This window comes from Dasypus novemcinctus, chromosome 7 (assembly GCF_030445035.2).
Source record: "Dasypus novemcinctus isolate mDasNov1 chromosome 7, mDasNov1.1.hap2, whole genome shotgun sequence".
NCBI lineage: Eukaryota > Metazoa > Chordata > Mammalia > Cingulata > Dasypodidae > Dasypus > Dasypus novemcinctus.
Window position 1 is genome coordinate 37,655,107 of NC_080679.1, and position 144,179 is coordinate 37,799,285.

At 40.9% G+C, this 144,179-nt stretch overlaps 1 protein-coding gene and 1 long non-coding RNA gene across 2 annotated transcripts; both read left to right on the plus strand.

The window, feature by feature from the left end:
- Positions 1-13,822: 13,822 nt before the first annotated feature.
- On the plus strand, positions 13,823-105,073 carry KLF7 (KLF transcription factor 7). Its single transcript, XM_023588651.3, has 5 exons — positions 13,823-13,994; positions 14,202-14,441; positions 56,692-57,322; positions 91,752-91,875; positions 98,861-105,073. The coding sequence occupies exons 2-5, from the start codon at positions 14,340-14,342 to the stop codon at positions 98,910-98,912; spliced, it is 909 nt and encodes a 302-aa protein (XP_023444419.1). The 5' UTR covers positions 13,823-13,994; positions 14,202-14,339; the 3' UTR covers positions 98,913-105,073.
- A 16,337-nt stretch (positions 105,074-121,410) lies between these two features.
- LOC131279288 (uncharacterized) lies at positions 121,411-127,799 on the plus strand. The gene is made up of 3 exons (XR_009186671.2): positions 121,411-121,525; positions 121,872-121,911; positions 127,650-127,799. It is a non-coding gene; the product is annotated as an uncharacterized lncRNA (long non-coding RNA).
- The last annotated feature ends 16,380 nt before the right edge of the window (positions 127,800-144,179 follow it).

Sequence of the window (144,179 nt, forward strand, 5' to 3'; positions counted from 1 at the left end):
TCTTCTTTGTCTGCTTCTGTTGTTGTCAGTGGCACGGGAATCTGTCTTTCTTTTTGTTGCATCATCTTGTTGTGTCAGCTCTCCGTGTGTGCAGCACCATTCCTGGGCAGGCTGCACTTTCTTTCACGCTGGGCGGCTCTCCTTACGGAGCACACTCCTTGCGCATGGGGCTCCCCTACGTGGGGGACACCCCTGCGTGGCAGGGCACTCCTTGCGCACATCAGCACTGCACATGGGCCAGCTCCACACTGGTCGAGGCCCAGGGTTTGAACTGCAGCCCTCCCATGTGGTAGGCGGACGTCCTAACCACTGGGCCAAGTCTGCCGCCTGAAAATACTTTTTAGCTTTCATTTTGAAAGACATTTTTTACTGAGTATAGAAATCTAAATTGACTTATTTTCTTTTAGCACTTTGGAGATACCATCTCATTGTGTTCTACTTCCAATGTCTCTGTTGAGAATGCAGCTTTCAGTTTTATTGATGCATTTTTGAAGGTAAACTATCAATTCTATGTAAATGCCTTTCAGATTGCCCCTTTGGTTTTCAGCAATTTTTCTAGAAGCAGTTTCTTTGTTTTTATTGATTTGGGGGTACAGAGCTTCTCTTAATCTATGACTTTTGATGTCTCTTGTTCAATATTGAAAAATTCTTAGTCATATTATTGCTTCTGTCCCATTTCCTTCTCCTCTCTTGGAATCCAATGATATATATGAGAAAACTTTCATCCTAATCCACTTCCCTTTTATGCTCTTATTCCTATTTCCATCTTTTTGCTCCCTTTGCTTTAGTCTGAATATTTTCTTCTAACCAACTTCCAGGTGACTAATTCTCTCCTCTTCTGTATCTAATCTATTGTTGTTAATCCCTTCTATTAAATTTTTATTTTCAAAATTTATGATTTTTAGTTCCAGAATTTCCACTTAAAATTTGTCTGATAATGTCAATATCTGAATTTCTGTAGGTATGTTTCTCTTACCTATTTTTTTGTTTGTTTGGTTGGTTTTTAGTTTGTTTGTTACTTTTTATTTTGAAATACTTCCAAATATACAGCACAGTTACAGGAATAATACAAACCCCATCACAGAACTTCAACATTCTCTATCTCCTTCCCCAGATACCAAAATCCACCAATTTAATATTTTGCCACATTTGCCATATCACTCTATTGTCTATATCTATCTATCTATCTATCTATCTATCTATCTATCTATCTATCTATCTATCTATCTATCTATCTATCTATCTATCATCTATCTCTTATCTATCATCTATCCATCCATTCATCCATCCATCCATCCATCCATCCATCCATCCATTTTTGGACATGAGCTTAGGTTGTATACATCATGCTCCCTTGAACACTTGTTACTGCCATGTACATTTTCTAAGAACAAGGAGAACAAAGATATTCACATACGTATCCACCTTAAGTGCAGTTATCGAAATTCAAGGAATTTATCATTGATATAAACTTTATTCCACTTTTTCATATATCCCAATAATGTCTCTTTGAGCCTTTTCTCCTCCTTTGTTAGATCCCATCCAGGATCATGTAATGCATTTTAATTTTCATTGTCTCTTTAGCTGCTCTTTCTTTCTTGTTTTAATTTTGGAAATGTATATACAACATATATTTCCCATCTTAAACATTCCCAAATATACCATTCAGTGAGATTAATCACATTCACAGTACTATGTTACCCTCACCATGTTCCATTACTAAAACATTCCCATCAACCCAAACAGAAAGCCAATATACATTAACTTGCCATTTCCTCTATCCCTGCCCCTGGCAACTTGTATGCTAATTTTTGTCTCCATGAGCTTGCATATTCTCTGATATTTTCTTTTTAGTTACCATGTGACTTAAATTTAACATCCTAAATCTACAACAATCTTAGTCACTTTGATACCAACTTAATTCAATAGTATTTACAAACTATGCTCTTATACCCTTCTGTCCCCTTACCTTTATGTAGTTCTTACAAATTACATGTTTTTTTCATAATAAACCTCAAACCTCATTGCATTTTTATGCATTTTCCTTTCAGATTCTGTAGGAATTAAAAAGTGGAGTTAAAAACCTAAAATACAATAGTCCTGGCATGTATATTTATCCATTTTGTTATCTTCACTGGAAATCTTCAGGTTGTTTTTTTAATGCAGCTTTGATGTACTGTTTATTATCCTTTTCTTTCAAACTGCAGAACTCTCTTTAGCATCTCCTGTAGAACCTTTTTATCTGGGAATATTTTAATCTCTCCCTCCCTTTTGATAGTTTTGCCAGATATAGAATACTTGGTTGGCTTTTAAATTTTTTTTTGCTTTAAGCAATTTAAATATGTCTTCCTACTGCCCCCTTTCATCCATGGTTTCCAATGAGAAATCAGCATTTAATCTTATCAAGTTTCCCTTGTATGTAACATGTTGCTTTTCTCTTGCAGCTTCCAGAATCTTCTCTTTATCTTTGGCACCCAATAGCTTGATTGTAATATGCCATGGTGTACATCTGTTTGGGTTTATTCTGTTTGGAGTTCATTGAGTATCTTGGCTGTGTATATTCATGTCATTCGTTAAATTTGGGAAGTTTCAGACACTATTTCTTTGAATAGACTCTTTGTCCCCTTTTCTCTTTCTTCCTCTTCTAGGATGCCCATGATGTGTGCATTGTTATGTTTGATGGTGTCCCGCAGTTTCCTCAGGCTCTGTTCACTTTTCTTCACCCTTCTTCTCAGAGTGGATGATTGCAATTCTTCAAGACCACTGATTCTTTCTTCTATCACATGTATTCTGCTGTTGAATCCCTCTAGAGAATTTTAAAATTTCTGTTATTATGGTCTTCAGCTCTGTTTGGTTCCATTTCATAATTTCCAGCTCTCTATTGATTTTCTCTTTGTGTTCATCTATTGTTTTCCTGATGTTCTTTGCCCTAGTTTTTCATCCAGAGTTTTCTTTTAGCAATGTAAGAATACTTAAGGCCATTTTTTAAAAAAAGTCTTTGTCTGGTATGTCCCAGGTCTGGTCCTCCTTATTGATGGTTTCTCCTGTTTTAATCTTCTCCTTTACCTGGCTTCCTGTTTCTTTGTATGTTTTGTAATCTTTTGTTGAAACCTGGACATTTTGACATTTTAATGTGTTATTGCTGAAATTTAGATTTTGAGCTCTGTTCCTTAAATGTATATCCAACTAGTGTTATAACAGTTTTCTTTGAATTCAGGAGCTAACAAAAAAATAAAACAGGAAAAAAAGAATATACCTTTCCTAGTCTTTGCAAATTTACCTGTGTGAGTGCTGTCCTTCAGGGCTTATACATACAATAGTTTGGAGAATAGCTCCAGGCCAAAACATAAGGTCCTCCCTGATCCTTTCAGTACATGTGTCTTGTCCTGGGCATTTTTTGGTGGCTCTCTGCATTCCCCCAATTATATGGATATAAATGTCACCCACTCTTCCCAAGGAAACAGTTCCCTCAGGTCCCAGGCAGTGGACTTTATTTTCTACAGCCTACAATCCCTTACCCCAGGCATCTACTTGACTGCTTTCCCACAGTATTCTGTTGGAGAGCTCTGTAAGCTACCTTCTAAGGGCAGGGCAAGTTCTGGTTCAACAAGACCCTCAGCCATCACCAGATACATTTGACTAGACATACAAACTCCCAGTCTGTGTAGAAGAGTTACTCTGCTCCCTCCAGTACTAGGACCAGGGATCTGCACTGGGGGCACAGGTTGGCTCAGTGCTGAATCAGTGAGGCATGGGGGAGGGGCCATCCAGGGAACAAGAAAGTAGATTCTACCTCTTTTTAGGTGTCCTTTTTCTTGATTTGGACCCCATGCTGTTATTGCAGTCCTTTAACTGTTTTCTGGATCTTTTAGAAAGATGCTTCTGCAAGTTCTTGCTGGTCGTTCAAAGCTTCTACAGGGGGATGGAGCTCTGAAGCTTCTCCTTCCACCATCTTGATTGGGGTGGGACTTCCTTTCTCTTAAATGGAGATAATAACAGGACCTGCCTCATTCTTCTGTTGTGAGGATTAGTGATAAATGATGCAAGGAAAGCACTTAGCAAGAGCTCAGGAAATCCTAGCAGTTGCCATTACTATGATTGTTGCCCAGAATGATTTATTACATGTTTTTTGTTTTAATTTTGGTACAATTTTTCCCTTTCTATGACTGTTGTTTTTGAATATGTTTTATACATTAAGTATAAAAAATTATAAAGTTAGTTCCATATTCTGGATTATTTTATATTTTTTCCAGAGAGTATTTCCTCATTCCTTCTAGAAGGCAGCTTGACTACAGACAGATCACCTTACTCTGATCAGGGATTGTGATGTCTCAAGACCAGTCAGTCTTCAATTCTTGTAAGGGGAAATATATAATCCTATTCCTCATCCTCACTCATGCTTGGCAGACTCTGACTCCAACATCTGTACCCCAAGCTTTTTGAAGTTGCTGATACCTCTGCTCAACTCACCTTTTCAGATGCATTTTCTACTTAATTCTTATCCTCAGTTTTCTGCTCTGGTTCATAGCACTCAGCTTTCACTTTGGCAAATACTTCAATGGGGTAAAACCTGCTGAATTTTAAACTCTTCACTTTGGGCCTCCTTTTTTCCAGTATCTAGTCTTGATGAGTTCTTGCTATATTGTTACTTCTTCAATACATTCATCATGACTTTTAAAAATATATTTTGTTAAGATTTCCTAGTTGTTCTTAGAGAGAGGCTTATCCAATACCAGCTAGTCCACTTTTGCAGAAAGCAGACATCAACCAATCATATTTTTAAAAGCTAATGCTAGGAATATTGAGCTTAAGAGTGTTCACTGTTATAAGCCATGTTGAATCTCACTTTAACTTTGATTTTAGCCCCCAAATTATTTATTATCTTGTCAGATCATCAATGCTTATGCCCAAATACATTTTTTCCTAGCACTTTTGGTTTTCTTTATATAGAGTTGGTCCCAATAATCTTGTCTGCCATATTACCTTCACTTAAAAAAAGTTAAATCTCTATTTATTAGCATGTCAGTTCTAGAAAAACAAGAAACATACCTAATTTATCCTTATAACCCCAGACTCCAGCCTAGTGTTTAACAGAATATGTGCTCAGTAATTGTTGAGTTAATGAAATTATGTATCTTTAAATGAAAATATCTAGGCATATGTTGATGGGTCCACCAGAACTGAAAATATGAAACTTAGTTTTGCCATTTTAGAAACCAAATGATTAAGTTCACAAAGGTAAGATTCTGTGCTCATTGATTCACACTAAGCAAACTTATAAGAAATTAATTTATAAAAAATAAAATATCTTGATCAGTGTTTAATAGGAGATAGAGCTGGAAATGAATATGGATACATATTATATATATGTATATATATATCTATGTATACATACATATGTACATATAGATATCTTTCTTCCTTTACCCTTTGGTATTGACTTCTTTTATTTAATGCTAATAGTTTTCTGTATTATTGTTCCTATATTTTATTGTGTTTATTCATATTTCCTCTCTGGAAATATAAAAAATAATGAAAAAGTATGTAATAAATAAAAACTTATACTATTTGTTTACAAAGGGCAATCTCAAATATATCAGTTCACTCAAAAGAAGAAATTACAGATGAGAAAGTTGCTTGGTAAAGAAAAATTAGAAAGGAAAAATTCAAGCTTGCCGAATACTTCCTTCAAGCTACTAAAGTATATCTTTTTCCATTCTAAGTGCTCTTAAGAGGTCAATGAGTATCAAGACATCATTTGCTCCAGGACTGTGTGTTAAGAAAGTCTCATTTAAGAAATATTTTCTTCCTCCAGTTTCCTTTTGCTGACATAGTTACTAGAAACTTCTGTTATTATATCACTCTGTAAGATGTTAGAATATTCAAGATTACAATTTCTTAAAAAATGTAACAAATGAAAGGGTGGCTGGTTATTGATAGACTGGCAAGCACTAAAATGGTATTATCCCCAAATCACTCCATAAAGTAGGTTCTCTGACAATGTGTCCATATATATTTGCGTGGATTTTGGTAATTTTAATTACAGAGGTTTTTGCTAGATCATTAAAATTTTCTACTTTCGTCCAACCACATCGGACGTCATTGGTGGTAATATCAATTTCTCCTGTCTAAGCCAACCTGACAGAAGCCACTTTCGTACTAGACTGTCCAAATAATACTGGAGAAAGAGTAATATTACTTTTAAATTTTATTAATATATTTCATATGTTCTTTAATGACTTTTTAAACTAATGGTTTATGTGTACCATAGCAGATTTTAGGTTATCTTTAAGGTGATCAGAAAAATATTCCCTAGGAAATTCTAATCTCAAAGGACAACAATGATGCAAATGAACGTGTCGAAAGAACTGAACAACGGGGAATGATTTAACACAGACAATCCTTAAAGATCAAGAATTCCTCTGCATAAAAGGAAAGGATAGGTTAATTTGTGGCACAGGGAGAGGCTGGGTGAAATTTGCATTTGGACAAATGGATGGAGTTAATGAGCACCTCAGAGCTGTATTTCCATGTGGACTTCATCAGATGAGATTTCCTACCTTCACAGAAAATGACCAACACCAAAGCAGGTGGGAGAAGAGCATAGCGTCCATGGCACACAGCTTGGGAGAGCTCTAAAGGAAATGACGTTTTCTTAGAAAAACATTGAGAATTACAAAGCAGTAGAAAGAGATGAGAATTGGGAGTGAATTGTGAAAGCATTATAAGGTGGACATTGAAACATCATTTCTCTCCTCTGGACTGCAGAAATAAAGGGTACGGCACTCATCTAGCCTCATCTTGAGAGAACAGTGACCAGGATTAAAAACTGTGACTCAGCCTACTCTTCTCACAATTCTGAAAGCATTTAGAAGCATCGTTCTGATCAACAACAACAACAACATCAAAAACCCTCAGGGAAATTCAAATGAGCAACCAGTCGGCAAAAAACTGCTGCTGACATTAATAATCTTCCAAACTACCCAGATCTATCACACACATAAAAACTCACCTCATCACTGGGCACCTGTAGAATAGGTATCTCTCACTTAAGGAATGGTTCTTGTCAGCAAAGTTTGTAGTACAGGAACTTCATCAATTCAATCTTATCCTCCCATTGATTTCCAATACAAAATTGGAGATGTGTTCTCCTGTTCAATCCTATTAACTGTGTACCAAACTCTTTGAGAATGGCATGTTTAAAAGAAAAACTGATAATATTCTGATAAAACATTGACAGTGACATTTAATATGACACTATGCTGTATTCAACACATCACAACAAAAAATACTCAGGATAATATATAACGCAGTCCCACAAACTGCCTCAAGTACTGCAAAGGGCCATACTCTCTACAGCATTAATGATTTAATTTCTCACTAGCCTCAAAAAAAACTGTCTTGGCATTATTATCTTTATATAGCCAAAGTAATTCCTTATATCATTTTTAAAACTTTTCTCATTCCCTACTCACCTCCTATCCATCAATTTTGGCCAGATAATCCTGAATACCTTGTGATGGTATTCTTAGATTAAGGAAAATAAGCCAACCAGGCTCAGTTATACAGGTTTATACCTGCTGGAATTTCCCCATCATTGGAAGAACTGAACATCTCTTGGAAGGAATGTTGCAGAGAAAAGTAGTGGAACTGATGAAAGTTGCACTAGATAGCTCTAATGTTTTTTTTCTAACTTCTCAGATATAATACTATTATTTGACAATGGTAATGTATCTGCATTTGCCATGCTCTTGCAACCTATGCACTTTGCATAATATATGTTAAATGGCCCAATGTTTTGCACAATATATGTTGAATGACTGATTGAATTTAAGGATGATTTTGTTTTTCCTTAGAGAATATTGACACTTCTTAGTCCTGGAAGCTGTGGCTAGAAGAGTGACTTTGGATATTAGTCTCCACAGGAATCATGTGCCATAGATCATAATGGCATCAAAATGTTCAACATGGTAAGGTCTGGGCGGGGCATTCTTGATAGTGAACTTTTGCTGAATTCTTGAATTCCTTACCTTTTTCATGATGGTAAATGAATTTTTGTTAAGGAATAGATCACCTGAATTAGAGAGAAAAAGCAAAGTATTCTCTCCAGCAACAGGCCATTACCAACAATGCACCAGGACCCCATTTTGCCTCTCATATGATTCACTGCAATGCAAACGTCAGCATTCACGGCTGGCTTTGATTTTTTAAAAAAAATAAATGTTTCTTATTAAAATACATACCCACAATTCTGAAAATTAAATGGCAGCCTCAGGATGTTTTCTGGGAAGATCAGCAGGCTACTTGCCAAGAATTTTTGGTTAATTCACTGAGCCCAGAATTTCTTTAGTCCATTATCTTGAAACCTCAACATGCCAGTGTCTCAAAATTAGTCATACCCAGGGAATCAGACCTGTGCTAACTCAACTCACAAGGAACACACATGTAACTAAAATGTCTTTGCATTAATTGGCAATAATATCTAGAACTGTCTCAGTGACCATGCTCCTCTAGTTGTAACCAGCACATTCTTTCCCTACAGGCAGAACAAGTGGGCAGTAGAAACTGCACACAGAATGAAAACAAAGAGAGATGTGTATTATATTTTTGAAAACTATTTTATCCAGAACATGGGAGGCCTAATGAAACCACCATTTTTTCATCAGTAAACAACTCTTTGGTGGCATAAACATGTTCCTCCAGATTCAGCCTGTGTCTCTTGGACAGGCCTGTTTACCAACCAACATATTCTAACACTTGTTTTCTATGACACAACAAAGCATGCACCTTAAATTCTTATGTTCCTTCACTAGTAAGATTGTGAAAGGAAGCAAATGTCATTAACACATGAAAGTATTTATAACGATATGACCACTTATAAATTAGTCCCTGTTTTAGTTTCCTAGGCGACTTAAAGCAGATACTATGAAATAATTCTGCTTGAACAATGGGAATTTATTAGCTTACAGTTTTGAAGCTGAGAAAATGTCCAAATCAAGGCATCATCAAGGTGATGCTTTCTTCCCAAAGACCAGCTGCCAGTGATACTTGGATCCTCTGGCACGTGACAAAACATACAGCAGTGTCCGCTGGTCTTTCCCTTCTCTTTTGTTGCTTTCAGCTTCTTGCTTCCATGACTTTCTCTCTCTCTATTCATCCTGCTTATATGGGACTCCAGGAAAAGAATTAAGACCTATTCTCAATGAGGTGGGCCCCACCTTAACTGAAGTAGCTACATCAAAAGAACCTACTTAGAATGGGTTCACACCCACAGGTCTGGCTTAGCTTTATTATTTATTTATTTTTTTAAAGACTTATTTATTTATTTTTCTCCCCTCCCTGCCCCCTCCCCCAGTTGTCTGTTCTCTGTGTCTATTTGCTGCATGTTCTTCTTTGTCTGCTTCTGTTGTCAGCAGCACGGGAATCTGTTTCTTTTTGTTGCGTCATCTTTTGCATCAGCCCTCCACGTGTGCGGTGCCATTCCTAGGCAGGCTGCACTTTCTTTCATGCTGGGCAGCTCTCCTTACGGGGCGCAGTCCTTGCGTGTGGGGCTCCCGTACGCGGGGGACACCCCTGCATGGCAGGGCACTCCTTGCGCGCATCAGCACTGCGCATGGGTCAGCTCCACAAGGGTCAAGGAGGCCCGGGGTTTGAACCACGGACCTCCCATGTGGTAGACGGATGCCTTAACCACTGGGCCAGGTCTGCTTCCCTGGATTAGTTTTAAGAAATGGTTTTCTAGGGTATAGACAGTTCCAAACCACCCCACTTCCCATTCAAACATCTCCATTCTCTTCACCCCCCCTTTCCCATCCTGACCCTATCCCTGCCCCAGTAATGGCATAAACATTCACAGTTTAATGGATTCTATTGCAACGTGAAATTGCAAATCTTAAAAAAGTTGTAAAGTTTCATGATGTCAGTGAAATGAAGTTGGTAAAGCCACTGGCAAATAAGAATTTTCAGAATTAAACTAACAAATGAAGGAAAAATCAACATAGATGGTGACTATATTGATACTTCAGAGGAGCTTACTTTGAATATCAAAGAATTAATTGAGGCCATTGGGAAAACTGATGAAGCCCTCAAACATTTTTAGAAAAATGACCCCCTTTTTGATTATGCAGTAGCAGTCAAATAGGAACTAAGGTGTTATAAGGTACTTAACATTTTGTAGAAAAAATTAAGCCAAACAATATTCTACTTGATTTATTATTTGCTCATTTTAAGATTAGCACGTAGCTGTAATTACAACATAAATTTTATTAAATAGAGGATAGAATAAATGTATTTTAATAACATTGAGTTTTATTTCCAAATAAAGTCTCAAGCAAACCTTTTTTCAGTAACTGCTCTGAAATTTGGGCCCTATTTAATTAGATGTATTTCGAGGGGCCACTAGTGCTAATCACCCTCGGATAATTACTTCCTGTACTAATGAAGCAGAATGTTTCTGGAAACAGTCTGATGTCTTGATTGTGTCCATGTGCATATGAAATTTTTATCATTTTATTCTTAAAATATCCTCATACTTGGGGATAACTTATATATGTTTAGATAGGTCTTATAAGATCACATCCAAAGGGTGATATTACTAAAAGTACTATCAGTGTCTCCTAAGACAATGCATGGGGACTGTCTTTGGAGTCAACTTGGAGTCAGACCTATATCTGAATCTGCTTCTGCCACTTAATAAACACATGGTATGGGAAAATTTTGTGCTTTCTCTGAATTTCACTTCCGTCACCTGTAAAATGGAGCAATAATCCCTCCCTCATGATTGTGAAAGTCAGCTGTGAAATGTTTGTAAAATGCCAGGTACGGAGAAGGCATTCAGCATGCTGTAGTACCAACAGCGCTTGTTTATTTTGGGTTTGTGTGACTGCCAAAGTTCCCTTGTGATCTTAATTTGTGGTTAATTTGTGCATTTGGGTAATTTGCATGTGTTTTCCAATGTGAACCTAGGATCTCTAGGCTATAAAAAGTAGCTAATATTGAAAATGTGCCTTTGTTGCATAAATGTCTTAGAATGAATTCTGAAATATTCTATAAAGCTTTGAAAAAAAGTTTTAATGAGATTTGCAGGATTTACATTGTAAACTTTTGTTTGAGTTCTTCTGTAATTTGAGGGCTGACAGTCACATGGAGGAAAGCCTCAGTGGAAGCCCCCCTTTCTTCACCCAAGCAATTTTTAGAAATAAATCTTGACTTAAAACCAAGAAACTCAATTTTTCACCATGCACAGCTCAGTGCAAAGTAGAGGTTTGGACTTGTTGAGATGTTCCTGGATTTGAACCACTGCTTGGCCACATCATGATTGTGAAACTGTGACCAAATTTCTTAGTATTTCTAAGTTTGGTTTCTTCATTCCATAAAGATGAGGATAATTAAAATACCTATTTCGGGGTTGTTGTGAGGATTAAATGAGACTGCATATAAGCTGCTTACGTTCCCATATAGTAGTCTGGCACATTATAAGTGCTCAATAAATGGTAACTAATATTTATCAAATCTTCAGACTCACAAGTTAACAGCTATATCATATTTTGTTCAAACATGGTAATAGTGAAATACAAAAATAAAGATTAAGTTCACTTGCATCTCAAACATCAATGTCCTATCTGCCCCCACCCCCACGCCAACACACATAATCAGAAGAGCCCTCAGGAGGTAGGAGAAACTTATAACAAATTGGAGAGGAACCTCTACCTCTCCTCCATCCCCAAGATCCCAGTATGTTCCATCATAGGTCCTAATAGTTCAGATATTATTTATTCAGGTAAACTCAGGAGATAATGATAGCTAACATTTAGTATTTATGTAATGTCAGATAATACACTAGTCAAGTTACAAATGTTAGTTTGACTCTTCATAACAATGAGGCAGAGCAGATATCACAATCCCTATTTTGGAGATGGGAAGGCAGAGGCTCTGAGCCAGTAGTTTGCTCAAAGTCATGCAGCTAGTAAGCGGCAGCACCAGTGACCATAAGGATTAAGATGAGTTAACACATTAATTAGGATGTGATGATTCTCAGTGATTTTCTCCATCTGGCCTTTCAAAAAGAGGTAGAGCTGCCTTCTCATACTGGCTTTAACATATGTGTGTGTTATCATGACATAACTTACTTGTGTCTGACTTTTAACCTTTTTACACCACGAATGGGTATAAACAGTAATGAATGTACTGTGATCCTTGCACACTCCATGCAAACTCATTATAGTAAATGCACCAATTATACAATGGATGGCAAGCTGTAAATCTCACCAACAGAATTCCAGGCATTAAAAAGTTAATAATCTAGACTTTCCTCAAACCAGGTAACTCCTGTTTAATTTCCCCTGGCAAATACTGCATTTCAAGTTGTGCTTATTCTAGAAAGCTGAATCGTTCAAATCTTGTGATGAGTCCCACACAAAAGGAGGGAAAGGTGAAGAGGGTTATAAAAGTGGATGTGTTTCTTTCATTACGGGTAGAACGAAGTTTCTCAGTTCTGAGTAAGTGGTGAATTCTGCAATCATTCCAAAAGTAGAAGTTCAACTCAGTGCATTTTGGGGAAGCTTGAACACCACCGACCATTTAAGGTCAAGCAAACAATTGGCCAATGCTAACAACGTGTAGTGCAGGGCTTTCGTCTCAGAGTTAACAGGGTCTCCATCTCCCTATCTCCACTTTCCTGCTGTAGAATACAACCCGGCTCCTGGCTCGGGAATCTCGGCTCTGCGCCGAGCCCCTCGCCCGCCTTTGAAGGTGGGCGGCGGAACCACGAGGTGAGCCTCCTGCCAAAGCCCACAGGCGAGCACCAGCCTGGGACCGGCTTTACCCAGGACCCCCGCTATTGACTCTTCCGTACTTAAGCTAAACGTTGCTTTTCAATCAACCTTAAACGGAGTCAACTGGGCCTCCCCTCCTCCCACTCAGGGTCAGAGGGAAAGACCCGGTGGGTGGGGGCGCGCAGGGGGGCCTCGCGTCTCCGGGCTGGGACGGCGCACGACGCCGCGCCCCTTTGTTCTGGCCCATTGTGTGACAGTTCTCCTCGGGCGCATCTTCTCTGGCACCCTGGCTGTCTGAGGGGAACTCGTAAAGGGGCTTCTTCTGCCTTTTTCCCCCTTTATTTTTGAGTAAGTGCTGACCTCCTCTGCAACGCCCCGCTCCCGCGGTTCCGGGCCGCCGCGCCTAGGAGGGAGGCGGAGCGCAGTGCCCTCTCCCCTCTCCCGCCCCCCGACGGCTCCTGCGGGCCCTCCCCGCCCTGCTCTTCCTCCAGGAGGCATCCTAACGCAGCACTCTGGATTTTCACCTCCCGGCTGCCCGCGTCAAGCCAGAGGGGCGACGCGCGGCCGCCTGCCCTCCGGGGGTGCAGGACGCGGGCTCCGCAGGGCACCCGGGCGAGGGTCGGAGGCCGGCCCGCGGCCGTAGCCCGATCCCGGCCGCCTCGGCGTCCCCGGAGCCGGCCCTAGTGTCGCCGCGGCCCGCCCAGTCCCTCGCGCTCGCGCTCCCGCTCCCCGGCCGCCGAGCGGCGGCCTCCGCGCCCTTATATAGCCCTCTAAAAATAGCTCGCCTCGCGCCGCCTTGTAAGGCAGCAGGGAGATCCGCCGGCCGCCAATCCGCGCTGGCCGCCAGGGCCAAGCCCCGCCCCGGGTCCCGCTTCGCGCTCCTCATTGGTCCTCAGTGACTTCATGAGCCCCCTGTTTACCTTACATGGTCACACGCGGCCTAATGGACGCCCTCCTCCGAGATCCCACGGCTGCGCCGAGAGCCGCGCGGAGGGGGGGGGTGGGGGGGACGTTTGGGGAGGGGGAAGAGCAGGAGGAGGAGAAAAGGGGGTGGGGGGAGAGACTACAAACTATCAAGGATGGGGTAGGGGGTGGGGAGGAGCGGGAAGGGGGGGGGAGAGCGATCGCGAGAGGAAAAAAAAATGCAACCTCCCAAAATAAAGAGCAAAGATTGCATTAGGAGCGAACAGCGCTGCAGAAATAGATGGCAGCTTCGTGTCAGTGAGTTTGCATCCCCCTTCCTGATCCACGAGCTGGAGTGATTAGAGCCCTGGAGGGGAATTGTTACTCCCGTGGAGAAGTCCCCTTTTCCTGGCAGTCGTCTGCACTGTACACGCTGGATGCCTCTCTCCATCCACCCCGCTCACTCGCTCCTCTCTCACCTCCTCTCTCCCTCTCTCCAGCATTGATTTTTTTTTTCCTTTTTAGTTGACTGAAACAAAACAAAACAAAAGGGCCACTGGATGTCTGCCTTCTTGGGGGGTGAGCCAGACAGACTGACAAACAAACAGACCCAACTGTGCTCGGGGGAGGGTTTCTCCTCCCGTTTTGCCCGGCAGCAGCAGCATGGACGTGTTGGCTAGTTATAGTATATTCCAGGAGCTACAACTTGTCCACGACACCGGCTACTTCTCAGCTTTGCCATCCCTGGAGGAGACCTGGCAGCAGGTGAATGATTTAAATTACTTGTGTAAATCGTGTGGTGGCGGCGGAGACGCAGGGGCTGCGTTGGTGTGGGCTTTGGGGTTTTGTGTTTTCTTTAAAAAAAATTTTTTTTCCCGTTTTGGCTGTTTGTTGTTAAAATGTTTTCTGAACCAGTCATATACGCTCACCTCTCCACCCACCCCTAAACGCCTTAGCGTGCCGAGGCGAGCAGCCGAGCCGAGCTGCCTGCATTCAGTCACCAACACACATCCTTGCGCACACATTGTCGGGCGCACTGTCACCCCAGTAGAGACCTGCCTAACTTCTGGGGTTCAGAAGAGCCGCGTGGGAAGGTGGTTTGGGGGTTTATGAGCGATTGCTGATAGAAGACCACGTCCCTCCATCCAGGAGTTCTGCCTACTTGGTACCTTAAATCAGGTCTACCTCTTTCAACTAGTGCTGACGGGGCGGCTGTCAGATGGAGGCGAAGCCGGAGCGAAGTGGAGTGTTTTCCCAGTAATTAGCGGGTGTCAATAAGAAATAGGAGCTTGATTTTGAGATGGGGAAGAGGGCAGAAGGGAGAGGAGCCCAGTGACAAAAGATACCCAAGGAAATCCACAAGGGGGACTGGAAGATGTGCCTAGCTTAGGCTGACAATGCATTGTAGGTTTCCCTAGTCAAATGCACCCAGAAAGAAAACACTCTTTGTGTTCTTGTTTCTTTTCGTTTGGCATCCCTATTCAGTGAGACAGCACGACCTTCGGCAAAAGGGATGGTGTGTGTTTCAGTGCCTCCGAGACTTTGTCTTAAAGGACTAGCTAAGAAACTCCTAGCGTGCTGAAGGGCACCTACGCTAAGTTGGCTAGGCATCCCAGCGAGGGCGAAGCGGGGCTGGTGACAAGTTCCCTGGGCTTTGTGAAGTGGAATAAAGAGTGCTGGGTCTACTGCGGAAGCAGGCGTTTTCTCAGCAGGGATTAGGAACTGCCGAGGGGACTTTCTGCAGGAAAGATGCGGGGGGGGGAGACACGAGTATTCTTTTAAAATTCCACAGTGTGCACCGTGAAAGTCCAAGAAGACGGTCCGGATTTGCACATAAAAGTGTGAACTTGTACACTTCGTCCTGGAGAACCCCACTTGCCCTTGGGGAGGACTGAAAGCGGCTCGGTGTGTGGCTGCTCCTGTAACTTTGCCTCGCTCGGTGACAGCAGCTTGTTAAAGCTAATGAACGGCTGGATTTCCTCTGCCAGCATCCAAAGCGGGATTTGCCAGTTTGAGGCTGGGATGTAACAGTTGCTGCTTTAGTGAGGAGGTTTTTGGCCTTTGATACCGGAGCAGAGTGGCAAAGCACATCCTCTGACTGTACCATTGTTACCATTGTTGTTCTCTTGTGAATAGAGTTGTGTCTCCTCAAGGTATTGGCCTCTGGGGTCTGTGTGTTCACACATGCCTTCCCGTCCGAGGATGCTAGCAGGTACTCTTGGCCCTGGCTCCCTGTAAATGCATACACAGTGTTTACATTTTCGGCATAAAGCATTTCTTCAGGGCATCCTTTACTTCATCCTTATTAAGACCATCTCAGGAAAGGGTCTCATTAGATGTTTTTCCTCTTTTAATTATTTCACATGGTAATTAAACCAAAATGCCAGAATTTCATTTTCTGAAATAACCTTCATCTCACGCTATCGGCCCATTGGGTTAGAATCGGTTGCATATTAACAAATGTCTAGACAGGTTAGGGAGGAAATCTGTTGATTTAGTCAGCCTGCCCAAGGCAGCCCCTGTTTGTGACTAACTGTTAGAGCAGTGTTGGAGGGAAGAAAGTTGGCTTTATTTGTTACGTTCTCTCCTGATGAATCATGCAACTTTGTTTTGGTTCAAATTTTCACAGTAGTAAAGCCTGCTTGGGGGAAGGCCTCTCCAGAGGGAACCTGCTTTTCTAGATCTGGCTATCACATCCAGGAGAAACTCTAGATCTGCAAAGAAACATCATTGGTTTGACAATTAGAGGATGTATTAGATCTATTGTTTCCTCAGGGGCCTCCTCTGCTTTTTTCCTTCTCCCTGCTTTCCCCCCCCACCCCCCACCCCCCATCCCCATCTAACCCCCTTCAGGGAAACTTTAGCTTAGTTTCTATCAAAAATTAAAGGAATTTTCTCCCCCTACCCCACCCCACTCCTTTTCCTCTTGCCTTAACCTTCTCCAACTGCCAAACCCCTCATTTTAAACCCCTTTGTTGAATTATTTGAGAGGCATGCTCATACTCCACTGAGAAACATAACTTGTAGGAAAATGCTTTCTGCCCTGGCCTCTATCACAACTACTCTATCTCTATATAAAGGTGACTACAACCTGCTGTCGTGCTGATGACACAACTTCCAGCCTCTTTTGCTTCCTTTTCTCCCACTGCCTCCCCCCCCCCCTTGTTGCTTCTTAATGTAGCAGTCGTAAGGGGGATGTGAGGATGGGGTGGTGTGGTGGTTCTGTGCAACTGTTGGGTCCAAATAAACCTTCAGATGATGAAATTTTGAGTCTAGTTTGCTCAAAACAGCTCAGGAAGATTGCTATAAAGAACCCTAAGCAGAAGGAAGTTTTCAGAGATCAAATGGGGAGCAGTTATTAGATATTTTTCTTAAAGTCAGCAAGATACCTGGCCTTGAAGAGATGAGGAAATGAGGAAGATCCTAATAATCCGATTTGGTTTTTAGAGAAAGAGGGGCTTGGTGATAAATCCAAGAACATCTGTGTATTTGAAAATTGAGAATGGGCTCTAAATATGTGGGAATTTTATTTTAAACTGGTGGTATGGGATAATTGAGCCTGTGATGGCCCCTGTGTAGCGGGGATCATCATTCTGACATTGGGTTTTCAGGCATGAAAATCACTGCCAGTGTAATTTAAAAATCCAGATGGACATCCCACATTAACAGCTCTCCATTCCCGGGCTCTGACTGCATGCTTAAGCACTTGGCCCAAGTAACATCATCTCTGCCTGTCATATAACTGTAAATTACACTGTGCTTATGCGGTCTATTATTTTATGGAATTCAGCTGATGCACAACTCTTAAGGCTACCAGCCTTAAGCTCTTTGGAAAGTTGCAGGAAAATTTCCAAGAGTGATTTGAGCAAAAGCAGGAAAATGTAAAGGGTAGGATAGGGCAGAAGCTGGAATAACTTATGGGGTACCACTTGATGATGGAGAAAAGGGAGACCCATTTAGGACTTTTTCTGCCAATAGAAAGCATAGCTATTCTGGACCCACCACTGACTTGAAAAATAAAAAAATGATTTGATACAGTCCTCTTAGTTATTAGTTAGAAGTGACAAAGATTTTTAGAATTTTGAAACCTGGTCTATTTTGATACCTGCTATTTCCCAAATGCAGGTCAGGTAATGTTCTAAGTCTTATTTGGATTTAGCTTTGCTATGTGCCGTTGAGAAGCACAGTATGTTTCTTGTGAAATTATGTTTGTTGTTACTGCTGATTCATAATTGGCAGATGGGGTCAGTTTCAGGCCTCCCTTTTGCTTGGAGAAAATTTTCCACTGCTACTGGAAACAAATAAATAAATCATAGAGCATTCCTCCCTCCTCCTCCATTCCCCCATTGTTTTAAACTAATGGCATACTTGGCTACTGTAAGGCTAAAGCGTCCCCATAACACTGCAATTTCATCTTCATTTCAGGCACCCTCAAACACTTATAACAAGGGCCTTTGGTACAAAGCAACTCTAGGGGACAGCCTCCAGAAATGGTTGCCTTCCAAGAACAGCCTCATGGTACAAGGGATGGCATTTGGCCTGCGAGCCACATTCTTCTCCATCTGCAGGGTGAGCTTGCCTTTGCACTGCCTTCTCCAGGCCTGAGCAGCCAGGTGCTGTCTCAGCCAGAAAGACAAAGCAAACTCTTTGTAGGGTGGCCCATCTGCAGGTTTGCCTCTGTCCCCAATTTGCAGAAAACCTTGTCGTGAATTAGAATTTCTTGGCAACAGCACCACCCAGGGAAATTTGTAGACACAAAGGAGCCTTGCTAACCACACTGAAAAGATAAAATAGTTGGCTTTTTTTTTTTGGTATGTGATTTGTATGCTCTTCAGTTACTATAAATCTATTTCATTTCAAATAGTGACTTGGTAGATGAAGGAAAAACTAGAACTCCTGTTGTCTAGATTTTTCTTTGTAAGGGTGCAATCACTAAATAAGTGTGTCTTTAAAAATGAAAGCACATGGAAGTGCAATCAATCACACACTTAGCCTTTCTTTAATAGAGTCATTCCCACCTTCTTTTAATAGACACATCTTTGTGTAGATTTAGGAGCTCTCAAACATTATCATTCAGTGTACCTGTTTGCAGTTTAGTATTTTAAAGCAGGTGAATGGTACAATGCAGATATTTTGACTACATCTGTCTTTAGTGGGGGAAAAGGAAGTCACCATTCTTTGTTCTCCCTCCCCTGAGGAGAATGTGATGTTGAGGTCCAATCCATTTAAAGGGCAGACCAAAAGATGCAGTGTGACAGCCCTACCCTGAAATGATTTATGTATGGGTACATCCGAGACCCTAAGCATTCAAGTGTAGGCTCTTACTTTCTCTTAGCCCATTCTAAATATAAATGCCAGTGGGGGCTCTTTGCCTCTCCATTTAAGTGGGACTTAATGTGTGGGGGGTCTTAAAGTGGTCTTAATGGGGGCTTTTAGTAGCACCATTCTCTTTTGCATCTTTACATTCCTCTCTGTTCAGTATAATACTGTATTTTAACTTTTTGTACAAAAAGGCATTGCAGACTTCCTTTCCTCATTCTTTGTTCCTATTGGGAAAGAAGAATACAGTTCACTCTGGCCAGTCTCACCTGGCTCAGACTGACAGGATAGCTGCTGTGGCATTAGATTGGTTGGTAGAGGTACCACACGTGGGCACTTTGTCATAGCACACAAGTGTTTTTTTGTTTGTGTTTTTTTTGTCGCCTTTGCTGAACCCCACGACTGGCAAATGCACATAAAACCTCTGCGATTCTGGTTCACTCCACATTTCAGTTAGCATTTATGTTGGAATTGGAATTTGCTGAAAGTTTAGGACAGCTCCCCAGCTTAGTGAGTGGTGCTAGGAGGGAGAAGGGAGAGATTTAGGTTCCACAAATCCCCCTTTTCTCCCAAATCAGCTGAGTGCTCGCTTAGCATAAACAGGTGGAAATGTTTTAACTCCAAATGCCAGTTTCACCAAGAACAGCAATTAGAAATCTCTTCAACTATTAATGGTGTTAAAGCCGGAGGAACAAGATCCAGCATGTTACCATTCATGTTACATGGAACATTGACAAGTTAAAAACATTTTCCCCTCCTCCTGAGTTACATTCTTAGAACAGCCACATGAGAACTCGTCCTTATTCAATTTAGCTTAAGTGTTCCTGAAATAAACAAAGTACTGCCATTGCTAGGACAGGCTTTTACCTAAGAGGGGCCATGATCTCGCTCTTCCCTCTCCCTTGGCCTGATTTTCCGCTGCTGTTTTGCAGAATTATTTCTACTGCTTTGAGTCCTATTCGTTTTCCTCACTTGGTATTTTGATGTCACCCAAAGAATTTTGTCCTGCTGAACGCATCTTGTCTGCTCCACTGTCCCTTAGAGCAGCTCTTTCAGCTCCATCTGCCACATGCTTGAGTGTCAGCAGCAGCCTTGGGGTGGGGGTCAGTGTCAGCCTGCTTGAGGTGTGAGTGACTTCTGGTTTCATGCAGACATCTTTCCTGATCAAGCTGGTAGATAGACCCAGTCACACCTTGTCGGGTTTTCTTTGTTTATATTAAAACAGAAGATATGTCACAGTAAATACTTGACTCCTTAAGTCCTTGTGATATGCAAACTACTGTGTTTAGGTAATGCAAATTTGAATTGGATATAGATTCTGCTCACTAAGACCTTGTACTCTAGTAGGAGAAAGAATGTTCAAAATTAAGGAATATGGAGCAGAATGCATTTGTGGAAAAAAAAAAGTAGTCAAGTTCTGTGAGTATTTACTTTTGAGCACTGACCTGTGCCTGTCTGCATTTACCTACTTTGTCATGACCTTGTTTATAAAAGATGCTTGAGATTTACTAAATTTTATTATGGACATGCTTTTAGCTAATGACTTGGATGCTGGAGCCTGGATTTTTTAGGGCAGATGAATATACAGTGTGGATACACATGTCCCTACTAGTCAGGAAACAGCATCGATGTCTGTGTCTTTCGGAAATGATTAGAGGTAATGAAAATAATTAATGTAGAGCCATATGTAATACCTATTTCTGAATATGGATTTACGGGCATTTCTTGAGGGTCATGTTGAATGCCAGACCCAGGACCTTGTAACAAAGCTAGGAGTGTAGAATCTTAGGATTTCAATTCTTGAAAGGGCCTTGGCTTCCTCAACTAAAACATGAGAAGTGGACCAGGTGATTGTTGAAGCCAGACAAGGCACTGGACCCTCCAAGGACCCTATTGCTAACACTGATGGCTCTGGGTTCCAGGACTCATCCGCCTGCCCAAATCAGTTAGCTTACTTTCCATCCCACTGTGCAGAATATGCTTTAAGTCATTTCTCATTCCTCTTTCTCTTTTTTCCCCTTCAAAGGAAGCAAGCAAATTCTCTTTTTACTTTGAAGAGTACAAGAATATGGAATTTTGGAATTGCCTTGGGCCCTAATCCAAAAGCCATTGAATATCATGAAGAAGGCTTATTTGTGTAATTTAAACCCTTTTCCACTTTAATAATGTGGTGACCTGGAACATGTACACTGGTTCTGAAACAAAACAAAACAAAAGCCCCCAATTAGAATTTATAGTTACAACGAACCATTAAAGTGCTGCCACTTAAATAATAACAAATGGAGTGCATTGAAGTATAGATAGTAGGGGGTAGGGCGGAAGATAGAACTGAGGTTTTATGGAGAAAGCATCAAACATGAAATGGCTTTGTCTCTGACATCTTGCCAACAAAGGAACTGCATGCAACTTTAGCAGCAATCCATGTGAATTCAAAAGCCATTCATGAAAATCTGTTTTGAAGTGTTTTTAAATTCTTGAGAGGATTGAAGGGGCAGTCAGGTTGTAATGTTTTATAAATTTAAACAGAAAAATAGTGTATAATGTAATAAACAGTTGGAAAGAAACCACCTCCGTGAGGTTTAAATGCAAAATCTTTTGGAGCTGGAGGTTGAAGCAGGCCTCATTTCCACAGTTGTCCCTAGTGAGGATAGAAGAAGGTAGGGTTCTCTTCACTCCTCCACCCTGTAACTTTTTGCCCTTCTCTGCCTTCCCACTCCCCCATTCTCTGATAGTTATAATGGGAAACGTCTCTTTTGGAACTCATCTCCCAGATGTGCTTCACCCCTAAGATCTTGGACACATAAAGTTGCTTCCTGAATGGAGACTTTTTTATTCCTCAAAGTAATACTCTACATCTCCAACTCCAGATATATTCCTGATTTTCAGGCTCACATTTTTGGATGCTGAAATATGGGACTGAGAATAAAGGCTTTTGGGGTTCCCCCATCACCTTAGCTGAATATGTCCCAAACCCTGAACTCAGCTGAATATGTCCCAAACCCTGAACTCATCAACTTCTTCTCCTTTTACTGGCTTCTCTGCTTCTTTTAATAACATGACCATCCTTTCAATGATCTAGGTTTGAAGCTTCAACCATCTTTGGCTTCTCTCTTTCTCTCGAATCTAATAAATTTTAAAATCTCATTGATTTGGCTCCTGCAAGGCTTAGGAATCAGTCTTCAATTTTCTGTTCCCTCTGCTGTTCCCCTAGTGCCACCCTCATTGCCTCCCCTGGATTGTCTATCACCCAGTGTGGCCTTGATTACAAACTGTCAGTGGCTCCCTGTCACATGCAGAGAAGGCCAACTTCAACATCCAAGATGTCCCAACATGGGGTTAATGGTCTCAAGTTTTTCCCCCTTTCACGCATAGGAAATGCCACCCAAACTTGGTGGCTCACTGTATAGATGTTTTTCCTGCTTTTGTCTTTATTTATGCTGTCTTCAGCCTTTTCCCTTTTCCTCTTCTTCACCTTCAATTTTCTTTGTCTAAAATCTACTTATCCTTTAGTTTCCGGATAGTTGCCACATCTTGCTGGAAACCTCCCTCCCTTTCCCTCAGCCAGCAGTAATTGCTGCAAGTTCTATACTTCCGTGGTCCTTTTTACTTCCTCATGACTCTTAGGGTTTGCCTTGAATTACAGCTTTAAAAAAAATCCTAGTTGTCTTACTATTCCAGAGGTATGAGATTTGGTTATAATTTTGGTAATACTTTTTTTCAGGTCAAATTAATTTTAATAAGCAAAATGTTATTTCAACATGTAATCAACATTTTTGTCCTTAATTAAATAGTTTACATTCTCTTTCTCATTAAGTCTTCAAAATCAGTGTGCATTTTATACTCACAGCACATCTCAATTCAGATATGCCCCATTTCAGCATTTCAGGTGCCCAATAGCCACATGTGTCCGGTAGCTAATGCATTGGACAGCCCAGGGAGAGACTTGTCACAACCTAAACTTTTTTTTTTTCTTATTTTAATTTCTTCCTTTTTTTTTTTTTAGTTTTTCTTTACCGAGTTCAGGACCATGAGTCTTTGTATTTGTAATTTTGGCAATACATTTTTAATATATAACCCTTCAGCTTCTTAAGAGAGCCTTGCACACAGCAGGCATCCAGTAGGCATTTGGAGACTGGATTAAGATTTGCCTGAGTGTAGTAGTGGTTCCCAACCTTGGCTGCATCCCAGATCCATTAAACCAGTATAGCTGTGGTTAGGTTTTAAAGCTTCCAGGTGTGTTTCCAGTGTGCAGCCAAAGCTGAGCCATCAGTGTATATAAGGGTTAGTACTATATCAGAATTACAGGTGCCTACTCCTTAAATTGAAACAGTTCATTTCTTCTATAACTTGAAGTCTCAGTGTAACTGAGGTTTATAATAAAACAGGACACTACTGGTAGAGGCTCTTTATCCAGCTCAATGATGAAGAGGAGCTGCCCTAGTGTTACATCCTTTGTGTTTTGCTTTCCCTCACTCTTAAGTGTATAAGATGGTCCTGTTTTGCTCACATTTCCTGTGACATACCAGAGGTTTGTTTCACCTGGTCAAGTTCCGTTTCTGGAGTTGTTGTGGTATTGGGCATTAAAACTCCAGCCATGCTGTGTTTCGGATAATTCGTTGTTAGCCTTCAGACATGATATTCCACTTCCCTCAGCCTGCCCTGTGGTTTTTAAAAAAAGGGATGGATGCATGTATGTACATCTGTTGGAAGATGCCATGTAGGCGTTGGGTAGCAGCTTTCCATATTTCTTCCTGACCTCACTGGAAGTAGACTGTGTTTATAAAGAATGTCAAAGGAACCATCTTTCTAGTAAGAGGAGCAAAAATAAATTGTGGAAAAATTGCTGCTGCGGCCATTCAGGCAAGGAGGCAGTCTCCACATCGATAGGAGGCTCAGTGCCTGTGGTAATGGCTGTGGGTGTGTGGCGATCTTCAAAAAGAAGCCTTAGAAATGCCTCTTTTTCAAATTGTGATGTTTGCGAAACTGTAGGTACTGTAGCTACATCCTTTCATGTATAAACGCCCTTTGATAGGGGGGTATGGTTGGCAAGAGAGAACATCATGAGAGAAGCTCAGAGCTCAGGGTTGAAGGATAATTTTTGGAAAGCTCAACCCAACTGTGAAAATGGCAATTAGCATGGAGCGATTGCCTTGCAAGAAGGTACTCACGTGCTCCTGCCCCGGCTCCGGTGTGCAGGATCTCACACTCACATCCTGAGCTGAGTTAGTAGGAATTCAACGGGGTGGTCACAGTGCAGGCTCTTATTTTTGGAAAGATGGCAAATTTGCTCAGCATACAAAGGGGCAAGATTAAATTGCCTCCTCCCCCTAACTCCTCCCCTTTGAGCTTTTAGTGTTTGTTCGTATGGTCACTGAAGACCCTGTCAATAGGGCCCAGCTCCTGCCTATGGAGTCGAAGGATGTCTTCTGTGAGGAAGTCCCTATGCAGAACTAATTCTCTTGTGAGCTGCTTGAGATGCTTCTCAGAGTGGCCCTGAGGTGCTGACGTCACTTCTGCATTCTAAGGATGGTCAGCCCCAACTTGGGCATTTTTCTCTTTACATCGAGGTCCTTGCTTTCCTTCATAGGGACCAAGAGATGCTTTCCGCTGTGATGGGGATTTTCACATTTGTTTATGAGGGTCTAACAAACATCCTTATTAAACTTTTGTTCTGAAGGGCTCAAGGTGTTTTGCTCGTGATCTCTTGTTATTGGCATATTCTTTCTGTAACTAGGGAGCAGGCAGATACTATAGAATTTCCTACTCTGAGATGAGAAGATTGGGGCAGAAGAAGATTACACAAACTGCCTTCCTAAGGCTGCAAAGCAAATGAGTTAGAAAACCAGTGGGGAACACACTTCCTTCTTCATTCTTCCCTCTTTCCCCTTGGCCATTCTTCCTATCATCATAAGAAGCTTCATAATGATATCAAATGTATCTTAAAATCCTCCCGAGGATTTTCTCATTTGAGCATCTTGATGAATCATTTCGTTTAATCCTCACAGCAACTCAGATATATATTCTCCTGATCCCTGTTTTACAGAGGGAGAAGTTGAGAGTATAGGTAATTAAGTCACTTGTCCAAAGTCACCCAACTTGGAAGTGGTTGAGCCAGGTTGCAAACCCAGTACTCCTAAGCTTCATATTTATATTATATCCTGTTTAGGTGGGAGGCAGCAGGGCAGAAGTCAGAGGGCATGTCCTGGCAATCATTGGATCTGTATGGATCTGAACAGCTCTCTGGTCTGTTTTTCTTTCTGAGGCTTCTTTCTCTCATCGTGGAAGGGCTGGAATAGGCTTGATGCTCCTTAAGCTTACAGTGTGTTGTTGCTAACAGATTACTTGGAGACTTTGAAATCAGGCAGAGCTGGGTTTGAGCTCTGATTCTTACTAGCTGGGTGACCTTGAAAAAGTCACTTAACATCTCTGAGTTTCATTCTGTCGTCTGTCAACCCTCAAAGGGTTGTTGTGAAAATTAAATAAGGTCAGGCATATTGGCACTTTGACCCAGTGTCTGGACTCAACAAATATTCTTTCCTTCCCCATTTTCAACCATCCTCCCTCTCCTCAATAGGAGTACAAAGTAACACACCACTCTTTTTCTAAATAGCCTCACTGGTCTTGCTAAGATCCCAGTGAGTCTGGAGGGTCTAAGAGAAGGTGAGTGATGGAGGGCAGGGAAGGGGAGAATGCTGGGTATTGGAGCTGGTATTCTTTTATCTATCCCACTGGAGAAGCTCTCATTATATAACATGTACTTAGAACTGGGAAAAAAACAGCAATGCTATTACCTCTGGAACCTGGGCTGGCTTAACATCTTTGGAATTGGCTTGGCTTGCTTGTGCAAATGTCGAACCCATTCCCCTGTCGTTCTCTCCATTCTTACTTAGGACTGACTTCTCTTAAGCTTTTCCAGCTTGAAAGTAATGTTTTGCCTTTCCTCCTCTCTCTCTCTGCCTCTCTTTTAGGAGCCAGAATTAGGCATATATAATATAATACAGAGCTGGTTACCACACCTGCCATTTCTGCCTTACCTGATGACTGAGCTTACAACAGCTTATGAGAGTGAATCAGGTTTTATGGGATCTATAAATATCTCGGATAGGATTTTTATTTCATTTTCCCTTCTCAAATAAGACATAATGGAAGCACTCACATACACAAGGAAAATTCTTTCTGTGATAAAGTAGGGTGTTTTTGAATTGGCCTCTGAAAAGCAATAATTTGATGTGGTCGTTCATGTAGGGAGTTTTATGGGGGAAGGGGAAGGATCACACATATGCCGCTATAAAAGTAAGATGACTTCCTTGTATTTAAGGTTTAGCCCAGCACCTATGGAGAGATTTATTTTAGAGATGCCAGCCCCGTGAGAAACTGCATTCCCTCCTTCAGTGGGCTGTGTATTGGTGTTTTCTTAGATACACAGAAACCAGGGAGGAAAGGCCAATTGGCTTCAGGAGATGGGTTCCCTGAAAACCTGCTCAGTGCTTTGTCTTGTCCAGAGAGAGGGTGTATCATCCTTCTCCCCACTTCATGGACTTCACCTGGGAAGATTTCATACCACTTCATATATCTCAATGAGATGTTTTTCCTGGGATTTCACTTTTCCTAAAAAGGATACCTAAGTTTAACCTTTCTTAATGTACATTAAACAATACCAGGAATGGAGAATATTTTTCTTCTCTTGCTTTTTGAGGGGTACCTAGATGGAACCTTGAAGACAGAACTTAAAAAAAGAAAAACAACTGCATTTAAAGGAAAAAGCAAACTGAGGATTCTAAGTGCCTCACTTTTGCCATATGTAAAATGGAAGTCACAAGTTCTCTTTCCCATATCTTACTCAGGACTGTTGTAAGCAATTAAATTTCAGGTTTAACAGACAGCTGTTTTTGAAAAGTTGGATGCTAACTCTCCTAACTATTTAGGTTGGTTTTTGTTTTTTTTTTTAAGCACAACATCCTCCTACATTTTTCCCAGGTTTTCAGTAGGTTTTTGTTTGACTAGACGATAATTTAATTTGTTCTCTAAAAGAACAAAGTATGTTAACTGATATACCTGAACCCAAGGTGTACAGAGAACTTTGCCTTAATGTCATTTAGTTTTTTCTGTTTAATGTCATCTCAGTGCATAATACAAATCTTGGTTTTGCTACATACACCCGCTATCCTGTGCTTATCATCAAATGATGTAACCTCTCTTGTCCTCAGTTTCCTCAGTGTACACTGTGTGGTTAGAGTTAGGAACAGTTCGATAATCAGAGATACAAATGGGAAATTTCTAGGCTGAACTGGCTTGAAGATGTGTTTTATTTGGCCAGTACACATATTTCAATTTTTAAAATATTTGAATCCTTTTAGACAGATCATGCACTCTTCACTTCCTCTTTCCCCCGTTTCCACTTCACTTCATTTCTGATCTCTGCATGGATGGGTGAGCATTTGGGTTTGTAACCCTCAGACTAGCAGGTCCCTAAGGCACCTTCTCCTCTCAGATACCCTGGTTTGGGGACAACCTTTATTTCCACACCACAGTCTCAAGCTGGTTTGCTTTCTGCTGTTCTCCAACATCCATTTTCATTTTAGATTTCTCTGCCTTATTAAATGTCTTTGTTTGGGATTCTGTTTTATAAAGCAACCTCCAAATTGCATCTCACTTTTTCCTAGTCATTCAGGTTCTGTTGTAGAGCATCGAAATCTGGGATGGAAAAGACCATCTGGTTTACCCCTCCCCCTGCCTGGGCTGAGCAGTTGCTTTAGAGCATGTTCATTCCTTTTTGGTATTTGCAACATTTTCCAATTTGGAAACCGAATCCAAGCATGCTTGTCTTGGTCTAAGTGGGAGTAAAATGGGACACTACCAAACATAATTTTTTTCATCAGATATCCCTCATTAATAAAAAAGACTGCTATTGCTACAGCTTATTTTGCCACTCCCAGAGACCCCACCTGGTAGTGGTGGGAAAAACTAACTCCTTTTTACAGAAAATAAACATGTTACCAGTTCTGAGTTTTCTTAGTCTGATATACTTGATAAGCATGCTGTATAGAATTTCACTAAGTGCTTTCCTACCCAGGCAAATGCTTCCTTTTTGAGCAAGTATATTTTATATGACCTATTCTATTGAGGAAGTGATGCTTTTGGTGTGAAGAACTCCAGGGCATTATAATAAAGTACTTTCCTGAGAATCGAGTTATTTGCTTTTCTTCCTAGCCTTGGCATTCAAATACTGCCAGCAATGCACTTGGCCCTCATTTGCTAATGCTTTCAGGATGTTATTCTACATTAACGGTATTTTTAAAAAAATTATTCTTTTATATTGGCTCTCTTATATTAGTAAGGATGTCATTTAGGTTGACCATATGGTGATTTTCAGGGTCATTCTTTTCCTGTTATAAAAGTCATTCCTTTAAATGACTTGGGGCTTGGATATTCTACCTCCTTTTCTCCACTCACCAATTCCTCTTTACTTTTTTCTTCAACAAATTTCTGAATACTGTGTAAAGGTCTGGAGTCATTATCTTATTGGCAACATATATATATACACACACATACACACAAATATGTTTATATCGTATACATATATTATTTTTAAGACCAATAGCTGTTTATCTTACCTTCTGAATTAACTACTATTAAAATATTTCTAAAATACATTTCTAGAAAGTTAGAAGTGAGAAAGAAAAGAGAGTGAAAGAAAGAAAGAAAAAGAGAGAGAGAAAGAGAGAGAGAGAATTATGTGGACATAAGATGTCCTTGCACAAATAGATTTTTCTGTGAAAGGGAAGCAGAATGCAAACCCTTTGCCCTCCTACCCAAGATATGTCTGCCTACTTTTTCCTCCAACATTTGCATCCATGGTCTCTCTGTTTTTGGTTTCCATCCATAGAGATTAGGATTTTACAAATATTAGAAGTCAAGGAACACTAGATGTCTTATTCCAGGTTATTCCTCCTCATTTTGCTGATAACTTGCCTGAGTTTTAGAGATCATTATTTAAGTTCTAGCTAGATTAGGACGCTCAAGAATTGGGAGCCCCTTTCTGGTGTTTTAAGTGCATTTGTCTGTTAACACAGCGCATCATGTAGCATGGAGCCCTGCAGTGCTTTTCAAAGGGTGGGCTGCTCTCCAAAGGGGCTTCATGCGCACAGCGTTAAATATCACCAAATCACCTTGGAAGACAGTTTTATTCCCTTTTCAGTTTTCTTTCAATTCTTCTGATCACCTCAAGGAGAAAGTCTCAGCTTTGTGGTGGTTTGCTTTTAACACCTTTCTAAGGCTTGCTAATCTCTTCTCCTTTTTTTAAAATACAGAAAAACAAGTCTCAGACCTAGAGCTTTTGATAGGCAAAGCATCCAGATAAAAGTTAGTAATATCATTTTGGTTTTCATGTTTTCAATTTTGTGATTATCCTCTACTGAGGGCTATTTGCAGGAAAAATATTTTGCAATATGTACAGACTTAATATGTAATGTCTTAGTGAGACAATTAAAAGATGAATATAATAAGGAAATGATATGCAGATTAAATGCTGATTTGGGAAAAATGCATGAAGGATGGAATGAAAATGAAGTTTGAGAAATATTGGTGTGGTGGAAAATATAAAGAATTTGGAGTTATGAGTCCTGGAATTAAGTCCTGACTTTGGAAGTATGAACCAGGGCAAATTATAAGCGGCATTGTCCCATCTGCAATGTGGAGATTATAATAATAGTATTATTATAATCTAATGATATTTGGATGTGAAAAGTGCTTACTGGACTGTCACAAGCTATCGTATATTATTGTTTTCTATTCTGTGGTAGGGGAGGCTTTTGTTTAAAGCCTTCAACTATTCCTTCTTGTTGGCTTTCTTCCTCCTTATGATATCAACTCAGAGTTGCTGAGTAGGAACTTAGAAACTTCATATTTGTTCAAATGTGGCTGTTTTGTGCCTTAATTATGGCACCTTGAAACATTTCTCACTGGTTGTCTAAAAGTGGGGACTTAGAACTTTCTGGTTTCTTTTTTTTTTTTTTTTGCATGTGTTAGGTTATTAACTAAACTTTGAGAAAGTAAACAGCCTTTGTAGTATATAGAATGTCAAATTAAAATTTCTGGATAATACACAATAAATTTTAATAGTTAAAATAGTTTACTACCCTCACAAAACAGTTGCGTGCATTTGTGTGTGTGTGTGTGGTGATACCCTGGGACAGGAGGAAATTTAGGTTTTGATTGGAAATGAGAACCAGGAATAGTATGCTTCTGAATGTAGAAATCTATATGGCTAAAATGACTCATTAACAATGCAGTATGACAGGTTGGTAGATGATTGGAAGAGGGGAACTTACCTGGATAGTCCTGGGCTTCCTGGGAAACCCTCCTATTTCTGCCACATAGGGTTTGGGGTGATAGAAGAGCTTTCTGGGACACGGACTCCTAGCCCAACCCAGCGTGACCTGGGCAGGAGGAAACTGCAGATAGGAAGGGAGGTTGAACTCAGAAACGAGGACTGCTTGACCGTGTTGGTCAAGCCCTGTGAACTGTGCCCTCCCCCAGCCTTTTCTTTCTCACTCTACTTTTTTTTTTTAAGCAAAATTTTATTGAAGTATATTATTCATACGTGAACATACATAAACAATAAGTGTATAGTAAAAGTTGTGCACCTAAAAAACAAACAGGCTTATCGTCATACAGGGTTCCCATACATCACCTATCACCAACACCTTACACTGTTGTGAAACTTCTGTTACATACTGTTTGTAAGATATGGGCTATAGTTAGTAGTAATATTTTGATGATGCTATTTTAAACTTATTTTTAAATGCTTTAAAACTCAAGGGACAGTTGCAAAAATAATACAAATCTATACAGAGAACACCAACATACCTTCTATCCAGATGTCCAGATCACCAGTTTTTAACAGTTTGGCACATTTGCCATATCTTTCTTTTTTCCTATCTATCTCTCTGTCTATCTACCCATCTATCTATCCATTTTCTAAACATTTAAGAGTGTGTTGCATACTTCCATGTACATTTTCTAAGAGCAAGGATATTCACTTCTGTAACCATCTTAAATATAGGTATCAAGTTCAAGACATTTAACATTGATATAAAGTTTACAGTCTCTATACCAATTTTTTTCATACATCGCAATAAGATCCTTTTGAGCCTTTCTCCTTCATTATTAGATCCAGTTCAGAATCATATATTTGTCATTGTCTCTTTAGTTTCTCTCTCTTTTTTTTAAATTGTGGGAACATATACAGCATAAACTTTCCCATCTCAACCACTCCCAAGCATACCATTCCATGGGCTTGATCCCATTCACAAAGTTGTGCTTTCCTCATGACCATCCATTACCAGAACTTCCCCATCACCCGCAACAGAAACCCTGCACCATTATGCCCCATGAACTCTTTGAGGATACTCAGATTCACATGCTACTTAAGACAAGGGTTTGGAAGCATTGAGTGTCAGTTACAAAGGTCCAGTCACATACAGTCTCTCCAGAGCCATGGTTGAAGTGAGGGCGCATCTGGATCCCTGTGCCTGAGTGCTGTGTCCACAGTGGATGGCACTACCCCTGAGCTGCGGGTGAGCACAGGGTCAGCAGGACAAATTGGCAGCTGCTTCTTGGGCCACTGTTAATGTTTCTGGTAGAGCAGGTGTGGGCAAGGCTGGGGTACAGACCCAATACAGTCCCCTTCCTCTATGTTAGTCTGGCACCCCTGCTGAACCTCTGCAGCAGTTAAGTGCTAGAAAAATATACAGCTGGCTGCAACACAAAGACAGAGCCTGCTGGAGGAATGGCAACAGCTCTGGGTGGGAATGTTGCATTGAACATATTTTTCATTATTTTTCTTTCCTGAAAATTATTGAAGGCTCATCTGAGAAAGAACAACAACCAATTTCTTTCTCTTAACTAAGAAATCTTTCTCTTGACTAAGAAATTGTAACTGGGTGGCACTGGGGAAAAGACATAAGCATTATTAGTCTCTGAGGACCGCATGGAAGCTGCATGCTTTATGTAAAACAAGGAGTTGGGGGTAAGGAAACATTTCTTTGTTCTTATGGTGTTGAACAAAAGGAAGGGCATTGGAGGGCACAGGTAATACTGGGTATTTTTGTATCATATATCAAGACCACCAAGAATTTAGAGGCTAGGAAACAGGGTTGGGGGGATAGGAGATTCCTATACCCTCAAAACAGTCATTGAAAAAGGAAAAGTCAGAGAGCAGGACTGACAAAGGGAGCCGCTGGGAACCAGGCTGGTAATGACAATGAGGGAGGGAGGCAGAGCATAAGACAGTCAAGAGCGGTGGGCACTGTGACCCCATAGACTTGCATCACAGATGGCCCTGACAGACAGTGCTGCACAGTGGCTTGACAGGGGCCCTCCTTGACAGGTCTCCCCTCACTCTAGTGGAATTGCGTTGGGTGGTCGGGTCCTTGAAGCTTCCAGCTTCCAGTTTGCCCTGACTCTAGATGTCCAAGGGGAAGTGGAGGTGGGATGTCAGCCCCCTGATTCACATCTCTAGGGATTTGTTGGACCATAACTTTGGCTCAATCTCTCACAAGAGAAATTTGATTCTGGGGTCAGGAATGTGACAATTCCTTGAGTATGCAGCTGGCTTTTTGCCATCAATGTGATTTGCAGGCAAGTGTGGCTATAAAACGCTTGAGGTCATGAATTGGATGCACTCCCCATCTAGAGGACCATACCTTTTTCTGCAAAATTAAATATTTATGTATTTTTAAGGTTTAGTTCTGATTTTTAAAAATAAGATAGAAAGTCACTGAACTATTTCAAAAAGCACACAGAAAATGCGTTGTCTCAAGTAGTAACATTCCAGGGTCACAACAAATAGCTTTATTGGAAAACATTGTTTTGTTCCGTAAAGAAAATCAAACTTGTCCCAGAACATTTCAAGAACTGGCTGATGTTACAACCCTGGCCAGTGGGAGACCATGGAGGCAGCAGGAGCCAGGGGCTGAGATTAGTACCCAGGACATGACCTTATCAGACAGCTTTGTCATCATCTACGAGTTACTCTTCCTCCTCTCATTGTACGGTTCCTTTATGGTGGCTTTCCCCATACATTGACTTATTTCATTTTTTTTAACAAAATTTTTTTATTTTGAAGTGAGTATAGACTCATGGTAAGTAGCAAAAATAATACAGAGTTCCATGCACACTTCATCCATTTTAACCCAGTGGTGACTTCAAATATAACTTTTAGAGCACTTGCTGTGAGTGAGTGGGCTGGATATTGTAGGTGGGAATGCTAAGAAAAGTAAGATGAAGCCCTTATGGGGCAAAGGGAGCTAGGGTGCATAAATGTGGGCAGGGCTAAGGGGGAGAGACATTAAGTCCCCCACCCCCAAACTCCCACCACTCCTGTCTGCACCTGGAGCCTTTCAGCTGGTAAAATGAAAAGCCAAGTATCTTCTAGGTAAATGTGGGAAAAAAAAGAAGGAATAAAAATGTCTAATATATGCATATATGGTGATATGTATAACATTTAAAATAAGAGACTATATAAGAACCTGTTGATATTTTTGGGGAGAAGTTAGAGCATGTAGGGGACAAAAAAAAGGAGTATTACTTTTTATGTTTTCGGTTCTCTTTGAATGTTTTTGACCTTTATGTATGTTCATTACTTTTAATATTTTTAAGAGCAGTCTGGGTGAAGGATTATGGGCTGCTTATATTTTCTTCATTATAGGTTTTTATAAAATCTTTACATGTTGTATGTTAAATTTAAAATGTCAAACTTCTTGAGAGGACTAATAATTTGGACTGTTAACAATTACCTATACTTAAAGTACAATTGCTATTTTTCTAGTGGAGTCAATACATTCATTCCACTTCTCCCTCCCTATTTTAGAGACAGGAATCAACAGATAGAGGTCAAATTCAATTTTATTATCAATAAATCTGGATTTAGACCCAGTTGGGAAGTACAGTCTCAATCTGGTTCCCTGGTATTTCCCCAGTTTCCACACTGCTTCTAGCTCATGTGCTGACCCACTGCAGAGGAAGTGCACATTCCTTAGAACAGCAAATGGCTGCAATCCCCGCCGCCCGCCTGGGCCTCAGTGGGGCCAGCTGTGTCCTGGACCCACAGTGCCTCCCCTTAGAAAGGGACAGATTAAGGCCTTGCAGGGAAGGTCAGGGGGATGAGAGCTGGACTGGGTGCTGTACTCTGCTTTGCTTTCTCATGTCACCAAGCCAGCATGTTATTCTTCCTCATTTGGGCAGGAGTGAGTAAAAGGAGTAAAAGGAAGCCTGGAAATTTTACTTCAATGGTATTTACTTCTGAGAGTGGAGGTCCCTAAGGGCCAGGACAAGGGACAGGCCTTTTCTAATTAGAACAAAGAGTCTGAGAGAAGAGCGAACCCTGTAGATGCTGAACATCCAGTGAGGTGGAAGGGCCCAGAGAACTAAAGGAAAGGGGTTGGGGTCCTGGGAGGAAGATGGGAAGCAGAAAGGACGGTTTTGCCCTGGTCTGACGCAGATCAAGGGGTCAAGCTTATGTTGTCCCAGGTCCTGGTACTGAAGGAACACTGGCCAGAATGTGCCTGGGTATAGTCAAGGTAGGAGAGTGATCCAGGGATGTGTTTCATTCCATTGTGAATTCTCCCAGCTTCAACTGCAGGTATAAATGGAAAAAGTTTGAGGAATGTAATCGGGTAGTCTTAATGGAAGGGTGACATACTGGTAGAAGGATGAGAGCAGAAGAACTTCCCGTAAAACACCCGGCTATGGAAACTGCTTTGTCCTATACATGTGCACTTGTTACTTGCCTGCCCTTTGTCACTTTGCATCAGGAGAGTAACTCACTCCTAGCCCCTGAAGTCAACTGGCCTTTGCTAGATCAGAGCACATCATCGATCAGCATGGGGTAGAGACATTGGAATGATCACACTCGGTCATAATCAACCATTGATTTGTGACTCTACTTTATCTTCTATGATTTTTTTCTTTCTTTCTTTAAGTCATGCATGTAATTCCTTCCTCCTCCTTCCCTTACTCCTTCCCTGCCTTCCTCCCTTCCTGTCTTGCTCCCTCCTTTTCTTTCTAGAGGACTTTTCAGTGTACCATACTCTATGGAGTGCTGAGGATGCAATGGTGAACCGAGCAGAAATCGTCTCTGCTGTTGTGTTGCTTAGAGTCTAGATGTGGACCCAGAAGATAAACAAATAAATAGAGAAGTATAGACTGGGGTTGGGATACAAGGAAAAGAACAGGGCACCAGGAAAGAACACTCTTCATGGACTTCCCCAGCCACGTCTGAAATTGTCAAGGAATTTTCCTACTCATTGTGAGACTCTTCAAATACTTCTTTAAAATGCTCTTCTCCAAACTTTTTTTCTTGCAAGTTTATAGTTAGCACTCAAAAGGAATCTAAAACAGAACAGACATTTGAGGACACTTAATTACACTAAGAAACTTGCATTTCATTTACTGCTAGTGTTTTCTTGTACTTTATAATCTCTCTTCTATTTTAATCATTCTAAGCAAAGAACTTGTCCCATTACATATATTCTGTGTATATTGTTAGTATTGAGTAAATGTGTTATTGTTTAAAGGATCTGAAAAAATTTTTACCGTAACTTCTTTTCTTTTTTTAAGATTTATATTAATTTTTTCCATTGAAAAAGAATGAGGGAACTGAGGAAAATAAAAGGCTAATGGATCTTTCCAGGTTGCATATTAAATCCCATCAGGCAAGAGATTTTGGTGGAGTATATCAGTTAAAGCTTTAATGATATGTGACTACACAGTACTTCCTAGCAAAGTCTGTTTATGGAAAGGCAGAAGGTAGTTTTTAGGTATCAGTGGTGGTAAAAATTTTTTTTAATATAGATATGATTAGAGTTCTATTCCTTAAGTTCTGCCCCTGGACTGATTGTCAATTTGCCATTGTCCCTTGTTGACAGATTTGAATAATATTAGCAACAATGTATCGGCCCACATTTGTTTGATTCTGGGTTAGAACAGCAAAAGGACTGAATTGATGTAAGTCTGATTTATAACAGGAGATGCTTACCTTCTATGTAGTATCAAATGCCAGAATCAGAGAAGCTGAAGACAACCAAGAATTTATTAAGATTAGACATTGCTTGATCTCCATGACTGAATGAAAGGTTTTGGGATGAAGATACAGCTGAAAACTTGATTTAGTTTTAATGTCAACTTTTTTGCAGTCTTGCAATGACAGTTAGTGGCACTGCTAGGGATAGTGGCAGGACAACAGAAAGACCAAGACATCTTTTCTGCATGAAGTAAAAGATTAAATGAGTCCCTGTTAATTGGGTATACATGCCATTTGTTGGTGATAGTGACTTGGAAATAGAGGCATTTGGACTGGGTCGTATAACTTAGGAGAGGAACAATGACCCAACGTCCATCCAGGAGCACACTCAATGCACTGGCTTGCATGCTGGGTGGGAGCCCTAGGGAAATCAGAAGGAACAGAATAGGGTTGGTGGTTTCATTTCCATGCAGGTATAACAATAGCTCTGTATTTTCTTGTGTTAAAAAAAAAAAAAAGGCAGAAAGTGATCATTTTGGTATTTATAGGTGACCCAAGAAAACAGACTGAGAAATGAGTGACAATGGGAGGCTTTAAAAGATTTGATTGCAAATGAAAAAGTGCCATCTCAGAGTATCGTATTTAACACGTTTGCCTTCAGTTAGTTCCCTGGTATGACTTTTCTCTCACTGACATTTGGGAAGTCTATGCCAAACTACTCTTTGCCATCCTGACCTTGCTCGCCCTAGCTGTACTTTTTTCTGCTATGACAACTCCCAGACCAGGGGCAAGATTTTTATGGTAGGCTTTCAAAATCTGGTTCATCTGTCGAGCTTCCATAGCAGTTGTCTCTGCAGAGTTAAGACTTTAATGAAGCATCATTTCCCCTAGAGCCAGCCTGCCCCTCCCCCAGCTTCTCTTCTTCCACCAAGGCAGAAGTGACGCCCTCTCTTATGATATTGCAGAGTTAATAATGCTGCTGTATTGATTTTGTGAACCTCTCTGTCACGGGGGAGCAGGTGGGGGATGGGCCCAGTTCTTGCAGTATGCTTCCACCAACTCCCTTTCCAGCCCTGGAGCTTTTGTTTTGAATCTGGAAGCTTCAGCAGCAGGGCTGGATTTCCAAAGGTCAAATGTGCCTGCACATTTTGTCCTTAATGAGTTAGCTCTGCCCTGGAGCCCTTACTGAACTCGCCAGCTTTCAACCTGAGCGGCAGCGGTGCTTCATAACCAGATCCAATTGCTTGACCCTCTGCCCTTGAGCAGTGCCTCAAGGAGCCACTGACGATTATTAGCCAGGAGAATGTGGTCACAAATGCAAGTCTACAGGAATGGGTGAGGTTTCCTCTTTGCTTCGAAAGCCAGAAAAACATCAACAGAGAGAGGCTACAAAGGAGAAAAACACCCAGGCACTGAACCTTTGGTCCCTTCATCAACTAAACATTTGTTGGTTTTTAATGATGGAATTTAGCCTTTTTTGGTGGGGAGGGGATTATTTTCCTCATTTCATTTCCTCTTTTTATTCTTTCTTCTTCCTTTCCATTTTTCCTTGTTCTTTTCCTTTTCCTTTTGCTTTCCACCTGGTGTTCAGTTGACCTGTGAAGAACAGGTGTTTCTTTCTTTGATCATTTTGTCTTGGCTACCGGGCAACTCACGGCTGAATTCTTTGCTCGATTCAGTAGCTTTCTTCTTTTAGCTGAGATTTCCTGTAGTATTAATCTCTCTAGGTCTTTTGTTCACATTTTCAGGTTTGTTATATGTGAGCTTTATAGTAGGAGTATAAATCTTAAAAAAAAAACCAAAACCCTCCAATGATTTTATAAAACATTTCGTCTCAGGAATATTACTTGGCAACATCAGTATGACCACTGGGCTCACTGGGATCTTTTAAACTCTTAATCTTTCCCTGAATTCTCACTGAGGATCTGAGAAACTGCCACTGATAAAGCTGAGCCTAGAAAAAAAAAAACAGCAGTGTAATCCTCAGCCAAAAATATTTGGCATTTTCTAGGTTCTAGGGATGCATTTCTTGTTATTCTTAAATGTGTGCTCCATGCATCAGAACCCCCAGACTGCTCATCCTTCAGCAAATGCCTGGTGGGCTTTCATGCCTTGACACCATTGCTTGTGCTGTGTGCTCTTTCTAGAAGGTCATTATTCTCTTCCTCTGTTTGGCAAAAGCTCAAGGTTTAGTTCAAATGTGGCTTTCTTACATGGACTTCATTGACCTCTCCAGAAGTGTGACTAGGTTCCCTCTCTGCATTGTCAGAGCACTCTTTTCACCCTAGTTTTATTCACATATATGTCATGTTATCTTTAATTGTACATATTTCTGTACTTACTAGACCATGAGCACTTTATAGGCAGGTCTTGAACTTTAAGATCCCCTGAAGTCTTTAGCAATGTGTCTGATATAAAGTAAATACTCAATTAAAAAAAAAAAAAAAGGTTGAATTAATTTAAAAGAAGTACAAGATTGAGTCCCTTTTCAGTACAAGATTTCTGCCCCTGAAAAGCTAACAGATTTCCCTGAAAGGCTAATAGATTCAAAAGGGCCTGACCTTCTCCTAGCAAAGAGTTCTTTCTCCCCAGTCATTACCTTTTTGGACAAATCAACAAATCTGGACCCAGTCATCCCAGAGAAGAACATTCAAAAAGACATAGTTGTGGCCCAGAATCAACACTTTAAAAAAAATCATTAAAGAAGTATTTATTGAGTAGCTGATATGCCAGGTACTGTACTTAGCGCAAGAGAAGTTTAAATCCTATCCCAGACCTCCAGGCTCTCAGATTTTTCATAGCTATTGCCTCCTCCAGCTTGACATTTCATGGTGCCATCCTTGCAGATCCCTTGTGATTGGGTGGAGATTCTTCTTGAGAACAATGATTCAAGCTCAGTGGTACTAGGGCAAGAGTAGCTGAGCAGAAGGCTAATGAACGTGCTGCTTATTCATGAGTTTCCTTCAAGTGAATCTCTCCTCAAGTAAAGAGTTTCATGGGAAAGCAGGGGGGCTTAAGTTTTCACTGCTGGTAGCTATCCTGAAAGAGAAGGTTTGACAGAACTCTCATGCCATAATTTGAGCAAGGAAAGAACTGTGCAAATGTTCTTCTCTTTTTTCTTTCCCTCTCCCTGCATTTAGAACCTAATTCTCAATCTGGTAGCCAGCAGCACTTTGCTTGGCTCCCACACTGTTGCTAATTTTTTTACATTAGTTATCAACAGTTTTAAAATGTAGGTGAGTTGATTTTTAGTTTCTCTTTAAAGATATGCCGACACTGGACTTCCATTTCCTACATACTGTCAAAAGAGCTGGAGCAATGTATCAAGTTCTCCTTTAGATGGTGTGTTAGTCAGCCAAAGGGGTGCTGATGGAAAATACCAGAAACTGGTTGGTTTTTATAAAGGGTATTTATTTGGGGTAGGAATTTACAGATACCAGGCCATGAAGCATAAGTTACTTGCCTCACCAAAGTCTGTTCTTACATGTTGGAGGAAGATGGCTGCCAACGTCTGTAAGGGTTCAGACTTCCTGGGTTCCTCCCTTCCAGGGTCTTACTTCTCTCTGCGTTCAGAGTTCCTCTCTTCCCAGGGCTTGCTTCTTCCTGAGTTCAGTGTTCTTCTCTTCCTGGGGGTTGCTTCTCTTTCCTCTGAGAGCTTACTTCCTGGGGCTCCAATTTAAGGCTTCAGCATCAAACTCCAATATCAAAAACCTCAACATTAGAAACCCTCAACTCTGTCCTTTGCCATGTCTTTTATCTGTCCCTACCAAGGGGTAGGGACTCAACACCCTAATAATGTGGCCCAATCAAAGCCCAAATCATAATTTAATCACTCCCAGGTACAGACCAGATTACAAACATAATCCAGTATCTATTTTTGGAATTCATAACCATAACCACCTGCTACAAATGGTTTATGCTCTTCAGTTTACCAGTCTCTCCCACTCCTTACTACATTACTCTTTGACTTTTTCACTAATTTCCATTATCCTTCTGGCCCCTGTTGGTATTTGAGTTGGTGAATCCTAATCTAGATTTATCAGGAAAGGCATTCTTAACTTCATGAGGAAAGCAACCTTCAAAACAGCCTGCCTACCCCCACCCTTCCAGGGACAGTCATGTGGCCTTGTATCATGGGACTTTGCCTAGGACACTGGGCAGAAAACGCAGTCCAGAATCTGAAATTGAGAGACTAGAGGCTGCTTCTATAACCAGAGAGATCAGAGTAGTTAAATCCAACTTCCTTATGCTTACTTCTCTTAGACAAGCAAGATTGGTCCTGAGAAATTTATTATATTCACAGTAGAGGACTTTTATAGCGTTGGGAGCTTTTCTGTATATATGTTATATATGTAGGTATGTATATTTTATCAACATCTTTAGTTTCCTGGTAAAGAACCAAGGCCCAAAGAGGAGGTGAATTGAAGAAGGCCACAGAGGTAATTCTTTAGGATGAGCTGGTAAAAATTCTCCTCGTTTTGTTCTGTGCTCTCTCCATGACATCACAACTGCTTTTGTTTTTACCTACTGGTAACAAATGCCCCAAAGTTGAAGGATTCTGATATCCGACATTTATTAGACACACCTTCCCAATCAGATAAGTTTCCTGATTTTTAACAAAGATGTTCTTCTACTACCACATGTTTCTGCATCTTGATACTTTTCTTCACTCACTAGCCATCCTTTTTTAGCCTGTTACTGATAGAACATGATAGACAAAACCATTGTAACATTAATGTTCATGTTTTATGTAGGGAGCACAGTTTATTGTAAATTTTGTCTTTGAGCTGATTGGCTGCCCAAAGTTTGATGGATCTCCTTTGCTAGAGGTATGTTACCTAATAAAAAACAGCCATTGGCTACAGGATTTTTACACAGGAATGAGAGGCTTGCTATTGGTCTATTTTACATTACTCCTATTTTTTCTCTCCTCATTTTCTTCTTGCTACTTCTATTTCTTGCATAGCCCTTTTCTGGTTGTAGTTTCTATCTAAACCTTGAACAAAAGGGTTAGGTGTTGGATAAGACTTCAGAACTTCCTATTCTGAAGGACTCTAGAAAAAAAAAGAGTTGAATCTGGTTTAGACAAATTTGCATTTTTATGTTTATTAAAATTAAATGTTTAAACAAATGTTGGATAGCAGGTCCAAAGTCCCCTTTAAAAAGCATATCAATTTAAGTTTCCATGTATTTGACCTTTATCAAATAAATAAAAGATGGTCTGTAAGTTAATGTCCGTAAGTTTTCTTAGTTCAGATCTTTGAAAAATGCTACTACTTCCATTTCCTTCCCTGTCAACAGTTCCACTTGATGTTGACAGGTTGGAAAAGCTGCAACCCCATTACTTTTAACAACAGTCCAACCAAGATAGGCAATGTCCAGAAAAAAACTCAGAAATTTCATAATAAGGGTATTGTCAAAACTGAAACCAGTTACCTCAGTAACACCAGGAGAAGTGATGTCAGCATAGAAATTACAAAGAGCAAATGTAGTTTAAAAAAAAGCTTGTGTAATGGGGAGTGGATGTAGCTCAAGTGATTGAGCACCTACTTCCCATATATGAGGTCCTGGGTTCGATCTCTAGTACCTCCTAAAAACAAACGAAAAACCCGACTCTCATTGGGGAGCGGATGTAGCTCTGTGGTTGAGTGCCTCTTTCCCATGATGAGGTCCTGGGTTCAATCCTAAGTATCTCATTAAAAGAAAAAAAATGCTTGTTTAATGAAGTTTGGAAACTGATGGTGTGTTTCCAACTTGAATATTTATTGGTAAGATCCCCAACCTCAGTCAGGAATCCTTATTCCAGCATTACTAAAGATTGATGGTTTGTTGAATTTTTAGATGTTTTGAGATACTTTGCAGAAGTTCTGAGGATTGGACCAAGGAAAGCCTATTTGTTAGTAATCAAGAAACTTTTGTTTCTGTTTTTGGTTTTATTCTCAGTATGGTGCAGGATTGTAGAAAACCCATTTTTTTACTAGGCCAGGTTCTCGTAAGCAGGATGGGGATTTTAAATCTTTCTGCCTATGTGGTCTCATAGGGAGACTCCACGGTTCCATGACAAATGCTAATAACCATTTTTAGAAGTTTTCCACAAAAGATTTCTCTGTAAAAAGAGGTTTCTGCCATTTCACCTGACGGATTGGAAAAGCCCCAGTTTCACCTGGGTACTGTACTTAGGACTTGTTCCTGATTCTGACAATCTGTTTTCCAGAGAACATGGAAGGTTTCCACAGATCTCTGATTCAGTGAATTGTCTGAGACTCAGAGAGTGATTTTAAGCACAGTGCAGGTAAAGCATCCCCTTTCTTAGCAAAAGCAGTCCTTTCATTCACATAGTCTTTAACAAACCCTAAGAGTTTGGATGTCTTTTTTTTTTTTTCCAAAAAACACAGATAAAAAAGAACTCAAGTTATTGAAGATCAAACCAAACATGACCAAATTTCACGGCAATTGGAGATATAGACACGAACATCAAAATCTCTCCTTAATTAAGCCAGTGGCTCTGCTGGGGCCCACATTCCAGGATTCGCATTAGAGAAAACATGTTTTCTTTCTGGAGGAGTTTTATTAGCAGCAATGTTCTGATTAATTAATGATGTAGTCACACTGGTGTCTTGCCATGAGTTTTATTCCAATAAATAGAGTTCTAGGAAATCACATTGGCACAGCCTTGCCATGCCAAAGAGGAATCCTTAACTTGGACTGTTAAAATACATCTCTGTGAGGTCTGTCAACAAGGTAGTTTCAGAATGCTTCACATGGAAACTGCCTTAAACTAAGAATTCTTTCACCATTAGCCATAAATAGAAAATGCAAGGTTTCAATGAGTATCTGTCGTTCTAAAATATTTCATTGGCTGAGGTGATTGAGACCTCAAAGACCCAGACCACCCACAAGCTCTGGTAGAGTTGACCTTCCTTGTGTGAGGAGATTTGTACCCAGAGCCACCTTTTCCCATGAGAGCTTTTATTAATTTTAAATCACGGTGGTGTTTTATAACTTAATTTATGTTGTTGTGCATATGTAGCAACCTTCCTTGGAGGTTGAAACAACAAAGCCAGCGGATTGGAAATTAGATTTTCCCCCTTATGCTGCTAATGTAGTTCCTGTTCCATTGGGATTTCCCCTTTGCATGGGCTGATGATTTCTTTGAAACTATATGGAAATTGGTTCAGACAGGAACAAAGGGGAGAGGGGATGGCAGTGATGACTCAAATTAGTGTCTCTTCTTCAGTGAGTCTGGTGTGCCTGAAAGTATATGTCATCCAATATCAGCTGAGCCGCCTAAGGTTAAGTGAGGTGCCAGAGCTACTGGAATCCAGACTTCAGGACCTCAGCGCCTGATTCCTCCCTGTCAGGTCAGATTGAATTGTCAGTTTCAAATCTGCAGCATTGTCACATGGTTCAGAAAGAGACCAGCACAATTTTACTCTTCTTTACATGATGGAAAACCATCTCTTTTCTCCCTCATCTTTTCCAGCATGGGAAAGAGTCCTGTTGCCTAACATAATGAACAAGAAAGGAAATGGCTTTGTGACTTTGGAAACAATCACAGGTTTAGAGAAAGGCATCTGAAATACATGAAAAAGAATCTACATTTCATTGTCAGGGGTTAAGCACACACACAAACACACACTCATACACTCTTAGCAGTGTACACCTTATATCAATATTTTCACCCTTAGCTTTTGCCAAGTTCAAACGCCATACCCTAGTAATTGGATTTTGGCTCACTTCCAGGTTCAGTGTTGGAGGGTTCTGTGTCTGTGAAATAATGATCCTGAAATAAATAGCACCTCTCAGTAGAGATATCTTTTTATGTAAAATACTTAAAGGGAATGGAGAGGAATGAAATGCTTCTGTGCTTAGGAATTTATGGAAAAGTCACCAGAATGAGTCAAAACAGGAATTTTGAAGGACCATGACAGTGTAAGTGGAGAGTGAGGCTGTTTTAGGATGACTCTGAAAACAAAAGTCCTCGATAATTGCCAGATTTGAATGGACCCTTTCATTTTAGGATTACGTGGGGATGCTAACATTGGGAACCAAATTGCTGTGACCTTCAAGTGCTTTGCAGACCCAGTGGCCAGAGCTGCCTTGCTCGGGAGATCTTTTAGGTGACAGAGATGGGAATAAGTAATAGAAAGTGGGTTGAGCCTCTAGCTTTAATCTTTTCCCTTGGGACACCAGTTAATAAGCACCTGGCATGGAGGCCAGGAAAGGGGTGGGTTTTGTTCATCTGAGTGACACTCAGAGCAAATGATGCAATACGGACGGCTGAGAAGAAATGCTGTCTTTGCATCTGCTTGAACTGGGAATAGGTGGGGACCCAAGACTAAACTCTTTGTCTTGAGAAGAGGCTCCAGTTTACTCCTGCCTGATGAGCGTGATTCAGCTAGTGCCTTCTCGGTGTAAAGCTTGAAATGAGAAGGAAAGATGATGGAACTTTCGACTTGATAGACTGGGCACTTAAGGATAGATTTCCTGGCTGGAGAGACCAGCTCAAGACTTCCCTGGAATTTCAGGATTGATTAATGGCTTCATTGACTCATTTAGTATTCCTTCGACTAGTGTGTTTTAGATGTCTTTTCCAGGCACTGGGCTGGGCACTGGTAATTCATCAGTGCATAAGATTAAGTCCCTATTCTCCTGAGTCTTTCATCCTAGTAGGGAAAGGTAGACAATAAACATCAAACAAATAAATAAGTTAGAACTCTTCAGGGCTTGTTAAAGACTGAAAAGCATATAAAAAGAGGTAATGTAATGGAGAATGAATGGGGTGTTTGGGCTTGTTTATCTAGACTGGTCAAAGAAGTGTATTTAAGCTGAAACATAATAGATTAGAAGAAAGCAGGTATGCAATGACCTGGGGGACCTGCATTCTGGGATGTGGGAATGGCAAGTACTGTGGCCCTGAGAGTTCTGTGAGCCTGGTGTGTTTGGGGACAGCAAGAAGGCTCCTGTGAGGCTTGAAGTGACCAAAGAAGAGAAGGGTAGGATTTGAGGAAAGCAAGGCCTGATCACACACACACACTATTTCTGACTGCACTTTTGGTGAAGAAGAAGGAATACTTTTTGGCTTTCATGCTACACTTGGACCCCTGTCCAGGATTATGCTAGCTGTTGCCTTTTCAGTAGGACTTTCGTTGGGGGATTGCTTCATTTATTCATTTGGCAACTGCTTGAGGCAGGCCACATGTCAGGTTCAGGTGTCTCTGAGGCACCTCCATTGTAGTTTGCCACCAAAAGGAATGAGAGTAAAGACAAGCCATTGAAGGAGTATGAGCAGGATGTTTGAGCTGGAAGGAGCCTTTGAGTTTGATTCACTCATTTTGCAGAGGAGGAAGTGAATTCCCTTCTCAGCTTCAGTCATTTATTGAGGTCGGTAGGGGAGGTGGCTGGGAGAGATGTAGTGAATCTCATTTCCACGCCGGGGACTTTTCACCAGTTTAAATGTGAGGTGAAAACATCATCTTGTCCATTTTTCTTTCTTATTTCTTTTCATGGTGGTTACTGGAGGTCAAAGGAGAGAAGAAGTGGCAGAAGGGTGAGGGACATTTGCTGAGGCTAGGAAATGACTGACTTCCAACACAGGTGCATATTCTCAGGGCTGCCCTGTGTGGCAAAAAATTTTTTTTTTAAATTTTAAATAAACCTTTTAATTTAGAATAGATTTAGATTTACAGAAAAACTGTAAAGATAGTACCAGAGAGTTCCCATATAACCCAAATTTCCCTTAGTATGATACATTTGTCTGCCCTGTGGCCTTTTGTGAACCAAAATTGGCTCGTCAGTATGGAATACTTGGTCCGTCTCCAGACAGTAAGCATTTTTCTCCACACAAAAAACATTGAAGAGGCAAATAAATATAATATATAGTTAAATTTTTAAAAAATGAGGTACCCTACAAGAAATGTTGGTAATAAACACAGACACATACACACACACAATTTCTGACTGCACTTTTGGTGAAGAAGAAGGAATACTTTTTGGCTTTCATGCTACACTTGGACCCCTGTCCAGGATTATGCTAGCTGTTGCCTTTTCAGTAGGTCTTTCATTGGGGGATTGCTTCATTTATTCATTTGACAACTGCTTGAGGCAGGCCACATGTCAGGTCCAGGTGTCTCTGAGGTACCTCCATTATAGTGCAGCTTACATCTTAGATGCAGGTGAGACTGATATCCATGGTGAACCAAAGAATTAAAGTCTAATAACATCCCGTAAACTTGGATTGTTGAGTGTTGGTGGCCCTATAATAAAGACCATGCAGCCCCAGTGCAGTTGGGGGCTCACAGACCATCTTCTTCTATACTCCCCAGACTCCCTTCCTTTTACTAGCCAGCTGGACAGAGCAGAGTGGCTGTTCCTTTGCACCTGTCCTGAGTGAGCATGTATCACTTCAGTCTGGATCCTTCTACTAGTGCTATTTCATGGCATCATGGCATTTTAGACTAGTAGGTCCCTTAGAAATTCAACCCCGTTGCCTGGCAGACAAGAAGCTGAGCCCAGAGGGGGACAAGTCACTCAGCAAGTTAGTCAGGGCTTCATGACTCTGAGTCCTGCTTCCTTAACCTTTTATACCCAGCAGGTTGACTTTCCTTTGATATGTATTTGGTGTTTTTGATTTTCCATGTCCATGCCCTTGACCAACATGTTTATATTTGATGTCTATTTGGAAGTATAAAGAAAATAACCCTAGTTACATAGCAGCTACAGCTTATGTAACATGTGTGTCAGGCCTTGTTCTAAGCATTTGGCATATATCCAGCGAGTGAACCCTCTTCACATTCCTGTGGTATACTACTGCTAGCCCATTTTACAGAAGAGGAAACTGAGGGCAGAGGGGTTCAGTAACTTGCTCAAGTGTCATGCGAGCTAGTGAGTACTGCAATCTGGTTTTGAACCCAGAAAGTCTTGGTCTATGTCAATGCTCTTAAAATCTTCCCTCCACACTGCCCTGCCCCTTAATATATCCTACCAGTCTAGCTCCTTGACTGGGGGAACCACACAATGGCACACCTATGCAGTCACATCAAATATTTTGGCAAAATGATTCCAGATACCTCAAATGAAATAAAAGTACAACCAACAGTGTCAGGAAAAGCACCTTCGTGTTTGGTTTCATGTTTTTGGCTGCCATCTTACAAATTCTTTTAGCGCCCCCACATTGTCTCGAACATTCCAGTATGGAAATTCCTGAAAGCTCTTATGATTTTTTTTTAAGGAGGTACCAGGGATTGAACCCAGGACCTTGTACATGGGTAGCAGGCGCTCAACCACTGAGCTACATCTGCTCCCCAGAAATTCTGAGTTTTGAAAGTATTTTCTGTGATCATCACTAACTACTAAATTGTATCTGCCTCTAAGAGTCCCGATGGGATTTGCACATGTCATTCTTGGGACAGTCAAACTGAGTGTGTGTGTGTGTGTGTATGTGCGTACATGTGTATACGTGTGCAACTATACTTTGGGGGGGAAGCTCCATGTGTTTTTTTAATAAGTATTTCAGGGTAGGGTATATTTCATTAATCCAACAGACAAGGATTAACAATGTTCTAGGAGGGTGTCAATGAAACGAGCTCTCTTAAAGAAAGAAAATCCCAATCGCCTGAGTGGACCTATGCAAGTGCTTTGGGAGAGGAAAGGGTGGTGATGTAATGGGTTCAGCATGTTCCTGTCTAGGCCACTAAGTGCAGGGGGGCCCAGGGAGTTTGGGGAGGGTGTGTGAGTGCGTGCACAAAGTTACGAGGAACGGGTGGGGTGGCAGTTAAGAGCAGGTTGTAAAACAGAATTAATAACCCCTTGTCAGACCTTTCCCTGTTACTGTGTTTTCCAGTAATTTTGGTTTGAATGAAGGCTCTCTAGACTATTAATGTTTATTTATTTCCTTTGGCAAGACTCTTTGGGGAAAGGGATGAGATTGGTGAGTTTCAATTTATTGTTTTGTTTTTCCATTTTGGTAGAAGAGGCGAGTAATGTGAGTTTGGGTTTTCAATGAAAGCTCCCCCGCCCCTTTAAGAGGCAGGAGGCACGACGTGGCCAGCTGGTGCCTTGAACTGACACAGGTGCAGAGGCTGTGGGGGGTGGGGAGCTAAGAATAATTACAGGTTTCTGAAGCATCAGACCCTGCCTGACACAAGCGCTCATCGAGAAAACTGCTCTTTATGGAAAATTAATGGTGAAGCTGAAAAAACGGTCAAGGCCATTGTCCTAGGGAAACCATCACTCCTCAGAAGCAGGCTTGCTCTGAAGTCCTTGGGCTCCGGGGAGGAGCTGGGGCAGAGTGCTGTCTTTCCCAAGCAGGTACTGGGGGATGCTGTCATGGGTCACCATGGATTTTTTTTTTCTCTTCTTTTTCTTTTCTTAGGGAGGCACTGGGAATTGAACCCAGGATCTTATCCATGCAAAGCAGGGGCTCAACCACTGAGTTACACCTGCTCTAGAGAGCCTTCATTCAAACCAAAATTACTTTTGAAACCCCCTTTTGAAACCTCCTTTCTAGGCCAGATGTAGGCCTTTGCTCTCACTTGTGATATATGTAAGATTCCTATATTATTACGTAGGACCGTTGAGGCATGAGTTTCATTTTGGCCATGAAAATATAGTGATGGAAGAGGGCTGTCTAATGAAACCAAGTAACAAATGGGGTTTCCTCCGGTGTGTGTCCAACTAAATAGAGGTTTGGTTGGAAATTAAGGTGATCGAGGATCCAAGCGTCCTACATGATAAAACTGTGCACGAGCACTGGGGTCTCTTGGTCACTCAGAATTTGGAATTTAGTAAGAGTCCAGTGGCCAAGTAACAGCCAGTGACTCTTCTTAAGGGCTGAGGGAGGGCAGCTGCAGGAATCAAGGTGGAAGATAAATCAATGGACTTTACCTTGATACATTCTAAAGAGTTATGTCTGGAAAGCACCATCGAACCAATTTAGGGATGCACCTTAGTGCCTGTGCCATCCTGGCTCTGGGGATCAGTGTGAAGTTTGAGGAACACAAGCATTATGAGCAAGGAAAATTCATTTCCATGTTGTTGGAGATGTGGGAGACCCCGTGGGCTTCCTTCAGAAGAGCGTATAACCAGGGCCACAGCTCCCAACTCTGTCCAGTTTACGTGACTTGAAAGCTTGCTTTATGTTTAATTTGGAATTAAGGTATTTTCAGGATTTCTTTTTGAGTTGCAGTGAAGGAATCCTTGGGAGATGAAAGGGGTATTTGAAACTGCTTTGTATCTATCATGTGCTGGGTGAAAGTACGTTCAAAGACAGCCCTTTCTCCTCAGGCCTTTAATCTTGTCTCCTTCCTCCTCCTTCCAAAGGAAAAATATACGAACAAATATTTTCTTTCTTTGTTGAAAATAGTTTGGGGTCGAGAATGGCTGAAAAGTTTTTATAGAAATCTTCCAACTTTCGTGTTTGTTTAGAATTAAATTAATTTCCTTAGCATTGTCTCTCCGAATTTACAAATTACTAGAGCGAAACATTTAATTTGGTTTCAGCTCCAGCAACCAGTTGATGTGAAAAACAGTTTAAAGGAATGTGATCCTACATTGGTCGCAGTACCGTGGTTGTTTTGTGTACTTCAGCAATTCTGACAGTATGTGTAATACTAGTGCACCTCTGGAGTGTGCTACTGATGTGGGTTTTTTTGTTTTTTTTAACCTAATAGCTGAAAAATGCTGTCAGAGATTTTCACTTGTACTCTATACCTGCTTACCCACAGTTTCTAGACAATATTCTTTCCTAACCTTCCACCGTAATATTTTCTGGTAATGAAAGTCAAGAGAAAGTGAACATTTATTTAAAATCTCCTTAGAAATCACTTTTTGGGTCTTATGAGGTTGATTATTGTCACTGATTCATAAATGCCCTCTACCATGAGATCAGCTCAGTGTTCCTATCCTCTTCTGCAAACCCACTTTACAATGTTGAAACCCAGGGAGGTAGGCAACGAAGTTCAAGTGCTTGGTTCTCCCATGGGTTACTGAACTTGTTAATCATGGTGGCTTTTTCCTGTCCTCAACCTCTGATCCTGGCCCTGCTTTCCACTTCCTTTCCCATCTTTCAACTCTGACCTAATTTAAAAGAGTAGAAATGTGTCAGAACCATCACATCACATCATCCTTTGAAGCGGGAAAGTCACAAAGTCTCCATAAATATCAATCTTTGTAATCTTACAGTTGTTTTTTTTTCCAGATTGGTGTCAGGAATGTGAGGTATAATGATTTTGCTTAAAAGGGTAAAGTGTAAATATATTTCATAATAAGTAGGTAAAGAATGAGTATTTTTTGAAGATCTCTTTTAAAAGCCTGCTCCAAGTTATCCTGCTTCGAGAGCTTGTTTTGTGTCACTTTGAACTTGCCATTCTGGGATGTGTGGGAAGATTTCAAAGCACAAAAAGGTAATTAAGCTTTGGGCACTCCCAGGAGAAAGGTTAGGGGTTCATTTCCCCATTTCTGTACTTCAGACTCTTTGGGGACTGTGGTACCATGGTTAATAGCACATGACAAAACCACATGTAATAAATGTCAGGAAGGGTCTCCCATGGGCAGCCAAGTGCAGTTCACCTGTGTGTGCTATTACCTGGATGAATATATTTTGGAAACCAATGTGCACACCTTCCTCACCAGAAGTATCATCATCATCATCAGGGCAAGGTCTGATCTTCTAAGATCAGGTCTGATCTTCTTCTAAGAAGTATGATTTTACAAGTTTCCATGAAGTGGAAAGCTGCATTTCCTCATATTTTTGTGTTTCATCTTTTTGTGTTTTTAGCGCTTGACTCTCTTAGGTGAAATGGATGGAACTATTGGGATTAAGAGAAGCTGGCTAAAGGGACCACAGATGACTGATAATTGATTAAAAATGTATAATTATAAAAGTGGTAGTGGGGTAGCCTTTAATTTCATTGGCATTGCTTTATTCCAGAAAAAAAATCTCTAGCAAAATGCCAATCTTTGGATTGTTTTTCTCTGGTTCACCAACTCGGGTATACATGGGTCAAAAACCTTCAATTAATTACTCATAATGGCACAGTTATTAAGTGGTGGCAAAAATATCGGACAAAATGGCTTTTTCTTATGTTCAGATTACAAGACACAGAAATAAAAATTATGCTTTCTGTGCTCAAAATACTTGGTTTGTAAAGAGATGGCATCAAGGAGCCTGGACTAGTGTCTGCCCCAGCTGAACATGATTGTAGTTATAGTGGTAGGGACGTAAGAGGTGATTCTTGTTTTTTTTTTTTTTTAAGTCTTAAATCTTACAACTCTATACCCACTTCAGATACTTAGACACCTCTTGCCATCTCTAGAAATAGGTAGGGATTTGCTATCAAATGGTTAGTTCTGCTGTTTAAGAAACTGTGTGGTGCAAGGGATAGGATCATCATCCCACTTTTAAGAAATCTCGATCCAAATAAACCAGACAACCCACTGATCGATGGAATCTTAGGTATATTTTGGTGATACTCTTTAGCTGTCCAGGGTTGAGGAAGAGTGTCTTCAAACCCAGGCCATATTCTCTTTACTTCATTTTTTCTAGATCAGACCTTGGAAAGGAGATAGACTTTATGTTAAACATTTAATGTTTCAGATTAAAATTGTTTCAAGCATATTAGCATAAGTGAAAGTAAAGAGAGAAAGAGTTGAAGGAGAAACCCTTTAGTGGACTGTCAAGTTTGTAGGGGAAGTGGCAAAAGTGATAGGAGATATTTGTAATCCTGACTGGCAAGTTTCAGGTAATTTATAACAAGATAAGAACAGGTTGAAGGAAGGCCATTTTAGCCTTGGCAGCATCGTACTCATGTATGAATAACTTTCTTATTCTTTTCCTAGTTCCTCTTGCCAGGAGCAGGACGATTTGGGTAAATTTAATTTGTGCTTCAAGATTTGGATTATCCTGTTCTCTTTAAGCTACTACATGGCATGGCAGTAATAGGTTTGAATGTTTTCATTTTTAACTAGGTCTTGGATTATCACTTATAATCATGTTTCAAAAAGTAATATGGCCGTGAAAAGAATGGAAAGGGTACTAAAAAAAAAGATTCCAGGGTGCTCATTTCAAAACCAACATTGGGTGGTATTTATTAAGAAACTAGGTAACGTAGTGAGCCATGTATTTCAGAGTCGAGATATCAGAAAGTCTTCACAAAGCTTACTGTGACTCATAAATATATAAGAAAATCATTTTGAACTTGAGAACGTTTCCTTGCTATTGTTAAATGTAATGGATTTTTAAAGGGGTAGGAGTTGGTTCAATGGCTTAAGCCTTAAGTTGTATTAAGTCGGGTCAAGGGAAGCCTTCTATCTCTAAGGTGAGGTACCAGACAGGCATAGGTTATGTTATTAAATTGTTTTCTGCTGTCTCAGATTAGGAGTTTGCTGTCGAGAGTGTCTTTGGGACAGAGTACATCTCTGGTTCTGACGGAACGTACAAACATTTCAACTCTACATCCAAACTCACAATTGACAGATGCCTGTGGTTTCTTTCTTTTTTTAGAAATAGTTTTCAATTTACAGAAGAGTTGCAAAAATAGTACAGAGAATTCCTGTATATACTTTGGTCAGCTTTCCCTCATGTTACGTAACCATAATACAATTATTAGAATCTGGAGATTATCATTGTTACAATACTATTAATTCATCTACAGATTTCATTTGAATTACATTATTTTTCCCATCAATATCCTTTTTATGGTCCAAGATCCAGGTTAGGATCCATTGCATTTAGTTGTCATATCTCCTTAGTCTCCTCCAATCTGTGACAGCTCCTCAGTGTTCCTTTGTTTTTCATGACCTTGACACTTTTAAAGAACAACAGCATTATTTTGTAGAATGCTTCTTGATTTGGATTTGTCTGATGTTTATACATGATTAGACTGAGGTTATACATTTTTGGGAAGGAATACCACCAACTGTTGTGTCCTTTTTGGTATCATATCAGGAGGTACATGGTGTCAATATATCTTTTTATTGGTGATGTTAACTTTTATCACCTGGTAAAGGTGATGCCTGCCAGTTTTCTCCACTGTAAATTATTATTTTGATAAAAATATTTTTTGATAAAAAATATTTTAATAAATTATTGGGAATTTTTAAGACTATGTAAATATCTTGTTTCTCATCATACTTTCATCTCCTAGTTTCAGTACTAATGGTGACTCTTGCCTGCAATCATTACTGCTTTGTTGTTTTCCTAATGGTGATTTTTTATTTTCATCATTCTTTCTGTTTGTTAATTATGTTCCCCGTTAAGAAGAGCTGACACTTCACATCCATTTGTTTATTTATTCAATTATTTATTCATATCCATATGGACTCATAGATGTTTATTTTATGGGTTATAATCATTATTCATTTCTGTTTTTCAAATTGTCCAGACTTGGCCATTCAGAGCTCTTTCAAGTTAGCTCCTCAGCCTTTTCAACATACCCCTGTCACTTTATGAGCAGTTCCTTACCTGTGGCACCACAAAATATTCCAAACATGTCTTTTATTTTTTCCACCGCAGCTCTTGAATCAACTATTTCTTTGGGGATCCCTGATTCCTTTTACTAAAGAATGATATTACAAACCAAGATATGTGTGCCTTTGATACAGGGGTTCCTTTGCTTGTAGACCCCCTCAGTGGGCAGAGCTAGGAAATACATACATACTCACATGCACCTACACAGTTTATTTCTGTACATACCTGTGAGTATGTGTGTATGTATGTATATATACATGTGTGTATATATATATTAAGATCCATGAATAAATATATACCTCAAATTCCACTTTAAGTACCATGGGTATTTCTTAGGGGAGTTCTCATAATAATTTTTTTAAACATTAGAGACAAACTTTCTTTGGGTTGGAGATAATGTAAATAATGTAATATCCCCCCCCCATCCTTAATATATTAGCTCCAGGATTCCTGATGAGAAAATTCTTATACCTCTCACACCAGTTTCCAACTGACAATATCTTCTTTGTTCCCAGGCTTCGTCTCTGTAGATATTGTGAGAAATGGATTTTTCAAGTCACAGGTCATTCCATAATTATGTCACAGGGCTATCCAGCACATCCTGGTGGTACTTCATGCTTCTCGAATTCTCAGACAGAATAAGAATACCCTGTATCAGGATCACAAGTGATAATCTATCTCATGTAGTCCAGATTTTTAACTTTTTAGGGATGGAAAATCTCTCCAAACTCACATGTGTACCCCATGTGCTTCTGGGATTTGAACCAGAGCATAAGTGTGTAAATGTGCCTAGAACATCTCAGATCTTCAGAACTCTGAATATGAGGAAATCCCACAATCATCACCAATTTCTTATTGACTTTCAAATTTTCGAGGTAGAAAGTATGTAAGAGGACCTGGCATACCAAAGCTCTGTCCACAGACATTGGTGACTAAAATGTGAAATAGTCCTTATGAATGAGGCAGGGAATTACCTCGAGGACATCTTATAACCCATGATTCAGGGGACTTTTAACTGGGATATACCTGCCTTTCAGAGATCCCGTCCTGCTCTTTGGGTAAAGCTTGAGAAGCATTACAATTATATTCCTGAAGACATGTATTAGTGGTCATTTCTAAGGTTGCTAATCTTAGCACCATCCAAAAAAGGTCAGCAGATGGCTTTTGAAGAGTGGAGGAGGTGGGGTGACCAAAGACATAGTGTAAAGTTGATTTTACCTTTCTCTGACAGGTAGTATTTATCTGTTAGGTGTCAGGCAACGTGCTTGGTAGGTGAAGGTTTAAAAAGGGAAGGGAAAGTTTCAAGGAAGTTTCAGGAATAGAATCTATAATGAGCTTTCAGCATTGTAGAGATGTAAATGATATTTTCTAACAATGAGATGGAAAAAGGAAGGGAACATTTTTGAGATGTGGGATTCAGAAAATGGGTAAGGATAATGCTGATTTCTAGAAACTGAAAAGGTGGTAGAACTGTTTCTAATATAAAGTGGTATAGCTACTGAACCAGAACTATTATTTAGTCAATAAGTAAAGTAAGTCAATAAGTAAAAAAAGAATAAAAAACTTGCTTTTTCTAATAAATTTTCCTAAAATAAATTTCCTTTTCCTATTCCCTATTATAGAAGGTAGAACTAATTGCTTGTTTATCCCCTAAGAACTTACCAACACACTTTATATTATGCTGCTTATTTGGTATCAGGTTGTTTTATAAATTCATGTCATTTTTAGTTTGTGAATGTTTGTCCTCCACTGACATCACAAGGATCATTTACTCTGTCTTCTCCCTCTAATGTATACAATGTCTTGCAACTGTAAACACAGGAGCTGAATCAACTCTTGTGACATGGGTGTCTAATGAAGATTGGAACATTCATTAGTTCATACTATTAAAAATCATCAGTGAGGTCCAAAGCTGATTCATAGGTAAAGTATGGTTTTCCTATTCAGTAATTCAGAGCTTTACTAGAAGACTGACTAAAAACATCTTTTGAAATGTCGCCAAATAAAATCCTTGACAAATACAACATCACTAGGTATATCATTAAAATATATTCTGAACAGAATAAAAACCTAGAATCAGAACACTAGCTGAAAACAGAGAAGTGTTATGGAGGCATTAAATTAGGAGCTAGTCAGACTTTAAATTTGCCTTCAGTGTTTTTTTGTTGAAGTCCAGAAGATAGAACAAATTGAGCTGATTGTGCAAGTTAGCACCACAGTTTTATACAAGAGACTGGATAGAAGGATTTTTAAGTGAAGAGACCTTTTAGAATACAAGCTTCTTAAATTTCTACTTCTGCCATAAAAGCACTTCCACTGTCTTACACAGAGACTTATGAGACCATAGATGAAGATTTGTTCAAACCCTGGACTTTGGGGTTCTCTATTTCTTTACTAAGTGAAAACTTTATGTTGAGAATTATTGGGCCCTATCTTTACTGGTCAGATATCTATATTTGAACATATTCGTATCATGCAGTCAGAGAACTTAAACCATTGCAATAGGATTCATGCCCTTTGTCACAAAACATGTGGCAATTGTATTTTTAGTAACTTGCTATAAATTATAGGTGTTGTGCCATGTGCACTGAAGGTTTTGTAAGAGGCTTTCTTTAAAATAATATACATTCCTCTGGTTAGGGAATCCATTCCCAAGGTAGGGCTTGCTGCTGGCTGATTAGGGCTGAGGTCACCTTGTAGTTTGGGTGGACATGGCTTGTCCTTCAGAGCAAGTGGGAAAACAGACTTTTTTGGTTACTTGCTCAAATTGATTTTGAAAGATAAAGTTGGACTGTGGGATGTCTTGTCTTGGTATGAAAACTTTGTTTCTAATTTGTTTCTTGCTTCTATGGGAACTCCTGGGGATGCTTGGAGCATCTTACTTGCTAAGTTGGACCTTGGGGCTGGAGAGCACCATTTCATGGTTTAATAGTTCCTGGGATCTTGATGGTATGAGATACTCCCTCTGGGCATCTAGTTCACCTTCAACTACTGTAGTTGAAATCACACAGTTTGACTTTTATCAACCCTCCAGAAGAACTCAGGGAGTAAAAACGAGGTTAGGACCTTTTCAACAAGAGACTTTTCGGGTACCAGCCATGTAACCATTCTCGCGGTGTCTTCCTCCTCTTCTTGTCAACATTTGGCCTCATGATGTTACTTGCCTCTGATAATTGTTTCTGTCCCTCCATCTTCCCCCTCTGCAGACATGCCTTGAATTGGAACGCTACCTACAGACAGAGCCCAGGAGGATCTCAGAGACTTTTGGTGAAGACTTGGACTGTTTCCTCCATGCTTCTCCTCCCCCATGCATTGAGGAAAGCTTCCGTCGCTTAGACCCCCTGCTGCTCCCTGTGGAAGCCGCCATCTGCGAGAAGAGCTCAGCAGTGGACATTTTGCTCTCTCGGGACAAGTTGTTATCTGAGACCTGCCTCAGCCTCCAGCCAACCAGCTCTTCTCTGGACAGCTACACAGCCGTCAACCAGGCCCAGCTCAACGCAGTGACCTCATTAACGCCCCCATCGTCCCCTGAGCTCAGCCGCCATCTGGTCAAAACCTCACAGACTCTCTCAGCCGTGGATGGCACGGTGACGTTGAAACTGGTGGCCAAGAAGGCTGCGCTCAGCTCAGTAAAAGTGGGAGGGGTGGCGACAGCAGCAGCAGCTGTGACGGCAGCTGGGGCAATAAAGAGTGTTCAAAGTGACAGTGAACAAGGCGGGGTGGGGGCTGAGGCATGCCCCGAAAACAAGAAGAGGGTTCACCGCTGTCAGTTTAATGGATGCCGGAAAGTTTATACAAAAAGCTCCCACTTAAAGGCCCACCAGAGGACTCACACAGGTAGTGGTACAAGTTGGCCGCACGTGCTTTCTTCTTTCCTCTCCTTTAGCCTCCTGGTGGGAAGGGCCTCTGTTGGTTTGAAGTGGTATCCATGCTGCCTAGGAGGTGATAGAGAGGCAGGAGGGCAGAGTGACGTGCTGATTACCTTAAGGGACCATGACATCCTGAGCACAGGACATGGGTTTGCCACTTGCTGGCTGTGAGAAACCTTGAGAGGCCATGCCAATAGCAGAGTAGAATCTGGTTCTGCGGAAGACCGAAGGTGGCTCTGGTAGTGTGAGTCACAGCTGTCCATGACCCATATGCTTGTCGATTGTGAGTGTAGCTCTGCTGTTTTGATCAACTCTGGAATCTGAGGAGGTGCATTTGAAAGAATTCACGGTTAAACAAGTTAGCTAGGGTGTCTGTCCTACTCACTCTCTTCCCAGCATCCCTGATTTTTCATCAAAGTCACCAACAGCAGGAGGGTTTCGGAGTTCATTAGATATGATCATTCTATAATTAATTGGCAGCTCCTCTTTTGCATTGTTCTCTGGCTCGAGCTTTATGGAGAGATGACAGAATTGCTTTTTAATGAGCTTGTTACTGAGAAGTTGCTAAAGTGATTACATTGCTGTGTGTGGGGTAAGGTCGGATGGGGAAGGACAGGGACTCCGTGGTGATTCCAAAAAATCATATTTATCTTCTGAGCAATGGGATAATGTAGAAAAGTGGGATTTACATAGAAAAGAGTGAGGTTGGCATTGTCCTTGAAACTGGTCTTTGTTCTCTGCTTTGAGGTTGAAACTTAGGGGTGGTGTCTCCTCTTGGTGATATCATCCTTGTAGCAGTTTTTAAGTGAGTCCCCAACAGTGCATCACCTCTGTGTTGTTGTCTGTCTGTTTGTTTTTGCATACTGCTTGCACACCAGAAATTGGATAAGGGAAAGCCCGAAAGATGTAAATGGCAGAATAAGAGCATTCCAGGGTAGATATGGGTGATTGCATATGTGCCAGGAGGAGTGTCTGGTGAGGGAACTTTCCTTGGCTAACTGCTTGTTCTTGCTGAGGTTCTGTTGTGGTTTACGGTTTGTGCCACCCAGGAAATGTTCAGTGGAAAGATCATTGGCTGGAAAATCAGGAAAAGCTGGGTTCTTGTTCTGTTCTAACTCTGCCACTAACTAGCCTTGTGCATGACTCTCTACTCCCTGGGCCTCATTGTTCACATCTGTCAGACAATCTGGCTCTTAAGACCCCTTTCAACTCTGCTGTTCTGGAGGAAGAGGGTTTGTCCATGAAATGTCTTTCCTGCAGTAAGAATGCATAATATCTGCCCAGAAGAAGTCACTGTCTGGAACCCCAAAGCTATTTCCATGGGAGGATGAGAATTGACATTGTTTCCCTGCCAGCACAGGACTTAGGCATGTACTCCTCTAATTCTGAACTTAATTTCCCATGCGATCCTTGGTTGTCCATAGGGCTGTCTCCTAACCATCCAGAGACTGCTGACTTAGGTGCAGAGTCCTGCTCAGGGTTTCCCATTAGACCTTGGGCTTGAGTTCTCCACTCCACCTACACCAAGGCTAATGCTGCTTGCTGTTTTCAACCTTTTCGTCTAGGATGCTGTCCTGGAGGTAGTTTTTCTTTATGTCCCTTCCTTTCTGAAATCAGCAAGTAAAGTCATGTCAAGACATTTTAATGCTCCCAGGCTTCAGTGTGTGTCTTATTTCCTGTTCCCCTGAAGAAACCAGGAATAGGATGAGGCAAGAAGATTGAGCTTTGTTGGGGGTGTGGAATTCTTGCCTATGGACACATCTGAATGATTGACACTAAGAGACCCCATGCTGCCCATTTTGGAGGCTGGACAGCTCTGGGGAAGCAGAGAATCTTCCGTAAGAGTCCAGAGCATTTTCTTCTTTTTCCTATCCTCTCTTTCCTTCAGAGTTGTCGGAAGGGAAACGGTCCTAATGGATGCACTCTTTGGTGCTTTGTTTTCGGGGCGTTGTCTTCTCAGAGTGATTACCAAGGCAGAGCTCATTATAGTATCCAGCACCTGCAACCACTTGCCTTATGGCAGGTGGAAGTGGGAGGACACTTCCCACAGGGAATTCACAGGAGGGATACCATACGTTATTAGAAAGGCAATGCTGCAGAGTGGTTCGGAGCAGGACTTGGGAGTCAGAAGGATTTGGGTTTGAATCCTGGATCTGCCACTTTCTAGATTTAGGATCTGGATAAGTTATTTGTCTTCCCTGAGTCTTGGTCTCCTCATTTGGAAAATAGAGAAAAGTGTTTCTACCCCCTAAATTGTTTTAAAGATTAAATGAGCAAATACTTGTAAAGTATTTGGTCAGTAATAAGTTCTCATTGAACTTAGTAGTGAGGGTAGTTGTAGTTATTGCTATTGTTGTTGATAATTGATTCATGGTGATTGGTGGAAAAAGGGTTTTATGTGGGCTAGAAGTAAGCCAATTATCCACAGTTGAGTACCACTAACAAGCAAGAAGCTTTTCTTTCCTTATTCCTCATGGTGATCAGTGGGGCTATGTGAGTGATAATGCCTGTGGGCACCAGTTGTGGAGAGTGAAACTGGACATACAAGCAGTGGCTCACTGAAGCTGGCAAGTGTCAAGCGTGGCTTTCCTGAGAAAACACAGGAAGCAATTGCCTTGAGCTCTCCATAAGCATTTTGTCTGTAAAACCTCCCTTGGAGACAAGAATGGAAAGAAAAGAGGTGCTGTAAGAAAGAGAAATAGACAAGAGGGGAACTAGGGGAGAGGATGGAGGGCGGGGAGAGAGAATATGAATTAATTTTGATTAAGCGGATGAGAATCAGAAGTATTTATTTGGAATTGGTGTGAATGGGGCACATGGAGAACTGAAAACAAAGGTGATAATTTATGTGGTGTGGATGAACTAAGAATAATGAAAAAAGCATGAAGGATGGAATCAAATTAAGTGCAAACATATAAAGGATATGGATGGTAAAAGCTATATATATGCAAAGGTATATGGTGATGGGAATTCTGGTTGGAACAGTCTGATCATCTGAGTGAGTGGAAGGGGGAGAGCAGCTGACCAAATGTTGAGGTGAAGTTTTTATAAAAGAAGGATAAATGGGCTTTGGGTGGATACAGGCATGCTGTTTTAACACAGGGCTCATTTTAATTCAGTGAAAATATATCCTCATCTTTCAGGTGGGGAAGAGTTTGGAGAGAAAGGAAGGAGGGAGGGAGGGAGGAAGGGCCACCCAGAGAAAGAAGGGAAATGTTGAAATTTTGTTCTCATAGTTGTACACTGATATGTGTGTATATGTATCAGTAATATGTTTAAAAGAAAGGAGGACACACTTGCAAAAATAAAAAGAAAATGTGTGAGTCTCCCATCTTCTATGCATAAAGAAAGACAATACCTTGTTGGTAGGATGGATTTGCTTGCCTTGAGGAATTTCAAAAGTGTTATTCATTTTATCTTTATATAGATAGAATTTACTGAGCTGGAGAAGATATGCATTTTTTTTCCCTTCTACGGCTTTTTGAGAATGCTGAATGTTAGGCAATGAGGTGATTTTTTTATTTTTTTTAATTTTTTTTTAAGGTAGCAGATGTTCAAGTTAGTAGCTAGGGCACAAATACTGGTTATCCAAAGAGGCGAAGTTAGGGATGGGAGAACCAGGCTGGGGATGGAAGAAGTTAAGGCAAGGAATAAGACCAAGGGAACACTTACTCTTAGTGAAAGGAAGTATTTGAAAATGGACATATGGTTTATTCTTTGGAAAGAGCACTTAGTGCTGGCACGAGCGCTAAACTGTCCTTTAGCAGTCAAGCCATTACAGACCTTTTTCTCTCACTATGCTTTCTGATCTTTGTATAATATATTTTTCTTTTTCAATAATTCGACCATTATGATCATAATTTTATTCATTTTCTTCGAGTCAGCTAAATTACCCTTATGTTTTGATACATGGAAACCTTCACTTATAATTTTTTTAAAAAATCACTTTATTATGTTCACTTTCAGCAAAAATCAATTTGTTAAAATCTTAGTAATTTTTATACAAAAAGAGAAAATAATTATTTTCCACAATTCTTGATCATTTCTGAGAAGAAAAATAAACCTATGATTCAAACGTTGCGTTGTTATTAAATGAGTTAGAATATTCATATAAAAGCATGCCCGCATTTATGCTATGAAGAGTGAGCCATGTCAGGAAAGTCAGGGCACAATCAGGGATGAAGTCTTTGGTTGTCACGGGGATGTGAAGAAGCCCTGTTCTCATAGGTGCTGCTTGGAAGGCTCTCTCTAGAGACTGGAGTTGCCTTAGCCTAATAGATGGATGGCGAGAAAGACGTTCTAGAGTTCACACTGAAGGACATAAAGGGATGCTTTTCAGGTAAAACAAGTGTGCAGTTTACCTTAGTGCTTTACATCTGCACTGGGTAGTCTTATTGAGTCAAAAGGTGGCACAATCTCTAAATTTAATCAGGATTTAGGAAAATGGCTTGTTTTCACATGAAAAGGCAGCTCCACATTTTACAAACAAAAAGGCAAGTGTAGTGATTAAGAGGCAAACAAAAGTGTTTATTTCATTCACAAAATGAAAATTCCTTACGTTTGAATTATAATTTATTTATTTTACTTATTTGACAAACAGTTATAAAACGCTTGCTATATGCGGGGCATTGTTCTAGGTCTTTTACCCATATTAACCCTTTCAGTCCTCATAATAACCCAATATAGGCACTATTCTTATTCCATTTTACAGATTAGGAAAGTAGGTCCCAGAGAGGTCAAATAACTTGCTCAGCATCACACAGGCAGGAGGTGGTTGTGCCAGGATTTGAACTAAAGCAGTATTGCTTTTGTCCACACTCTTAAATTCTAAGCTAATGCAGGAAAAAAAGCCAAATGGATATTTTTCTTAATAATCCATATTAGGAAGAAGTGAACACTTTACGGTTTAAATAGAAATTGAGTTATTGAAAATGACTTTGTCATTTCTAAATAGAAAAGAATTCGGAGGGTCCTTAAACATCTTGTCTCATCAAGGGACTAAGAACCAGTACAAGGAAATTATAAAGGCAAGGCCTTCCTTTCCAGGGCTATTTTAGTTATGGCTATAGCTACTATTACTATGGTCATTAAAATTAAACCTTTTTTTTTAACCTTCAGGAGTAAAAAGAGACTTTCTTGTAACAGTCCCATTGTTTCTCATTAAAATGACAAAAGCTAACAGTCCATTCCTGTGAAATAAGAAAGGCAAGCATTATCATATTATAAGGGACACAGAGGATCCACATGTAAAAATGGCTTAGCCCAGGTCACACGACCAGCCATTGGCAGAATTAAAACTGGACCTGAGTCTCCTGCCCCTTAGGCTTGCATCCCATTTACTAGACCAGTCTTGTTTCTTATTTGCTTTATCTGTGTATTCAGCCATTCCACAAACAGGTATTAAGTGCCCACTGATGTCCGGCTCTTGCGCCATGGGGTGACCAGCAAAGAGGAAAAGAAAGGGCCATTCAGAGAAGGAGCGCTGAGAAGACACGGCCTGGAAAGAGAGGAAGGGCTTCTGTCAGGAGTCAGCGTGGAAGACTGGGGGATTAAAAAGTCCCTTTTCTCTTTCTGGTCAGGGTGCTTATTGATGGCTGTGCATCTTTTTAAACGATGGCAGTGTGATAATGCACTAATTTATATAAATAGAAGCCTTAATTCAAGGTCAGGCATATCAGCAGGATAAAATTAAATACCTCAGTGTGGAGCCATAGGGGGCCAATCGACCACTTTCAACCTCTTCAATGCCACAGATAAGAATTCTTCGAATTTATACAATAGCAACTGAAATGGGGCCTTTTTAAGACATTAAAGGACCTTTAATATGCTGAGACACATGGCTGCTAATGAAGTTTATCCATGTGTTGAGGCAGAAACTCATTAAACCCCGATTATGGGATGGAAACTAGAATAAGAGCTAAATGTTCAGTTCAAAAGGTGGAGAGAGTTTAATAGGAGGGTTTGCTAGTTTGGATTTAGCATATTCAGGAGCTTAAGAGAAGGAGTTTGAAAAGGAGGAGTGTGAAATGAGATGATGGAAAACAATTGATGGGAGAGTTTTATGATTCAGGAAAAACTTAGCACTTCACCACATGATAATTTGGCAATATGCTAGCTCTTAACATTTATGATGATCAACTTACACAAATATATATTGGGTAGAATGGCTTAAGCTCGGCATATACACAGCAAGCACATTTTATCATTAAAATATGGTAATAAATATAAGCTTTGCTGAATGCCTATTCCAGATGTCCTTTTAATGGGTAATTGGTAGTCACAATGTAAATACATATGTTAAGAATCGAAGACAAAGATGAAAACATGAAATTAATGGGTATGTCATCATAAACAATTCATATGTATTGAACACCCACTGTACTAGACACTATTCTCCACCTCTGAAGACCTTACTTTTTTATGTGAAATTCAGAAATATGGTTTCATAAAGCCTTTTATTTGGAACCTGGTCTCAAAAGGGAATCTGGCAAGGAGGGGGGTGGGTAGGAAGGAAGGGAAGAGAAAAGGAATCTCCTTCCAGAAATGTGTAATAGAATTTTATATATTCTAAGATTTAAAGGTTAGGCTAGCTCTGTTTGATGCAGGAGAGAGAGGGGCTCGTGAGCTATCTGTGCAAATTAAGGAATGGCATTGGGAAGGCCATGTGTGAGCTTAATTTCTTTTAATAAGTAGACAAGCAATATACAGAAGCTGTTTCTATTATAACAAGAGTGTTAATGTTCATGATGATAATGGTTATCCTGTACATATTATATTGGGAAGTCTGGATGTTTCAGGCTAGTTTAACTTTCTTCGCAAAGCACAACAGCTATGATGATGTTGCGAGAAATTAATTGGCAAGAGGCAATATTTTTCTTAGGTTTCCTGAAGCTGAAACAATCATGGAGTCATTCTGTTTGCATCAGGAATAAAAAAAAAAGAGTTTAAGTCATGCATAATACAAGGAAAAAAAATTTTTTAACTTTGGAATAGTCATCTTTTTCAAAGTATAAGTTAAACCATGAGGACACATGAAACGATACTTGTAATACTGTTATGTCTTTCCTTGAAAATTATCCAATTTATTTAGTAGAAATTACTGTTGAAGACTTTGATTAATGGGTCATCAGGACAAAAGTCTTCATGTAAGGAAGTTAGTCCTGATAAGCAAATGGAACTTTCTTCTAATCCAGCCTACAGGGATTGTTGGTGTCAGGTGATCCAAAGCCGTGCTAGGCTGGACTACTCAGTACCACATGAAGAAAGCCTGGCTCTGCCGACCAGCCCATTTCTGTTTGTCTCCACCCTAATAGAGAAAACTGGATGGCCCTCAGCAAACCTGCTTCCTAAAACCTCAGTTCTTCCGTCTGTGTTCCTCATCTAAGGACTTAATAGCTAGTACCTTCCCGATCTGTATTCTCTGCCTTCACATTGCTCCTTCCTTCACACCTGACAGGTTCTGGTAGCAATATACTGTTGATTGGTGATTACACATTGATTAACCAATGTGTATCACTTTACTCTTTTATTGTTTTTTGTTTGTTTGTTTTAAACTTTATGAGGGCTGTTAATGGACTATCGGGATCTGTAAGCAAGTAGAAATGGAAAAATGATGGGGGTGTACTGGAAGCTAAGGCAGCATTTTTCTCCCCCACCCCCATTCTGCTGCTTGCGCAGTACATTTTCTGAGTAGATTCTTTCCTCAACTACCTTTTAAAGTAATATGTTGACATGAAGGTTATAAGTTAAGTGTTAGTGGAAGGAAGACCATTCAAAGTAATCAGAAGTTGGTGACTTTTTTAATGTGCTTGTCCTTGTCATGTCTCCAAGCTCAGGTGTCATTGTTTGGACCTAACTAGCTTATATAGTGGAGGTCCAAACACTTTAATTGCTTAAGGTGTCTGCAGTGAGAGTAAGCTTTCCACGGTCTGCGCCTGTTTCTGTTGACTTCACCATCTCTGCCTTTTGAGCTAGGTGAGCTGGGGCCTGACCCTGCATTGAACCCTAAAACCTTTGAGGGATGGAAAGCCAGCATGCCCCATTATGAAGCCTAGGTCCTCCTCTGTCCTAAACCAGGCCTACTTGTCAGACTCCCTTCTTTCTTTAACCTTCCCTGCATCTTTTCTTTTCTTCCTTTCAAAGTTATCTGTGTTCAGGTTAGGCTCCTTTTATTTTGTTCATAAAATAAAATGCATTTATAATTTTTCTATTGTAAACCACTCATCTGGTATCACAAAACATGTCCTTCCACTCTTACGTTGTCTCTGCCTTCAAATGCATTCTCTTTCCATTATCATAATTAATATTTAATATGTGGAAGTCAGTAAGGTAGTGCATACATTTTTCAGGCAAATAATATAAAAATGTTTTAAAATCCCAAGAATGTTGAAACGGAATAATTTCAACCATTTCCCTAGGTGAGTTAAATGTGATGCAAGTCATCAATCCTTCTGTTGCAGATGAGAGGTCAGAAGGCCATCCCCAGCTGAGAAAGTCCTTCTTCTCCAGGGTAGAGTACTGCCCTGTTAGATGTGTCATAGTGGCTAACATCTTCCTCTGGAACCCTTGTTATTTTCCTATCCAGGAATCTTTTGCAAAAAGACCAATAGATTGCTCCCACAAAGAAACTAATGTTAAGTGAGAGCAGTCCTGGGAGACTAATGGATGCCATAAAAATGCAGTTACACAATCTATACCCTAATGAATATGACCCAAGGAAAGGGCTGCCTCTGGTACATATCGTAGTATATAAGATGAGCAAGATGCAGTAGGAAACATTTTAGAATAACTGCAGTCATGTTTAAAAGTTTTCTGTCTTCATATAGTCTCATGTCACCTCAGTGGCATTAATTATCGTGCTTGGGAACTTATAACATGGTGTTTCAAATCCCTTTACTCTGGGATACACAGCACTCTTCACCTGTATTCAACTTCTGTTGTAGAAAGGAAATAACGATTCCTTATATTGAATTCTCAGTTGGTCATGAGCCTGTTGAAACTAGTATTGGTATTTTTAAAAGAGCAACAAAAGATACATCTCCTTTCTCTGATATAGGTAATAGGACATTTTATGTTCCTGGTGTTCAGGAGAGAGTGTCAGAAAATCAATATGAATAAATTCAAGTACACAGAAGATTCAGCCTATTCAAAAATGTGTGTATGGCGAAATTACAGTATGTATTATTAAATATCTTTTGCTTCACTCACATGTAAATATTAGCATGTAGAAAAGGTACCATAGGCTACTTACAAATTTAAGCAAAGGACGATTTGCTGGCTTTTTTGGATTTTCTTGTTGTTGTTTAGTGTCTCAAGGCTTACAGCTAAACTGAATTTGAAACTAAATACTGTCATTATGGAAGACTTTTTTTTCTAAGTTCTTCCAATTTCTCTGGGGACAAAATAATGGCTGCTGGAAGCGGTAGAGAAACAGTAATTAGGGCAAATAGTAATACTGTGCATGATTGAGGGAAATGTGAAGAAGGGAGGGAGAAAATGCAACAGACAGACTTGTATAGCTTGTTACTAGGAAACCACATCAGCATTAAATACAGTGTGCTAATTGGCTATCCTCTTTCTGCCTGGGTACCAGCCTGGGCCTGCTACACAGCTGTTTCTGCTCTTTCTGGTTGCTAGGTAACTGCATCATTTTTTTTTCTCCCCTCTTTGTATTCTGGAGGCTAATTGGCTACTTCTCCTCCTGGTGTTGCTGCTGGGTACCAGTCTGGGCCTGCTGCTTTGCTGTTTTCCGGAGGGATTTAATGGGGGAGGGGAGGAAGAGGGGAAGGAAGATATGCTGGCAATTAATGGAGCATAAGTGCAAATTCTACACAATGTCTGGCACCTGCGTCCCCTCATCCTGCTTTCTCAACTAAATCCTTTGGCTATGAAAACACATTAGAATCTCGGAGTCTTTCCTTTCTCTGCATACCTTATGCATATAGTTTAAAAGGAACAATACATTTGAAGACTTGTCACTTAAATTACGGATTTAGTCTTCTTTCGAAAGAGCTGGCAAATCACTGCACTCCTATATTTCATACACACACTTATAGACTTTGTGCTAGCATTAAAATTACTAACAATGTGGCAGCATCTTTATGTTTTAGGGGTAGTGCCACTTTATCTCTTATTTGGACAAAATTCTTTTGTGGTCATTCCTCTTGATAATATCCAGAATATAAAGTAAGAAATAAAATGGACTAAAAGCTATTATGGGATTTTCTTAACTGTTTTATGAATTATGAAGAAGTTGAAGCTTCTAGATCCCTATGATTTCCCATTATGAGTTTGATTCTTCTGATGTGCAGAGCACATGCTCCAAGCACTTTGTTGGTGATATGTTGCATTTACACTGAAATACTGGGTGTTTTACACACATTAGTTTCTTTCCTTATGGCAAGTGACCAAATGTGGTGCAAAATAAATCTAACATTAAATTAAATTTTTAAAAAATGTGCTGAGTAGTTAGTTTCCATGTAATTGTCATATCCTGTTTAAGTAGAAGTTCCATTTCATCTTTATTGAAATTCTCACTGCAAGTTTAGGGAGTAAGATTCTTCAGAAATGAAGTGATGCTCCGAGGAGGTTTCACTCTAAGTGGCTGAGAAAGTGTATGTAAATTGGGGCCCCTTGAAGAGGCAACTTCATCCCCCTGGGAAGGAGCTGTTTTATTGAGAAAACGCAGAGCATGTGGTGTGACTTTGCTCAGAAATAGTTAGCAAAAGCAACTCTTCCTTGACTTTAATGGCTGGTAGTGGTTTCCTATAATAATGAGCTCTTCTATCCCCTCTCCAAAGTGTAGTGGGACGAGCCCTATTCTGAGCAACAAGCTCTTCCACTGCAAGACAAGATCAGCTCTCTGGAATCATTTCTTTTAAAAATATCTTTAAAACAGCCTTAAACAAGGCTTGGATGATGGAGGCAATACTGCAGTATTCCATAGCTCTTAAGCAAACCAGTTAGCCATCAGCAGTGTTCAAGCTGTAAAAGAAAACCTTGTTATCAGAGGATAACCACAGAGCAGGTTTAATGTTATTTCTACTGTCGCTACTAAGAGAATCAGTCTTTGATCACTCAAAGGATTTGTCCATTTAAAGAATATAGCCATTTGATTAGGAGGCACCTTCAGAAGGAAGACTATTTCTTCATTTGACCAGTTTTACAGTCTGACTTTGGGAGGAGGGTGGTTTTGATGGCTTCATTGTGTAGCCTTATTTGGTGGCAGATTGTCATAAACACAACTTCCCATGTGCATTATGGACTGTCCCCATTAGAGAAGCAGGATGTGGACTGAAAAGCCCAAAGAAGTCCTGGTTTACCCTGCGCAGTTGGCCGCGGCTTTGGGAAGTCCTGAGACACCCAAGGCAAGAGCCTTTGAAGCCTGAAGTGGTCATCTTTAGCCCCAGCCATAAACCATGCAGTGTGTGCTTTCGAGCTTCCTCTCTTGGTTTTGTTCTGGGAGGGCAGATCTTTTTTTCCCCAATGTCTCCATATTTGAAGACAGAGTGAGAATTTCGGCATATGAGCAAGTGTGCCCTGGGGAATGAGGAAAGGAGATAATCCACGTAGCTGCTTAAACCTTTGGCTTCCCCTCAGTCCTGAAAACCTGCTTCTCTAATTCTCTTGGCCACGCAGGGCTGCTCCCTGTTAAGTGAAGTAAAGCAATTGGCAAACGTGAAAAAGAGGAATCTAAGGGTTGCCGCCATATTTATTAGACCTCTGTGTGAATCAGAAAACGGTGCCCCCTCCTGAGGCAGAGCCCCTCGGCCCTTTGCCTGGCTGCCCTCGTGCTCACAACCTTACGTGGTTCCCTGCTCACTGCAGGAGCTGGCTTACTCAGGCAAGCCTTTCCTGATGCTTTAGGAACTGTGCAGGCTAACGAGGTTACGCAGGAACATGGTCGCTGCACAGCTGTTCCAGGGAGGTATTGGGGCCTCCTCTCGATGGCTAAAGATGCCACTGTGTGTCAGAGCAAACCTTTTATCCCAGCCTTTCTCCCCAAATGTGAGCTTACTAGTTGCTTAATGCAGTGGCTCTCAACTGGGTTTATTTGTCCTCACCAGGGTACATTTGGCATTTTCTGGAGACATTTTTGGTTATCACTTCTGGGGTCTTGCTACTGGCATCTGGTGAGTAGAGGCCAGAGATGCTGCTAAATATCCTCCAATGCATAGGATGATTCCTCCCCCCCCCAAAATTATCCAGCTCAAAATGTCAATAGTGTGGAGGCTGAGAAACCCTGACCTAAACGCAATCGTGGCTGAGCTTCTCTTCTTCTCTGTGGGTTGGTCTGAACCATTTATAAAATATTTCCTCATCCTTTAAGACTCCTGACCAGACCATACCTATCCCTTTTATGATCTTTAAAATATTGATAGAATTGTGTAATTTGTTATTTCTATTGGGATGTAGAAGGTGTGGATCCTAATGCTTCCCCTTTCCCCCATCATATGAGGGAACTCTCTCCACTTCTGCTAGATGCCTTGCTTTCTCGATGTCACATTCATGATTGTGACTCTTCACAAGTGATGTCCACTCTGCTCTTGCTGAAGGCTACTGACCTGTAATAATGTGAGATTTTGTTGAAGCGGGTATTTGAGTCACATGTGCTGCGAGGCTGATGTGTGGGAGGGCAGCCTTTAGCCAGGAAGTCGGCCTTGCTGACCGGCACTGAGGAACCACCTCCCACCACGTGACCTCGTTCTCTACCTGTCCTCTCGTGTACAGTAGCCTCGCCACATCATACAGCTGGTTTCTTGTGGTAAATGCTGCCACAGTGACTTGACAGGGATCCTTAGTGCAGGGATCTGAGAGCAGTATTTTTAATCAGAAAAGAGTCCTTTATTGGGAAAGCCGTGTTCTCTACTGTACTTGCTCATTCAAGGATCAACTTCAATCTCTTTCTCGCTATTCACTATTCCAGTTCCCACCAGCACTGTGAGGAAAGTACTGCAAAGCATTTTGAATTCGTAGGGAGAAAGGTGCTATTTCAGGTAAAAGATTTAAATGGCATGACCTAATGTTTACACAGTTTATGCCTGCAGTTTGTCAGGAGATGTGAATTATGCATTGGCCCTTTCAGCTACATTCACATGCATAGAAAATAACATTGTCAAGCGTGTCATCCCCAGATGCAATGGACAATATGCTATTATAATTGTATGGCATTGTCCTTGGTGTTTGGAGATAATACTGCTGACATTATTCCTCTCATACATGTGAATGTGGCTGTAAGGAGGACGTGACATCTGTGTCTTTCACACAGATTAGCTTATCCTTTGCCACTCGGAGAGCCTGCAGTTGTGAGCCAGCCATGTGGGGTCATGGTAAGTGCCCTGTTTTGCATCACAGTTGTTACGTGACCTGAGTTGTAGACCCAGTAGGGAATTAGTGATATTTATCTTGATGACCTGAAGATGCAGTGGGGATTTAGTCAAGCTCCCCAGAGAAGGGTGTAAAGAAAGCATAGGCCAAGGCATTCCTACTCAGAGTGGCTTTGGGAGTGAGAAGGCAGTTGGGTACCAGGCCTGAAAGTGGCTACCTCCACGTTATGGCTCTACTCAAATAAGCAATAATAATACTGCTCGTCCTGATCTTTAGTGCTTACACGGTGCTGCCACATACCTCATTTCATTTCGCCCTCACTTACCCAGTGCAGTAAGTATTTGCATTATTCCTATTTAATAGATGAGGAAACTGAGGCTCAGAGAATTATTTTTCAAAGGTGTCACTGCTGAACTGTAACAGAGGCTAGCCACTCTGGCTTTCCCTTTAAAGATCAGTTATTTCTATTATTTTAGACCTAAATTAAAATAGGGTATAAATGAATTCAGTTGTGTTTATGGTTCAGGGAAAAAATGGCTTAATATTTGCCATTCCACTTAAAGCACACAAATGCTGACTCACACTTTAGTCATTATCTTATTTGTCCAATGTAATTACAAATCCAGAATTGCTAACAAAATGGAATGGTCGTCTTACATATTCCTATATTCTTTCTATTTTGTTTGGGCTTAAGAATTCTTGCTCCTCATTTTTTCCCCCTATTTTTAAAAAGGAAAGGTAGTTTTTGTTGCTGTAGTTTGAGGTACTGGGGTCAGGAATTGAACCCGGGACCTTGTATGAGGGAAGCCAGCACTCAACCACTGAGTCACATTAGTTGTTTGCTTGCTTGTTTTCTTGTTTTTAGGAGGCACTGGGAACTGAACCTGGGACCTCCCAGGTGGAAAGCAGGCACTCTACTGCTTGAGCCACATTCATCCTGGAAAGGTAGTTTTGAAGATGCAAACATATGCAAGATGTTGGTTCTGATATATTTTAGAAAATTTGTGGAGAAAATTAGTAAATAGAACTTCTCCCTGATCCCTTAAAAGAATGTGTCTTAGCAGTTCTCTTTTAGTGGTAACCTGGAAAATCCAAATGAAGAAGCCTTAGAGAAGAAGTTGGGGGAAACTATGGATGAAGTAGAAATACTGGGTGAAGTAGAAATTGTATGTTCCTTAGTTCTACATGAGCTTTGCTAGGTGAATTTGAACAAATAATTTTTGTACCACTATTTTTGCTTATAAGATAAATGTAGAGTTAATGATATTCTGTTTTATGACTTTTTTGCCCCACTTCTTTAGGATATTTATGGGTACATTAAATACTTTATGGAGAAAAACACTTGATTAAAAAGGAATTATAAGTCCATTAATGGACAAAGATCCAAAATCCAACTTATGATTCTGCTATGTGCTGTAATCTCTACTCTATATCCACACAAGCACATAGTGAAGAAAAGTGGCTTTCTAACTTTCTGCAAAAAGCATCTACAGGAACCCCAGACTGATGGGCACTTGCATTGTCTTCCAGAGATCTGGAGAAATAAAAAGTTTTAACAACTAAGGACACATTTCTGGAAGGTGGTAGGAGTGGCACATGTGACCTCCAAGGGCTCCACTCTTTTAAGGATTATTTGCCTCTAGATTTTTCTTTGTGTGATCCTGTGTGGCTGATAATCTTTGTGTTTTCAAACCTAGGTTCCCCTTCATTTTATTTTACCTATAAAGGAAGTACCTGTAATAAATCATTGTAATTGACAGGCTCTCTCACCCCCATCTTGAGATTTGTGATTTGCTTGCTTAGAATTTGCTGCTAAGCATTTAGAATGCTATCGAATCCACCTGTATATCTATTTGTCCCCTTCTCACAGTCAGATCTTGAAGTTTTCCTGTGGTTTTCCTTGGTGTCCATCTTCTATAAAAAAATGCTTCATGAACAAAGTTAAGGACTGGAAATAATTGTTCCAGCAAAAGGAAACCTTCCATACCACCCTCCCCATTACTGTCTTTGCGTAAGCTGGAAGGACCGTGGGCACAAGGCTTGTGGGATCAATTACCACGAGCTTGCTGTTAAACATTTTTTTAATCTGTTGTGAGAGGAATAAAGCAATAATTAAAATTAACTGAACAGCTTTTGCTCTATTGAGGCGTTAAATCTTTGTGTAAACACAATCACATTGTGCAAACACAGGTCTTTTCATTTGGGCGATTTAAACAGTGAAACAGCTGAAGTTTTAAGGTCTCTGGGTCAAGGACCCATTTTGACACGGTTTGAAAGGTCATCAGCTCATTTGTGTCTCTGTTATGCTGCAGGGAGGGCTGGGAGCGGGCATGATTCCTTGCCCGCCACAGCACAAAGAGGAGCTGGCTGGCATTTGGCAGATAGCGGTTGGTGATGGAGGGGGAAGGAAACTGCACACAAAGCAAGACTCTGCTGCACACAGGAGCTGGCGGAAAGTGCTTGGGAGCCTCTGGGGCTCGGGCAATGAGACGGCTTGAATGTGAAGAAAACAGCAGCTATAAAATATAAATGTGTTTATTATTACATTGGGCCCATGCTATATAATTTTACACACACTCATATTTGTGATTTATGGCCTCGGTGCCATACGCAGGAGAAGCTTGCTAATTTACCCAAATTGATAGGGAGGCCTCTGAAGCTCTGAGGCTTTTCAAATTGGAAGGAACAGTAACTATGAAAAAATGATCTCCTAAAATAACTGGGTGGGGGGTTGGGAGGAGAGGGGGGTGGAAGTGGCTGCTCTGTCAGAGGCATCCTTTGTTCATTTATTTTGATAAGCAGAGCTTAGCTTTAATTATTCATGCTAATGCTTGCCCTGTAAGGAGTCTGCCTCCAATGACACAGCAGCCACGGGTTGGTGTTTGGTTCTCTGGGGGTTAAGACTGCAACATCCAGGCTAGTTTTCTTGAGATTTGTCGTGCTTTCAGCTGTGAGAGGTGAGACAAGCCAAAGGTGAAAGCTCATACCTGCTGCCCCTGTCTGGAGTGGGTGGGATAGCCAGCACTTTCTGCATGCTTTCCGTTTATTGGGACATTACCTATGTCATTTCATGAAGTCCTTACAAGGTGGGCGGTGATTTTCCCATTTTCTGGGTGAGATAACCCATACCCAGCTTATAAGTGGCAGGGCTGCTTTAAGTCTGGGTCTGACTCCAGTACCTGTTCTCCTGCATTATCATGCGGGCACCTTCTAGGGAAGAAGTCAGGAAAGGGGCACTGAGCACAGTCCCACCCTCCTTCCACTGCTGCCCATCCCATTTGCTGTGCTTTTAGCCCATTTCCTTGTCTTAGAATCAATTACCATTCTCATTTCCAACAGCTTTCCAAAGTGTTTCTGTCTTGGCAGAACCTTGAGTTTTGTGTTTTGAGAACTCTTCAGAAGGAAAGCACTTTGAAACAGTATCCACTGGTTCCAAAGTACACAGAGCATCCAGGATTCATGCCCCTGGCAGGGGAGCTTCATGTGGACTGGCTACATTGACCCCAGGATAATGTCATGGACCGTTTTTACAGAGCTGTATTACTTCAGGAGCATGGGTTCTGAATGGTCACCCACTCTTTATGGAAGAGCCCTGAGTGGCATTTCTGAGGCATACCCCTTTTTCTTCCCCCTTAGTCAATCAATTCCCAAATCTTATTGGCAGTATTTTCTAAATATGTCTCTGTGTGCTTCTCTCTATCTCCACTGCTATGAGTGCGCCATCCATGTTCCCACCATCACCTTCTCTCTGTTATGGAGCCTCCTAGAGGGTCTCCCCTCACCCCTCGTTTCCCTCTGGCCCATTCTCCATTATGTAGCCAGAGTAATGTTTTTAAAAACTCAAATCCAATCATGTTATGCCTCTGCTTAAAAGCTCACAGTGGCTGCCATTGCTCTCAGGCTAAGGTCCAAATTCTTAGACATGGGTCTCAAGAGAACACTGTCCAATAGAAATATACTGCAAGCTACATGTGTGATTTTAAATTTTCTAGCAGGCATATTTAAAAAGTCATTACTGGGAAACGGACTTTGGCCCAGTGGTTAGGGCGTCCGTCTACCACATGGGAGGTCCGCGGTTCAAACCCTGGGCCTCCTTGACCCGTGTGGAGCTGGCCATGCGCAGTGCTGATGCATGCAAGGAGTGCTGTGCCACGCAAGGGTGTCCCCCGCGTGCGGGAGCCCCACGCGCAAGGAGTGCTCCCGTGAGGAAAGCCGCCCAGCGTGAAAAGAAAGAGCAGCCTGCCCAGGAATGGCGCCGCCCACACTTCCCGTGCGGCTGACGACAACAGAAGCGGACAAAGAAACAAGACGCAGCAAATAGACACCAAGAACAGACAACCAGGGGAGGGGGGAAATTAAATAAATAAATAAATCTTTAAAAAAAAAAGTCATTACTTGTATAGTTAATTCATCTTAATATTATATTTTACTTAACTCAGTATATGCAAATTATCATCATTTCAACATGTCGTCAATGTAAACAATTACTAATGTGTTATTTTTCATTCTTTTTCCCATACTATGTCTTCAGAATCTGGAGTGTACTTGACAATTACAAAAGCATCTCAATTCAGATTGTCCACATTGCAGGTGCTCAGTAGCCACATGTGGCTCGTGGCAACCAGACTGGACCGGGCAGTTCTATTAAGCATTTGCACAGTCTGGCAGTCTGGCCCCTGCCTAACTCTGCAGCCCCGTTGTGCCTCAACTTCTCCGAAGCCAGGCCCTCTCTTTGCTGAGCTTCTGGGCTAGGCCAGGGAGGGGATGGGTATAGCAAGGGGATGAGAGAACCTTACCCCTGCTTAGGAGTTTGAAGAAATAGCCCAACACTGAGCCACCTTCCACGCAGCAGTGCTTTCAGGCAATCTGAGGGACAGGTTAAAAATGAAGCCCTTGCTTTGCTGTCAGCCTTGTGGGTTTCCATTTTTGGTGAATCTAGGGCCATGTCAGGCTGCACAAATGATTTTTGATAAGGTGAAGGAAATGAAATGGAAAGTTGCTGGTAAAGTTGATATGCAGTATTACTCTCATCTGAGAAAAATGAACTGTCTACCCCACACTGAGGTCCCATAGCCAGATGAGTGGTTCTCTGTGCTGCAGATGAGACCATGGGACCTGGGGGCGGTTGAAAGAGTGTTGTCCACACTCCCGGCCTATTGTCTCGGTAGATCACGGGCCCTCATTTACTCATTTTTCAAAAGTTAGAGCAGCTAGTGTTTGGGTGTATCTAAATAGTTCCAACATTCTTTCCGGTTGAAACATCGGTTTTATCAGACAGTATTCCAGGGTTGTGTAAGCATTTATTCTATTTTAATTGCTGGTACTTAAATGAGACAGAGCTTAAGCATGGAGACTTTGAAGGTAAAACAGTAGCACTTAGAAGTTGGGTGTACTGGGCAAGTGGTTGAATTTCTCTGAGCTTCTATTTTGTCATCTAAAAGCCAGAAGAGGATAGTAGCATGTGCCTCATGGGGCTATTGAGAGCACCAAGTGGGGAGAATAGCGTGCAGCCCTTGGAATCCTGTGGTACCCGTGCATAGTGAGCACTAAATAATGAGAGGACTTTCCCAGGTCTCACCCACTGAGCATGGGTGGAATTGAGCTACAAGTCTTGGCTCAGTAGGATCATTCAGGTGTTCTCTCTGCAGGGATACATTTATTGTCAGGTTGTTTATATATAACATTTTATACTTTCTCCCACACTTAGTTTCCTACTGTATGTGTATCTCTGTGAGAAAAATATAGACACCTCATCAAAGTTTGATTCTGCCATCCATATATCCATACAGCCTATAGAAAGAGCCAAATTGTTTTTAGTGGATGAGAGCTTAGTGGTGCAGAAGTATGGGTTATTTTTTTCTGGGTGGTATTGGATTTGTGCTGTTTAGTCCAAATTGTTTGGTTTTCTAATCAGTAACTCATTGCAAGTTGAGGAGTAGTGGGTGGGTGGGGGGTCATTTCTGATCAATAACTGAAGTATCCGCCCCAGAAGGAGGTCTGCTCCTAACACCTTAACACTGATCTCTAATCATCTTACTAAAAACAGGAGATTGCAGGCCCCTTCCTCACAGTGAAGGTATATCAAGGTACTTACAGGTGTCTCTATGAGCCACGTTGTATGAAGAAGCCTCCTTTTGTTTGGAATATCATTTGCAAAATTTTAATAATCTCCTTGCCCATATAGTGGTTTACAACATACAGAGTGCTGGCACAGTCTTCATCCCTCTTCACACTTCACAGTGATCCTGTGAGGTTGTGACATCAAAGAAAGGATTAGCTCTATTTTACAGAGGAGGAAAGTGAGACTCAAGAAGTGTGTAACATTCCTCAGGTCACAGAGTAGTATTAAGGGGCTAAGATTGGAACCCAGGTTTCCTGCAAGTTGTGTGTGTGTGTGTGTGTGTGTGTGTGTGTGTGTGTATCCTTCACTAGGCTGTATTTCCATGCACGAGACACCCTTTACAGAAGCTGTGGCAACCTTTCCAAATGAAAGGAGTGGTACTAAGGTGTCAAATGTTAAGCTGCAAATTTTGGCCATTTGGGCATGTATGGGTTTTATTTATTTGTGTGTGTGTGTATTACCCTTTGAATTAACTATAATAAATTTGAATTAATTAAATAATTCTCATAAATGAAGCTGTTGTGATAAAACCAAGCTATCAGTGGCTTAGAGATGGAGGATTATTTTTCTTTTCTTTTTTATATGTAAAAGTCCAGGATCTTGAGCAGCTGTGCTCTGAGAAGTTGCCAGAAGCCCAGACTTCTGTCTTGTCCTGTTGATCTCTACCGTTTCTGTTCTTGAGGTATTACCCAGGTCCACGTAATTCAAGATGGTGACCACCGTATCTGCATTCCAGGAACCTAGTTTTCATGCAGCTCTTTTAAAAGGAGGAAGGCCAACCTTTAAAAGTACTGCTTGAAGGGAAGCAAAGGTAGCTCAAGTGATAGAGCTTCCATCTACCATATGGAAGGACCCAGGTTCCATCCCTGGGGCCTCCTGGTGAAAAAGGAGAAAGTGTGCCCATGTGGCAAGCCAGTGCCAGTGCGAGTACCTGCGTGGTAAGCCAGCATTCACATGATGAGTGAGTGCCTGTGTGCCGCACAGGTGAGTCACACAGCAAGATGATGACACATCAAAAGAGAGACAATGGAAGAGTCAAGGTGAAGCACAGCAGAGACCAGGAACTGAGGTGGTGCAATTGACAGGGAACCTCTCTCCACATCAGGGTTCTCCAGAATCGAATCCCGGTGAATCCTAGAGGAGAGAAAATGAGAAGAGAAGACAATACAGACAGCAAAAACAGCAGGGTGGGAGAAGGGGAAGGAAGGGAAATAAATAAATCTTTTAAAAAAAAAGTACCACTTGAAAATTGCACTTTTCACTTCCACTCACATCTTATCAATCAAAAGTTAGTCATATGTTGGTACCCAACTGCAAGGGAACTAAGAAATATAGTCTTTGTTCTGGGTGGCCATGAGCCCAACTGAAAATTGGGTTTCTCTTACTATAGAAAAAATGAGAATGAAATAATAGGGGGATAACTAGTAGATGCTGCTTCACTCTTACGAATAGTTTCTTTTAAGCCTATAATGTAGAAATTTTAATATAAAAGATTTGCATTCTGAAATTTTAAATGTGTGAGACAGTAGGGGAAAAACCTTGGTACATTCTAGTTTGTAGCACATTATTGCAAAATCTAAATAACCACATGAAAACTAGGTTCCTGTGGAGGGCCAGAAGTTCTGAATGGAAATTAATTTAGATTTCACATTTAATGAGAACATTGCCGTATTGGAATAATACAAAGTGACTGGAAAATTGACAACTTGAGAGAGCAGGCACGTATAGGGTCAAATTAACCACACCTTAATATTTCTTGCACCTTTTTTCCTCTCCAAAGTGTAAACTCACATTGCATTGACATTTTCCTTCAGAATACCTTCATTCTTCAGTAGAAGAATGAAAAGAAGGTATTTGGTAGCTGTGAGTTTAGCACAGGCAAGTTAAGGATGTTTGAGGTTAGAGGTATATAAGCTAACAGATGGTGTAGGGGTATATCTACATATGTGGGTGTCAATATGTTTGTGCTGAATTGTTTGCAGCCTTGGGGGGAAGGGGAGGTGGTGTGTGTGTGTTCATATAGATTCCACGAGTGGTTTCAATCACTGTATTTTATTATTCCTTTTCTGGAGCTGTGAAAAGGGGGTATAGGAGAGCCTAGATTATAGAGCTTAAAGGAAGGTTTGGTTCTATGTGTACACAGCTTTAGCCAAGTTAATTGAGGGTCACCTGTATATCTCCAGTATGCTCTGTCTTGAGGATGCTTTGGTGAATAAAGCGTGGCCTTCTCCTTCATAGGGACCATTTTGATTTTGTGGACTACAGCATGTAACTAGATCACTCAAGCAAAATAGTAAGTCTCTTCTAGAGGAATTATGGGAGCAGAGAAGAAAAAGAACCCAACTCTACCAGAGTCCATCTAGTATCACTTCCCAGAGAGGGAAGTCCCAGAGAGTCCCAGAGAGGACTACTCCTTGTAGTCCTAGCACATGGTTTTGCTAGGCTCTAGAGATACAGACAGGCAAAGATGCGGTCCTGATCTCACCGAAATCTTTGATGGGGATAGTTTGACCTCACGGCTCCTCAGGGTCCCCCATCTTATCACCACCCTTTCAGCCCATTCTTTTTTTTTTTTTTTTTTTAAGATTTATTTATTTATTTCTCTCCCCTTCCCCCCGACCCTGGTTGTCTGTTCTCTGTGTCTATTTGCTGTGTCGTCTTTGTCCACTTCTGTTGTTGTCAGCGGCATGGGAATCTGTGTTTCTTTTCGTTGTGTCATCTTGTGTCAGCTCTCTCTGTGTACGGCGCCATTCCTGGGCAGGCTGCACTTTCTTTCGCGCTGGGCGGTTCTCTTTATGGGACACACTCCTTGTGCATGGGGCTCCCCTATGCAGGGGACACCCCTGCATGGCACTGCCCTCCTTGTGCGCATCAGCACTATGCGTGGTCAGCCCATTCTTAAGACTCTGCCTGTAGTCACCCTTCACCTCAGCTAGGACACACTGTCTCTCAGATCTGAGCTGTGGATGTGCTTTAGCTTTTTCTCCCTGAAATGCCCACTGCCTTTGCCCCTGGCATCGTTCAGTTTCAGCAGGCTTATCTCATCTGTGGCTCCTACACCCTGTAGGCTGCTGCGGAGGCGTAGGGGTTCCCTCCTCCACGTGTGCAAGCAGGCGCATTGATCAAAACATGTCAGCCTTGTGTTGTCTGTATGTGCTCCTAGCAGCTTTCCCATCTGTGAACTCCTCTAGTGCAGAGACCCTTTCCTTTTAGCCTTCATCTATGTCATTGCTTAGTACATATTAGAACCCAAGTTAGTGGTTAGTGTTGGCTAAATCCAACTTGTCATACCGCAGAGACTGTATTTTTTTTAAAAGACTTTATTTATTTCTCCCCCCTCTCTCCATTGTCTGCTCTCTGTGTCCATTCACTGTGTGTCCTTCTGTGCCTTCTTGTATTCTCATTAGGCGACTCTGGGAACTGATCCTGGGAACTTCTGGAGTGGGAGAGAGGCAATCATTATCTTGCACCACCTCAGCTCCCTGGTCTGCTGCATCTCCCATTGTCTCTCCTCTGTGTCTCTTTTTGTTGCATCATTTTGCTGTGCCACCTCTGCATGAGCTAACACTCCTGTGTGGCCCAGCACTCCATGCAAGCCAGCACTCTGCGTGGGCCAACTCTCCACACGGGCCAGCTTGCCTTCACCAGGAGGCCCTGAGCATCGAACCCTGGACCTCCTATCTGGTAGACTGGAGCCTAATTGCTTGAGCCACATCTGCTTCCCAGAGACTGTGTTTTGACCAGCAGTGAATGAAACCAGAAGTCTAACTATTTGACTTTGCCTGCTCACCCATGACAGGGGTGAGATGTTCTGGAGATAATGCATATTAAGGTTTATGAATCTAGTAGGCAAAGTGGTAACTCAGCTTTTTTGTACTATCAAATTTCGATTGGCCACTAATGTGTTTGTTAGCAAACATCATATTGAGTGCATTTGGTGTGTCTGAGCCTGTGCTAGACTTTGCGGATGATTAAAAAGATGTAAGTGAAGAAAGCATCTTAGCCCAGGACCTGGACACATAAGATACTTAATTGGTATTTAATGAATTGGAGATATAAGATGTCTCTGCTTTCAATGCACTTTCCATCAGGGTAAGGGATCAAGGCATGAAAAAATAAATATCCACAGGATATGGAGATATAGTCAGTAAGTGGTCAAAGAATAAAAACTCAGACAAGGCTATCGTTTTCTGTGGAGGAGAAATACTTTGGACTGGGGCAACGTGTGGAAGACAGAGCACATTCTCAGTAGAGGACATTGCAGTGAGTGGAAAAGGCTGGGGAGGGCTGCTTAGGGATGTTGGAGAGTGGAGGGTTTGTGTAAGGACTGGTGGGTAAGAAGGATAGAAAAATAGGTGAGATGATATTGTGGACATCTTCTCCTAAGTCTATAGACAGAGTGTGTAGAGTGTCTATCTTAGTTTATAATTTGTCAAAATAAGAAACTAAAATTTTCCTTTACTCATTTCTTAGACTTCACACTTGGGTAAGCTACATATTTGGGTTGATTTCTCTAGTGGGGAGTTGAGTATCTGGGGGAAAAAAATGTTTGTCTTGAAAGAGAGTTACGTAGACATATTTAATGGTTGAAATCTTGACAGACTTCATATTTGCCTTTAACAATCTCCAGGGAACTGGAACCATGTTTATTTCACTTGAAAGGTAGCTGATCCAGGGAGGGCCCATCTTTCTATCATTTGTATGTAAATTATCCCATTTGGGTTTCTTGAGAATTAATGAAGTTGCATTTCTTTTTTTTTTTTTTTAATTTTACTGCAAATTGCCTTATGAAATGTCAATGTGCTTACGCCACTTCTCTACCATCTGCATTTGTATAGTCAAGGAATAACAATGTTAGCATTAACTTAATCAGAACAAATTCAGGATGCCAAAACCAATCATTTTGAGAGCCTCAAAAAGCAGATTATGAGTGGTTTTAGATTTTTCATTCCTATGAGTTCTCCATACAATTCATTGGACCACCTGATATATATATATATATATATATATATATATATATATATATATATATATATATATATCAGAGAGTTGACTTTTTTCTCCTAATAGTAAATGATTCAGGTTTGTATTTTTCAAATTTTAGTTAGCTAAGAAGTAATAGTCAGTGTATTCAGGACAAAAAATTAGGCATCATCAACTAATGTGATGTGTGCCAATTGGTGACTACTGTAGGTCCCTGAGCTGGTGAGAATTTTGTTTTACCTTCTCTCCCCCCATATCTTAATGCACCTCTGTGCTTGTCCCTTTTCCATGATTTCCAGGAGCCCAGTCCTCTCACACAGCCTTCAGGCTACCCAAAGACCTCCCCAGTAGAGTCTCCTGAGAGTCTGTCCTCCTTGTGCTCCAGAATTATTCATTTTCTTACTATCACTTTCCATGCAAGAAAAGTAAATTCCTTGATATACTCACTTGGAGTTGTCCATCTGAGTTGCCAACCTCTGGAATCAACTGGATCTTTAGGGTAAAGGTTATCATTCTCTGTTGGTTTACTTATGAATGGGGCACTTCTCCATTGAGGTATTGTCACTTTCACGGTGGGTTGGTGATGATGCCTTTGGTATAAACCACACTTGAACCGTGTTGTTTGGAAATAAAGTAAACATTTTTCTTTTCATTCTTAAAATTAAATTTTTAAAAGTGGTTCAAAACTTAATGGTTTGACCACTATTGTAGAGAATAGTTTGTGCCAGCATGAGTCCTCTGTGATATGGAATTATGAACTCCCATGTGTCTGTCTTTCCCTTTTGAATGCAGAAACCTAAGATTGGCCCATGAGTTTAAAATTCATTTTTCTTAATAATCAAATTCATATCTAAAGACATCAAACTGAATTGTGGGAACTTGGTTTATAGAGTAATACTTTTTACTAATAAATGGAAGAAATATTCTACAAATTAGTTTCAGATAAATTCACCTCGTGTAGTTGTCATCTCTACAGGAAAAAGATGAGTGTCTTAACAACATTTTTCTTCAAATTTATCATATATCCATCCTTTAACATTATTGTAGCTTTGGTAATTACCAAAATATATTTGAATTTCTAAATTGGCATTATGCTCTCTTTGGATTTATCTTTTAAAAAGTTGATAACAGTAATTTAAAAAGTTAACCTTGGTGCCAGAAAAACATTTTGTTTCACCAAATGGTCATACCCACCCATTTTATAACTTGAGAATATATAGCTTCAGGTATGAGTGCTGAGGTCTAAATTCTTAAGTGAATTTACAATCTTCTGAGAATTATAATAATACCTATCTTAAGAGTTAGATGGCCATAGGAAATGAAAACAATTCAAAGACAGAAATTCCTTTGGGTTTCTTATTGTACTTTCATGGATGATCTCTCTAAATGAGAGGACTATCTGAGCACCTACTGTGTATATGTCAGTGTGCTAAACTCTAAGTGGAGAACAAGATGAATGTGGCTTCTGCCCTCTTGAAGTTTACATCCTAGGGAGGGCAAGGGACCCCATATACCATTAAGTTTCAGGGAAAGCAAGTGGAGAGCAGGAAGAGCTCAGAGAAGGCTCTTTTGAGTCTTTTGGTATAACGGCCCTATTTCTTTAAAGCTCCATGCATTTTCTGCTCTCAGGAGCTTTACACCTGCTGCTTTTTAAATCTGGGAAGCTTTCCTCCCCTGCACCTATTTAACTCCTTCTCCAACAGATCTTGTGTAAACATTGCTTCCACAGCTTCCTGAACCCACACACAGAGATTCTGGAAATGGATTCTGGATACAGAAGGTCTGGGATGGAAAAGAGAAATCTGAGTGTTCAATAAGGGCTTCAGGTGATCCTGATGCAGAAACCACAAGGGGAACCCCAACACAAGGAAGGACTATGGTCTTGTTTGGTGAGATAGTCAGGGCCCAGAGTAAGGTTGATAGGGATGAGAAGAAAAAGAAAGCGGTGGAGATGAGAGCTTCCACAAAGGGGAAAATAACTGGTCTTGGTTACTAAGTCTTTCCTCCCCTTGGCCTTATCACAGTTAACAAATAACTCCAAAAGTTTAAGCTGGATAGTGTTCTACTGCGGGTAAGACATTGGGATGCCAGGGAAGAATGAGCCTTGAAGCTTGAGCATAGAAAATATATTGTAAACCGGTGTTGTCAAAAACAGGAATATATACAATTCACGTGTCATTTTAAATTTTCTAGGAGCCAAATTGAAAAAAGTGAAAAGGAACAGGGAATATTAATTTTTAAATGAATGTTCATAGCATTCATTCATCTTTATTCATAATAGATGAAACCTGAAATCAGCCTAGGTATCTTCAACAGATGAATGGGTTTATTAGTCAGTCAAAGGGGTGCTGATGCAAAGTACCAGAAATTTGTTGACATTTATAAAGGATATTTATTTGGGGTAGAAGTTTACAGTCACAAGACCATAAAGTGTAAGTTACTTCCCTCACCAAATTCTATTGCCACGTATTGGAGCAAAATGTCTGCAAGGATTCAGCCTTCCTCTTCTTCCTAAGGCTCCATGGTCCAGCTCCTTCCTTTCTTAGCTGTTAGAATAAGGCTTGTCCCTCTCCCTGGGGCTCATTTCTCCCCAGGCTGAGCTGCTGTGCTCTCTCCACTAGGTCAGCTGTAAAATGTCAGGTGAATAGCTCATCTCTCTTTCCAGGGCCTCTGCCATGTCTAATGGGGCCTTCTCTCTTTCCTTGTGTATCTGCTTCTCTGTGTATTTACTTCCTGGGGCTCCAGCATCAAAACTCCAACTCTCTCCTCTGCCTTGTCATTTCCCCTGTGAGTCCCTGTCTACCAAAGGGGCAGGGACTCAACATCCTACTGACATGGCCCAATCAAAGCCCTAAGCATAATTTAATCAAGTAAAAGTGAAACCTCTGAAGTTAATACAATCTAATATATCCAGAGGAAGAGACCAGTTTACAAATATAATCCAATATCTATTGTTGGAATTCATAAACAATATCAAACTGTTACAATGGGTAATATTAATCTTTTTTTTGTAATATTAATCTTAATAATATCCTTTACTTAACCCATTATATCCAAAATATGATCATTTCAACATAGAATCGGTATACAATATTATCAATAACATGTATTTTATGTATTTTTTATACTAAGCCTTCCAGATCCCTAGTGTATGGTACATTGAAAGGACATCTTCATCCAAATGCTACATTTTCAAAGGTTCAAGCTAAATGAAGTCCTACCCTAACAAAAAAAGTATAAAATATTTTCTCCACTGCTTCATTTGTTAACTGCAAATGAAAATTAAATCAAATTAATAATTTAATTAAATTAAAAGTTTATTTCCTCAGTCATCTTAGCCCACATTTCAAGTGTTCTCTAGCCATTTGGGGATAAAGTCACAACACTTTCTCACCTCCCTCCATATGCAGAAATAGTTGTACTTCACTGAGGATGTGGTTTCAGTTTTGAATTACAGATTTTAAACAACCATTTTAAGTTGGCGATCTGGGCCAGGAAGAGTTAATCTAACCTAGGCCAGTTATTCTTTGTCAGCTGTTTTAAGAATGAAAAAAAAAGAAAAGAAAAGTGTATGTGGGGGGGTAGATGTTTGCATGCTCTGTGGGGCAGCTGCTGCTTTGTGTCAGTTCAGTAATTCAGTTCCTACCAACTGATAGGTCTTCAGAGTGAGCAAGTAAGGAACGAATGAAAACACCTAACATGGAGCATAGAGAAATGAATAAATATTTTATGTAGCAGTTATTATAAATGCTTTTGCAATTCTGGAAATTCAAGCCCTTTTCTCGTTTTCCATCAATCATCTATCTGATATAAAATCCTTGAAAAAAATATACTACTTAAGCTCCAGCTGAAATCTAAGAGGAACTCTGAGACCATTTTCCAAAGCAGAGTCAATAACTCGGGGTTGTTTTGGTTGCAGCACCTACACCTGGAGAAGAGATTGCTAAGTTATGGGATAATGTTTACTGGTTACTCTTCTCTCCAGTGTTAAGAAAGCTTAGTGACATTTTCTCTCCCTGATGTCTTTATTCCCCAAGTGACTTAAATTCCCTAGTGGTGCTGAGTGTGATGAGAAAGTAACGGACGGGTCTTCGCTGATTTCCTCTGTACATACTCAGTAGCTACATAAACCCATTACAAACTATTCTGCCTCATTTCTATTAGGTTTTTCCATTATTCTTCATCACAGGGTATGACCCCTTGAAATTTAGAAGCCACTTGTTCAGTTCAGAAATCTGGGCACCTTAAGATCCTTGTCTCCTTAGGACTCGAATTAGAAATTGAAATTTGGCAGATCAGCAGATGGATGCACAATTTTTGAGTTAGTGATGTGTATTTTCAAGAGACTTTTAAAAAATGAGTGCAAGATTCTGTCACATATTCATATGTAGTCATGCTACAGTCTGTATCTTAAAGGCAAATTTATAGCATAGTATATTTAATCTATTACTTATGCTTTCCCAAATACATCTTCAGAGAGAACCTTTACAAATAAGTTCCGTAAAATGACGCACTTGGTTTCCCAGAGGAGATGTTGCCCAGGAGACTGTGGTCTCAGGTGCAAGATGAAGGTTGTAGGAGGGTTTTCAGGATACTTCTTTTTTTAGGCTCGAGGAGATAAGGAAGAAGTGGAAGTAATCTTTGATGGTGAAGGAACACTTAATCCATTGTTGAGTCCCACATTATAGTCCCCATCAAACAGTAGTCAGGTTTAAACAAGCAAGCAAATATTTTCTTCTGTAAGCCAGTTCAATACATACAAAGGCAGGGATTGGAAATCACAGAGGCTGTCCTCTCCCTCTGTGTATTTGGATCTTTGTTGCAAATCAGGATGCTTTGTTCATCTAATATATTCAACAGGACTAAGCAGCTCCCCCGTGCCAGGCACTGCTACAGCCTGGTGGTTTTGTAGTGAACAAAATGGATGCCCTCCCAAAGCTTATGTTTTGGTGGGGAGAATCAGACAGGAATCAAATATACAAAAACAATACTAAATCTAATTTCAGAGAGCTTTGAGGAAAAGCAAAGCAGGCCAAAAGGGATGGAGAAGGTGACAGAATCTGCTATTTTAAAAGGTATAGTCAGGGTGGGTCCTTCTGCAGAGAAGACTTTTGAGCAGAGACCTGAGTGAAGTGAAGGAGCAAGAGGTGTGTTCCCAGCAGAGGGAACAGCAAGTGCAAAGGCCAGAGGCAGGTGCACAGGGAGGGCACCCCAGTGGCGGGTGGTGAGGAGGGAGTGGCAGGTGAGACTGAAAAGGCAGCCAGGGGCCCTACACTGTGGAGCCTTGTAGAAAGTTCTGGGAAGTCATTGGATCATTTACTGGTAACTTGTACTTAACCTTTTTTTGGGTTGTCTGGTGAAGCCTCTTGAACCTTTTGCAGAATAATGCTTTTAAGTGCATAAAATACTGGTTGTCAAAGAAACCAATTATATGGGAATGTATAGATTAAAGTTCCCTTTAAGGGGCACAGGCTCTGATTTACATCATTTTCAAAGAGTTGTTCTGACTGCTGTAGGGAGAATTGACTGGAGGAGCTATGAATGGAAATACTGAGGGGACTGAGAGTCCATGCAGTCTCCAGGCATGAGATGGAGGGCTTGGAATAAGGCCGTTCTCATTTATCCTATAGGGCCGTGGTCTCTAAAGTAGGGTTGTGCCAGACAACCTGTTAGAGTGCAAGAAGAAAATTTTATTATTTTCATTTACATTTAATTTACCCTCATTCTTTTTTATTTTTACATTGACTACGTTATGTGGGTTATAGAGTAAGATGTTTGTATATTTATATACTTCCTTAGTAAATCTATGTATTTCGGAGGTGCATGCTCAAAATGTATTTATGAGAAGGTTTTGGTTTTTTTTTTTTAAAGATTTATTTTATTTAATTCCCCCCTCCCCCAGTTGTCTGTTCTCTGTATCTATTTGCTGCGTTTTGTTTCTTTGTCCACTTCTGTTGTCGTCAGCTGCACGGGAAGTGTGGGCGGCGCCATTCCTGGGCAGGCTGCACTTTCTTTCGCGCTGAGCGGCTCTCCTTACGGGGCGCACTCCTTGCGCGAGGGGCTCCCCTACGCGGGGGACACCCCTGCGTGGCGCGGCACTCCTTGCGCTCATCAGCACTGCGCATGGGCCAGCTCCGCACGGGTCAGGGAGGCCCGGGGTTTGAACCGCGGACCTCCCATGTGGTAGACGGACGCCCTAACCACTGGGCCAAGTCCGTTTCCTGGGAAGGTGTTTTGATCAATCAAATTTGATGATTGTGATGGAGGAAGAGTCACTGTAAGAAACTATAAAATGGTTAGTTTAAAACCATTGTGTTTCAGAGGCCATTGTGTGGGAAAATATGTATTCTTGCCATGGTTCAGTTTTGCTAAAGTGTCAGGTATGTTTGTCAAACATCCTTAACTTTCCTTAAGAGTCTCCATATGACTAAATCTATTTAGCCTGATTAGACGTAGATACCTCTGAGGTGGCATGCACCCCCTCAGGGAAACAAATTTCTTGGGGTACTGCCAGGCAGAAAAAGTAGTTCTTTATACACACCCTAAAATTTAGGAAGTTCTGAAGAATGTCCCTTACTTTTAGCACTTTGGGGGTGCAACCAGGCTCTGCATCCATCTTCCCTATGGTTTGGTTTTCTTTCCTGCTCCTTCTGGGCATCAGTCTTAATGTTTTAAGCCTCTCCCATTTGCCTGTCTCAAATAGACCCCTCTGCAACATTTTTGCCCACTCTTCAGAGGTGCAGCAAACTGAATGATTTGCCTGATTACCAGTGCAGGTGCAGGAGAGTGCTGTGCAAGGGTACAACATCTATGCATTTGTTCTGCCCCTCTGATTTCTGAACTCTGGCTGTCTCGGGTGCTGCACCTTCATTTGACTGGGTTCTTTCTTGGTTACTTTTCACTCTATCACTAGTGCTTGTTTGCAGAAATAGCAACTCGTAGGTAAACTAATCAGATACTGGAAGATTCCTTCATGAATCACTAAAATATGACTTTGCTAAGATATCGAGGGCCTGTCCTGGGTGTTATTCTCTGTAGCACCTTGCTGCAAGCAGGAAACAGTGCTGTGTAAGATTCAGAGTCAAGTCAAGACACCTGCAAGTTCTGTCTACAAAGTGACAAAGGAGCCCACGTGTATCTGGCCACATAGCCACTAGAAGGACACAGAAATAACTACTGGATAAGATCGTTGCTTGTGCCAGGAATTAACTAAGCATCTACATCATTTGCTGGGAAATAACTAAATCTTTTTTGTTATTTATCAAAAGAAAACAACGCTAGTAAAAATAAATAACAAGCAAGGGTAGAAGCAAACAGTTTGAAAATGAAAAAAATACCCGAAGACATCTACTTTCATCTCTTCTATTTTCTCTCTGTCCTTCCTGTGCCCTTCAGAAGGTGGTTGCCGTGATGGGAGGGTCAGTTCGATTACACAATTGATTTTGGGGACTGGATGTCTGTTTGTTGCTGTAGAATTTCGAGGGATTTCCTAGGTTACTTGTTGCATTGGGGGTATGTTTTGTCCCCAAGGTTCCTAGGAACTCCCTCTTTACTTGCATTTGAAGGCTTTTTGGGGTGGTGGGTATTTTGAATTTCTGAGGTCCCGGTGCCTTTCATGCCTCATTCTCTCTTTCTCTCTCTCTCTCTGTTCTGGCGCCAGCTTTCCACTTGAACTGACAGAGCCTCGTGGGTGGTCAGTGGGACTCGCTACCAACATGCCTCTGTGAGAAGGCACCTCTTTCTCCAGTCCAGGGCATTTTATTTCCCCATCAGTGTTCCACTAATTCAGAGCAGAATTGAAGCACTACTCAGTTTTTCTGATCCATTCCCTATCAATGTACTGAAAAAAATATTTAAAACTTAAAAAGACTCTCTCTTTTCCAATATTCAGGTTACCCATAGTGATTCCAGACTTGGTTGTCCAGGGCAGTGAGCTCTGAAATTTTTTGATAGCTTGTTAGAACGATTTCATGAGCAGCCCCTGTAAGCACAAGTGGGAGAAAAAGGAAAGGGAGTTCAAATTAATTGAATACTTACTCTGTACCAGGCTCAGGAAACCCATAACTTCTTTAAACCTCGAAATAAATATGGGAAGCTAACAGGTGAGGATGCCAAGACCTTAAGTCTACAGTTAACTCAGGGAGAACCCAGGTGTGCTGACCACAAACTTTAGGTGACACCTCTACTGTGCTAGCTTCTCTTCGGCAGCAGCATCTTTTCTAAAATTTCAGCTTTCAGGATCTAGAAGTGAATTTTTGACAGTGTTCAGTGATTCATTTTTTTCTGGTTTCCCAAACTGAATGGAATTCCTCCTGTGCTTTGAGCCCTCTTCTGTGTCCTCTTGGTTCTCTTGAAAAGAACCACCTCTGTTTCCCGTGCCTCTTCTCTCTGGAACTTACAGAGCAGTGGCGCACTAGGGCACCAATTTAATGAAATCAAACTTTCAGTCATGTTTGGTTTGATCTAGGTGTTACAAATAAAGAATTGTAGATGCTTTGTAGTCTGGTTTAAGGGGAGGAAAAATGTGGATGAGAGAAAATAGGTCAAATATGGTGTCTGGGCAATGTCTCCTTAAGTGCTGCTAAGCGCAGGTTTAGCTGCTGAAAATGGAGAAAAAATAGGGCAGCTGGTTTTATGTTAAAAGCACCTGAACATCCTGAAACTCTGGGTTCATCATTTGGTAGACCCTTACTATGATGGTATTTATAATATTTACCAGTTATGTGGATTTTATATGTGCTCAATACCATCCTAATTAATATGTAATATTTATGTATACATATATGTATATTTGATGTGTATATTAATTTATCCTCTTGAAATCCCTTTGAGGCATACACCATTATTATCTGCTTTAGAGAGAAGAAAAGAGAGGTTTATCAACTTGCCCAAGTTTAGACGTTCAAGAGCAGAATGAGAAGCCGAGCCCAGGAGGTTTGGCTTTGGGGCTCTTGGCCACCATGCAAATCTGCCTCGCGGTTACCGGGCTTAGTAACTCTCAGATTTTAAAGGTTATTTTTCTTCGTAATTAGAACCAGCCCACTCTACAGTTGGAAGGGTAAATATTTGTCACATTTGGTGACGTGCTGGGTTACAAATAGGCCTAGGAAAAAGTCATGTACTTTCTCTTGCATATCCCCCATCTGTATTTTACTGTATGAGAAGGTCACTTCTCACTGGTGCCCCGATTTCCTGCATGCGGGCAGCTTCCTTATGGCGAAAACCTTGCTCTACAAAGTTAACTTGAGCAATCTTTTTATAATAGTGTATGTCTTCCTCTAATATGAATTCTCTAGAGTCACTCAGTTATGGGCTTCCTAAATAGGACTCCGTGACAGTATTTTCTTTTTTTTTTTGACAATATTTTCTTAAATGCCAGGAATCTTTAGACGATTTTTGTTTTACTCCCCTTCCCCGCCTCCTCAAACTGTAGTCCTCGCTCATGACTGTCTGCCCACTTCCATTTACTGGAAGGAACAGTGGTTCTGGGACAACGAGTTGTTGGCCCTGGCAGTCAGCTACCTGGCTACAGTTTGTGGTAGCAGGGAAGTGGAGAGAAGAGACTAAAAAGCCTGAACTGGTAAATTACTGTAGGTTCTGGAGAAAAATAGAATTAGAAGCATTTGTGGTTCAGATGAAAATAGCACATTTCCTTTCTGTTTGGCCAGTGGGAGTCAGAGTCCTCTGGGGATTAGAAAATAAATAAAAATTGATCTCTCACCAGTAGAAAGAAGTAAATGCTCTGACTCTGGGAACTGAAATGACAGCTCCAGATTTGAGGATCTTGCAAAAACACTTTGGAAGGTGAAAAACACAGGAGGCTAAAAAGTTTGAGTCAGGAAATGTAGGCTTTCAAGAATGATTTATACAGCCCCTTTCCCAGCCTGGCCACCAGGCAGCAGAGCCTGAGCAGGTGTGAGGCTGTTCTGTGCCCATTGCTGACCAGCCATTCCATCTCTCCTTGCAGGTGAGAAGCCTTACAAGTGCTCGTGGGAAGGGTGTGAGTGGCGTTTTGCACGAAGCGATGAGCTCACGAGGCACTACAGGAAACACACAGGTGCAAAGCCCTTTAAATGCAACCACTGCGACAGGTAAAGGGTCTTAGAAGCTGCTGGGATGGGGAGGGGAGATGGTGGAGCGGGTTGGAGGGTGGGCTGTACATGTGCCGTTGGATTTGTCATAGCATCTCCCCCAGGATCTCGGTCCTGGGAATGCCTTTTACTTCTCTATTGAGACAATGAGGTTGCCAAGGAGATCAGGGTACCCTCCTGCATGCCAAAGAGCTGAGATGATGCCTCTGTTCAGGTACACAGGTGTTTACTGAACGCTTGCTTGGACCATGGACTGTACCAGACACTGGAATATAAGTATCAATAAGACAGAGTTCTTACCCTCAAGGAGGTAGTTGTGACAGGTAATTTTAATATAAAAAAAAATAATAGGATAGAGAGGGCCGCCTGTCACTGCCTCTTCTGATCTTTTTATTAACATCAATACCACTTTCCCTCACTCTTAATAATATGAAAGAATAGAAGGCTTGTCTGACAAAAGGAAGGGCTAGTTACATGGCTTTTCTCTGAACATTATTAGAAGTGAATTCACTGAAGAGTTCCCATTCTTTTGGGGCTTGGACCATTCTTTCCCCCTTAACACTAGGTACAAAGATGGTGAGGCTTGGAGAACTTGTCCTCTCATTCAATTGCAAACCTTCAGCATCTGATAGGGGCTGAAAGAGCACGTAGCAACAGATACTACCCAAGTAATAGTATCTGACAGCCTTGGCATTATCAACCAATAAACCCCAAAATGGAGACTCTGCAGGCCAAGGTGAAGGCAGGATTAGGTTTAGACATAATCAAATAATGGGCCTGCATCTGAGCTATGTTATCCTTCTAATCCTATTTCTGTGTTTAAAAGGAAGCTTAAGAAAATTAACCATCTTTTTAATGCAATACTAAAGGTCTCGGTTATGATGAGAAAAACGCTTCTAATATGATAAAAGCCCCTGAAAGCCTCAGGGTTCCCCGGCTTGGCCAGCACTCTCAGAATGGCAGGAGGGGGTGTGCAGGATGTCAACAGAGGCCTGGCTCTCGGGGAGGAAATGTGATCGCTTTCCCATCCTGCCCCACCCCCAGCCCTGGTGTCCCCGCACATCCAGCTGGCCAGGCTTCCTCTCCTGTCCTCCTGGAGTAGTGTTTGTTTGGAGAGCAGGAAGGAGTGGCCAAATCTGTTGTGTGGCAGAGTTGGCCTGGTGCTCTGTTGAGATGCTTATAAAAGAGCATTTATGTTTTTCCTCCTTTTTTCCCCTTCTTCCTGAAGAGGCTATTTTCTTCTTATCTTCATTCTTCAGGAACTAAATAAAGACCCATGCCTCTTGGAGCCCCAAGATAATCTCTCAGCCCAGAGCTGAGGAAGTACACTTCACTAGGCTGTTGTTGCTCATTCTCTTGAAGCCCTGTGCCACTGCCCCAGGAGCACAGCTCAGTGTTCTCCTTCCTTCTCATCACCTAGAAGTCCCTGAATCCATGGCTGCATCAATGGCTGATCTACAGGTTATACTTCAGTAAATGTTTCTCTTTCTTGACATTGCCCCTCGACTCCTATCCTAAGCCCTTCTTGTCCACTCCTCTCTAGCCCTGGCTACTAGTAAAGAACATTCCCTGATGTCACCTGGGACAAAGATGAATCCTCTGTGAGTTGTCAAAGTGGGACAGCAGTAGGTACACAGAAAAGTTGCCCACCTCTCATCTCGTGTCTCTGCCTCCATCACATGATGATCTGCTGCATTCCCTGGAGTATTCTGACTTCTGGCTTCCACTGACTTCGCTTCTATTTCCATCTCCAATTTCCTATGCTCATAAGGACTTCAGCTACTTTGGCTTTAGGCCCACCCTCATTCCTTTTGGCCACATGGTAACTAATAACAGCAACTTTCAAAGGTCCTATTTACAAAATGTCTTCATACCCACAGATGGTTGGAACTTGACATGTCTTGTGTGGGAGACATGATTTAATCCCCAATAGCTGGTGAGAATATTTCTTTGAGATTGTGAGCCATGCATTGTCGTTTGCCATAATCCTTGGAAATGGACAGAGAGCTCTTACGGAGCTATAGCCAGAGTTGGTATTTCTCTCTCAAATCATCTAACTTATTGAGGACTTTACCTCCTCCCAGGAGTTTGGTATGTAAAGATAAGATCTGGCTTACAAGGAGAACTATTACAAACCATCTGGGTATTTCAGTGACGGGGATGGCAGAGACAGGTAATTAGTCTTTTGCTTTCTTTTCTTCATCAAACTATACCATGGTTTCTGGAGTTAGAACTTGTACCATCTGCTCAGCAAATTTCTGTGACGTGGGATTTGGGATTGTGAGCTGATCACATTCCTGCCGCGTAGGCCAAGAGTGAGTGCGTTTTCAACAATGTTGGCGATGTGGCTTGCACTCTCGTTAGCCTCTCATGACAGGCGGCACCTTGGGCTTCAAGCGCAGGGATCATACTAAGAATACAGCGGGGCTGGAGGTGGCACAGGGAGTTGGAATGACCCCAGAGCAAATGAAAGGAAAACCTGGAGTGACCAGGGTGTTGGCATTTCTTAGAAGAATTTTACCTCCAGAAACAGAGGCTAGCTGTAGCCCTTGGCAGAGCACTGCATCCTGCTGGCAGTGTGGTATGTCTGAGCACAAGAAACCTGCCTCTCCTCTTGCTGCTTTAAATTTGAATATTCAGTCCACTCTATTTAGAGGCTAAGCTAGGAATTGGGCTAACTTTACTTCAAAGCATGTGTCAAGTCTAACCCATTCTTATTTTGCCCATGAGATAGTAAAAAAATGAGTGTTGAGGGGGCCAAAATAGAAAATTGTTAGATGTCACAGGAAACATGTATTTCTGGCTCTGGAGAAATTAGTGGAACTGGCAACAGTGGACTCACATTCCCATGTGCCTGTAGTTTGTTAGAGCTGAATAGCAATCGCTACTCATTTTTGATGGCCATGTGAGCACTAGTTTCCCACTGTACTACCACTCCCCATAGTCTTCCCTGGGTGATGGCAGACCATAAGTTGCCAAAGATCGTCACGCTCACTCTATTGTTTCCTCTTTCAGAAGAGCAATAATTCTTCATACCCTGGCCTTATGAAAAGTAGAAACAGACAGTCCAAGAATGCTGTATGTTTCTTATGTTTGGCCATTTCACTCCTTTATTTGACTTGCCCTAGCAGCTGGGTTTTGTGACCGCTGGCTTCAGGCCTGCATTGGGTGACAAGCAGAAAAAGACGCTATGCTATTTCCTAACCATCGGATGGAATTGTGCAGCCCACTGAGTGCCCAGTCGCTAGAGGGATCTTGCCATAGGGCAGGAGGCTGCTGATGTTGGCAAACAGGGCTTGTTTCTGATGCTGGTAATATGCAGGCCATTGTTCCACCAACTCAGCAGTTTAGGGGAAAGGGAGGCATTTTGATCTTTAAGTCAGCCTACTTGTGTATAGTAAGAAATGCCAGCCAGCATCTAGCCTTTTGGTCCCCTGGAGGGCTGCTGTTGTCTTTGGCAGCCGCGTGCTTTATACCCATGTGACTTTAATGTGCTTTTTTCCTAAGCGAGGCAAGTGACTGTGGGGGTGTGCCTAGTTCTCTGTGATCCTCCAATTTTCAATCATGAAGAACCTTCTTATTTAAGGTTGTCTGGCTGCTCTATAGTTATAAATACCCTCTGGGGGTATATTACCCTTAGAATTATTTGAATCTGCATTTCTAGATGCTGAGTTTATCTGTTACCTTTTAGTGTTCCTATGTGGAGCTCTGTAAGTATAAATTAATAAATATAAATTAATCATGACTGAATATTTTGCCACTATATTGAATTTAAATAAAAACCTCAATGGTGAAGGATATGGTCTCATTCTAAGCATCATCTACTCCCTAGAATTGGAACAAATAATGATGCTAGTTTGATTCAGCAGGGGTGCAATTATATTTCATTCTGTGTTAAAGATTTGATTTGTTTTTTTTCACTTTTCTTTTTTCCTGAAAGAATTTGAAGGGTAAAGGCAGATGCTTGTGTATCTATTGCCAGGCACCTCATACAGAGTAGGCAATCAGAAAAGGCAGACTAAAAATCTGGAACCCACACATTTCTGAGTGGCCATGCAAAATGAAGTCCTGTGCAAAGAAGGCTATTTTGCTGTTAAGTTCCCCTTTCATGAAAAGGAAAGGGTTTTTGTCCACTTCTAGGGCCTCGACTTTACTTCTCACTGGTTGTAATTGCCCAGGTCCTGCCAGCTTACATGCTTTGTTTCCTATTGGTTGCCAGGACAAATCACCACAAATTTAGTGGCTTAAAACAACACAAATTTATTATATTACTGTTCAGTAGGGGATTCTAGGGGAGAAACTTTCCTTGCCTTTTCCAGCTTCTAGAGGTTGCCTGTATTCCTTGGTTTGTGGTTCCTTTCTCCATCTTCAGAGCCAGCAGCTTCAGGACGAGTCCTCATGCTGCCGCTTCTCTGAGTCTCTCCCTTTCAAGTCCTCTTCCATTTTTAAGGACCTTTGTCATTGTACTGGGCCCACTTGGACAATCCAGGCTTATCTCCCTATTTGAAGGTCAGCTGCTTAGCAACCTTAATTCCTTTTTGCCATGGAGCCTAACTCAGTCACAGGTTCTGGGGGTTAAGATGTGGACATTTTGGGGGGGCTGTCATTCTGCCTTCTACAACCCACTTAAGTTGACAACTCAGCTCTCCTTTCTTTTCAGCCTAAAAATCGTATGTGACTGAGCACATAGACTCTGGAGTCAGACTCCCTGGGTTCAGATCTTGGCTTTGCCTTCCTGTTGACTGTCTCATCTGGTAGTGGGGCTAAGAATGGAATCTTCTTTATGGGGTTCTTGTAAGGAAAAAAGAATATAAAAGAAAAAACTACAAGAAAGACCTTCCCAATTGGGATCTTTTTCTAGACTGTTAGGATGAAGGAAGGAGGGAGAGGAGAAGGGAGGGGGGTGGAAATAGGGACACAGGGAAAGAGAACAGGCAACGGGCAATAGGATCTGTGTCCTGAAGGCAGGACAGAATTGTGCAAGTTATATATTACATTCCCTGCAGGCTTTTTCTGTGTTCAAGGGCCACAAGTACTTACTTTTAAAGATATTTTATCACTGTTTTATAGCAAATCAAAACCTCTTTAGAGGAACTCTCAGGGATTATCTAAAGATCTTGGTTATAGCAAATTAAGATCTGAAATAAGTGGGTGTAATTAGAATTGCTGTTATTCACCGTGTTATTGGATTAGATTGTACTCTGCTGTTCCTTTCCCACTCTTAGGTGCTTTTCATTTTACCTTTGTTCCGTTTTACTATATTTCCCTGAATGTGTACCTCCTTTAGAAAGGCACACAAAGAAGGGTGTGGAGAATGTTGGGGTCCAGGAAAAGGGTGGGCTGTTTGTTTGTTTTAAGAAAAAACAAGCCCAGGGAAATCTTACACTGAACACGAAACCTTGCTGGCGTGAACAGGACAGCTTGCTAATATCCTAACAAGAGTTTTGGATGGTAGGGGTGTCTCAGACCTCAGCAGAGCCCAAAAGCTTTCTCATAGGTAGGAGAATAGCCAGATTTAAGAGAAGGATCCCAAGGGAAAGCACCCACCAACAACCACTAAGAATGACTCCTGGAATTTTAGCTACTACCTTAGATTGCAGACTGTGGGGACCTAGACTTGTTCACTCAGTTGTAAGATACAGAAATTTGCGTCAGGCTGGGGTCTTAGCTTCAAAGGGGATTTGTTAGCTCAAGTTACTAAGAACAGAATTCTATTTGTCTTTAGGCTTGGCTAGATCCAGGTTCTCAGGTGCTGTCCCCAAGACTCTTTCTCTCTTTTTCTATCCTCTGGCTCTGCTTTTTCTCTGCTGACTTCATTCTCAAGCAGGCTCTTTCCTAATCGGCAATATGGACACCAGCAGCTCCAGATTACATTTTGGCAGTTTAGCAGCCCCCATAGAAAGAGAGCTTCTGTTTTCCAAGAGTTTCATCAAATGCCCCAGGATGGCCCTCATCGGCCCTTCTGGGTCCTATGACTGTCCCTTAGCAGATCACTATGTCCACAAATTCAGCCCCATACAGCTGAGAACCCAGGAGGGTTGCTACCTAAGAGAAACCAAACTTGCAGGGCCAGAGGAAAGAGGAAGGATTGGAGACAACCACTGCCTCTCCTCTGAGGCTGAGGAGGACACTCAGGGTCCCTGGGTACCAGGGAACAGTTCAAAAGAATGGGCAGATCCAACAGATCTGCCTGGATCCTAATCCAAGTGTTTCACTTACTGACCTCAGCCTTGATTTCCTAACCATAAAGGTGAGGGGGGGTGTGTTAAATACTCAAATAGTTACCATGGAGGATGTTATTGTGGTAATAATGGGGAAGCACCTGGAACAGTGCCTGCAGATTATAACATACCTAATAAACATGAGCTTCCTTATCCATTCATTTTCTTGTCTAGAATATAGAATATTGTGTAGGCCCATAGGTTTCACAGCCACATTTCTGGATTTTCACTGTAAAGCTCAGGACTAGAACCTGGGTATTGAAATTTCAGGATTCCACTATTCAGTGATACAGGCTAGTTATTCTTCACCATAGTTATAGTATACAGGCATGGCACATGTTGTTTCTAAAGCACTTTCATATTCTTCTCTTCTTTAACAATGGCAACTGTGATAATATTAGTTAACATTGACTAAGAGCTTACCATATGTCAGACAATATTCGAAAGTCTTTACATGGATCATCCCATTTAATCCTCATCACCAACCTAGGAGCTAAGTGCTTTAATTATCCCCATTTTACTGGGAAGGAATTAAGGCACAGAGGGGTAAAAGTGCTCCAAATCACACAGCTATAGGAAGAGCTGGGATTTGAAGCCAGGCAGCCTAAGGCCAAGCTGACCTTCCCAGCACTCTGATTCTGCTTCTCAGAACCTGTGGACTGACTGTCTTCAAAGTAGGCTTAGTCATTTTCTAAGGGATGATGGAAGTTGAGCTCTTTTACCTGAACCTCTCTAATATCCTTGTTGTTGTTTATATTTCCTAGGTGTTTTTCCAGGTCTGACCACCTTGCCCTCCATATGAAGAGACATATCTAAAAGTCCTAAAGGCCAGAATTGCCATGGCATCGGCTGTTGTCTGAAGGAAATGCCGTGAGGCAGGGGGCTGGACTTCAGGCGGGGTCCCATTGCCTCGCAGAAGAAAGTTCTCACTTATAAACCTCTGTGTACACACACACACACACACACACTCTCTCACATGCAGCCACACGTACATGCTGTCATGCACTCAACTCTATTTAAAATATATACGTCTATTCTTTATGCCTTGCCCTAGCCAGATGGTAGAAGATGAAGAAGAAGGAAACCAGGTGAACTCAGCAAGGCAGACTGGCTGCTTACTTCAGCACTATTGGAATTATTTCCTGCTGTTGCCAATGGAAATCAGAGAAAATGGATGCGACGTCTCTGCAGGTGGACGGCAGTAAGAGGGGCTTATTTAACTTGCTTCTCAGTGCAACTTGATAGGAGAATACCACGTCTTAAAGTTGCATACGTGTAGCACTAATGTTTCTTTTTAAATAGTTGGGGGAAAATGACCTAGAAAACCAAATTGCAGTTTGGTAGCCAAAATTGACTCATGGTTTATTTGTCCTTTGTGTGTGAAAAGTCCTACTATTCCGTGCGTCAGACTTCCTCACAGAACTCTTGATTGGTTTTGGTTCTTAGCACTATTGAGATCTTTCAAGTCGATACCAACGGCCTTAGCGGCGGCAGACTCTGGAATGACACCTTACACCTTTCTGGCCTGCATTTCTCTAGACTTCACTCTCAAGGGAGGAGTTTTCTTTTCTTACGTTTTGACTCTTGCACACCATATGCACTAGGGATTCTGGAAACTTCTAGCATGACTGCAAAGTGGCCAAGAGAATAAAGTCCTTGATGATAAATCACAGTATATCCCTTGAGCCTCACCTTATTGCCAGTGCTAGATTTTTTCTTTTTAATCTCTCTGTTTTTGCTAATGGAAACTTGAAAAGCTTATTTGGAAGCTTAAATGTTTTATCTTTTCTCCATGGACTAAACCTCTCCAGGACTATCTCGGCACCTGGATGTCCAGCTCTCGAAGCAGCCAATCAGATGGGACATCACAGTTCTCTCATCCTCCTTGAGGCACGATGACCTCAGCTCGTAGTGATCAACCACTGTGTTGTGTGTCGTTGCTACCCTATAACCAGTTACCGCATAGATGCCGCTAGTCTCAAAGGGCAGCTGTGTATTTAACCTAACTTTGGGTTATGACCTGACAAAAAGCCAAAAATATCACTCTTTCCAGGAGTGGGGAAAACTGAGGATGCCTCCCAAGTCTAGTGGCTTCACAAAACATCATCCTACCTTCCTCTCTCATGCCCACTGAGCTCACATTACCCCACTTGTTAAAATATACTTTTCCAAATGCCATTGTGGGAATGAAGGGTTGACATTTAAGGAAAGGGTGGAGGCACCTCTCTTGTGGCATGTCGAAAGGAGAGACAAATTTTAATTTTTTTGGCTAGGCCCACCATGACTCGTGACCTAGAACAGCCAGGTTCAACAGAGGCCTCACGTTTACTCGGCAAACTGACTTCAAGGGGGTTGACATTCCTCACTTTCAATCCCCCCACACACACCCAGTATCTATATCTATCTACCCCCATTCTTAGCTAGCTGGCACTGGCCTCAACTCCAAAGACTGCCTTTAGGACCATTAAATGGCCTATGCAAGCAAGCGGGGTGGTTATTAGGACAGATTGTATATTTTGTATATTCTGGGACCATCCCTTCGAGATATGTCTAAAAAACAAAATGGCATTTGGTCCACACACGGTTGCTGCTCCTCCTTACCAGCTGGCTCCCCTCCTGCCCTCCTTTGACTGTTTGACTCATTGACTGTTAAAATGCCACCCCATACATATTTGGGATGCAAAAGTGAAGTCTTTCAAAGGAAATAATAATATAAGAAACACAAACACTTATATGACAGAAACCTTCAAGATCCTTGGCATTTTGTTTGTCAGCTTTCTGCAACCTCTGAGTTCACTGAATTGTTGAAACTACTCGTCTAAGGGTAAAGGAGCCTCTTTATCACAAATGCTGTAGCTGCCAATTGGACACTTAGGGCATTTTGTGGTCTGGCCCTTAGAATTTTCTTTCTTTTTTTTAACTTTTGTTTTTTCAATTTAGACCAAAAAATATATATAAAAAAACTAAAAAAAGAAAACTACCAATAACAAAAAATCTAAAATACATTCACACAAAATCTGCCCATTTGCCGGAGGAAATTCTGTACATGTTAGTTGGAGGGTATTGAAAAAATCAATTTTATTCCAAAGATTTAAAACTAGACATGACCTAGAAACCATTTCTGGAGCACTGCTAGCTGACAATCTTGTAGTTCTCTACTGCATTTGAGTGCATTTTGTGGCCAGTCCATCAGGGCATACCATGGAATTATATTTGAATGTGTGGCGCATCCTTTCTGGATGAAGGATGTGTAAAGGACCTTGAACCTCAGCTGTGTTAAACTGTAGAGCCTCCAGTCAGTGCACTAGATGAAACTTTAGACACCCTAGGTTTTGTTGGTTTCTTTATTTTCCTTTCTCCAGCAGCTTCCAGCACGAATGCACGTACTCACCAGTGATGGCTTTAGCTGTGGCTGTCAAGATTTGCAAATGTTCTCTCCCAAGCTGGAGCTGCTCTCAAAATGCTATTATTAAGGGTTTATAATACTTAATTTAATTTTTGAACTGCCCAATACAAGGCTCTATTAAAAAGAAAGTTAAAAAAAAAAAAAAAGAATGCAAAAGAGTAATCATTGCTTGTTTGCTCCCTGTTGTCATTTATGGTCTTGACAAGATCTCATTTGAATGTGGCAGAACAAAGGTCCTTTGGTCCTCATCAGTGTCGGAAATGTTTAGTAATTTCTTTTGTATCAGTGAGGTCCTTTGTAATCTGCTCCTGACCTTTCTCAGAGCAGGGCTCCCTGAAACACCATGGTGGTGCTTGCTTGCTTCAGAGTCATTTGCTGACTATGGAACTTGGCCTGAGAATTTGGTGGGTGCTAAGTATGTGGCTTTGAAACTGTTTTTCTCTAGCCCAGATTGACCCCTGTGACCTATAACCAGTCCTAACTGTGGGAGGACAGGGGTAACCCCATCATTTGGGAAGAGGATCTGTGATAAAATATAAATCTTCTCTGAGATGGCAAAGATGGTTGTCAGAGCCTGCTAGAGTCACCAGGGCTTTCAAAGAAATAACCGGAGGAAACTTTGCTCTGCCAAGGACTGGTTATTTAAAACAGTGCTTTCATGGACATTTGAAATTTATTAAGCCCCTTTCTCATTGAAATTGTTGCCTCCTAACATTCCAGGGGATCCCAAATTTGAAAGGAAAAACCTGGCATGGTGTTTCTTGTAGTTGTCCTTTCAAGCACGCTTTATTCCAGGGTTAAGAGTTTGATGTGTAGAAAAGAGTGTTTCTAAGCCATTGATAATTTTCTTTATTTCAAGTTATACTTCTTTCTCCTACCACATGGCTGTAAGTCAAAGACACAGAAACCTGAAATTATTATGCTGCTCCTAACTACTGGCCTCCTGCCCCACTAACATGTAATGCCTGGTGGTGATGAGTGGTGATGAGTATTATGTCCATAAAATTAGATGCTTGGATTCCATGACAAAGCTGCATTTTTTAAAATGGTCGAGACCCCAAAATGAACTTCATGTTGACCATTTTCTTCTCCTTCCTATGTGCTCTCCCTTGCAAAGCCCTTCAGATGTCCCTTCTCTCGATGCCATCTCCTCCCCTTCTCCACCTCCTGTGCCCTCTTTACATCTCTGATTGCCTGATTATAACAGGGTAAAAAAGACAGCCAACCTCATGCATGATTAGCAGAACTGATTCCTATTTTTCAAAAAATCTTCTTTGAGTCTGGAAGCCAAAGAAGATTTTTTAAGGACTTTCATTTTGAATAAACGTGCAGATGATCCATGTCTATTTCCATCAAAGGGGAAGTAAATGGGACTTTCATGGTAGCCCATTCAATACATTCAGAACCTTCTGCCTAGAGCCCCCATTCCCAGATTCATTGGCAAAGCCAAAAGAAGCAAACTCAAATGGCAAGAATGGAAAAACCTGGTGATTAGTTTTAATGGTTCAAAATTAATTCCTCTGGGGAAGTCACTTCATAAAAGGTAAAATGCATTGGGGAAGTGTATTTGTCCTCTCTTTTGCATGAGTTGGTTTTGGGAGAAGGAAGAAGGTAGGGAAAGTCAGAGAGATGCAACACATCTCAACTATAAAAATCAAATTCGTTGTTTCTTCCTCCCTCCCTCTCTCCCTCCCTCTCTCCTTCCTTTCCTTCTTCCCTTCCTTTTAAAAAATTCTTACAAGGCCAGATTTTCTGGCTATAATTTTGCACCCAGGTCCTTGCCAAAGTGAAAAGTCAGTAGCAGAACTTAATTAAAATGCACTTGTGGAAGCTTTCCCTTGCATTTCCTGGAAGTGACTTCCCAGAGCAGGGGTGGGAGCTGAAGGAGAGAACTCGCATTCTGGGTGTCTAGATTTAATTGGTAAACATGGTAATACCTAGTTTGAAAACTAGAGGGGCTGGCATGAGTATACGTCGATGCCTCTTTGATGGCCTACTTTCCTCAATGAGGATCTTTGGGAACACTTGAGCTGGAACAACAAAAATGTGTCAAAGGAAGCAAAAGTTACTTGTAAATAATGTGACATCCATGACTAACTGCCTGAGGCTTCAGGGTTTTCTCTTGCTTTTAACACTCTTTTAAATCTCCTCTGTTGGTTCCTGATAAATCCCTGAAAAGTAGGGGTGGATGGGGAAGCTGCAATTAACTTTATGTGCATCCTTCCAATATAGTACTGTATTCTTCAGATGTTTTGCACCTACTTTTAGTCCTCGGGAAACAGGTATCAAAAATGGAGAGAGAAATCCTAGGCTGTCACTTCACAAATATCTCAAACAAGATACTTTTTTCAAACAGGGCTCCCTCTCAGTGGCATGAGGGGATGGTTGATACGTTCTTTGTTGGGGACTGTTTATACAATTTTTCTCAACTGTGAGCTTTGGAATCGTAAATTGCTTTGACTCCAGCTTGTCTACTGCCATAAAATGGACCCATGTCAGAATAATGAGGGTGGTATGTGCACACCAGACATGTGTGCATATGTACCTATTGTACCTTCGCAGAAGGAAATCAGTTTGGCTACTGACATTTTCGAGGAGTAGCCACCAGTGCCTAATCTCTTTTGGGGGGGATGGATGCTTATAATTGCCAGTATAGTGAAACCACACTGGGAGTTCCACATAAAGGGGAGGGGCTAAGGGTGGGGAGAGGGGACATTTTATTTCTATGCCTTTGGCCTGGAGGCAGGATGAGTTCTGCAAATCTAGGTCCTGAAAGGCTTCTGGGCTCAATGGCTGGTCCTCAAAAATTTTTTTTTTCTTCCCAGCATGCATTTTCTATTTAAACCCAGACAATTTAATTTCCTTATCATTCACTTCTGCTTCATTCCAGGGAGGAAAAATACACCTGTTTTGGCCAAGAACTCCTTTCTAACACAGAGGCAAAAATAAATATTTAAGGTTTTTGAAGCCTCCCCTTTCCACAAAACCCCTGAACTCCTCTTCCCTTGTCACTCCCTGGCCCCCCCCCCAAAAAAAACCTCCTTCATCCTAGCCATCACTTTTCTTTCAAGTCTCTACTATCCTCTTAACAGTTGCTCGAAGAAATTTATTTTTGCACTATACATTTTCTTTTTGCCAGATGTGTCTAACAAGTGTGTCTGGAGAGACCTGCTCCCAGCCCCCTCCCTCCCCCTTCCCCCGGTCACATTCTCTCAGGCCTTCTCTGGTATTTATAATATATCACAGAAGTACCCAGTCTTATAGCCCTTGGTTATGCCTTTTTTTGACATTTTATTTTTTTTAAGCTTTTTATATATATATATATAAATATATTACTTTGTCAAGTTTTTTTGCTGTACAAAAGTCTTAAGATTTAAAACTATTATTTGTATTATATGATGGTGGTATGTTAATGTTACAAAATTATTAATGAAGAAAAAATTTATTTTTGTTACTGGTCTGTTTCATAATTCTTTTTTAAATTGGTATATTGTAAGATATCTATGCAAAAAATGTTATGTGACGCATTTTTATTTAAGAATGTAATATGTGTAATAAACAGTAGAATGTGTTTGGCCTTGGAATGCCTTACTATATTTCTCCTTAGGTTATTTCATTGGGGGAGAAAACCCTCCAAGAGACAAATGGGTGTTTATATACCTCATAAGACTCTTACTTCTCAGAGAGAGAAAGAAAGAAAAAGCAAATGGTTGTATAGAGTCATTTTCTCTGGAAGGTTGTTGTTTGTGTATGTATGTGTGTGTGAATGTGTGTGTTTTATGATTTAATGAGGCAGTTCAGTGCCCAAATAAGAAGGGATGCTGAAGGTAGTTTATATCTTGGGAAGGGGGAGTATGGGGAGGAAGCAAATGGGCAGAGGTTATGACAAGCAGTATTTTAGAATGAGGTGGATTATGGAATGTTATTTGTTTAGGGGGTAAGGAGAGACTTATTGAAAGCAGTTTATTTGATGAGAAAAAGCAGCAGTTGTCTCTGGGATGGTGTTAGATAGCATATTTGGAAGGGATAACTTGAGGCAGTGTGTGGCAGAGGAAAGAAGAGGAAAAGTAAGAGGGAGTCATTTAGGTGGGAGGTGGGATGGTTGATTTTTACGAAGTGGAAGGAGATGGCTAGTTGTGCATTCTACAAAAAGGAGATGCAAAGATAAGTAGTCTCAGCCACCCAGAAAAGAGATGAAAAGCCCAGGGAATCTCAAAACTGAAAACAACGCTCCTTAAATCTTCTCTTCCATACAGGACTTCCAGGAAAGAATATTAAAGTAAGGAGGAAGATAGAGAATCCAACCGGTATTATTATCCAGCATTCCTTGCCAGTGAGTCCCCAAGAAAAGTGGTACCATTAACTAGAAACAATGACAAAACATTTGTCACTTATGTGGGATAGAGTACTGTTGAAGCTTTATTTTTACACTTTGGGCTAATGAAAGCAGCTACAATGGTGAATAATTTCTATCCTTAAATGACTCTGACAAGAGATTTTTCAAAACAGAATTCACATTAAAAATCATGGCTGCAGTGGCTGAATTTGCTACATTGGGACAGAAATTGCTGTCTCTTTGACAGGAAGACAGGTTTGGAAAGTGTGGCGGTGAATTTGGAAAGGAATCTGAGTGATTTGAGTTCTAGTCCTAAATAAAACCTAAGGTAAGGAGAATAGTAAATGCAACAGGTTCCAGGAAGAAGTTTTTGAAAATTATAAATATCAGCTGCCACATCTCCTGAGCAGGAAGTGAGATGGGTGCCTGGCAGCATAAAGTTGACTGACCAGAAGCTACATCATACCGCGGGAAATCCTGCCTAGGAATCTGCAGACGTGTCACCTAGTCCCTGGTCATTACGTTGCTCGATGGCCAGGCAAGTAATGTAATTCTGAAAACTGAAGTAATTTTATCCAGAAATTTCTTTGAGTGAGAAAGGATTCTATAGTTTTGCAATATTACTTAGAACAAGACTAAGTATCCTGCTTACCTGACTTATAAAAGGGTATCTAATTGGAATTTTTTAACAACCTGAAATTTGAAGAGGAAAAGGTGGTATGTCTAATCTATTTGGCATAAGAAAATGAGACAGTTTGCATAAGTGAATATTCTGGAAGACTGACACTTCCATATTTAATAGCTTACTTTTTTTTTTTTTTACATTTTTTACTAGAGAAGTTGTAGGTTTACAGAAAAATCATGCATAAAATACAGAGTTCCCACATGCTACCCTATTATTAATTTCTTTCATTGCTATGGTGCATTTGTTACAATTGATGAAAGAACATTTTTATAATTGTACTATTAGTTACATAGTCCATGGTTTACATTAGGGTTCACTGTTTGTGTTGTATGGTCCTATGGGTTTTTTTGGGTTTTTAAATACTTTTATTCTAGCAACATATATAACCTGAAATTTCCCCCTTTGCACTAGATTCAAATATATAATTCAGTGCTGTTAACTACTTGCACTATGTTGGCTACCATCATCACCATCCATTACCACAACTTTTCGGTCAACCCAAATGGAACTGCTATGCAATTTAAGCATTAACTCCCTATTCTGTACCCCACCTTGGCCCCTGGTAACCCATATTCTAGCTTCTGATTCTTTTGCTTAAAATATGTCTGAAAATATATTGCCCATTTTACAACCTTTTTTTAATCATCCATTTTTGCAATATAATATAAATTCAGGGATGGCTCTAGTCTGCAGGGTTGCTTTTCCCTGCATTAAATGACCCACACTTCATACTGAATGATTCTACCTTCTCTGCTGTGTCCTTCCTATTTAGAAATTGCTGGTTCTTTGACAATTATCTCCTTGCCAATTAACAGAATAAGTAAGCAAGTTTGGTAACTTAAAAAGTATAAAAATACCTCTAATTCAAGTTTAAAAGTGTAGCCTGGATATCCTATGGGAGTAAAGTACATAAACCTTGTGACAGCTATAACCAGAGGATCTGTATCCAGAGGGGAATTCTGGGCTAATGGAAAGGAACCTTGCAAAAAGCAGAGTTCAGTGGAATTGATAAATAATTTAGTATTCCTAGCTCATCTTCCCCTTATGAGCATAGGTTTATATAAGAAAATGTTTAAAACTTTTAACTGTAAAAAGATTTTGAGGTTACTGGTAGATGATGGTTTTATAGTTTATCCAATATGAACCAATTCACAATAACTTCTCCAACATTAAACATTTTATCAGAGCTATTAAAAACAATCAATAAAGACTGACTTGAACTTAACCTGTTACTTTTCCCCCAATTCTGCCTTATCTTAATATAGTGATACATACAATTACACTATACTTACAAATAATGAAATGATGACAAAGAAAGTAACTAGAGGGCAGGAGAACAAGGCTCATGCTTGTGGAGCATGTTTCAATTCACTGTATTTGAGCTGTCCAACAATACTCTATAGTAATTGATAGGGTTTATTCACCACCATGACCCGTTGCCTTCACAAATAGAAAAACTGGGGTTCAAAGGGCGTACATGACTTTGTGAAGACCCAGGGTACAGAGTAAGAGGCAGAAAAGATGCCCTTGGCACCCAATCCAGTGGACTCACTAAGCCTCACTGCTGTTCCACACCTAGGAGTTACACTGATGCTTATGTATGTCTCCAGTCATGACATCTCAAATGGAAATACTGACAGTCCCCCCATTTAGTCTCCATTAGTCATAGATGGTGACCTATAATATAGATAAAACCAAACTATGTCAGAATTGGAAAGGATCTTTGAGATCTCTTGAGTAAACTGAGGCCCTGAGAAGTTGCAGCTTGCTGAGGGTCATGCAGTATACTCTTCCCAGAGTAGCAGTCGCCCCAGAGTTGACATGCAGTAATGGGCCACTGGTCTTGCCAATGTTTCTTAAACTTGACTCTATTGAGTAGGACCTTCAAGATTCTTGTAATATTCCTTTACTGCTACTTACTTAGTATTTTTCTTTAAATTGATCCACTTTTGAATATCTTAAATACCCGGTTTAGCTCTGTCCGAAGCAAAAACATTCTGGAAATCACTGGCTTGATAAACTGGTTATTTTCCTTTAAATAAATATTAAAATAAATACATAACTCAAAATGAAAATGCTCATCTTCGTGTTACATTAAAACACTCAGTTTCCACTGGTGGTACTTGAGAGATCCTGTTCTGGGCCATTCTCTAAAATCTATGCTGTACCATTTCTCTTTAGCTAATTATTTAGTCTCTATGATGCTCCTCAGAGCACAGTTCAAATTGAATCTAAAACTAAGTGCATGTGAAAATTTAATAAAGACCGATTTGATGACTGGGAAGTTACTTAAGGACTCAGAGGTCTCTTAGGAGGAAGAAGATAATGTGGCCTGTGAGTGAAGTGAATGTGCATTTTCTGCCTGCCTTTCCCATCCTCCAGACACCCATCTTCCCTCAGGGAATGGCCTTCTCAGTGGGTGGGCTCACAGCCAGGTCATGCCATTATTCCCGGAATGGAGCCTGAGCCTTCCTAAATTTCATCGTTTCCAATCACCATGAATGCCCAGAGACAACTCTAATGCATACTGTGGGGCACAGCTTCTAAATGTGCTCACCCTCATGGTATGTTTCTGGGACACCTAGGTCACCGCCTACATACACACGTACACACACACACACACACACACACACACCTCATTCCCCCAATTTTTCCAACCAGTTTCCGAACATCTAATATTATACTATTATTATTTTTTTGCCTGACTTTTTTTTAAACTACAACTAGCCAGGAAGAGGTAACTCTTTATGCCTTATCCATCATAGGCGTTTAATGTAAATGAGTGAACTCCATTGTTTTACTTGAAAAAATCCTAGGAGGATGATGGGGATTATGGATAGGAAAAAGATATACAAGTAAGTGGCCAACTTTAGAGTTCAAGGAATGGGCAGTGCAAGACATAGACAGGTAGTTTTTAGTCCCTCACTGCAGAACTACAGGACAGTCAAGTGACCTCATAAAGAAGCTGAAGCAATATTTTGTTGCCACCGAAGTGACCTAAATTAAGAGTCTAAAAGAACCTGGGTCTGCAGAGCTTATCACAGGGAAGTCAAAGAGTGGCCTCTAGTTAGATGATAATGACGATGACAGATCTGATGTTGTGGGGCCTGATTCTGTTCTCTTCTCATGAGCAGAAAATCAACAGCCCTTTTATAATGGTGGGATATACTTGAGTTACTGAGAATAAATTTAATGGATCATCATTTGAGAACTGTAAATAGATCAGAGTCAAAGTAATGATGATATAGTTTCTGCAACTCAACTATGTTCTTGAGGTTAAGTTTGCAGACTGTTCTGAAAAAGATGTGAGCTAGGATTTTAGGACTCCTAGTCAAAGAATCCAGGATATATGAAATGAAAACCTGATTTTATTTACACGTTCTGATAAATTCACGGAAACAAAGACCAAGAGATTTTTCACTCCAAAACCCGAAATGAGTTAACTCGGTATTAAATTTGTTGCAAAATTATTTCCCATCCCTACTTAAAAAGACCTAATTACACTTTAACATACATAATACATGGTGATAATCTTAATGAATAGACAAAATGTGAACCTTGTTCTGGTTCTGGGAATTTTTAACACCTTTTGTTCCCAATCTTGGTTTTTTTATCCTTTGTTTTTCTTCCGATTTATTCCTTTGTTCCGGTCTTTGTTTTCTCCCTCCACTCTACCTCCTGGTTTTTGCAAGTCACTCACCAGGGTTGCCTTTATGTCATCTTCCTCTCGTCCTCTGTGCCTTTACAGAGTCACTGTCTCCCAGCTTCAGGGTGTTCATTTTTCAGCCTGAAAATGGTGCTAATAAAGGAGTGATCTTGGTTGTTTTCCTGGTTTCCTTAGGTAGAGTTAGACGCAGAAGACTGCGGGACGACGTGAAGGATTCCCACATATCTTCATTTGGTAAACACTGTGACACACCAGGGCAGTGTGTCAGTCCCTTGGGCTGCAGTTTGTGTAAGATGTGTTGGCCACTTGCATACCCATTGGAATGCTCCATAACAAGACACATAACAGTAATAATTTTTAAAAATCTGTAAGTCAGCATTATAAAATATCGAATATAATCTTTCTTCCTTAACTCACAGTCTGTCAATTACAATATAGATGAGCTTTGATTTACACAACATCATTCTTCCCCAAATAGAAATTGACTTTTGTTTTAAATATGTGCAGAAGCCTACTGTGCATGGTGTTTCTCAGGGTAGGGACCAATGATCATGTGCATCAGAATTACCAGGGGTGCTTTGAAGAAATGCAAATTTTGGTGTTCAGAGCCTGAGAAGCAGTCATATCTGGGGATCTTTATGTAAAGCAAAAATAACACTTTTATAAAGCAAATAAGCATCTTCTGGTTTTCATCCTGTACAAATGGGATTTCAAACATAAGTACTTCTGATTTGCTTGGAGTGTGTTGTGCCTGTCATAGATGATTTGGATGGGGCCTGTCATAATGAGAATTGCCCTTCTACCAGCCACTATTGGGCAACTTCCAAGGAAGCTGGTAAAGTCCCAGGAACCTCTTTCCCAAAGTGTGCTAAATTGGACCTTTCCTGTGTCTTCTCTTGGAAAAGACTGCTATGGTGCCAACTCTTTGGCAATAATAGATTTTTATTTTGTTGGTTTTGATTCAGCCCTCTTGGACTTGGCAGCTCACGTTCTGTGCTGAGATGGTTTCTGGCAGTGCCCTAACCTGGGCATAGGAGCAAGTCCTGTTATGGGGACTGACGGACTTACTCAGCCTTGGGGCACAAGAGCGTAGCCAGGGTCCTGCCCATGTCTGCTGAGAAGCCAATGACACCTTTTATGTGTCAAGTCCAAGTTTTCTTTTAAATCTTTGTCTCCTTCACTGCCACTTTTTTGCCATTGAAGCTCACCTTTTAAGTAGAAGTTACCTGAGACTGAGAGCTTGGAGGACCCATTATGAGCTTGCTGTCTGGCAACAAAATTTTTTGAGTTAAGCCCAGTTTTATTCCAGATTTTACTCAACTAAACTAGAGGAAGGAATACATGTCACAGTTGGAGGAGATGGACTTTTCTGTATTCTGAGAAAGTTATTCTAAAAATAGGCCTGTGAAAGATCTAAAGGGGAAAATATGAGTAAAAGAGAAAATTTCAAAATGTTGTGAAAGCTTTTCCTGAAAATGTTCTAACAGAGATTCCTGCTTATCTCCTTCCTCCAACCTGCAGCACCCCAGAGATGATGTGGTTGGCTCAGGGAACAGGAAGGGAATTGCCATAAATCTGAGCTAATCTGGAAAGGGAAGGATGAAGCAGATACTCAGCGATCAATAGGGCGACATCTTGTTTTGGGCAAATGTTTACTGGCTCTGTCGCTGGAATGTAAACCTGCTGCATCTGAACACGGGCCATTAGAGGTGAAATGAGTTCAGATAACATCCTCCCTACTCCTCAATGAATGGCAGCCCCAAGTCCCTTACTTCCAACTAGGAAAAAAAGGCTTTGTATGACTCTCTACCTCCTCTTTACCTTTTACAGCTTCATGATTCCCCAGGAAGAGAGAAAAATGACCAATTTCTCTTTCCTTAGTCCATGCGTGTAGGACGGAATGTACAAATGCCTCTTAACATTTCCTTCCCCTCCTGATAGTGCTGTTGAGGGAGCAAGCAAGGAAACAAAACCACAATGAGAACAGAGACTAAGTTGTTCCTTCAGTGACTAAGCTAAAGGAATGATGCATTGCTCAGCCGCCGAGGGGGAAAGAAGCAAAGCATGTGTTTCCTTGTCATGGAAAGGAGAGGGCATAAAAAATGCTTTGATTTTAAAGTGAGTGCACTAATTGATTGTTAATGACTGCGCAGACCTAAATGTCTGGAATTTGGTTTAGACTCAACGTAATTTGACATTTGCCAACCATTATTTAATCCCTTTGATGCTCTCCCTGAGCAGCAGCCATGAGCAGCTGACTGGCTCTTGGGGGAGGAAAATGAATCTGTTTGGGCACAGAGTCAACAGGATGGCTGGAAGGCAGCCACCATCACCCAGCGCCCCTCAGCTTCCCCGTTCTCTATTGCCGAGTCCCTTTGCTTTTTCTGCTCGCTTTCTTTGCTTCTGTTTGCCCTCCTTCTCGAAGTCATATTCCCTTCCCAGCACCAGTTCATCTGCCCCTTTGAAAAGCAAAACATCTCCTCTGCCCGTAGTTTCTCTCACTCGGAAGGCAGCCATCTCTTTGCAAAGAACAAAAGTGTACTATCACTGTATCAAGATAAAAGGAGGATTAATAAAAAGAAGCAGGTGTATCTCCTGTAACCCATTTGAGGGGGAAATCATCCTTCAGGGAATTTGAGAGCCTTCAGGTGTGCTCTCCTCCCCTCCCCCCATCTTTCATTTCTGTTTTCCTTTGCATAGTTCCTCTGTCCTTCCTTCCACAAACAAGCTTCTTTGCTTCCTCATTCATTGCATATGGTCCAGCACAGCTTCCAGCTTAGCTGCCCTTAAATAACTTCCTCAGTTCCAGTTTCTCCAGGACCTGCCACAGGGCTTCTTGCAGGGATAAAGTCTCAAAACCCCAATTCCAGTTTCTCATGAGAAAGAATTTAATTGGCCAGACTTGACTTGAGGTGAGCTCTCATCACTGGTTGAATCAGGTGTTGCCTATGGGGGAGAGATGAGGTACATAGCTAGAGCCTAGGGCAGGCTAGGTTCTTAAAGTAGAGAAAAGATGGGCAACTCTGCTATGCTTCCTCAGGACAATGTACATGAACCTACTTTTCTTCTTGGTCAAGTATCTCAGAATATTCAACATGGCCTTGCAAAGGCCATGTTGTTTTTTAAGGGTCATGATTTATCATTTACTCCAATAAATGCACTGACCGACTTGCTTTACCAGAACCACCAGTTCCTCCTCACCCACATTTCTGTTGCATCTCCTTTCAAAAGATTTAGAGGACAAAAAGCAGGACACCTTTCAAGACAGTTCCATGAAAACCAAGAGGAGAGCTGCAACAATGGAGAAAAAGACCACATAATTACAGTAAGGAAAAAGATGAGTTTCCTTGTTAATTCACGTATGAGACTGCACAATGAATAGGCAGAATGGGTAGTGGTAAGGAGCCTGGAAACATTCTCCTAGCTCTTACTTTGCCCCTGGAGAGCTGTGTGATCTGAGGCAGATCATTCAGCCTTACTTTCCTGAAGAATAAAGAGAGCAGATTACATGACAAGTTCTTTTCTGTTCTTCAGTTCTGTGGTAATGTCATTTCAAGAAATACTTGATACGAAAATTATAGGACAAGAGATTTTGAGTGGTCCTATGAAATTGTTCATCTTTCCATTCATTCTTTTCATTCATTCAGCAAATACTTATTGAGAATGTTTTACATGCTAGCTAGTCTTCTGTGCCAGGCTCTGGAAATGCAAATGACAGCACACCAGATATGGCCTCTACCCTCACAGAATGCACAATTTAGCACTTTCCCATCTCCTCTTGTGTGAAATCTTTCAAACAGACTTCCCTTCTTTGGTTTGGAGTAAGTTCCCAAAGCATCAAAAGACTTTTTATGCACATATTCAAAGACAACTGTAAAAACATGGTGAAACACAACCGTCATTAAATGTGAATTATCCGCCATGTTTACTGTACTCTGCTAGTTCCTCCATTTTAAGGATTACATCAGTCAGTCAATACATGGACTGTGATGAGAATCAGTCATGGCACACTACTTGCTCAGTAAGTGCTGGCTATAGTTATCATTGCTAACAGAAATTATAAACATTTTAGGGGAGGGTTTCCTAGGTCAGAATCTAGTTAGAGTCTTCATGAGTGTGGACATGGTGCTCACACTCACCCCAAGTCTCAGATTGATAGTCTTTGCTTGGAGTTTGGGGCAGGAAAGACGTCATGGAGAAGCCCCTTTCCTGCCACACAGCCTCTCTCCTTCCCTCCTCTCCTGCCCCACGTGTGCAGGGCCCACTCCTTACCCAGCTAAGACTCTCCTCAATTGTGGAGTCACCAGAGGGCCTGGAGTGCTGATTTCACAGGGTTAATCCTGTCCCCCACCAAGCAAATCCATGTGTTCGAGCATTTCCACCCGCATTCTGAATTGATGTGTTCTCGGCAAACAGAACCCCAGTGGAAATGCTTACCATTTTATTTGCTAAGTGTTATTTTTTCCATATTAGAGGTTTGACTTCCTGCAATTCTTGGAGAGTACTGGGAGGAAGAAGGGTCAGGAAAGGGCATAGAGGGGAGCAATGATTAAATGCACGCTCATTTCCGATCTTTTCTTTCACTACACCAGGAAAGGGCTTTTTGGTGCTCCTGAGTCATTTATCTCTGTATAGAAAGAAGTATCCTTGTGAATGGGTTCTAGATGAGATGCACAGAAGAGTCAGCACTTTCCCTTCAGTTCTGCCACTCCCAACTGGTGGGCTTTTCAGGGGCGCCTGGTCCCTGGAACGGTTTCTTCAGATCTTAGGAGAAGACAATACTTGATTGTTAGATGAGTTGGGAATTGCCTTCAACATAAAATATCAGACAAGTCTAACTGATCATTATTATAATAAAAGGCTTCTGTCTTGGGAAGTAGCACTCCATAAGTGGTGAAGAAAAGGAGGAAAAACCTTGAAAAGGGAAAGGCATATACTTCTTACAGAAAATTGGCATTCTTTTTCCTCTCCCTCCTCCCATCTGCCTTCCCTTCCTCCTTCTCCCCATGTCCCATAAACTGGTTTTCACCAAGAAATCACAGTTGCTGAATTTGATTGGTTTTACTTAGATTTTTAGTAATAGCACTCTATAGGTCCAAAACGAAGAAGAAATTTCTTATCCAAGTATGTGTTCCTGATAGAACAGGATTAAGAGTAAAAGTTACAGTCCCTCTCAGTTATTGTTTTAAGAGTTTACCAAGATCCTTAATATATTATCTCATTTAAATTCACAATAAATTTGTGAAGTCAGAGTTGATATTAAGCATGTTTTTACTCACTATATGCCCCACCCATACTGGTTTATTAATGGGGAAACTGGAGCCCAGAGAGGTTTATTGATTTGTCCAAAATGCCAAAGGTCTTAAGCAGAGGAGCTGAGGTGAAAACATTATTCTGTATCAGTTCAATTTCCCATCTACTACGGGCAGGCCAGCACTTCATTAAGCAAATTTTGTCTTACCATGATTTGATGTCCAAAGATTTGATTCACTTAATGAATGTTTATATTTATAATTTAGATATTATAATATACTGAAAGATTTCACAAATTAATAGTAAGTTTGTTCAGAAGATGAGTTGTACCATATTTTTATTAAATTAGTCCATTTTTAAAAGTTAAAACCATAGCTACTTTATTGTATTTGGTCATTTACAAGATCAGTTGTTTTCATTTAACACTGCAAACTGTATGACAGGGATCAGGGTAAGGGTTAATTAATCCACTAATTTTTCTAAGGAGTACAGTAAGCTAAAGACTGGTAAACATTGGGAATTTGAAGATATGTAAGGCAACTTCTATTAGTTAGGACTGTATATTTCTGTCTACTTAATGATTTTTGGTGGTGACAGAGACTCAACTTGCACAAAGGGCTCTATGCACAAAGGGGAACTCATTAAAAGGATTCTAGGAAATAATTCATTATAGGGACATTAGAATATCTTTGTGAAAACTCTAGATGTGGAACATGGATCCTGGGACCACTAGAACTGCATCTCAGCTCTATTTCTCTCAGATCATTTATTTCATTGTTTGCTTTCTATAGACTGGCCTTCTCCACTGGTTTTGCTCTCATGTCAGAAACATGGCTGCCAATAGCTCTGAAGTTTATCACTTCAAAACCAGGAGACACTGAATTCCTTTACTCATTTCCAATTCCAAAATTCCCAGAGAAGGACAGCACCAAGAAACCGAGAAAAAAATAGACTAGAGTTCCAAATCCCTTGGGAAGGCCCAGGAGGAAGGGGTCTGGGGCAGGTCAGTGGATGTGACAGTTTGAACCAGGAGTTTGCCGTTAACCAAATAGCTCTGCCCTCTGGGGTGGGATCCTTTGCTTCAGACAGGGGCCCTCCCCCAACCAATCAACAGGGACCAGGAGTGGGACCACAATGGATAGTATGGTGGATCTATGATAACCACAAGTGGGTAGGTGGACAGGAGCTACTCCTGGAAGAGAGATGTGGGGACAAGCCCACAAATGCTTAACAGTCCCCGCCACTTTAGTCTGTCTTGAAAGTCAGGTTCAAAGTGAATCTAGACATATGACAAGAAAATCATCCGTGGGGAAAGGGTATTTCAGGCAGAGGGATCAGCATGTGCAAAAGCTCAGAGGCATGAAACCATCATGGACGGCATGGAGGAATGAAAAGGAGCTGAAGCTGGGAAGGTGAACAGCATTTTATGTCCCTTTGTACATATGACTCATTCACCTCCCCATTCTCTAAGAAGCAAATGGCATCATGAAATGACAAACATTTTTTTTTAGCACTCTTGGCTTTTCAGAGCACTTTTGCATAAACTATTTCATTAGAGTTGCACAATTTTGCCATGATGTAGGAAGGGCACGTCTTTTTCTCCATCTTGTTGATGAGGAATAAGCTTTTTAAAAGATTGTGACTTGGCTCAGGTTAATTTAAAGCTAGCATTGGAACTAGAACCAGGTTTCTAATTCCCAAATCTGTGTTCATGCTAACTCTTCTTGGGATTTGCTCTACTATCCACTTTTAAGGGATCACATCTGTGTGTCATTGTAATCAGTTTATTGCAACAAAACCACTTGGATGGTCTGAAATAAGTTTTCATATGTATATGTATAAAAATAGTGTGTGCATACATTTATATACATACACACACATATACATATATATACACACACACATATATGCATATATTACATTTGTGTAATGTATGTAAAATTTTGGTCAGTTATTTATTAGAAAGTCTTGTGAAACTTCCATCAGAAAATTGTCTAAAAGATCAGATTCTTGTCTCTTGGAATGGGAGAGGGAGGGGCAAAGAAATCACCTTTCAAGAAAGTGTTTATTCTTGTGATTCTTTTGTTATAATCAATACAAGCTGATTTAAGCAAATTATATAAACATATAAAATAAACTGATGATCATTGTTCACTTTAAGAAAGAACTGTCTGCTAGATTTTAAGTTACATAATGACAGGGATTGTATCACATTTTTGATGGCCTAGAATTTGCCCAGCATAGCCTGATATGCCTGGTACTTTGTAAGTGCTCAATAAATGTTTAGTGAATGAAAGAATGAACCCAAGGAATTTTTAAAAATAAGAACAATCCACAGATCAGTGATTAAGAGCCAGCATTGGTGTCAAATATATTTGGGATCAACTCTTGGCTGTACCACTTGCTAAATGTGAAACAATTGGCAAATTATTCTCTAAGCCTTAGTTTCCTTAGCTATAAGATGGAATTAATAATAATATTTACTCCCAAGGTTGTTTATTTATTGACTAAATATTTATTGAGCACCAGAATGTACCAGGCAGGGTTCAAGGTTCAGGGTATATCTCAGAGAACAAGGTAACAAGGTCCCTAGACAATAACCAAGGAAATAAACTAGTTAATTTAAATTGTGATACAGCACTCTGAAAGAGATAAAGATGTGGTGGTTTGAAGCTGTATGTACACCAGAAAAACGTGTTCTCAAACCTAATCCATTCCTGTGGGTATGGACCCATTGTAAGTAGGACCTTTTAATGACCTTACTATAGTTAAGGTGTGGCCTACCTCAGTCAGGATGGATTTTTTTATAGTCAATATGTTTTTTATTGTCTTTTTAAAACAGATACATAGATCACAAAAAATATAAGAGATTCCCATATACTCTACACCCCACCACACCCCCACTCTCCCACATCAAAACCTCTTTCATCATTGTGGCATAGTCACTGCATTTGGTGAATACATTTTAGAGCACTGCTGCACAGCATGGTTTATAGTTTACATTGTAGTTTACACTCTCCCCCTGTCCATTCAGTGGGTTATGGCAGGATATATAATGTCCTGCATCTGTCCCTGCAATATCATTTAAGACTCCAAGTCCAGAAAATGCCCCCACATCACATCTCTTCTTCCCTCTCCCTGCCCTCAGCAACTACCATGGCCACTGTCTCCATATCAGTGATACAATTTCTTCCATTGCTAGAGTCACAATAGTTTTATAGTAGAATACCAATAAGTCTGCTCTAATCCATATTTTATTCCTCCATCCTGTGGTCCCTTGGATGGTGATGTCCACTCCACCTCTAAATCAAGAGGGGGCTTAGATTCCACATGGCTGATGGATGCAATTCCTCTGCGTACAGTTGTAGGTGCTCTTGATTCCCTGGTGTGGTGGTTGACCATCTTCACCTCCCTGTTAGCTGACTTGGGTAAGTCCAAAGAACAGGAGAGTAGGTGTTGCAACTCTGCTGAGGCTCAGGGCACAGCTGGCACATGGACAGCCCAGGAATTCTAATCTTCTGAGTATACACCAACCCCAGTGAATCAGGATGGATCTTATTCCTATTACTGGAGTCATTTATAAGTAGAAAGACATTTACACAGAGGAAAAAGCCACAAAGAGAACAGCAAGAAGCTGAACATCAGCAGAACCCAGAAGAGAAGGGAGAGACCAGGAGACACCTCCATGTGCCTTGCCATGTGACAAGCTAAGGACAAGGATTGCCAGCAGCCAGCCGCAGAACTCCAGTCTTCTGAAAGAAAGCATCATCTTGATGATGCGTTGATTTGGACTGTTTTCTAGCCTCAAAACCATGAGCCATTAAATTCCCATTGTTTAAGCCAGCCCATTTCCTGGTGTTTGCTTGAACAGACAAGGACACTAAAACACAAGGTAATGCAGATGGAGAGTGACTTGGGGAGGACATGGGGACTACTCTAAACAGCATAGTTAGAAAAGGCTTCTCTAAGGAGGTGACATTTGAACTAAGACCTGGGGAGAAAAGAAGAAGAACATCCAGGGGTCGAGACAGACAAGAGCTTTCTGGAAAGAAGAAGCAAAAGCAAAGCCCAAGGAGGCCAGTAGACTGCAGAGCTGGAGGAGCGAGCAGAAAGGCAGCCACTGGGGCTGGAGCACAGGAGCAAAAGGGTAGAAGATGAGGCTGGAGAGTGGCTGGATCATGGCAGATATTGTAGGTCTAGATGAGGGAGGGGGGCTTTGTTCTAAAAGCTATGGGGAAGCTGAGGAAGTTATCTGATTTACATTTTTAAATAAGAACTCTGCCTCAGTAAAGAACATCAGCATCTATCTGGTTGCTTGTATGAAAAACCTGAGTCCTTGGTTCTTCAGTTTCCTTCTTCCTCCCCATCAACAAATCCAGTGAACTTTCTCAATAAAATATACTCTGCACATGTTAATTGCCCCCCACCCCCACTAGATCTGCTTTCATCTAAGCCACCGTCTCTTGCCTAGGTTACCGCAATGCCACTTAACTAGTTTCACTGTTTTCAATTGAAGTGGAGGAACTCATGGGAGTGAAGTGATGGTAGGGAGTGTTTGGTGGACAGGATAGAAATAGATTGTCAGGAGTATTAATCAAGAGTACTATTTTGGGCACTGTGAGTTTGAAAAATCATTAGACATTCAAGGGGAGAGGTCAAACAGTGGGTAGGACATTTAAGTCTAAAACTGAGGCTGGAGCTTACATGAGCTAATGCATGTAAAACGCTTTGCCCAGCACTTGGCTTCTAGAATGTTCTCAAAACACATGGTCTTTTTTTTTATTTTTATTAATAATACGCAAACCTCTGGTACATTTACAACCTGCGCAAAAGATCAAGAGATTTGGAGCAAGAGACTTGGGTTTCTATTCTAGTCTAAAGGGAGGATGGCTTTGGACAAGTCCTAATTTCTCTGAGCCACTGTTTCCTCTTCAGTAACATGAAGATATGAACACCTGTCTTTCCTTTCATTCAGGGTTGTTATGAACTTGAGACATAATGATGGATGTGAAAGTGCTTTGTAAGCTAAAAACATCTTTTCATGAACGAACAACTATATGAATTTATATTTAATTCAGTTTCCCTTTGTACATTACTTCTCAGGTTCCTATATTATAAGACAACATTACAAAATAAATTTTATTATAGGGCACTAGCGTCTTCAACTGGCAGGAAGACAGATTCCACTTTCTTGAACCTCAGCCTTATATGCTTCAAAACAGTGCTATAACGGAAGTGTTCTGAATGTGCACCTTCCAATAGGGTAGCCACTCGCCATACATGGCTTTTGAGCAATTGAAATATGGCTAGTATGACTCAGGAATGCTGAATTTTAACTTTTTAAAAATTCAATGAATTTTTAAATTTAAATAGCCACATGTGGCAGGTGACTAATATATTAACAGTACAAGTCTAATAACTACTTTCCCAGGCCCCTCATAAATAAAATGAAAACCCACTAAGGTCTTTTTTGGTTATATCTTTGTTTCTACATACATAAATCTGAGATAGATACGCAGTGTGATAAAAATCTGGACTGAATCCTGAGTCACTGTTCTTATTCTTGAGTCCACTATATTCCTAGACATTTTCTTTAAAGTTCACAGCTGGCTTAGTTATCAATAAGATGAACGACTTCAAAACAATGGCAACATACTCTCAAGTAAAAGGCAATTTTGGGAAACGAGCTACTTAAGAAACACCTCTTCTGGGAGTTATATTTTAGTATAGAGTCGACTGTTTGCTCCAAAGTTAACATTCTCCATTTCTCATTAAGAAATATTGTTTGGGAACAAATATTTGAAATTGAATAAATAAAAGTGATGGCTGCAGTGGGGACTGTTTATATGATGCTGACTATTGTGAGGTCACAAGAAATTTCCATGGTGAAGCTGGCACTAATTTCGTCCCTTTGTATCAGGATTGTAACAGGATGTTTAGAATGTAAGGTGAAATGTATAGAGAAATAGAAAGGGAAGGTCATGATTGAATTGTTTGGGGGGTGGGTGGAGGAGAATTAAGCAGAAAAGAAAGCCAAAACAATTGGAGGACTGGAGATGAGGGAATGTAAGAAGGGATTGAGGTGAGAAAAGCTTTTGAAAGGGAGAAATGAACATGGAACTGAAATAAAGAAGGCAGAGAGGGAACAGATTGGGGTAGGCGGGGTGAAGATCAGAGAAGAAAAATCCAGATACATTTGTGAAAGACATCAGGAGCAGAGCTGTCTGTGGGGGTGGGGGTAGGGTGGGGAGAGGAAAAAGAAACAAAGTGAAGACCAGGGAAAAAAATTACTTTGGAAAGAAAGATAATGACAAGGTAATGAGGACAAGGAGGGACAGCCATCATTTGATGTAATTAAGAGATTATTCATAGAACAGATGGGAGAGCCCCAATGATTCTTTACTGATGCGATGCTACTAAAATTCCAGATAACCGCAGTGGAAGACTGAAGCATGGAGAGTTAAAGTGGTGAGTATGCTAATTCAATGGGTGATAACATTATACTTAGCATCATGCTTCGGAATTTAAAAATCACACATTAAATAAATTTAAATTACTCTGGCTATCAAATTACGGTTATTTAAATAATGTAATATAATTAAATGCTTTTTTTAAAAAAAGCTCTAATACTTTAAAGCAACCACTCTCGCTTTCTGAATTCTCCTTTTTGGTAGCTCATGTTCAACCCTGCTGGCCTGGTGAAGGTCATATTTCCCTGAGAGCCATGCCTTTAACAAACCTATATGATGGTTGGATCAGAAGAAGATACAACAATCTTTGCTTCTAAATGCCTTACATATTATTGTATTTTTTCCTCCATTTCTTATTCTTCCGTTATCAGAATAGTGAGCTTTTCTATGTAACAACCACCGTCTCTCTTTTCTCCTTCACTAAGCAGGGTTTCCTGACAACCCCCTCTTGTCTTCATCATAAAGAAGCACGGCATCAACCCTTATAGGCCAAACCTAAAAGTAGGTCACACAGGAGTTCTCTCATGCTAGTTCACGTCACAAGAAGCTTTCCGGACAATGAACCAAGAGGCAAGAACCACAGACTTAGGTCATGACCACATTGCTGACTGGCTGAACAAAAGAAAGGTCACATGCTTACCTGATTCCTTTATGGTCAGTAAATCCTGAAATTTTTCTCATTCTGAGTAATGGACTCATGCGGAGAGAAAAACACAAAGCAGTAAATAGGTTTATTTGAAAATAACCATTTTTTTCCTAACAATGCATGACTGTTGTAAATGATTAAAAAAAAATACAAAGTTAAAGTTCTTACAACACTACCCAGAGAAAATCACTCACAAAACTTAGATGCATCTGTTTCCAGAAATAAACATATATAGGAACATAAACTGGATCTTATCTATTCTGTAGGATCCTTCTTTTGCTAGTATGGTGGTCAAATTTCCATGTCAATATGTTATACTTCATTGACTCTAGGACACCTGTGATTGTAAGATTGTTATATACCCATAAGAAGGGAGAATGCTGCATATTATACTTGGCAGGCTCCATACACTGTAAGACACATCCTAATTTCAGAGACATCAAAACATTTAAAAATTTAGAAATTATGAAATATGGTATTAAAAACCATTGTCTGGTCGTATCATAAAGTTACTTAACAAATTCCCCATTGGTGGGCATTCGCATTGTTTCCTATATTTCCATATTTTTATGAACTTCCTTAATGTACATCTTTGCACATTTGTTGTGTTATTTCCTCAGACTGAAATCCTAGAAGTAGCATTGATGGATTAAATGAGTATGCTAAACCTGTTTACTGGGTTTTACTGATTTATATTCTTACCAGTTGCATTTTAGAGTGCCCATCATGCTCTTGGCAATTGATATATCATCTCCTTAAGCTTAGCCTCAATCTCAAATAAGCAGAAACTCAAAGCCATATACCTCATTCGCCATCCACTATCATTCTTGTTCTTCTTAACATTTTCAATATTCAAGAAACTTCAGGAACTTAAGATGGCGATGTCCATATGTCATTCTCCAATAAATGACAGAACCCAGATTTGTTTATTTGCAGTGAGCCATCCTTAACAACTGGGGCGATTCAATGATCTACTTTATGACTCTTTATCTTTCTGCCAATTAGGGAAAAGGCATAAGGATCACACCTTGATGTGACAGTGTTAGTAGTAACAGAAACAAGGAATTCAATTTGGGCTTTTTCCTGTATTGTTTTATTTGATATGAAATTGGTAAACTCATACTATGCATGAGGCTGTGGAGACACAAGGATATATAACTTACAGTTCCTGCCCAAGGAATCTACAGTCTGGTATAGGGGATGAGATATATGCACATACACTCAGAAATTATGCAACAAGACAAGATCCTTGATTCCATGAGACAGGATATGATATAGTTGAAATGTGCAGACATTCAGTCCAGAGTTTGAATGATATCACAATGCTTTTTCCCTCTGAGAGGTACCACAGGGTCATGCTAACGTGCCGTGATCTTCTGGAAGCACAAAGATGACATGTGGCCAGCCCTTTTAGAAGCAGCCTCAGTGCCCTGTGCCCATTCTCCAGGAGTCTGAGGCACATCAGCAAATGATCAATCTTTTCCTGGAGCATCACCACACAGACATGCGATATCCTCTGTGTCTTGGAGGGGAGGAGCAGGGCCACTTTACTTCGGACACTCTTCATGAGGAGTGCCCTAAGGGCTAGAGGCAGAGAGCTCAGGTGTTGAGGGCAGGTGACTCAGAAGGGGGAATTTACCAGGCACATTTCCAAGTCCAATGGAATAGGAACTAAGGTCCCCTTCATAAAGCAAACTTCCCAGTTAATCTGCAATTCAAGTTTTGGGGACGGATGTTTCCCAAGCCAAGTTTCATGAGAGAGAGAGAGCTCTTTTCTTTTATTGTTTCTGAAGCCAGATGCACATAGCTTTTAGGCAGCACCACATCCTTGGTCTGTTTCAGGGGTCTGATTTAATAAGAATGGTAAGAAATAAAGACCTCACTTGATAATATTGAAAGAGTTCAAAATGCACCTGCCCCAGACACTCCAAGTCATGGCCTGTGTTCGGAAATAAGTTGCAGGCTGGAAGAACCCTGATTGGGGATTCAGGACAGAGAACAGGACCATGTCAGGGGATCTTAATTAGAACTGTGGGCCAGAACACTAGAAAGATTTTCAGAGCAGATGTATGTCCCGGATACACTGCAGACCTCCTGCATCACAATCTTGGGGTGGGCAGGGACTTTGTTTTTCAAAAAATTCCACTGGTGACTCAGATGTGTACCTCCGGTTAAGAATCACTGAACTAGATAATGTCTAGGTAGGAATTCGCAGAGGTCAAGAGATTGCAACCCAATTTAATCACATGAGATAATTAAAAGATTTATGAAAAATATTAATCAATGGGGAACCATAGGCAGTATGGTCCAAATGAAGCACACTTTGAAGTTTGTGTAGCAAAGAGCTTCTTTTAGTCCTGTCAGAGTATCTCTGTGACTGAGGATACCACCTCATTTTGTGAAAAGATTAAAGTATGAATTTGGTCTCTTCAGTAATGGAAGTCCAGTTCTCCTGCTTACTCCTCCTCCACCTCCAAGCATCTCTGCCATGAAAGTCCTTGACTTCAGCTATAATGATCAACACTCCTTTGGCCTAATGCTGGTCATAAGGTTTCTAGACTGACTATTTTATCTCCTAGGGAGATGTTATTAACAATATTAATAATCACAGCTAGTGTTTGCTGATCTCCTAGCAAAGAGTACACAATCTTAAAACTTGTTACCAAGAAGCACATTAAGCTGGTGGGACAAGACTCTAGAGGAGTGAACAGGTATGTCTGAATAAAATGAGAGCAAGAGGACAATGGGAGAGCCTGCAAATATGCAGGTCCTCATGGGGCCACATCTCTGCCATGTACTCTTACAGCTGGCACCTTTTCCTCCCTTCCTACATCCTCCACCCCTCTTGAAGTCCCAGCAGAGTTATATTCTCCTTCCCTGGTGTCTCATATGAAAAGAGTCCTTCTATTTATAGAGATGAATCCCATAACCTGTGTTCTTCATGCCATTCCCTCCTCCAGAGATTTTCACATTCCTTGTCCCATCTCTATCTTACGGCATCAGTAGGGCCATCCTCTCCACTTACACATGATCTCAGGACTCCACTAGATGAAAATAGCCTTCTCCTTTTTTCCTGCAACTCTCGCTAGCCACTGTCACAGTTTTCAACTTTTCTCTGCAGTATTTTTGAGATTTAAAAAAAAATAGGATGTTACTGCCTCCATGTGCTTGTCATGCCACAAGTGTGCAATCTAGTCTCTTCCCACTGTGCTCCTGAAATAGCCCTCTGGATACCAGCACTGACCCCAGCACTGTCACATCCACTGACCTGCCCCAGACCCCCTTCTCCTGAGCCTTCCCATGGGATTTGGAACTCTAGTTTGTTTTTTCTCGGTTTCTTGGTGCCTGTCATTTTGTTCTCTCAGATTATGCCTCTGAGCCTTGTTGAGTCTATTCATCTCAATGCCTAAAATGTAATAATTTCAAGAAATTCTGCCATTCACATTTTCTCTCTCTCTTTTTTTAAAGATTTATTTATTTCTCTCCGCTTCTCCCCCCCTGCTCCCATTGTCTGCTCTCTGTGTCCATTCGCTGTGTGTTCTCCCTTGATCCTCTCCTTATTTCAAACTCATCTGCTCCCATAACTGTACCCCGTTTTTAAACAGCACATTCCTGAACTGGTTCCAAATTCCAGCTCCAACTGAATACTCTTCTGAAACTTCATATTCAATTTTCTAAAGCCAGATCTATTAGTGTTCCTCACTCTCCAAACCCAAACTGTCTTTTCCTCCTAAATTCTCTATTTCCATTGCTTTCTTAGACTATGAACATTTCTTGATCTATTAACAGCCCAAGGTAATTCTAGACTGGCAGGGGCAGGAAAGGGGTGGGCTCTGCTCTGTCATTCAGAGACCAGGCTAAAAGAGGTCCTGCCATCTTCAACACGTGGCTTTCAAAAAGGTCTTGGGCACTGACATCCAGATGGCAAGAGGGAAAAGGACATGGAGATTCTTGTGGGGGAGGTTTCTGCAGGCCTTATCCTGAAGTGGCACACATCATTTTGCCCACATGAGGCTAGGTAATATTATCTAGCTATGTGCCCAGGAGGACAGGATTTGAGGCGTAACTAGTCCTTTACTATTTCCCCTGTGTTCTGTGTTTAAAGCCTTGACAGAGGCATTCCTCACTTCTTCATTTTCCTAGTTCTTTCCAGTTTCCAGTTAGTCACCAAGTCTTGTTGATATTTCTTCTGCACACTACTCATCATATCCAGCCTCTCTGTTCATCACCAGTGCAACCATCTTAGCTCAGACCCCCATAAATTCCAATTGGGTTACTATAAGGTTCTTCTAACTCAAGTCTTCTGCCTTGCTACTCTCTTATTTATTCAACAAATATCTATTAAGAGCTATATGCCAGGCATCATATCATAATAACAACTCAGGGAAAATGAGGAAATGGATAGACCTTGCCCTGTCTTCATAGCACTTATAATCTCATGGGTAATGTAGATGAATAAATGGCTCTTAATACATTATATTGTTATTTCCTATAATGGGGAAGTGCAGCGTACCAGAGAAACTACCACACTTAGGCAGGACACATGCCTGCCCTCCTCACCAATCACTCACTGCCCTCATTGTTCCCAGGAATACCAACCTGTTTTATTTTCATCACACACTTGTATACCATGTGAAATTACCATCTATATTTGTATGTTTATTTGCTGATGCTGTGGCATGCCCCAGAAAGGGACCTCCACCAGAGGCAGGGACCAGGACCAGCTTGTCAGGATGCTCCACAGGGTCTGCAACGTAGGAAGGAGGTCAGATGAGGTTTCTGGAAGAAATGATCTTTGCTCTGAGCCCGAAGGATGCATAGGGGTTAACCAAGTTTTGTGGTTGTAGGGAGGGACATGGCATGGTAGGAGTAATTTTTCCAGGCAGAGGGAAATATTTGCTCAAAGCTGGAAGAAGAGAGAACATGACTGTGGTTCAGTGGTGGAAAGGGGCAGAGATGGGGCTGGAGGTGTGAGCATTGCAAACTATACATGTGGATTTGGATTTTCTTCTAAAACCAATGAGGAACCCTGGAGCGTTTTAAATGGTGGAGCCACAGAATCTGATTGGATCTTCTCCTGTTCTTTGTAGAATAGAAAGGAGGAGATCAGGACCAAGAGCAGGGCAACATGTGTCAAACCCACAGGAGAGATCCCAGTTGCATGAGCCAGAAGAGTGAAGACTTTCTAGAAGAACTTTTCGAAAGTATTAGCTTAGATGATATCATTCCCTCAAAGGAAAGTCCCCAAATGGTGAAGTTGAAGGAAAAAAGTGATTGTCCTTTTTTTCCACTTAAGTTGCTCTTCCCTTTCAGCTCAAGTCCTACCGCCTCCTTGAATCTTAAAAGCGGGAAAGAGTTCTTTGGGGACAGAAAAATGCTTAGCCCTGTCTTCCTGCAATCATATCTCCTTAGGATATTCTGTTCCAAAGGGCTAATATTGCCCATTGTTTGACCCTAAAGCTACCAATCAACTTTAGTGGGATTTCTGGCACCAGTGGGGAGAGATTTTTTGGGGTGAAGGGGATGCCAGCATCCTACTGCCACAGTGACTCTGAAGCCAGGTCACAAATGCCTCCTGAAAGCTGTAATGCTGACAACCAGACACCCCAGCAGGTCCACGGGGCTCAAGGTAACATGTGGCCCTTTGTCTAGGTCTTTTGTTGACAGGCTCACATGGCATTTCACTGCTGTATGTTTTCATTTCAGGCTATATTGTAGAGCCAGCCAATTCTGCAAAGGAGATTTCCTTTTAAAGGGAGCTTTTCTCTTCCTGTTTCCATCCTCTGTCGTCTGGATGCCAAGGCCAGGTGTGCAATTCAGAGAAAGAGCACTGGGAGGACCCAGTGGGGTTTGTATTTCTTAAGAACTTGGGCCGCGAGGGGCAGGAATCAAAGGGGGTAAGGAAGAGCTTTTGGAGGAAGCAGAGTAATTGTCACCTGGTAAACCAGTTATTCACAAACTCTAGGAAGGAAAAATTAAAAAGCCCTTTATATCAACCCATGTCTCCCCTTGTCAGGGCAGAATCTGCCAGTGATAATTGCTGCAGAGCCAAACACCTCAATGTTAAGGTATCATTTATTCTCCTTTCCTTTGTCTTTCAGGCCACGCTTATGTTTCTTCAGTTTTTCCATCTGCTATTTTCCTTTTCGTTTTTAAAATAATAATGAAAATAACCTGCACTTTTCTTTAGTAAAACTAGATTTTGTTTTGTTTTTTTTCATTTCACGTCATCTTCATATTTACATTAAAATGCCTTTTTTCATTAAAAAAAAACCTTGCATTTTCAGTGGTTTTTAAGATTGCACTGTTAAATCACTGTGGCATTTCCTGGCTTTGGGTATAAAAAGATGCTGTGTGCATGTGGCCACTCGTATGCTAACACACATGTACCACTCAAGATAAACAAGAAGATAAACAAAGGAATAGCTGTCAGCCCCCCCCCCTTTCGCCCCTCCACACAAAGTCAAATTGCAAATGTATTGTCTGATACATACAGAGATCTAAACTGAAATGTATTTGGAAGGGTCACCTATATCCCCTGTGTTTTGGTTTTGTTTGGTTTTTGGGTTTTTTTTTTTTTTTTTTTTGATATTCAAGAACAATTTCTTGTGCACTAAAAATAAAAGACAGCTAAACAAGAAGCAAAAATAGTTGATAAGTCTGCTAGTATTCTCACATCCCTCCCTTTACCCCCTTTGGAAGAGGTGTTGAAGCACAGAGGTAAGTCCCAAAGGCAAGTAGCTGGAGGAAGAAAATAGGAAAATTAAAGAATTTCTTTCAACCACGATCTGGGTAAGCTGCCCTATATCCTAGAAAGTGGACCGTTGTTATTTCTGGACACACCTTTGGGCTGAAGGATCAAAGATGTTTTGTACACTTCAAAGCAAGCTGTGAGCTTGCAGGTTCTCACTGATGCCTATTTCTTGGAGGCCAAGACGGCATGTTAATACATCGCACAACTGTTTGTACTTCATACATGGTAGGCTGTCATTTCTTCTGCTCAAAACCAGATCCAGAGAGGAACATGCATTTGATCCCTGCAATAAATCAAGTTCTAATACAGGGTGAGAGTCTTAACCCCTCTCTTCCCAACTCCTCCTCCTGTGGAGCAAATCCACATGCTTCCAATGCTATTGAAATGATTCAGAGAGCTGAAACAGGGCTATTTTTATCACTCGGTCCCAAAGGTAAAATGTTGGGCTAATTTGGTTCCCTTTCCCGACTCCCCCATATTTAGACATGGAAGGAGAAAGGCTAAGAAAGGAATGCTTAGTTGAATCAGTCTGCAAACAAAGCTTAGGAAAAAATGGAAAGAGAAAGGAAAATAAAAAGCCAGCGGAAAGGAGGTAGCATGTGTCTAGACAATCCCCCTTTGTTTGCAGAAACCTCCCCTCCTCGTCTTCAGGCTGTTCCTTGCTTCTCTCTCATTAATTTCTCTGTGCAGTTTATCTCTTAGCCCTTAGGTAAGGAAAGGTCAGAGCCTGAGCACCTGCCTGGGAGGCTGGCTGCTCTGTCCACAGCCCAGGCCTGCAGGGAGCTCAGAGAACTGCAGAGAGATCAGCAGGCATCCGCAGGAGCTGCGCTGCTCGCCCTGAGTGGGAGAAAGTCTTCTCACCCTTCTCAAGCACCCTGAGGGAGACTGAATCTTCTCAGCTTTGGGTATTCATTCTTTCACTTGTGTCCTTAATACAAAAAATATCCATTTTCATGCCCCTAAGCACAGGGAATAATCCCAAAAGATTAACAGAGGGAGTGGGCAGTGCTTTTCAAAGGCACACTTCTTAGAATCCTTAGTGATTACTCTTTGGAGCTGCTGTGCTTTCCCTACATGATGTTGGTTGTCATCAGATTCCCCAGAGCCAACATGGCCCACGTGGTTAAAAGCAGGGGCTTGAAGTGAACGTACGTGCAAATCTGTTTCAAGACTGATCTATGTGAGCATGATCAAGTTACTTAAACTGTCTAATTCTCAGTCTACTGACCCATATAATGGGAATGATAATAATAATACTGCAGAAAGATTTTGAGAGAATTAGGTGAGTTGCTGCGAAGAGCATGCTTAGCCTAACAGTGGCTGCATGGAGAAGACCCACGAACTATGGTGCTAGTATATCACGGTGCTGTTAGTATTGTTCTGGTTTTATCATGGATTTTAATTATTGACAAAATGATGTGATTTTGAATAAAGGTTTACTCTGTAAAGCCATTGAATAAAGGTTTTATCTATATTTGAATAAAGATTTAAGTAATCCAGAAAAGACAGAATGGGCTGTGATAGTCGGGATCCAGTCAGGAAAACAGAAATCACTCTCAGTATTTCAGACAGAGGGGATTTAATACAAGGGAACTGATTATACAGGTGATGGAAACATAATCAACAAGGAAGAGATGAGAGGCCAACCGGGGAATGGTGAAGGGACCCAGAGATGGACAACAGGAGGATGCTGCTCCTCCCCACCTCGCTCATCCTCCTTGAACTAAGAAATACAGGGAATAGGTGATATTACGGAGCCCAGCAGCCAGGAACCACCTGGTGGGAGCTGGGACCTCAGAGAGAGGGGCTGTTGGGAGGGGAGCTAGAATAACAGAGAAGAGACAACAGTACTATAAACTGCCACCCAAAGCAGAAAGAGAGAGAAACACCCTGGCTTCGCAGTTCCTCTTTTCCCTTGGTACCTCCTGTTGTCTGAACCTAGCCTGAAGCTTGTTGGCAAGGAAGTCTGGGAAACATCATTTGCGGAGTCATCAGTGGCTATGGACTCGGCAGAGATTAATTTCAGCCTTGGAGGAGAATGAACTCTTGTATAAAGAACTGCTTGACATATTGAAGATTCTGGGTTTCAGCTTTCGGATGTAAGCCTAAAGATCCAAAGTTTGAAACAGGTAATTATTTTGTTATAAACATACTTGAAGTGTAAGATGTTAAGAGAGAGAAGGAGAGCTATAATCCCACATCTCTTTTCATCTAGAGAGCTCTTATCCACACTTATTATAATAGTATTCACCTAAATTTCCATTATTGTATATCAGTGCTGGTTGTGTACGTTACTGATCAAACCACTAACATGGCAAGCAAGTGACTTTGCCATCACCGAAGGCCAACAATGATACTTTGGCACATTAATGGGGGCAAAAGGGAAGGAAAAATTGTTATTGTCTTTGCTTTCAGCAGACTTGCTTTCAAGCTGAAGGATGTCCTTTTGAAAATATATCAATCTTAAGTATGAGAGAGGGCACGAGATAAAGATTCAATCTGATACATGCTGTAAATGTTCAACAGTACCCTTGGCTTCATCTCTCTGTTCTAGACCGTAACACTTGTATCTTATAAAGTGCCAGGCTCTGGCTCTCTTCCCAGCACAGAATGGGCTCCCTAGCCATTTCATTACCAGAAATTACAATGATCATCTGCCTAAGTGGGGATAGCATTATCTGAAACACAATTAGAAGTAAACTGAAAGTCTAGATGGCCCAGTGATGACTAATCAGAAATATTCTTGCCTCTGCAACCTACTAGATCATAGCTCAGGATCATCACAGGTTGTCATTTTCAAAAGCTCCTCAGTTACCACTAACATGGCTGGAAGGAATGAAGCCGTTATTAATGACTTCAACTTTGGTATCAAGGAAGAGGCACAAAAAGGTCTGGAGTCACAGCACCAAAGGCCCCAGTCAAAATGTTTTCTAAACCCCCACGTACATAACAGGGATTTGGCTTGGTTTGATTCCAAGTTTGGAATTCTCACCCAGCGGGAGTGGGAAGAAAATAACCCTGAAAAACGGGACTGCTCAAGGCTAGAACAGTGCACACTAATTTAATGAGGTAGTACGGCACCTGCTCCAGGAAAAATAAGCACTAGAATTTTCTCGGAAGACAGAAAGTGCCAGAGTATGGCTCTATTTGCATCTGGAAATAAACGTAGGAAAAATCACCTCCATATGAGCAATAGACACCTAGTTTCAAGTTCACCAACTCTACTTTTCTCCTCTCTGAGGCAGAATAAACTGAAAAAGGAACCACTAATTGATTGCCACAGTGGAAAGGAATGTTCCAAAGTATGCTGTATGTGTTTAGCATTGCAATAATGCCACGGCATGAAAATGGGATGATTTCTTGTTTTGTGGTAAGCCTGAACTTTTGGTCAAATCTTGGGTCAGGTCAACCCAAAAGTCTAAGGACCAAGTGATCTGACAAGAAAGTCAGCTGTCATATCTAATGTCCACAAGAGAAGGATCAAGAATCTTGACTACCAGTGTCTCAAGTCACTCTGGGTTCTCTTTTTCTAAACTGCAGACCTCACAGAAGAGGTGGAAATAGCATTGTACAGCAGTTGCTGACAGCAGCATCCAATGGAAACATTTCTGGAAAGCTGCCGAAAGCAGCTGTTGTAGATATTAAGTCAAGCTATCCCTGTGACCAAAGCAAGGGGAAAGAATAATAAAGTGAAGATTTAGTTTTTACCTGTACTCTCCATGCATTAAATATAAGAGGAGTGTCCCCAAATGAATTATAGTCTTTTCGACAATGATGCTCTAGGATAAAGAGCAAATATTGACACTTCAATAATGTTTGCCCAGCAATCAGTGAGCTGTATACAGCACTCAGGGTATCTATGTTACTGGAATCAATTAGGAAAATGGATAACGAAATCCTCCAATGAGAAATATATGGTGACTACTGACATTACAGATAACATCAGCTCTGCAAATCATTTCTGAAGTCATAGGTCCACCTGACACTGTCATTGACGCTTGGGGAATCTGTCTGGGAAAACTTCAGTTCTGCCTACTGCTCTTATTAGACACTACCTCTTCTGAAATTCAGTTGCCATCCCCTACAACTTACTCTTCCTATTCATTCATTCAACAATTTTGTTGAGAACCTATATTGGGCTGTCACTATTGTAGAATGGAGAGAGCCCATGATTCCAGTGGGGAAGTACAAACAAGGAAAAAAACCAAAATTAGTTGTTTTCATATAATAATGAAAATGAGCCAATCATGAAGATCTGGGGAAAAAACCATTCCATCTAGGGGGGTCAACATGTGCAAAGGCCCTGTGGTATGTATGAACCACTGTTTCTTTACTCTCCTGGTGTGTTTAGTTGAAGATAAGCACCTTAGATTTTTATGGATTTCCCAAAGTATCTAATGTAATGACAGGCAGATAAAAGAGGCTCAGTATAATAAACACTGGCTCAACCTGCAATGCTTTTAAAGCTGGAGATTGTGGCTGAGATAAATTTGCCCACCAAAGATATATATAGATATTTTTACAATATATTCCTGATATTTCTCCTTCTGTTTTGTTACATACATTCTATTAATCTCCAGGGAACTAAAAAATGTAAAAGTCCTCTGGAAAGAAACCCTTAGGTGTTGCTGATAGTTTTTGTTTAGAAGTCTTTGGGTATCAATTTCCCTCTGCAATGTAACTGATATTATCTTTATTGATAAAGGCAGTCCAGTAACTAGCTTTTAGGTAAGGGGTATACCTGTGCAGTGTGATCAGGTTGGATAGAATTCAAAGATAAAGTTCATTAGTCGGAGGTGATTCCAAAGAGCCAACCAATGTTTGACATGGTCTTTGGAAAAAGCCCCAATCCTCAGCTTTTGGAACCAGTTCCTCTTTTGAGAGAAGAAGCATGTCATGCCCCTGGATGAGATGGAGGGGGTTTTACATAAACTCTCAGTCTGTGGATTTCAGGATCACAGCTTTGGCAACCCGAGCAACAGCCCTATAGATGAAAAGGGTTTTTATAGCAGCGGGCTGGTGCCATAGTGATAGGATGGTTGCTAAGGATGTCATTATCACTCCGATTGCAGGAATTGGTGAGTTAATTGGCATGACCTCATTCTGGTCCTCAGGGCCTACCTGTTCACAAATTATAAAGGAGACAAAAAGTTGATCTTTTTATAGTGTCAGGAGGCAGCACCTGTTAACATTCAACATAGCATTTGAAACAAGCTGTAATACGTGTTATTTATCTACCTGTTATCTTTTTCTCCTACTGCGTCCTCTTTCTTTCTCTTTATTACATGGAATTAAAATGTGCCCTTCTTAAATTTCTTTCTGTTGCTCTATTTTTCCCCCTATCCTCTAGAGGAAAGGGGGATTTTTTTTTTGACTGAAAATCAGCCATTAAACTGAAGAGGGCTCAAAGAAATGAACTGAAATGTCTCATAGGAAGAAAAATAGCACTATGAAGATGAAAAAAAGCTCAGGGTAATGGAGATTGATCGCTCGATCTACCTATGGCCTCAAATAAAACTGATTGAATTTAACATGTTAGGTTACAGTTAAAAAGCTTCATTGTTTCAGTAGGGATAATATAGTTTCAGATTTTCATAGGGAGCCATTTATTTATTTTTGCATTTGTGAGTCATTTAGTCATTCCCTTGTGAGTGAGAATACATTTATTTTCCTACTCCCTGCTGTTAGGCGTTCTATTAATACCACACTAGTTGAAATAAATGGAGCAGTAGAAACTGGTGGTGAATTTGTTTTTCAGACTTTTTTGTTTGTTTGTTTAATACTGTTGTTTTGGCTTTCCAACCCCTCCAGTGGTTTAAATAGAATCTTTACTTCTCACTCTTTCCCTCCTCTAACTTCACATTTTATTGTTGCTTTTGCGTCAATATTGACAACTTCCAGATACCCTGAAGCCTTATAAGCCAGGAAATGCATATTAAAGAGCAGGTGTATAGTCCAATACTCCTAAGCAAACAAGATCATCAAAAATTATGGACAAAATGACAGTTTTCTTAAACACAAATGTTCTCTCCACCCCTTGCTACTCTATATCTGAAAGGAAAATCCAGCCTAACACAGAGAGGCTTTGGATACTGCGGGTTATAAGGAAGTGACAAGGGTCATGGTTTCCAGAGTTGAAAGGGGCTTTTCAGATGTATTTCATTGTGCTTAAGCGAAATAAGGTTTGCACTTGAGACTTTGGACTAAAGATGAGCAAAATGTAACGTCCTTGCTCTTCGGGACAGCTAATTATGTCAGTGAACGCTGTTTGTAATGAACACGATGCGGGATAAAGGCCGGCTGGAGGGGAGGCGCGAGGCGCCCGCTCCGCTTTGAACCGTGTCCAGCCACAGGGGCTGATTCGACCGAGGCAGGAGAGCTCCTTTGGGGACATGTTCAGAAAAGCCCCAAAGCTCGTGTATCTACATAGTTTCCGGCACTGGCAAAGGTCAGGCAAATAATCGAATTACTCTTCTGGGGGCTTTCGTTTCATGGACTCCCCCGATGAGGATGGGGGAAGGGAGGGGAATGGCTAGAGATGCGGTGGCATTAAGCGGTCCATGCCTCGCCCAGGTGGGGAAGAGGGGCTGGACAAGGACATTCCATTCTATTTGCTCCTCTCACGGAAGCCTTGGGAAAGAACAAAGAAAGAATGAAAAGGAGACAGACGTGCTGGGCACTTGCAATAGAGGGTCAATAAGAGCAAGGATAATTTACCCCAGGACTTGAAACACAGAGGAAAAAGTGTAGTGTGGGGGTGGGAGGAAGAACGAAGCCAATCCCTTGCACATGGTAAGCGTTTGGACACTTTTTAAAAATTTACATTATGCCTAAGCCTGAGATTAGGTATAAAAGGAGTTATGGCCTAGAATTGACAAGTGAGAAAACAGGTTCAGAAAAATTAAATGAATCCTCCAAGGACACAGATCAAACATTCAAGGAAGCAGTGACGAAAGCTCAGTCTGCTCTATGGGCTGGTGGTGGGGATGCCATAGGTGGCATTAAATCAAAGCAGCACTTTGGAGGAAGGACAAGAGATGAGGAACCCATATGGCCTTTTCAATCCACTTCATAAAGAGGTGCGTCCTGGGGCTCTGGACCGTCTCTGATTTCTCTCCCTTGTTTTATGAAACCAATAAAGCCAGTGAAACATTTTACTGGCAGTTCTGGGTGTATTCTAATTGACCTGTAGTTGGAATTCCCATTATTGCCAGGGAGAAAACAACCTCTCCAATTCCCTGAAGATTATTTCAGAGGTAGATTTAGGAGGAGGAAAAAGGAACAAGGGTGGAGGCTTAACTTCCTAAAGCCATTTTCTTTGAGGAGAAGCTTTCGCCACTAATTTCCTGACTATTCTCCTTAAAATTGTTATCAAGTTTGAAATCTCCAAAGATCGCCTTTTAGGGCCCACTTCATCCAAAGGTGCATCTTTGCCTGAGGCAGGTACCCTCTCAGGGTACCCTATTCCATTGGCCAGGCTGTAAGTCGTGAGATTCAAGTGTTCCCCCACATCGTCATCCCAGCCTCTTTCAAGGTCAGTTAAGGAAACTAAAAAAGAAATCACTGCCTCTGCTGCCAAGGGTAAAGGTGGCTTTGCATTATGCTGGGGACCATGAGGGTGGTATTTGCTAGCTATGGCTCTCACAAGCAAATGACACTGAATACATTTGGATGGAGCGGGCTTAGCTGGACACTGCTGTGGAGGAAGAAAGGGTACAGAAGAGTTTCAGTTCTTAAATTTTAGTGCGTAGGGTCTAGACCAGAGTTCTAAAATCTCAACTAAATTTTGAATCTTGGTTTGTGCCTCAGTTTCTTTATCTGTAAAAGAATGAGACAGAGAGAGACAATACCATTTTGAGGATTCAATTACATTATTTGTGTGAAGCACGTGCCACAGAGGTTGAAACATAATTAGTACTTGACAAATGTTAGTTGAACAAGCCTTGCTCCTACACATTCCCTTTATCTCAGGTGTCCTTTTGTCTCTTTAACTTGTGGAAATTAACTGATGCCTTATAAGTAAAGTCATCTTGGGGAAATAATGAGGGCAGAAAATGTTCAAACTTTTCACTTTTATCTTTCATTGTTGATGATTTTTATTTTCTAAATACCACCTACTGAAGCAGTTAAAGACAATGACTTTTTTTTTAAACAAGGGAAACTTAGAAAGCCATGCAAATATTGAATTTCCTATCTTGTTTAATTTTATGATTTGGTAGAAGCAAATGCAATGCCTTGTGCATGATGGATTTGCCATTAATAAATAGGCATGGTCAAGAGCCCATCTGCTTACCACACATTTTCAAGATTTTGGTAGCTTTGTGGCCGAAATGAATAAACTCTATTTTGATGGTGGACACACCTAATCCCACAGTCAGAGATAACTCCTTTAACTGCTAGAAGTTGGAGCAAATGGGGAGCATCTGAGCCTGCATGTGAGTGTGTGGACAGACTTGAAAGGACAGTCCCACTGGGTGGCAGGCAGCAGCTGACAGCCCAACCACTAGTTATCACTGGCAGGGTTAACCCAGAGTATCAGCACATGACACCATGAGAAATGAAGTCCAGGGGCAGACAGTTCTAAGCATTCAGACATCCTGGCAGGCAGGCAGCATCAGGATGGCTTCATGGAGACAGCGGGGCCACAGGCACTGGGCTCCCTCTCCTGACTCCCAGACAAAGGGTGTGTGTGGAGAAAGAGTCTGGGCCAGGTCCTAGTTCTGGAGAAACTTGAGGCAAACCATCCAGAAAATGGCCTTGGACTTAGGTCGGGAAGCCAGCTGCCAGTACCGGATAGCAGATGAAGATTAGATCTCAATGACAGCAGCAGCAGCAGCCACATAGCATATATTTACAGCAGTAACCACGGACTGGATACTAATCCATGAACTTGAGCCATGTTAGCTCAAGTAATCCTCACAAGGAGCGTATGAGTTGGGTATTGTTATCATCATTCCCACTTCTCAGAGGAGGAAACTGAGGCTTAGAGCGTAACTTGCCCAAGGATACCCAGCAAGTGGCAGAGTTGGGGTCAAGAACAGCAGTCTGGATCCAGAGTCCACACTCGACCACCACACCAAACTCTCTCTCAAGGCAGATGCTCATTTGAGGTTTACAGGGTAATGAATCTCAGCTTTGAGCTAAAGCTTCAAATGTCAGGGTTGGTCCTAGAACTGTGACCAGGGTTGAGCTGCAGTTGAGTGTTTAGAGGCCCCAGCTATGGGTAGGAGGGACTCAGAGTGTGAGAATTAGGCTGGGCCTGACACTCTGACCCAGGGTCCTTTGGAGAAAAGCATCCCAGCTCTTCCTGTAAATGGCAATTTATGCTCCAATCAGAAGTTTACTCTGTTCCAGTTCAGGCTTAGGTATTTTGGCTCAGTCCTCAGTTCTTTCTAACCCAGAGATCCCCCCTCTAGGAAACCAGATAATTTCTGGCACTGATTAGTAGATATTAAGTCTGCTTTTAGTGGACTCAAAGATGCATCTTCTCATGGTCAGCCCATAGTGGAGCTCAACAAAGAAAGGGAGCAGTATTTGTCTGTATACTAGGGTATAAATTCTTTTATTTAAACAAGAGAAATCATTTATTTAGAGCCTACTATGTGCTTTACATAAGTAATTGCTTTTAATAGTTACAACAACCCTCACTTGTAGGTGAGAAAAATGATGCTCAAGTTTGCAAGTGGTGGAAACCAGGTTTATTTCCCTGGTGTGCTATCTTTTTATCCATAGCATGCTGCCCTCTCAAGTTAGTAAGTTGGTTTTTCAGTTCCTTAAATGCACAGGACACTTTTTGAGAACCCATGTTTTCACTGTATCATGTCCCAATCTTTCTAGTGACCTGGAAGGTCTGGCATCTTCTCAATATCGGTGCTTTGAACAAACTTCCTGTATTGGGCACTGAATAAACATGATATACACCAAATGTTATAAAGGGGAGCCATAGAAGGGCATGTGTTGGGTACCTCTAAGGATAAATTTTTTAAAAAAAGGATAAATTTTATATCCTGAGAAGTCTACACCCTCAAGAGAGTGCCTTTTATTGTATAAACAGCCAATGCTATATGATGTATTTTACTCCGGAAAGGTTTACTTGCTGTACAAAGAGTCAGAAACTTGGCAAGATAATATTGGCACCTGATATCTGAAAAAGCAGTGTGTGACCCGGGGCCGTTCACTTAACCTGCCAACCCCACCAACATCGCCATCTGGGACCTGGAGGTAATGGTCGTTTGTTCCTTGGAAGCATCATTTGGGTGGCTTCAGAAATAGCCTGGAAGACTTCGGCAACTGGACATGCTACACTGACAGCAAAATGTTTATCGAAAATAATTGGTATCTAGAATATCATTCTTAGGAATACCAAATTTCTTGTGGCTAATCTACAGGAATTGTAAAGATTAACCAGGAATATTGCCAAAAGTTAACTGCTTCCTGATCTTCCTTGCCATTCTGTTTTCAGTTAGAATCATACTTTGAGCTCTCCCTGAAAATTGGACAGTAGGTCAAGGGGAAGGTTTGAATTAACTCCCATCAGTCTTCTGGCAGTGAATGTGCTTCTGCATCAATTATTTCCTTCAAATTTCCTTCTTTGATAAAATGTATGTAGCACCCAGTCTCAAAGACAGATTTCTTTCCTCTAGTTTTCCTGCCTCATTCAAGTTATTTAATTACATTGTTTTCACTATCCCTTACTGTCTGGTTCTTGGATACCCCATGTAATTATTAGATTAGCTCTTATGTAAAATCCCTGTTTTTGGTTTTCCTTCCAATATGCTAAATATATATCTAGTGGCAAAGAGCTGGCACTGGTACATTAAGCAGCCCAGAATAGAGTGGAGCCAGATGTAAAATGGTCTCATCTCACTTTATATTAGACTCCAAAGCTTGGATATTCTTGCTTATGCTGAAGATTTGCTTAGAAGAGAAGCACATCAGGGCACTATTTTGCCACATGGGTTCTATTTATCTTCATTAATAAACAGCACATTTAAAGATTTCAAAATAAGAAAGGCAATGCAATCCCCTTATCCTTTTGTTCCCTAAAAGGAGTGTGAGGTACCATCTTTGATGCTCAGTCTGAACTTCCTACGTGTTTGTGTTATGGTTCATTCCCTTCTGAACTCTCTGTTTAAAAAGAAGAGTGAGAGAGATTTGGAGCTGCCTGACTTATGTAGGAATGTTTTCTGACCCATCAGCAGTTTGGTCAGAAATGTAGAGTTATTTGATAGAGTGTTTAGTCTTCAAATGCTGGTCACTGCCTGGGAACAAAGAGAAAACAATTTAACCTCCATACATACCATTGCTCAATCACTCATCTACAACAATCTTATTTCAAAACCAACAGAATACCTCTCTAGATCAGCACTGTCCTGCTGCTGCATATAAATGAATGATTAGCCAAGAGAATCTACAAATGACATTGTTTTCTTCTATTCTTCTTTGCTTTCTACTACTGGACTTTTTCAAAATTTCAAAACATACTTTCTAATCACAGCACTATTTCAAGGAGAAGAGAGAGTTGTTAGAAGGATCCTGATTGCTACGTGTACAGAATTGATTATATTTCACAATTCATGGAACACCATCATCCATGCAATTTTATTTTCCTAATTTTACTTTCTTAGTCCCCAACCTCAATCACCCCCTTGCATCTTCATCAGCACCTTCACCAGTGTAATTTACATAAATCCTTCTAATCCACGTTCCATGTGTTGATTTAGTTATAAGTCTGTACTTGAAGAACATATAGTGTCATTTATGTGTTTTTAAAAGTTGCGTAAATGATAATGTGCTATATAGTTCCTTCTTGCTTTTTGTCCAACATAATTTGGGATGTATACAATTTTTTCTCTATAGTTTGTTGCTTCTGAGTCCTGCATATTATTGCAGTACATGTACATACTACTTCTGACTCTTTGAGATAGCACATTTTACTTATTCATTTCCCTAATGGATATTAAATTACACTCAATTTGGTGGGACCACAAATAAAACTATAGCAATCCTCTATTACCATGTTTCTGAGCAGATTCTCTAAAGTATATTGGCAGCAATGGAATTTCTGACTTGAGAGGGAGTACACATACTTTATTTCACCAAGTGCTTCCAGATTGCTATACAGAATGTTTACACCAACTTATAATTTCACCACCAATGAGAGTAAAATTTCTTCCACATCCTTGCCAGCACTTTCTAATTTTTGCCAATCTGGTGGGTGTAAAATGGTATCTTATTTTTGTTTTAATTTGCATTTCTTTCATTACTAATGAGGATGTATATTTCTCTATATACTTAGTAGCTGTTTAGATTTCCCCCATCTGTTAATTGCCTGTTCATGTCCTTTGCCCATTTTTTTCTTTTGGACTTTCTGTCTTTTTCTTGCTTTTCTGCAAAATTTCTTATAGGTCCTGGACACCAGTTCCACATTGTTTTTGCAAATATCTTTTCCCAATGTTTTACTGATTGATTAAATTCACCTATGGCCTTTAATTTAGATATGGTCAAATTCAACAAATTTTTTTCTATTAATAAACTTCCACTAAGAACTCCTATGTAAAATCCTTGTTTGATTTTCCTTCTAATGTGATAAATATACATCTAGTGGCAAAGAACTGGCACTGATACATTAAACAGCCCAGAATAGAGTGGAGCCAGATGTAAAAGGGTCTCTAATCTCACCTTTTATTAGAGCTCCAAAGCTTTAGATTTTATTGTCCATGCTTGCAGCCTTGCTTAGAACAGAACTCCATCATAGCTTTACTTGGCAGTGTGGGTTCCACTTACCTTTGTAAATAAATAGTACAGCTGCCAATTTCAAAAATAAAGAGGATGATGCATTCTCTTTATACTCTTGTTCCTGTAATGAATAAAGAGATGACTGAAATTATTTGGAGTACTACCTTTGATGCTCAGTTTGAACATCCTACTACTTATTGTTCCCTCTGTTTGGTGTGCTGTTGTTTATTTTGCTTTCTTGAACATTAAGTATATAGAGTTTATTAATCATATTCCTCAGTTTATAACTTATTATCACTATTTGTCCTTGTAAATTTCCCTTTGATTTTTAATGAATGTATGTGTGTGTCTATGTATACACATATTCATATGCACATACGTAAGTTTATCTATCTATTGATCTAATCTGTCTATCATGGCAGATTAAATTTTTGGTTCCAAAATGTTAACTTCTCTTTAGTGATATTATATGTATCCATAAGCTTTTATTTATTTATTTATTTATTTTTGTGCATGTTTCTCTTCCTTTTTTTTTTTTTTAAAGATTTATTTATTTCTCTCCCCATCCCCCCCCACTATCTACTCTCTGTGTCCATTTGCATTGTCAGGTGGCACCAGGAAACTGCATCTCTTTTTTGTTGCATCCTCTTGCTGTGTCAGCTTTCTGTGTTTGCGGTGCCACTCCTGGGTGGGCTGTGCTTTCTTCACACAGGGCAGCTCTCCTTGCGGGATGCACTCTTTGCACATGGGGCTCCCCTATGCAGCAGCACCTCTACATGGCACGGCACTCCTTGCGCGCAGCAGCACTGCATGTCGGCCAGCTTACCACATGGGTCAGGAGGCCCTGGGTATTGAAATCTGGACCCTCCATATGGTAAGCAGACGCTCTAGGTTGAGCCACATCTGCTTCCCTCCATATGCTTTTTTTTAAAAAAAGATTTAATTTTATTTATTTCTCTCCCCTTCCCCCTCTCCCCAGTTGTTTGCTATTCTGTGTCCATTCACTGTGTGTTATTCTGTGACTGCTACTATCCTCATCAGCAGCACCAGGAATCTGTGTTTCCTTTTTTTGTTGTTGTTGCGTCATCTTGCTCTGTCAGCTTTCTGTGTGTGGGGCACCATTCTTGAGCAGGCTGCACTTTCTTTTGCACTGGTCAGCTCTCTTTATGGGTTGCACTCCTTGCGCATAGGGCTCCCCTATGCGGGGGACATCCTAGCGTGGCAGGGCACTCCTTGCCCATATCAGCACTGCGCATGGGCCAGCTCCACACGAGTCAAGGAGGCCCTGGGTTTGAACCATGGACCTCCCATGTGGTAGATGGACGCCCTATCCATTGGGCCTAGTCCGCTTCCCTCCATGTGATTTTAATAACCTCCTTGTGGATGGCATATTCTTCTTGCCACTTGACTTTGGACTTTGTCCTGTGGCTTGCTTCAGCCAATGGAATATTAGTGGACCTGATGTAAGCAAAGATTTGCAATGTGCTGGCATGGTTGGTCTTGCCCATTTGAGCTCTGCCCTTCATCATAAGAACATACCTTAGGTATCTCCTAGTCTAAGAAGGATGTGAAACATGGAATGGATCTGGACTCAAGCTGTAGTTTGTAACCAAGTTCCCAGCCTACATCAGCAAGCTCTCAGCTGACATGCAGATACATGAGAGAGAAATAAATGTTTATTGTTGTAAACCGCTGAAATTCTATTGTTTGTTCTGTAGTATTATTGTAGCAGTAGCTACTTAATACATCCTCCTTTCTCCCTCCCTCCCTCTCTTCCTCCCTCCCTTCCTTCCATGTATCACATTTTATCCATATAACCATCATCATTTCCCTCCAGACAGTTTAATATCTTTTATGTGTATTCTTTTAATTCAATAAGTTCTTTAAAAATATGCATTTTTGTGTGTGCATAAATTTTTAATTTTTATGAATGATATTTGATTATACATCTCATCCTTTTTTGTACTTCTTTCACCGAGCATGTGTACATCGAAGTCTTTGCTTCTAACTGCTACACAGTACTCTGAGATGTGTATCCATCACATTTTTCCTAAACACACTCACAATGATAAATATCAGGCTACCTCCAAATCCCTTCTCCTACAAGCCATTCTGTGATGAACATTCT

Bases quoted from the DNA above. Each gene is read 5' to 3' on its own strand.
- KLF7 (XM_023588651.3), top strand. From the start codon at position 14,340: ATGGACGTGTTGGCTAGTTATAGTATATTCCAGGAGCTACAACTTGTC. The intron at 57,323-91,751 runs GTAGTGGTACAA...CTCTCCTTGCAG, and splicing joins CCACCAGAGGACTCACACAG to GTGAGAAGCCTTACAAGTGC. The intron at 91,876-98,860 runs GTAAAGGGTCTT...TATATTTCCTAG, and splicing joins AAATGCAACCACTGCGACAG to GTGTTTTTCCAGGTCTGACC.